The 131,535-nt window shown below is 59.7% G+C and overlaps 10 protein-coding genes and 1 long non-coding RNA gene across 36 annotated transcripts in view; 4 read left to right on the top strand and 7 right to left on the bottom strand.

Annotated features, from left to right (window-relative positions):
- RELA (RELA proto-oncogene, NF-kB subunit) overlaps positions 1-8,035 on the top strand; it is a 10,922-nt gene extending 2,887 nt beyond the window's left edge. For 3 of the 4 annotated variants that reach the window (XM_027090318.1, XM_027090315.1, XM_027090316.1), the window contains 6 exons: positions 103-234; positions 1,096-1,200; positions 1,421-1,633; positions 4,490-4,570; positions 4,657-4,731; positions 5,512-6,939. In XM_027090318.1, the coding sequence (XP_026946119.1) occupies positions 103-234; positions 1,096-1,200; positions 1,421-1,633; positions 4,490-4,570; positions 4,657-4,731; positions 5,512-6,134 (1,229 nt within the window). In that variant the 3' untranslated portion in view covers positions 6,135-6,939. Of the gene's footprint in view, positions 1-102; positions 235-1,095; positions 1,201-1,420; positions 1,634-4,489; positions 4,571-4,656; positions 4,732-5,511; positions 6,940-6,989 lie in introns of those variants that run through there. The other variant, XM_027090319.1, reaches the window with a different exon arrangement.
- A 2,057-nt stretch (positions 8,036-10,092) lies between these two features.
- SIPA1 (signal-induced proliferation-associated 1) lies at positions 10,093-22,378 on the bottom strand. 2 transcript variants are annotated; one of them, XM_027090310.1, is made up of 16 exons: positions 21,760-22,378; positions 18,664-19,432; positions 17,890-18,017; positions 17,627-17,803; positions 15,321-15,495; positions 14,492-14,595; positions 14,096-14,253; positions 13,401-14,010; positions 12,805-13,079; positions 11,655-11,873; positions 11,425-11,536; positions 11,221-11,329; positions 11,028-11,129; positions 10,886-10,940; positions 10,597-10,675; positions 10,093-10,506 (listed from the first exon to the last, which is right to left on the bottom strand). In XM_027090310.1, exons 2-16 carry the CDS (start codon positions 19,334-19,336, stop codon positions 10,360-10,362), a joined length of 3,123 nt encoding a protein of 1,040 aa, XP_026946111.1. In that variant the 5' UTR covers positions 19,337-19,432; positions 21,760-22,378; the 3' UTR covers positions 10,093-10,359. The 2 variants fall into 2 exon arrangements, with proteins under 2 accessions (XP_026946111.1, XP_026946112.1); XM_027090311.1 differs by lacking the exon at positions 21,760-22,378 and having other exon boundaries at positions 18,664-21,589.
- Positions 22,379-22,504: 126 nt separating this feature from the next.
- On the bottom strand, positions 22,505-44,573 carry PCNX3 (pecanex 3). Of its 9 annotated transcripts, none has more exons than XM_027090306.1 (35): positions 44,458-44,573; positions 43,341-43,528; positions 43,004-43,103; positions 42,841-42,880; positions 42,644-42,739; positions 41,292-42,419; positions 40,661-40,784; positions 40,400-40,578; positions 40,094-40,184; positions 39,577-39,712; positions 38,191-38,351; positions 37,236-37,389; positions 36,908-36,940; positions 36,460-36,631; positions 36,246-36,356; positions 35,803-35,894; positions 35,528-35,637; positions 35,243-35,348; positions 35,051-35,143; positions 34,727-34,877; positions 33,425-33,569; positions 32,898-33,075; positions 32,041-32,149; positions 31,751-31,880; positions 31,279-31,337; positions 30,965-31,180; positions 30,067-30,320; positions 26,060-26,290; positions 25,790-25,893; positions 25,334-25,481; positions 25,016-25,246; positions 24,667-24,941; positions 23,617-23,750; positions 23,231-23,529; positions 22,505-23,154 (listed from the first exon to the last, which is right to left on the bottom strand). In XM_027090306.1, the coding sequence occupies exons 2-35, from the start codon at positions 43,508-43,510 to the stop codon at positions 22,960-22,962; spliced, it is 5,955 nt and encodes a 1,984-aa protein (XP_026946107.1). In that variant the 5' UTR covers positions 43,511-43,528; positions 44,458-44,573; the 3' UTR covers positions 22,505-22,959. The 9 variants fall into 9 exon arrangements, with proteins under 9 accessions (XP_026946107.1, XP_026946102.1, XP_026946101.1 ...); XM_027090301.1 differs by having other exon boundaries at positions 38,191-38,333; positions 43,900-44,522; XM_027090300.1 differs by having other exon boundaries at positions 40,400-40,575; positions 43,900-44,522.
- A 317-nt stretch (positions 44,574-44,890) lies between these two features.
- On the top strand, positions 44,891-61,176 carry MAP3K11 (mitogen-activated protein kinase kinase kinase 11). Of its 3 annotated transcripts, none has more exons than XM_027090312.1 (11): positions 44,891-45,001; positions 45,693-46,990; positions 51,657-51,837; positions 52,026-52,174; positions 52,280-52,455; positions 52,595-52,838; positions 53,340-53,453; positions 54,137-54,272; positions 54,365-54,456; positions 59,295-59,702; positions 60,311-61,176. In XM_027090312.1, the coding sequence occupies exons 2-11, from the start codon at positions 46,252-46,254 to the stop codon at positions 60,646-60,648; spliced, it is 2,577 nt and encodes an 858-aa protein (XP_026946113.1). In that variant the 5' UTR covers positions 44,891-45,001; positions 45,693-46,251; the 3' UTR covers positions 60,649-61,176. The 3 variants fall into 3 exon arrangements, with proteins under 3 accessions (XP_026946113.1, XP_026946114.1, XP_026946115.1); XM_027090313.1 differs by lacking the exon at positions 44,891-45,001 and adding an exon at positions 60,044-60,075 and having other exon boundaries at positions 45,670-46,990; positions 60,311-60,457; XM_027090314.1 differs by lacking the exons at positions 44,891-45,001; positions 59,295-59,702; positions 60,311-61,176 and adding an exon at positions 58,812-59,284 and having other exon boundaries at positions 45,670-46,990.
- An 829-nt stretch (positions 61,177-62,005) lies between these two features.
- On the top strand, positions 62,006-65,748 carry KCNK7 (potassium two pore domain channel subfamily K member 7). The gene is made up of 4 exons (XM_027089880.1): positions 62,006-62,030; positions 62,439-63,056; positions 64,750-65,148; positions 65,392-65,748. Exons 1-4 carry the CDS (start codon positions 62,006-62,008, stop codon positions 65,595-65,597), a joined length of 1,248 nt encoding a protein of 415 aa, XP_026945681.1. The 3' UTR covers positions 65,598-65,748.
- A 239-nt stretch (positions 65,749-65,987) lies between these two features.
- On the bottom strand, positions 65,988-81,823 carry EHBP1L1 (EH domain binding protein 1 like 1). Its single transcript, XM_027090309.1, is given in 20 exon segments — positions 65,988-66,510; positions 66,645-66,759; positions 66,842-66,915; positions 67,765-67,864; positions 68,151-68,274; positions 68,371-68,426; positions 68,547-68,592; positions 72,760-73,428; positions 73,864-73,912; positions 74,006-74,163; positions 74,622-76,692; positions 76,859-76,875; positions 76,877-77,022; positions 77,110-77,178; positions 77,706-77,848; positions 77,927-78,105; positions 78,185-78,238; positions 78,597-78,692; positions 78,904-78,961; positions 81,392-81,823. Coding segments are annotated over 20 exon segments (4,428 nt in total). The 5' UTR covers positions 81,496-81,823; the 3' UTR covers positions 65,988-66,410.
- A 1,895-nt stretch (positions 81,824-83,718) lies between these two features.
- On the bottom strand, positions 83,719-85,364 carry FAM89B (family with sequence similarity 89 member B). Its single transcript, XM_027090322.1, has 2 exons — positions 84,929-85,364; positions 83,719-84,532 (listed from the first exon to the last, which is right to left on the bottom strand). Exons 1-2 carry the CDS (start codon positions 85,226-85,228, stop codon positions 84,254-84,256), a joined length of 579 nt encoding a protein of 192 aa, XP_026946123.1. The 5' UTR covers positions 85,229-85,364; the 3' UTR covers positions 83,719-84,253.
- A 590-nt stretch (positions 85,365-85,954) lies between these two features.
- Positions 85,955-87,931, bottom strand: ZNRD2 (zinc ribbon domain containing 2). 2 transcript variants are annotated; one of them, XM_027090321.1, is made up of 4 exons: positions 87,386-87,931; positions 87,093-87,244; positions 86,876-86,960; positions 85,955-86,480 (listed from the first exon to the last, which is right to left on the bottom strand). In XM_027090321.1, exons 1-4 carry the CDS (start codon positions 87,813-87,815, stop codon positions 86,137-86,139), a joined length of 1,011 nt encoding a protein of 336 aa, XP_026946122.1. In that variant the 5' UTR covers positions 87,816-87,931; the 3' UTR covers positions 85,955-86,136. The 2 variants fall into 2 exon arrangements, with proteins under 2 accessions (XP_026946122.1, XP_026946121.1); XM_027090320.1 differs by having other exon boundaries at positions 86,024-86,480; positions 87,341-87,931.
- A 6,428-nt stretch (positions 87,932-94,359) lies between these two features.
- Positions 94,360-99,928, bottom strand: LOC113611552 (uncharacterized). Its single transcript, XR_003429502.1, has 3 exons — positions 99,791-99,928; positions 95,642-95,772; positions 94,360-94,895 (listed from the first exon to the last, which is right to left on the bottom strand). It is a non-coding gene; the product is annotated as an uncharacterized LOC113611552 (long non-coding RNA).
- A 184-nt stretch (positions 99,929-100,112) lies between these two features.
- On the top strand, positions 100,113-117,772 carry LTBP3 (latent transforming growth factor beta binding protein 3). 8 transcript variants are annotated; one of them, XM_027090703.1, is made up of 28 exons: positions 100,113-100,888; positions 103,772-104,101; positions 104,248-104,450; positions 104,638-104,743; positions 104,968-105,060; positions 105,223-105,345; positions 105,843-106,001; positions 106,088-106,273; positions 106,820-106,836; positions 106,913-106,985; positions 107,163-107,252; positions 109,068-109,193; positions 109,278-109,409; positions 109,529-109,657; positions 109,897-110,019; positions 110,259-110,381; positions 113,067-113,189; positions 113,438-113,557; positions 114,419-114,547; positions 114,859-115,026; positions 115,215-115,298; positions 115,604-115,732; positions 115,837-115,974; positions 116,076-116,216; positions 116,348-116,509; positions 116,607-116,687; positions 116,769-116,900; positions 117,066-117,747. In XM_027090703.1, exons 1-28 carry the CDS (start codon positions 100,555-100,557, stop codon positions 117,215-117,217), a joined length of 3,906 nt encoding a protein of 1,301 aa, XP_026946504.1. In that variant the 5' UTR covers positions 100,113-100,554; the 3' UTR covers positions 117,218-117,747. The 8 variants fall into 8 exon arrangements, with proteins under 8 accessions (XP_026946504.1, XP_026946502.1, XP_026946507.1 ...); XM_027090701.1 differs by having other exon boundaries at positions 103,772-104,125; XM_027090707.1 differs by having other exon boundaries at positions 100,789-100,884; positions 103,772-104,125.
- On the bottom strand, positions 117,599-129,954 carry SCYL1 (SCY1 like pseudokinase 1). 4 transcript variants are annotated; one of them, XM_027090710.1, is made up of 19 exons: positions 129,774-129,953; positions 129,282-129,422; positions 128,949-129,071; positions 128,642-128,868; positions 128,104-128,194; positions 127,872-128,027; positions 125,367-125,525; positions 123,983-124,090; positions 123,107-123,220; positions 120,972-121,127; positions 120,205-120,393; positions 120,008-120,083; positions 119,564-119,728; positions 119,192-119,334; positions 118,825-118,916; positions 118,456-118,527; positions 118,138-118,350; positions 117,991-118,045; positions 117,745-117,863 (listed from the first exon to the last, which is right to left on the bottom strand). In XM_027090710.1, the coding sequence occupies exons 1-19, from the start codon at positions 129,885-129,887 to the stop codon at positions 117,843-117,845; spliced, it is 2,415 nt and encodes an 804-aa protein (XP_026946511.1). In that variant the 5' UTR covers positions 129,888-129,953; the 3' UTR covers positions 117,745-117,842. The 4 variants fall into 4 exon arrangements, with proteins under 4 accessions (XP_026946512.1, XP_026946510.1, XP_026946511.1 ...); XM_027090711.1 differs by lacking the exon at positions 117,991-118,045 and having other exon boundaries at positions 117,599-117,863; positions 129,774-129,954; XM_027090709.1 differs by lacking the exon at positions 118,825-118,916 and having other exon boundaries at positions 117,599-117,863; positions 129,774-129,951.
- Positions 129,955-131,535: the final 1,581 nt, after the last annotated feature.

The raw sequence follows: 131,535 nt of genomic DNA, 5'->3' as shown, positions 1-131,535 counted from the left end.
TGCCCTCAAACAGCCCTCCCAACCCAGAGCTCACCCCTGCACACACACACGTCCCGCTCCATCCCCTGCCCAGGCTCGCCTGACCATCTCTTTTTCTGGCAGTTCCCGTAGAAGAGCAGCGTGGGGACTACGACCTGAATGCTGTCCGGCTCTGCTTCCAGGTGACAGTGCGGGACCCGGCAGGCAGGCCCCTACGCCTGTCGCCTGCCCTCTCTCATCCCATCTTTGACAACCGTGAGTGGCCAGGGAGCTGCAGGCAGGGAGGAGGGGTGGACCTGTGAGGAGGAAGTGGGGGCGGGCACGGGGGCCTGCAAAAGTTGCTCTGGCTTCGTCCGGTCATCCAGCGGATTCGTCATCTCCTCTGTGCCCAGAACTGTGCTGGCTGGAGAGACGAGGCAAAGAAGACCCAGAGCTGCCCTCGAGGTGCAGCTTCCAGGCTGGCAGGGAGTCAGATGGGAGACAGGCATTTCCAATACGTGATAAGAGGGTGGTATGCCCAGAACTGTACTAATGACTCCAGGAAATGAACTCCCAGAAATGAGATAATGTTAGAGAGTAATAATTCAATGATGAAAGCTCACAGGAAGTTCACAGATGAATGGGGCCGACGTAGATCAACTGCAGTCTTTAATTAAGTAGCCAGCAGGATGAGTGAAAATAAAAGGCCTTTGGAGCCCCGAGGCCCAGAAACCAGGATGAACCGGGGGGTCAGGAGGGAAGGGTTCATTGCCAGGGTGGGTATGAATGGGCCTTGAAGATTACTTGGGTCAGGTGGAGAAAGAGGAGTTGTGATCCCCTTGGTTCACATTGGACTGTGAGCTCCATGGGGGCAGAGACGTTTAGGTTTTGTGCGTGGTTATATCCTTCAGGCCTAGAACAGAGCTGGGGACAGAGTAGGTGCTAGTAGATAAACAGTTGCTGAATTGGTTGGGGTGAGGAGCCAGTGGGAATGGTCGGACCTTGGCTGCAGAGGTACAGTCAGCAAGCTCTGGACAGCCTAGGCTCTGGGCTGGGCAGGAGCCTTGCATTTCCTGCAGGTCAGCCCAGGAGACCTCCGGTGGTTCAGGGCTTCCTTCCTTATTCCCACACCCTCAGGCGCCCCCAACACTGCCGAGCTCAAGATCTGCCGAGTGAATCGGAACTCTGGGAGCTGCCTTGGGGGGGATGAGATCTTCCTGCTGTGTGACAAGGTGCAGAAAGGTACATACCTGGGAGGAGGGCTGTGCTCTTTGGATCAGGAGGTGAAGGGCAGGGCTGAGCAGACATGGGGTGAGTGTCAGGGAACTGGTGTAGACACTCCCCCAACACCTTGGGGACAGTAGGGCGATGTATGTCCAGAGATAAGTAGCAGCAATTGTAGGGGGTGGCGGGCTGGGTGAGCTGAGCGCGGTGACCCACGAAGCCACCCCATCTCTGGCAGAGGATATCGAGGTGTATTTCACGGGACCAGGCTGGGAGGCCCGAGGCTCCTTTTCACAAGCTGATGTGCACCGGCAAGTGGCCATTGTGTTCCGGACGCCCCCCTATGCGGACCCCAGCCTGCAGGCCCCCGTGCGCGTCTCCATGCAGCTGCGGCGGCCTTCTGATCGGGAGCTCAGCGAACCCATGGAATTCCAGTACTTGCCAGACACAGGTACCCAGCTGGGGAGGGTAGCAGCAGGGCTGTTGGGCTCCAGCCAATGGGAGTGAGGCCAGGCCTGGATGTGGCAGCTGTAGGTGAGGGTCAGAAGCTGGAGTCGGGCGGGGATTTACACAGTAATCAGATTATCTTTCTTGCCTCATTTAATAGTAACGATACCCAAGACTTACTGAGCTCTTATTACGGGCATGGCCCTATTCCAGGCATATCAGCGAATTACCTGATTTTATTCTCTAATGAACCTTTTGAGGTGGGAGTGAGCATCTAACCTGCCTGAGGTCACATACTCTGAGTCGGCAGACCCAGACCTCATTTGAACCCAAGCCATCTGGCTCCAGGGTCCTGTTGCCACACCGGATCTCTCTTATCACTACCACACAGCCATGGTTTGGTCAAGGCTTTCGGGTATCTGATCAAATAGGAATAGCTGGAGTGATCCTTTATTCAAAGTCCGTCATCCAGCCTGAGAGTGTTTCCTGCCCTGGGAACTGTCTAATAGAGTCTAGAAAGCAACCCCCAAAACGGCCATCAGTTCATTCCACACATAATCACTGAGTGTCCACTTGGTGCCAGGGCCTGTGCCAGGTAATCTGAATACAAAAATGAATGAGACATGTGCCCTGCTCTTTGGAAACTCAGGCACATGAGGAGGACACATGCAAAACAGAGCCTTAAGTTACAGAGTAACGTGCGAAATGGAGGTGTGTGCAAAATACCATGGGAGCTGGAGCCGGCTGCCTGGAGGAGTTGCCATTTGAGTTGGAGAAAGACCCAGAAGTGCATTTTCTAGGCAGGTGGCGCAGCATCTGGAAGGGCACGGGTGTTGGAGGGTGCCCGGCACAGCACATCTGGGGACAGCTGCGAGGGGGGAGCTGATGTGGGCGGTGAGCAGGCCCCGGCAGGAGGGCTGGTTTTCTTTGTTTGTTTTGTTTTGTTTTTGGCTGTGCCACGTGGCATGTGGGATCTTAGTTCCCGACCAGGGATCAAACCCTTGCCCCCTGCAGTGGAGGTGCAGAGTCTTAACCACTGGATTGCCAGGGAAGCCCCAGAAGGGCCTTGAAGGTTGGACTCTAGGCATTCATCCACGGTTGCATCCTAAGGCAGTGGGGAGCCACCAAAGGTTTCTGAGCAGAGAAGTGACACGAGCAGATCTGGAAGCTCGCTTTGGCAGCAGCATGCAGAGGATCTGAGACGGGAGACTCGGGGTGGGGAGGCCATTTTGGAAGACGTTTTGGTCATCCTGGGAGAGGAGGCGCCATGTGAACCTTGCAGAGAGAGTGCAAAGCGAGCTGGTCTCACCTACTGCTGGCCTCCTCGGGGACTCTCAGCCCCACGGGCCCTTTGCGTACAACACACAGCAAGCCCAGTCCCCCTCGGGACCAGTGTTCTAGCTGTTGCGTCTGCTTGGAATGCTCGGCCCCCAGATCTTCACGCGATGGGCTCACACCAGTGCTTCCCTGGACACCTTTAAACTAGATTCCTTGATCTTCTGGTGGTGTTACATCACCCTGTGCCTCTCCCTCAGAGCTCCTATCACTTGTATGTGGTTGTGTCTTCGCCCCTCTGTCATCAGGATGTCAACTTTGGGAGCAGGAACCTTGTCTGCTTACTCAGGGCCATATCCCAGTGGCTCAAACGGAGGCTGGCACGCAGTAGGTGCTTGGTAAATATGTGTCTAGGGGCTGAATGGTAGGGAGTGAGAAAGAGGAAGATGCTGAGGATGTGTCCAAGGTTTGGGGACAGGGCAGAGAGGTAGGGAGGGAACACAGAAGGAGAAAGAACCAGAACCAGGTGTCTGAGGTGAGATGGTGAGGTTGGCTTTGGACTGTTGGCGTTGATTCCTCTGGGGTTATCCAAGTGCAGCAGTAGTTAGAAAGTTCTGAAAGCTTCAGACTGAACTCTGAAACCATCAGAGAGAAGATTAAGAGTCTGTTGAAGTCTTAAGCTGGTCTGTCATGCCTGGGCTGCCCCAGAGAGCAGAGGGCACAGTGCCAGGCCTGATCAAGGCTGGAGGGGAACAGGGATGTCAGCTGTGCCCCTGACTTGGGAGTACCTGTGTGGCCTTCAGAGGGCAGATTGAGGTAACAGAGGTCTTCTCACAAAGCCATGGCATTCTTAAAATTGTTTTGTTTTGTTTTGGCGGCATTGGGTCTTCGTTGCTGCGCGCGGGCTTTCTCTAGTTGCAGCGAGCAGGGGCTACTCTTTTTTTTTTGCGGTACGCAGGCCTCTCTCACTGTTGTGATCTCTCCCGTTGCGGAGCACAGGCTCCAGACGCGCAGCCTCAGTGGCCATGGCTCATGGGCCCAGCCGCTCCGTGGCATGTGGGATCTTCCCGGACCAGGGCACGAACCCGCGTCCCCTGCATCAGCAGGCGGACTCAACCACTGCGCCACCAGGGAAGCCCGGGGCTACTCTTCATTGCAGTGCGCGGGCTTCTCACTGTGGTGGCTTCTCTTGTTGCGGAGCACAGGCTCTAGGCAGCACGCTGGCTTCAGTAGTTGTGGCACATGGGTTCAGTAGTTGTGGCTTACAGGCTCTAGAGCGCAGGCTCAGTAGTTGTGGGGCACACACTTAGTTGCTCCGCAGCACGTGGGATCTTCCCGGACCTGGGATCAAACCCGTGTCCCCTGCATTGGCAGGCGGGTTCTTAACCACTGCGCCGCCAGGGAAGTCCCCATTCTTACAATTGTTGAGTGTCACAGAGTCACACAGCTCTTCTCATTGGCTGAGAAGGTTTGGAGAAAGGGTCTTCGGGAAGTTTGTCCCGTCACCTACCTCCCAAGGGTCCTTTGAGAGCTTTGGGGTCCAACTGGGGAGAGTAAGACCCGCTTTTCTCCACTACTTTCCCAGATGATCGTCACCGGATTGAGGAGAAACGCAAAAGGACGTATGAGACCTTTAAGAGCATCATGAAAAAGAGCCCTTTCAATGGTAAGAGGGGCAGTGGGAGAATTAGAGAGAAGGCGGGGGACGGGGGACCTTGGGCGCCATGAACTGACCCAGACTTCGCCTCACAGGACCCACCGACCACCGGCCTCCGACCCGGCGCATCGCTGTGCCTTCCCGCAGCTCAACTTCCGTCCCCAAGCCACGTAAGGATTTCCTTAAGGTTGCCCCACCAGAACTATAGGCTCAAATCTGTTCAGGGCGTGGTTTAGACCCATTCTGGGAGGGAGATGAGCAGTCAGTCTCAGCAGCAGACGTCTGAAGGCTGCTCTCTGTTGGGCTCCTGTTTCTCAGGGCCTGAGGCCTAGTTGCCTGTGTCACAGCCATCAGGGAAGCGGTGAAGATGCAGATTCCTGGGCCCCTAACAGACCTGTGGAATCAGAGGCTCTGGAGGTGTGGCCCCGGAACCAGCAACCTCTTGGGGATGAGAACCCCTATGCCAGTTAAACCCCACGTTGGAGACCTTGGAGACCTTGAGATACAGAAGTTTCAAAAATGCACAGTCTCTGCCCTCAGCTCTCCACTGAAGTGGGGCAACAAAAAAAATCACCTCTAAAGTAGCAAAACGTGGCTCAAAGAAGAATGACGACCCCCTGCTTACTGGGTGTTGCTGGGGCCCAGGCCCACTTAGGGCTTGGTCTTTCAGCTGTATGATGAGGTTGCGCCAGCTCTGAAAGCGTCCCTTCCTCTGAAAGGCTGTGAGAGTTTTGTGGGCTAGGGTAGACAGGGAACGCTCCAAGGAGTTGAGGCTAGAACTGGACCTTACAGGCGAGGGCAGATTGCATTAAGAGGAGGGTGCTAGGGTGCTGGCCGTGACCGCACAGAGAAGGACTGACCTAAGCAGTCTTGACAGCAGCTGGGGTCCAGAGGCTGGGGTGGGCCTCTGAGGCTTTCTGTGACCCCTGCCTCTCTGTTTCTCTTTCCAGCTCCCCAGCCCTATCCCTTTACACCATCTCTCAGCACCATCAACTTTGAGGAGTTCTCCCCCATGGTCTTTGCTTCTGGGCAGATCCCAAGCCAGACCTCGGCCTTGGCACCGGCCCCTGCCCTAGTCCTGGCCCAGGCCCCAGCCCCTGCCCCAGCCATGGCATCAGCCCTGGCCCAGGCCCCAGCCCCTGGCCCCGTCCTAGCCCCAGGCCTTGCTCAGGCTGTGACCCCACCTGCCCCCAAGACTAACCCGGCTGGGGAAGGGACACTGACAGAGGCTCTGCTGCAGCTGCAGTTTGACGCTGATGAAGACCTGGGGGCCCTGCTCGGCAATAGCACAGATCCAGCCGTGTTCACAGACCTGGCATCCGTCGACAACTCTGAGTTTCAGCAGCTGCTGAACCAGGGTGTACCCATGGCCCCCCATACGGCTGAGCCCATGCTGATGGAGTACCCTGAGGCTATAACTCGTCTGGTGACAGGGTCCCAGAGGCCCCCTGACCCAGCTCCCACTCCCCTGGGAGCCTCTGGCCTCACCAACGGCCTCCTCTCAGGGGATGAAGACTTCTCCTCCATTGCGGACATGGACTTCTCAGCCCTTCTGAGTCAGATCAGCTCCTAAAGGGCAGGGACCTGCCCTGCCCTGCCCAGAGCACTGGGTTGCAAGCCCTCCCAAAGCAAGCACTTACGGATTCTGGGGGGGGGGGGGCGGGTGTTCTCCAGCTGCCCCCTACTTCTTTGGGTGATGTCTTTCTGGGGAGGGGGGTGCATTTTATTCTTCTATTGGCAGTAGCTGTCCCTCTCTTTTTGGAGGTGCTTAAGCAGAAGCATTAACTTCTCTGGAAAGGGGAGAGCTGGGAAAACTCAAACTCTTCCTTCCCTTATCCTGATATTCAGCTCCAGTCTCTATAGGGAATTTTGGGGTCCCTCAACCCCACCCTCCAGCTTCTAGTACTCTCCTAGAGAGAGGGACAGGCTGGAGCTATGGCCTTTGAGGCCACAAAGCCTTATTACCAAGTGTCTGCCTCAAATCGTGGGTTCACTTACACCTTGAGCCAAAATAATGCCCCTGTTACCAGCCCCTGTGTGGTGCTGGCGTTCTTTGTGCCAAACCACCAGTATTTGAGGGGCTGGCCCTCCTACCCTGCAGAGGGCTCTGCCAGCTCTTTCCTTGCTGGGCTGTGGTTGAAGGGAACTGGTGGGATAGCACTGGCCTTCTCCAGGATCCAGGGAGGTTCTCTCTGAGACTGCTCTGTTCCCCCTTTTCTCAAGTGCCTTAGTAGTAGGGCGAGTTGTTTGGAGGGTCAGGGGGAGAGCAGGCTGACTGCTCTCCAGTCAAAAGGCTCAGTTTTTAGTGAAGAATCAAAGCGTTTATAGACTATTGCTTTTTCTACTCTGAACTAATAAATTCATTGCCAAGCTGGCCAGAGATTTGCCTTCTTTCAGCAAACAGCACACTCTTTGCTGGTCATTTCAGGCTGGACGTTGGTGATACAGAGTTGGATGAATACGTTGCCATCCGGGAGCCTGCAGTCCGAGGATGCCTGTGGAAACCCCTGGATACCAGCCGGTGGATGAGAGCAGTCAGCCAGGGGGTGGGAGTGGGTGGAGGTCCCAGCCTAGTGAGAGCCCGGTAGGGCCCAGCAGCTGTGGGGATGGAGCATTTTCAGGAAGGGTTTCACAGAGGCCACGCTAGCTTCAGGTCTTACATCAACAGAGGAGGGTGGATTTCGCAGAGGGACTAGCCAGCGTTTGTAGGTGAGCGGGGTAAGAGAGACGACGTTGAAAGTTTCGATGGGGTCATTCTGTGAAAGATAAAGAACGCGGGGCTAAGAGGTTTGGATTTCATCCCTTAAATGGATGAGGGAGTGTTTGCATGTGTTGGGGAAGGGGAGGTGCCAGGTAAAGGTCTATGCTTTGACACCTTGCCCTGGGAGCACCGAGGAAATCTTAAATCCGAAGCCGCCGTTCCACCAGCGCGCGCGCCCAGGAGTCCTGAACAAAAACAAATCGACTTCCAGAGGGACTAGAACTGGACGTACTTCCGGCTTGGCCCGACGCACGCGCAGTAAAGCAGGGTCGCCAGAGGCCGTGGCCCGCTAGGGCCTGCCGTCGCTAGTGCGCATGCGCAAGGATAGCAGTCTACAATAGGGACGCCAGGTAATGCGCTTCAGGAAAACCCATCTTGAGGCCGGTGGCGTCGCAGGGTTTTGCGGGAGGGTGAAGGCAGGAGCAACCGGGTTTCAGTGGGACGTGCTGCAAATCTACCGAGTCCCCTGGGAACACAGTAGGCCCAGGGTGCAGACTCCGATGGACGGTGTCTACGAGGAAAGATGCCAGCTGGCGGCGGAATGTTGGCGAACCGGAAAGCATCGAGCGAATCGTGCTTTGCTCCAGGCTCTTGTTCAGGGGTCAGGGTCTGAAGCAGGTGCACCACTCTGGGACCAGGCCAAGCTGTACTTACGCGCGAGGGGCGGAACCCGAGCATGGTGGCCAGGTCAGGACCCCGGCGAACCTGCCCGGTGGGCGGGGGGGGGGGAGGGAGGGGCGGTGCTTGGGGAGGTGGGGCTTGATGGAGCAACGGCGCTGTAAATGGGGCGAGGGCGAGCGCCAGGAGGGACCTGGCAGGGTGAGAAGGCTAACCAGAGGAAACTGATGGCAGAGCTGCCCGCAGTGTGACCAACCTGAGACCCAGAGGGGAATGAGCGAGCCCAGGTCCTCCAGCCCAGGCTGTGCCTCGCTCTTGGCTTTCCCAGTGTCCTGAAGTGACATCCCGTGACCCCCAGAAGCCCTCTCACGGTCCTTCGCACACTCCCTGAGTGACCTCATCATGCTCATGGCTCACCAGTCCCAAATCCTTGTCTCCAGCCCAGACTTCTCTCTCCAGTGCGCCAGCACACTGGACATCTCACACTGACATCCCTCAGGCCTCTCAAACTCTCCGTGTTCCAAAGAACCCCAGCCAGCCCCAGGCTGCCCTTCCCCCTCCCCGTCTCAGCCTTGGCCTTACCATCCTTCAGGGGCTCCAGCCAGAAACCTGGCCACCACCGTGGATTCTGCATCTTCTCCCCAGCAACTCGAGTCCACCTCCTCACTGGGTCCTGGCAAATGTGCCCAGTTCCTCTCATCTCCACTGCTGTCATCTAGTTTCAGCCACCACCTCTTCCACTGGGGCTGCTACTACAGCCTCCTCCCTGGCCTTGCCTTCCCTGTAGCCGAAGGGCTCTGACACCCAAATCACATCACCCTCCCTTTGAACATCTATCACACCAGAGCCTTCCACCCTGCACTGTGAGGGCTCCTCACTACAGTCCACCAGGTGAAAGCTGGGACACAGTGCTGGGACCTGCTAGTCCAGGAGCTCTAGTGCACCCATTCACAGCCCTTTCTGATTCAGCTCCAGCCTCCTTGACCCTGGGTCCCTACGTAGGCTGACTCCAGTCCAACAGGTCCCCCAGACTGGTTCTACCCAGGATCCCTTTGCCTTCTCTACCTGGTGAACAGGACACTGAGCCTTGATTTTATTTTTACATTTTGGCCACACCTTGCGGCACATGGGATCTTAGTTCCCTGACCAGGGATCGAATGTCCCCACATTGAACCTTTAAAACTCAGCCCCAGGACTTCACTTGTGGTCCAGTGGTTTAAAACTCCATGTTCCCAATGCAGGGGGCCCGGGTTCGATCCCTGGTCAGGGAACGAGATCCTGCATGCCGCAACTAAAGATCCCACACACCACAATGAAGATCCCGCGTGCCTCAACTAAGACCCAGGGCAGACAAATAAAAAACAAAAGAACCCTCAGCCCTCACATTACCTCCTCCATGAAGCTTGAGCCCCTGAAGCTGTTTCTCAGAGCCAAGCTCATCCTGCCAAAGCCTGAGTTTATGGACCCCAGGGCCTGAGTCTCAGCAGGGCTGAACTAGGCATGTGATGCTGCGCAAGTCAGTGCCCTGTCTGGGCCTCAGATCCAGAAAACAGTTTAGACACGATTCAAGTTTGGACCTGCTGATGCCACTCACAGGAAAGGGCCCAGCCTGCTGAGGAACAAGGGGTCATGGGCTGGTGAGGAGAGAAGTGGGTCAAGGGCTGATTTCCTCTGGGACATGGAAACATCTCTCAGGCAACTAAGGCAGAGAAGCTACTACCTCTGGAATTGGGGCCTGCCAGATCTGGCCAGGTGACTGAGGGAGTGCCAGGCTTGGGGGCTCAGTGTCTACAGAGAGGAGAGCGGGGCCTGTACTGGGGACAGGGCCTTTAAAGAGGGCATGGGCAGGTGCCCCTTGGCCCCTAAGCGCCTTTCCTCTCCCGCCCAGAGGGGCTCTGCCTCTGATCTCAGCCCCGCAGGTCTGGTTCTAGGGCAGGGGCCTGGCTCCAACGATTAAGCAGAATAGGTACAGGGTGTGGCCACCTGCTTCCCAACAGACCAAACCAATGTTTGTGGGACAGAAGCCAAGGGTGGCCTAGCCTCAGAGAACCCCTCAGTTTGTGCCAGCCCAACTCTGAGCCACTGTCCCAGGAGCTTGGCCGGGGCCTGAGGGGGCAAAGCCCCTTCCCCCATCACGTCATGAACACCTGTGTGGACACAAATAACGGTGGCTTCTTTATTCCCTGAAGTCCCCTTTTCTCCACAGAATATTTACAAACGGGGATGGGGTAGAGGGGCAACTTCGCCACCAAAATGCCACCAAATAATGGGCCGGGGAGCGGGGGCAGTGCTAAGATGCGCCTCGCGCAGGGATAGTCCCTGAGGAGGGCCCAGGGCCTGGTATGGCCCAGGTGCCCCGAGCGAGCGACCGGGCAGTTCCAGCAGGTCCGCAGCCAGGCTGAGGCTGGACCTGACAGCTTCAGGCCAGGTCGCTGGTGGGGGAGCCCAGCTGCTTGGAGGCCAGGAGCAGGCGGGTGGCCGCGCTCTCGGACTCGGCCTGCAGCCGCCGGTTGTTGTGTCGCAGGCTCCGCACCTCCTCCTCCAGGGCCGCCCTGTCTGCCTTCTCCTGGGGGGAGGTGGAGCGAGGCGGGAGTCAGCGTGGCCAGCCAGCGTGGGCAGCCCTGTGACTCCCCATGACCCGCAGCCACCGTGTCACCTTCTGCAGGTCATCCTGCAGCTTCCTGAGCATGGACTCCAGGTGAGAGACCTTCTCAGACAGGCTCCCGGGTTCTGGCCTGAGAACATGGGATTCAGAACTCAGTGAGACCAGGGCAGGGTGCGGCACCATGGGCTGGTTCCCAGACCCACCCGCCTGAGAGGAGCCCACCCCCTGTCTTCTGACTGGGGTGTACATTACAGCAGAGCCCTGGGACAGAGCTTCACTCCAATGGGTGGGCACGAACACTGGGCATGGGGTGAAGGGGTAGATCGGATGTGAGGCTTACTCAGAGTCAGATTTTGGAGTTCCCTTGGCATCTCTGCTCTCTGGGATGGGTGGCCCTGTGGGGACAGAGGGACCGTCTGGGCAGGCAGGTAAAGGGAGAAAGCCCCACCCTGGCTCCGCCCGCAGCGCCCTGGTGGCCTCACCCTCCCGGGAGAGCGACTCCAGGATGGTGTTGCAGGTGGAGGCGATCTCTGAGATGGACTGCCACTCATCTTCCAGGGTCTCGCTGCCCGCCTCTGACATGACTGTGGGCACCGGAGCTGGGCTCAGCTAGGGAAGCGCAGGCCAGGCCTCCTCCTGTCCCGCTCCTAGACCCCCACCTTGCTCCAGACTCACTTTTGCTGATGGAGTTCCTCAGAGACAAGGTTCGTGGCAAGAAAGAGGCCCTCAGTTCCGGGGCTGGGTCACCCCTGTCCTCACAGCCACTGGGGCTGCCTGGCCCGTCCTGGGGGGCAGAAGTGGGTATAGATGCAGTGATGCCCACCATCACCATGGTGCCCACTCCTGCTGGTTGGGCTCCAGAGAGTTGCTTCTGCTCACCTGGGTGGGGGGTGTCTCCCTGCCAGCACTGGGTGCTGCCGGCTTGGCTGTGGTGGCAAGGAGGAGGTCCGGGGTGGTGTTGGGCAGGACTGGGGCCTCGTCGGACAGGGAGCTGGGGAGAGCAGGGACGGCTCAGCACTGCAAGCTGCCCCCACCCGTGGACCCTGCTTGCAGAGGCCTTCCCGTCCAGCCTCGTGGGCTAGAGGAGAGGGAAGGCCGAGCGGGCGTACCTGCAGGGTGATGGAGGGTTCTGGCTGTGCAGGAACTCGGTTCTCTCCTCGGCCAGGTCCCCGGGCCCTGGAGGACCACTGCCATCGTTCAGGCACACTTGCAGCAGCTGCTTCGTGGTGGCCAGTAGGGCCACTGCTGGGGCCTCATCCTGCACTGGCTCGGGAGCCCCCCGCCGGCTGGGCTCCTGCAGAGACAGCATGTACAGCTCCGAAAAGCTCCTGGGGGGAGGAAGGAGTAGGTCAGGCAGGAACACCAGCATCACCAGCCCCACTCCCAGCTGTGCCCAAGGCTCGCTTCCAGGAGGAGGAGAGCTCTCCAAACTCTCTGACAACACTGAAAAATATTTGCCTGGCTACTGGCCATTTGTCCAGACCTCAGTTCACATCGCAGTGCTGCCCTTGTGAATCCTAAGCAAATGACGCTGAATGTCAGTTTCTCCATCTGTGAAATGGGGATAATAGTACTGATCTCCTAGTTTGCTGTGAGGATTTAAATAACGTGGGAAAACCACTTAGCATAGAGATCCAAAAAGTACTGCCTGGGGGCAAATCCAGCCTCTGCCTTTGTCTTTTCTTTCTTAGCAGATGTGCCTGTTTTTGTACTGAAAGCTAAGGTTGGCTTTTACAGTCTTAAACAGTTGAAAGAAATAAAAAGAATATTTTATGACATGTGAAAGTCACATAAAATTCACGTTGCAGGGTCCATAACTCGTTTTCATGGCACGAGGCCATAGTCATCATTTAAATGTCACCTCTGGATGCTCTTGTGCTCCCGTGATGGAGCCGAGTGGCTGCAGCAGAGACCAGATAGCCCAGAAAACCTGAAATATTTACTCTCTGGCTCTTTACATGAAGAGTCCGCATATCCCTGGTTTAATGCAGTAAGTAACCAATAGTGTGTATTGGGTGTCTGTGAGAAATACAGCGGGGGCTGCTCTTGGATCTTTTGGGCGGTGAAGACGCGAGCTTAATAGTCTTCATTCTACCCATAAGGATAGTGCAGTTCAGAGAGATTAAGAGACGCGGGATTCTCTCAAGAAGGAAAGGCCTCCCCGCGAGGTTCCTGTCGCTAATGGCCACACGGGAGGCACGGGCGAGGTGGTGGCCAGCTGCCCGGTCCTCCCACCTCCCTGCGTCCCAACGTCCTGACCTGCGGGGCCGGCCGCTCTCGTCGGGGGTCAGGACGGTGACGCAGACCTTGGGCGCCGAGCGCAGCAGCTGGGCAGCGGCCTCGGGGCCGAGACTGGGCAGCGTCTGGCCGCACACGCGCAGCAGGCGCGCCCCGGGCCGCAGCCCCGTCGTCTCCGCGAACGTGAAGCGCTCCACGTGCGTGACGAAGCCCTCGGCGTCCACCTCGAAGCCCAGGCGGCCTTGGCCGTCGCGGGGCAGCGCCAGCTCGCGGGTCTCGCAGCCGCGGCTCACCAGCTGGGGCGGAGCGGGGCGGGGCGGGGCGGGGAGTGAGCGGGGGCTAACAGAGGAGGGGCCGCCCCAGCGCCAGCCCCGGGGACCGTCCCAGGTCACATGGGCCCTTCCACACGCCCAAGGAGGGTATTAGCCACCCACCCCGCAAAAGAGGGCCTGGGGACCCCCAGTTCCATCCCTGCGAGGCTCCCGGTGTGCCCCACCACCCCGACTTCCCCTTTCGCAGGAGAGGCGGCGGGAACGAGGGGTTCCAAAGCAGGCTCCTTCCCCGCTGCGCGCGCGCGCGCAAAGACCTTGCACCCCAACCTTACTCCCGCGCGTCACCTGCAGGCGCGTCACGACCTCGCCAACGGCTTGGCCGGGGGGCCCGTCGAACCGCAGCATGATCGCCTCCCCGCGGCCATGGTACAGGTCGAGCTGCTGCTCGGAGAAGGTCCAGGCCAGCACGTCGCGACAGGCGCAGTTGAAGACTACACGGCCGTCGCGCGGCGCCACCAGCACCAGCGCCTCGGCCGAGATGCCCAGCAGGCATGGCACCTCTGCGCCGTCAGGGCCGCCCTCCTCGGCTCCGGTCGCGCCCCGCGCCCCGGGCGCCGCGCGTACGCCCCACACCAGCGCCCCTGCCGCCTGCAGCTCAGCGCCCGGGCCCCGGGGGGACGCCCGCCGCCTCCCACCCAGGGAAGGCAGGCCGAAACGGGAAGCCGAGTCCAGCGACGTGGTGGTCACCTCGTTGGTGGCCAGGTCCTGCAGATACTGCTGGCGCGTGCGCGTGGCCATGGCGTGGAACTGGCGTGCGTGGCCCGCCGCCTGCTCGCCATTGAGCGCCTTGGCCAACAGGAGGGCCCGGAAGTCGGCGTTGGCCGCAAAGGGACCTCCGCCAGGGGGCAGAGCTGGCCCAAAGGCCGGGGTGTCCTGGGTGCGGCTCACAGCCACCCTATGGGGAAGGAGGCGGTAGTCAGGGGCAAAGGGAGGGCCCAGGAAGACCTACCCTTGGCAGAACTGGAACTCCGGGCGCCCACCTGTAGGAGGTGTGCGGAGTGCAGGGCGCGTGGGCCCGCACGACTAGGAATACGTGCTGGAAGTGCGAGCGTATGGTGGTGGGGCAGAAGGGCTTGCTGCCGGGTTCCTGGAACACGATGGTCACAATGTTGTTGCCAATGTGGCGCTTCCGCAGGAGCTGGGGGTTAGAAGGTGGGGGATGTGAGTGAGACCTAAGAGCCTGGGCACCAGTGGCTCCCCCCACCTGCCCCTGGTGAAGGCCTGGGGTGTTTGTCTTTGGGGAGGGACACTAGCCTGGAGCGTAGTTAGGGGTCAGCAGAGTTCAGACCAAGGTTCAAACACTGCCACCCACAAAGCACCCCTCCATGGTCCCCAGAAGCCCATAGCCAGCCCCCATCCCCAGGGCCCCCTCACACCTGCTGCTGGTTATTGGGGGTGTAAGGCAGCATCGTGGACACGTGGAACATGATCTCATGGTCCTGGTACGTGGTGTAGAGGGAGTGCGTGCCCGTGGAATCCGCTGTGGCCAGTTAATTGGGGACACCGAGGGAGAGCAAGGGAAATCTGGATGGCTTGAACCTGCCATCCTGCTTGCAGTCTGGAGCCTCTGTACCCCCAGCCAGCAGGTGGACAACCCCTTTCCACCACCAGCCAAGGTCCAGGCCATGAGCTCCAAGGGCCTCAGCCTTGGCTGCTCCCCTTCCCCTCCCCTCACAGAATCCAGCCTCCAGCCTGGGATTGGGATGGGGGGATGCTGAGATAGAATGAAGACAGAAATGAGAAATGGCCTGCTAACAGGGAGTCGGGGGCGGATGTCCCAGGAGAAGACAGATGTTGGCCCAGGCACCAGCATGTGTGGAGCAGCTGAGAGAGTGGAAGGCAGGCAGGAGGTGCTGGATACAAACACTTTCCAGGGACCCTGGGACCTTTCCAACCAGGGAGGCAGGGTCTGGGCTGGTGGAATATGTGTGTTTGATGGTGAGGGTGGTGCCTACAAACCCCCTTGACCCCACTCAGGCAGTAGGGCACCGGGGCCTTGGGGGATAGTCCCAGCCCCTCCTCCCAGCCATGGCTTGGCCTTTGCAGCCCCAGACCCACGTCCTCAGCCTACCCAAAGAACTCTCCACCCCCGGCCCCAGACCCAGGACAAGATGGGACAGAAAAGCGAGCAGGCAGCTGGTTTTCACCAAGGCAGCCTGCCCCTCAGCATGGGTCTGCCCCCACCCTGGGCCCCCTGGGCCTCACTTTTGGTGTCCAGCTGGGCCCTGTAGCTCTCAAAGCCTTTGAGCCGCACCACGTCACCCAGCAGGGTGAGGAACTGCATGAAGGAGGGTCCTGCGTCCTGGTTGTTGTACATCTCCTCCTCCGAGCCCTGGCCCGCCCGGCAGTACAGGATGCCCACCTTGCGCTGGAAGCTCAGCTGCGGGGGAGGGCACAGGCAGAAGGCACAGGCCTCAGTCGCCCAGCAGCACCCCTGGGCCTTGGGGAATGGACCGGGACACTGGCCTGGGGGCAGAACTGCCTCCGTGTGTGGCCTGAGCTCTGCCCTCTCTAAGCCACTTCTGTGTCCTCGCTTATCAAGTGGGTTCTGTCTCTCCTGCTCCCAGCGCTCAGGAGGGCAGAGGAGATCAAGGTGAGAAGGAACCGGGAGGGGGCTGGTTGTCATATGACCACAGAGGACGTGATTCACGGAAAGGACCCTGCACAGAGTGCGCTCGATCCCAATTAATGGCCACATTGTCATCCTCCTTATCTCAAGGCCAGCCTGTCCTCCCCTCCCTCAAATGCCAGGCACCCTGAGCCCAGCCTCTGGAGGCCTGGAGCCCTGCACCACCTCTGCTTACTCTCTGCCCCCAGCTCCTGTGGCTCCTTTGCATCTGGGGTTAACTGTGCACAGCTCAGGGCGCTCTGCCACCACGCAAACAAGCCCAGGGCCCCTCCAGCTCTGGCCTCCCGTCTTCCTGCTAAGCGCGTCTACACCCACAGTCCCCACTTCCATTTCATCCCTCCTCACACTACAGCCCCACTTCCACCCCAGCTCCTAAACCCCAAGCCCCTCTTACGGCCACGGGCACGGCCTCATCCTGGCACCCTCTCACCTTAGTTGGCACTTGGGACAACTGGAACTTCACTCTGCCTGAGACCCCAGGGACCTCACCCTCTCACGTCTGGGCCTCTTCCCCAGCCACGCTCTTCACCTTCAGTGGTCACAGCAGCCATCTCCACGGAATGATACCCCCAACTCTGCCTCCAGCCCAGACCCCTCTCCCGAGCTGCAGCTGCCCAGATGTCCTTCCAGCCCCTGGCACCTCACCTCCTCACTATGACTCCCCCCCCACACCACTCGTCCTCCAGGGTCCCTGCCTCCATAAACTACCGCTCCCAGCGGCCGAGAAGCAGGGCAATCTCACAACACCCCCACTGTTCCAGTCGGCCACAAAGGCTATCCACTCTGTCCCTGGACTGTCACCTCCTCTTCACCTCTGCCATCGTCACCACCACGTCTGGCTGGGATCACAGCGACAGCCTTCAGCCTGGCCTCCAGTCTAGCCCCCACACTACAGCCAGAGGGCTGCTCAACCTCTCAGATCTTCCACAGCTCCACGGTGCCCTCAGGACCAAAGGCCAGCCTTTCCCACCCCTTCCCCCCAAGTCCTACTCCAGTCATGCTGAACTACCCACAGGACCCTGACGTGACAGTTTTTAGTCTCTAAGCTTCACCCAAGTTGTTCCTTCTGTCCAGAAAATGCCTGCTCTTCCTGGTTTGGGCTCTTGCATTTCCTCCATGATGCTGAACCAAGGAAGGGCTGTCAGCGCTACCTTGGTGCCCCATAGAGCCCTCAACATTGCCCTGTCCCTGTTATCCTGCTCCATCATTATCCATGATTCTCTGCAGCCTCTCTCCCACACCTGTCTGTGAGCTACTCAAGGACAGCATCTGGTCTAGACAGGTCTCCAGCATCCAGCTGGGGCCTGGTACCAAGGTATGAGGAAATGTTTGTTGAATGACTAACAGACTGAATGACAGAGGAGGAGAATCGGGGCCAATAGGCAGCTTTCAGCACAGGGTAGGGAAGGACCTTCAGCGGGCTTGAGTGGTCCCACAGTGGAATGGGCAGCCCCAGGAAGGAGTGAGCACCCCAGACTGGCAGGAGACCAAGCAGGGCGTTGCAGGGAAAACTGACAGGGAAGGAGAGGGACTTGCAGGAAGAGGGGGTGGCAGTCAGATCAGCGCTCCTCAGCTGAAATGCACATAGGAATTACCTTGGGATCTTCTTAAAGTGTGGGCTCTGAGATTCAGTAGGTCTGGGGTGGAGCCCGAGAATCTGCATTTCTAACAAGCTCCCAGATAATACGGACGTTGCTGGTCTACAGACCTTACTTTGAGAGGCAAGGCTCCAGATGACCTCTGATGCCCTCCTTTTGAAAAGGCAGCTCTCCTGGGGTCCCCGTCCAGCCCAGGATTAGGGTCAAGGCTAGGTGGCTAGGAGCTGGGCAGGCTGGGTTCAGACCAGGTCTAGCTGTAGGGCAGGGCTGTCCCACCCACTTACCACTTGCTCGTCCAGCGTAAGCAGCGTGCGGGGCACCTTCGGTGAAGCTGAGCCCAGGCGCAGGCAGGTCGGGCTCAGCCGCGATGCCACGTGCTCTAGAAGCTTCCTTGGGGACAGGCCTCTCGGGGGCCCTGGCGGCAGCGCGTCCTCCGAGATGGTGCCACGGAGGGTCCGGAGCTAAGGAGGGGATATAGGGGCGCTCAGGATACGTGCAGGCCGTTCAGAAGGCAATCCACGGTCTAATTCCCATGACCTCGGCCTACCTGCGTGGTCCGCACGATGATGCGGTAGCTGTGCAGAGTGCCCCCTCCGCTGCTCTCCTTCTCCTCCCGCCGCAGGCTCACTGCCACCGGGCCCAGCACCTCGTCCAGTCCGAAGAAGTTCTGGTGTTCTGGGGGAAGCAGGCGGTGGGTGACCAGATCCACCCCCCTGAGCAGTCCCACCCTCGCTCGACCACGTCCACCAAAGTCCCCGCTCCAGGTCCCACCACAACACTAGTTCAGATCCTAGATTAAGTCCAGTCCCCTCGTCAGCCCTGCCCACGTTCTACCAACCCAGATCCTGACTCCTGTCGGCACCTATACACTTGGCCCTAGGCCTCACCCCTTCTGCAGCCTCACCGATGATATATCTTGCCCCAGACCCAGGGGGGCCATGCCTGCCTGCTCCAAAACCTAGATCCTGCATGGCCTCGCCCACCATGCCCATATTCTTCCCCAGGATGTCTGGGGCCCTCCCTTGTGGGCACTGATGAGAACAAGGTTCCCGGGTGCAGGGGTTCAGTTTTCACCTCACAGAAATGTCCATAGGAAATCTCTCCCCAGACGGGAGGAGCAAAAGGATGAACCAGATGGGGGCAGCGGAGCATGCCTGGCTGGGTGGAGGCTGGGCTTGGTCTTAGGGAGGTGGGTAAAGCTGGGCAGCCTCGGCCCAGAGACAGAGCCTGACCCTTCACGTGGCCAGGGAGTTGACAGGGAAAGGACAGCTCACCACAAGTGACAGGGACCTTGGCCCCTCCCCAGCGGCCCTCCCCTCACCTTTGCCGTAGAAGTACTTGCGGTAGTAGCCAGCGCCCAGGTCTGCATGCTCCAGGCTGTAGGCCGAGGTTCGGTTCTGTGGTTCCTCCAGGACGGACACGGCCGCGTTGGGCAGTGAGGGGGGCACAGGTGGAGACACCAGTCCACCCAGTCCCAGCTCGCCCTCACCCCCGAGCTCACTCACGAAGCCAGGCGCCTCAAGCAGCAGGTCGGAGCGGGCAGTCTGGTCCTGAGACGAGGCGGGGGTCCCAGAGCCCGCCTCTGCGTGGCCCCCTGTCCCCCGGGGCCTCGGAGCCCAGTCAAAGAGCAGGCTCTGCACGTCATAGTGGGCGAACCAGCGGGGCTCGGGCACGGGCGGGAACTCGGGCTCCGGCTCCTCGACCGGCAGCCCCAGCAGCGCCAGCGGGTCGGAGAAGAAGCGGGCGGGGGGCGCGGGGGGGCGGCCGGTCTCCTCGTGGCTGTGGGCGCGGGCGCGAGGGCTGGCCGGTGTCGGGGGCCGGGCCTCGCCCGCATCGCTGCCGCTGCGCAGGAGCGGGCCGCGGGCTGGCCTGGGCTCGAAGGTGTGTGGCGTCAGCGGGGGCCGCGCCGGCTGGCGCAGCTTGCGGGCGAAGAGGTCATCGGTGGGCTCAGGGGCTGGGCCCCGCCGAGGACTCCCCACGCCGCCGGCCCACATGGGCGTGCCTCGGACCTGGGGACTTGGCTCTCCGGGTGCCGGGCCGCATTGGCAGGCACGGGTGGTTGGTGCCCAGCCGGCAGGCCGGTTCCTGCCCTGAGGGAGGAGGGGTCTGCTCAGAGGAGCCTGGGGAGAAAACAGGAACCCGGGCCCCCAGCCTGGTCCACCATGCGGGTTGACTTCCGGCCCCCTCCACGACCATCAAAGCCGCTTCCGCTTTCCTGGCCACTTCCTCGTCTGCCTGGGGCTGAAGTTTCCAGCCCCCTCCTCCAGCTTAGTGCTGGGCAGGGCTGTCGGGGCCTTGGCCCTGAGGGTCTTGGAGCCTGGGCGGCCCTGGGACTGCCAGGGCTCCCCAGTCCCCACTCACACACCTTGGCTTTGGTCTGGGCCCAGAGTGAGAGTCCCCACCAAGACCTGGCCCAACCGGAGAGATGATTTGTCTCCGCTCCGACGGAAAACCCATGGGGCTACTGGTGTCTGGGTCCTGTCCACTTGACAAAGGGAGGACGTCCTGTCCCCAGAGACCTTCCTCCCTGCTCCTCCCACTTCCTCCAGGATCCCAGAGGAGCTGAGCACCCAGAGGCTGGGTCTCAATGCCCTGGCCCTCACGGCCTCAGTACCTCAAGGACACAGGGGTTCCCAGGGGGCACTGGCGGGGCAGCAGGAACAGCAAGAGCACTTCCTTCAGCACGGGAAGTGGCCCCAACTCTGGGGCCCGGCCCCACATCCTGAGGAAGGTGCTGGGATCACATTAGCTCAGTCATGGGACCTAAGTCAACCTAACCTGAAGGACAGGCCTGGGCTCACCCTCTTGCAGGCCTCTGTAGCCATACCTGGGGGTACGGGAGGGAGTCATGCTGACCAGGCCCCTTTGCTGGAACTGGGACCCATGGGGACTTCCGCCTACCTGGCCCCACTGATGCTGAGAGGAGAATCTGAACCCCATATGACAAACAAACTGAGGTCCAGATAAGGGGATGCTCTTGACTGAAGCAATTCCATATCAGCTAGGATTTGAACCTGGGCCTGCCAATCTCCAGGGCCTAAACAGTGCTGTACCTCCCCACTCCTAACACTGTGTGAGTAGGTGTGGGGCAGGTGGGGGGTTGGGCTAAGGCTCGAGGTCTCACAGGATGTAAGAGTGAGACACCCAAGGCCCCAGGGACCAGCTTAAGTGTGAAAAATGTGTCGAGACCAGGGGCAGGTGCAAAGGGTGGTATGAGAACGTGAGGGGGAGTCACCCTCAGGTGAACCCAGGATGGAGTGGGTGGCTGGGACAGGGATGTGGGTGACCCACTAGGGGTGCAGGCACCTGCTGATGAGTCTTTGTGCATCATCCGGTGACACTGTGTAGGGCTGGGCTAGGAGGGGATGGGAGCAGAGGCTCTGCACCCCTCAGCTAAAGCTCCAGGACCCAGTAAGGCTCAGAGTGCCTCCTCCCTTGGCTTCTCCTGGGACAAGTTCGTGACACTGACCCTGAGTCTCTGTTCTTTCACCTCTAAAATGGGGTTAACTATCCCTGTCCCCTCCCAACACTGCTGGAAGACCGAAAGGAAGGTGAAGCGAGCGAAGCTGGCCTTGTGTTAAGTGTGTGGTGTCAGATGCAGGCCCTGGCTCCATGTGCCAAGCTCCAGGGCCTTGGCTGTGGTGTGGGTGAAGTGTGTGTGATGGGGGTGACAGGGGACATGAGGGAAGGGGTCTGCGCAGACCCCTGCTCCGTGTGGGTTGAGCTCTGTGTATCTGTGCGTGCACAGCCCATGGGCTGCCTCTTGCTCTGGCCCAGTGCCGGGCTCTGGCCTGCCTTGGGGGATGTTCTTGGGCTCTGCCCCCCACCCGGCAGCTTCACACAAGGTCCATTGAGGCCGGGACATTCCTCACGGCCTGTGTCACTGGGGAGGAGGGGGCCGGCCCGCTCCCACAGATCCGGAAGGCCTGGCTGCCCCAGGAGGAGGCGCTGGATACTGCCCAGCACATCTGGAGGTCATGACCCCGTTTCTGCTGCCAGGGGGCGCGACAGATGTTTCCTCCCAGGCCAGGCCCGGGACCAGGGGGCGGTGTGCAAAGGCTGGGTTGGAGGCCGCCCAGGGAGAAGGGGAGACCCAGAATAAGGGGAGCACACAGCCGACAGGCAGAAGGGCAGTCGCCAGTGCCGCTGAGAGGAGTCGGGAGGCACCGCATCCGCTCACCCGCACACCGGGCGGGCCAGGCCGTCCCGCAAAGGAGATAGGGGGCAGCACCGGCCAGAGGCAGGGGACTGGACGTGCTGACTTGAGATTGGAGCCCAACGGGAGGTTGGGAGCGTGCAGACGGCGAACGCGGCGAGGACCCCTCCCACCCACACACCACCCGGGCCCACGCCAGGCCACTTTCTTCCCTGTTCCGCCCGACCGCGGTGCCTCCGCTCCCCCCTCTCCCGCCGGTACCTCTGCCGCCTCCTCCCGCGATGGGGTCCAGCTGCCTCCTCTCCCGCTACAGCTCCGGGCGCCGGCTCCGCCTGGGGGCGGGGCTATGCCGGGGGCGGAACTGCAGCGAGGGGGCGGGGCCGGCCCGGGAGTCTCCGTCGGCGGGAAGCGCAGCGGGCGGGGACTGGAAGCCTGGCGGCGGGCAGTCTGAACGGCTGCCCCACGACAGGCCCGGCCCAGCCCAGTAAACTGTCGGGCCTCCAGTCCTTGGCTGAGAAACAGGAACAAATGTACCTGCCTTCCAAACCAACTGGGAGGGCTAGACCGGGACAACTAGTGCTCAGCTCCATCCCGGAACAGAGCAAGTGCTCAGGAAGTGCCGCTATTTACAAGCACTCTGCTCGTAAGCACTGGGCCCTGCCCTACACACGCTCTCGCGTATTCTTAGAACACCTTAGACAGGTATCATCTCTTACTTATAACTGGAGAAACAGGTTCAGAGAAAGGCTTTGGCCAAGGTCAAGGCTAACAATTGTAGGAACCTGCCACTGGAGCTAGAAGTCTTTGAACACTTGGGTGTGAGAAACGGAACAACTGCAAACCTCAGATCAAGGATAGAAAAGGCAACAGGCTTGTGAGAAAGAGGATCCAGTCCTACTTGAACCCCACCCTGGTTTAACCTTGATCTTCATCATAGCCCATTCCCCTCTCTGTGCTCATATACCCTCCACCCAAACACCCCCAGATGGAAGAAGAAACTACCAACCAAAATCAAAAATAGTGTTATTAATTCTGGTGTCTCCGAAGCACGAAAAAAAAAAAGAAAAAGAAAAAAAAGAAAAAGAAACCCCCCTCCCCACATTTCAGCCCCAAGTCCAAGGCCAAGGGGCTACCCCAGCAGGCAGTGCAGGCCGAGGGGCCAAGTCAGTCCTGGCCATGGGCTTGAAGCAGGACCAGCCCATGGGTTTGGCTCTTAGGGCCCAGCTGAGAGGCTGCCTGCCTCAGTTTGGGGAGCCCAGGCCCTGAATTAGGATGAGAGATCAGGGGCCAAGGTCAGAGGTCTGGGATACTCAGTTCTGGTGCTCTGGCTAAGGCAGCCAGAGGTCAGGGTTCACATGTGGGAACCAAAGCCACTCAGTTCTGTGGTCCAGCAGAAAGGGCCAAAGGCTGGGGGTCCAAGTTTCTGAATCCTGGGCTGGGACCCAGAGGGCACCAGGCCACTCAGTACTGATGCTCCAGCAGGGGCTGGGCAGCTGGGCTCTCACGCTCTTCAGCGGGGGCAGGCCAGTCGCCCAGGGCCCCAGTGGGCGTGCCACTCTCAGGAGCACTGCTGTCCAAGCACGGAATATCCTGCACTGCTCTGGGGGGCGAGGCATCGGTGCTGATGTCCGGGCTGAGGCTGAGGTCTAGGGGCACCTGAGGGAGGGGAGATAGGTTGGTAGGAGAGCAGACCTGAGCTGCCCAGGACCCGACCTTCCCATAAGAACCGTACCTGAGATTTGGGGGTGCTTCCTTTAGGGCTCCCTGAGGCTGGCTCCCCCTCAGATCCCCCTAGCCCCTTCCGACCCCCCAGGCTCCACTTCCCACTGGGACCCTCAGAACTAAGGAGGCCAGGGCCAGGGGGCCTTGAGGGCCTGGGACCCTCAGTGGGGGCAGGAGAAGCGGGGGATGGTCCAGGGAGCCGAGGGGGTGGCCACTGCAGCAGAGGAGGGGGGCGCCCATCACCAGAGCCACTCAGGGAGGGCCTCGGGCCCCAGGCAGGGCCTGGTGGGAGGGGCTGGTCACCACCGCCTGTGGGAGACAGATAAGAGGGCAGAGACTTCAGTCGGCTAGGCTGCCCTCTCCACTCAGCGGTTCAGCGCGGCCCTGCCTGCTCACCTGCTGTGTTCTCAGGTGTGGGGTGTGCCAAGGGGGGGTTATTGCTGAGGGAGGTCAAGCCTCCGCCTCCACCACAGTCCGAGTCATCCACGTTCCCGCCGCTGTTGCAGCCGGCACCACAGCCCTTATGAAGCCTGGGGGATGGGAGGCGGACAAGAGGTTGGTAGGGGGTGGGAGATACAAAGACCTCACAAGCACAAGTCCCCAACCCAAGACAGGTCACCTACCATATCAGAACCCAGAGTCCTATTTCTAAAATGTTTTTGCCATCTGCTTCACAGGGCTTTTTTTTTTTCCCCTTAAGGCCGTACTGCGTGGCATGTGGGATCTTATTTCCCTGACCAGGGATCGAACCCGCACCGCCTGCAGCAGAAGCACAGAGTCTTAACCACCGAACCACCAGGGAAGTCCCTACAGGGCTTTTAAGGGAGGGCTTATCGGGGACTCCCCTGATGGTCCAGTAGTAAAGATTCCACCTTACAACGCAGGGGACACGGGTTCGATCCCTGGTCAGGGAACTAAGATCCCACATGCCGCAGGGCGACTAAGCCCATGTGCCGCAACTACTGAGCTCGCGCGCCTCAACTAGAGCCCGAGTGCCGCAAACTACAGAGCCCATGGGCCCCGGAGCCTGCGCGTCACAACTAGAGAAGAAAAACCCGCTCGCCACAACTAGAGAGAAGCCCACACGCTGCAACAAAAGATCCCGCATTCCTCAACGAAGATCGCACGTGCCACAACTAAGACCCGACACAGCCAAAGACAAATAAAATAAATAAATAAACCTTAAAAAAAAAAAAAAAGGGAAGCATCATCAACGGTGCTTCAGGCTAAAGGCCACATTCAGCTCTGGCTGAGGGGACGGGGTGTGCGGTTGGGTCAGCTCGGGGAAGGGGTCAGCTCGGGGAAGGGGTCAGCTCTCGGGGCTCAATCCTGGCTCCAGCACTTCCTCAGTCAGACCCCAGAGAGAGCCGCTTCCTCTCTCCGAGCCCCGGCTTCCTGCCCCGTGACCCCGGCCTTGCGGACTAGAGGCGGGGGGTCGGAGCTCACCTCTCCCAGCTGCGCAGAAGCCAGCGGGCGATGGCGCCCAGGCTGATGGGGCCGCCCCACAATGCCCGCAGCTGGGGGTGGCTGCCGGCCAGCGAGGTGGTGAGGGGCGACACGTAGATGGGGTAGCCCAGCGGCTGGTCGCAGGAGGAGTTGATCATGTTGCGGAGCGCCTGCTTGGCGTTCTGGATGCTGCCTCGCTCGGGGTTGCGGTTGCGCAGGAACACCAGCTCCTGCTGCTGCCCAGCCCACAGGCCGCGCACGCACTCGCGGTTCACCTGCGGAGGCCACACGCGAGGGTCAGGAGGCCGCGCCAGGAAGGGGGCCGGGTCGGGCGAGCGGCCGTCCCCACCTTGATGACACGGAAGCTGAGGTGGCGCCGGTTGAGCATGATGATCTTGTACTCGTCGGAGGCGTCGTCCAAGACGTGCCGCAGCGCCAAGAGCGAGGGCATGTTGCTGAGGATGGCGCTGCGCCAGGCCGGGTCGCCTTCGTGTGAGATGACCAGCCGCTCCTCGTTGGCTGCGATGGCATCATACAGAGCGGCCGGCTCCTCATACTCATCTGGGGACGTGAAGTGGTCCTGCGGGGAGGACGGAGGGCTGAGGCCGGCGGCCCCTGGCCTGGGCAGAGACCTCGCCCCACCCCGCCTGGGCACACCTCTCCCTACCTGGTGAAGCTTGAGGGCCATGCGAACCCCAGGTGCCACCACGTGGTGAAGCAGGTCCATGTCGGCAAAGACCCACTCGTCGCGCGGGGAGGTGATACGGAAGTCCCCCTTAAACAGGGCGTGCAGGCCGTAGAGGAAGGGCTCCAGGCTGGGGAAGAGAAGGGGGGGAGGCGAATGCACAGGGGGCTCCTGGCTTCCTGAGCTCTGCCTCTATGTGCAGTGGTCAGAGCGGAGTCGGCTCTTTATGCTGGGCCTTGGTTTCGCCATCTTGACGAGGTCAACCTCTGCCCATGTCCCTCACAGGGCGGTGAGGAGCAGGCGAAGTCACCATGGATAAAAGAGCCACTGAAGGAAGGACTGATGCGGCCCCTGGGGGCTGAGGCCAGAGGCCCAGAGCTCTTCATGGAGGTAGAGGAGGGGAGAGCGACAGGCCCGGCTGGACTTGCGGGCACTCACCTGGCCGACATGCTGTGCGAAGCTGTCCCCAGGGCCCGGCGGCCCAGCACACACAGGCCAAAACACAGCGTGACCAGCGGCGAGTTCCAATCCTGGTCCACAGGCTGCGGCACAAGGACCCCCGTCCCCAGAGCCCAGCTCAGACCTGGGACAGGGAACCTGGGGTGGGGGCTGGGGCCCAGGCCAAGGGAGGCTGAGGGTGAGAAGAACCTGCACGGGGAGGGGGGAGGCCAAGGGGAGAAGGCAGCCCCAGGGTAGCGGTGGCCGGACCTGGCCGCGCCGAGAAGCGCAGTACTGGATCCACTCCAGGTGCACGGCGCAGAAGGAGGGCAGCGAGAGGCCAGAGAGGCGAAGGTCGTAGTCCTCATCCACGCTCAGTGAGAAGGTGGGGTCTGAGTCAGCATAGCCAGGTGCCCGCACAGGACGCAGGGCTGTCGCGATGCCCTCGTGGCTCAGCCAGGCGTCCAGCTTTGGCGAGCGGCTCACATAGTAGATGATGCTCTGGGAGGAGAGGGCTGGGGTCAGTGCCTGGGGGAGCGCCCTTGCCCCGGCCACTGAAGGAGACAGCGTCAGGGTGAAGAGGCTTCTCCGCGGGAATTCCCTGGCGGTCCAGTGATTAGGGCTCCATGCTTTCGCTGCCAAAGCCAGGGGTTCGATCTCGGGTCAGGGAATCAGGACCCCAGAAGGCATGCGGAGTGGCCAAAAAAAAAAAGAGGTTTCTCCCTTAGACTGAGCTGAAGTCAGCTTCCCGGGACGCCCATCCTGTGTCCCATCTCAGCTCCCTGAAGACCCACAGGCAAGTCTGCTGCCCTTCTCTCGGCCAGGGAGGGGGAAGGGGAAAGCTGACAGGAAGCAGTCCTCCTCACAGAGCATCCCCTGGAGGGTGGTGCACTGTGGCAAGTGCTCGGACGCTTGCCCTTCCCTCCTGCCCTGTTTGTAAGGGGAACTGAGGCCCAGACAGACGACAGACTTGCCCGCAATTACACAGCAGGGCAGAGTGAGCTGGCCAGCACCACAATACCACGATGCTGTGGCATCCAGACCTCAGAGGCCCCAGAAGGTCAGACTAAGGTCGTGGGGCTGCCTGCAGGCCAGTGGGGCCTAAGTGCCCCTAGGTCTTGGGCCCCTTGAGGCAGCTTAAGTGTGACGGCCACAGGGCTTCCCCTCAGAAAAAAGCCAGAGGCACGGCATCTGTGCCCAAAGTCCGGGGCTCCTGGACCCTTTAAGAGATTCTGCTGGCTTCTAAGCAGGGGTTTGGGCAAATGCAGAGGAGCTCTTGGAAGTAGGCAGCTGACACAGCCAGCATGGATGGGCAGTGTGAGGCCGGCAGCTGGCAGCCAGTGAGGTTACTGGGATTCTGTGTGCTGCCCTGGGATGGAGCCAACGGGATGGGCTTCTGCCTGGGGAAAGGGTGGGAAGTCCAGAGCTGGGGAGGCTGGCGCAGCTGGCCATGAACAGAGGGCACCTAGGCAGTACGGGAGTCCAGCAGGGTGGCTCTGGTAGGACATGGAAAGGCTAAGAGCCTGGGCAAAACGGCCACAGTACAAGCCAGGAAGAGCCAAGGGCCTCAGATAGCTCCCTGGGTGGTGATGGTGGGGACACCTGGAGGCCATGGCTATAGGTGGAGCCTCACCAGTTCGGTTCCCGGCATACAGCAGCTTGCCTGGTAGCTGGGAGCCTGGCCCCAGCATTGCCTCGGCTGTGGCAGGTGAGTGGGCAGTCTGGGGAAGGCTGGGTGGCCCCCTTACCAAGAGGAAGGGGCACCAGGAGCCTAATGGGGTGAATGGGGGCAGGAGGGCTGTGGGGCAGCTTGGGCTCCAGGCAGACTGGCTCCAGACTGACCTTCTTGCTCAGAGGGCATCTCCGCAGCCCCCAAGAAGAACCAGAAAAAAAAACTTTGGGGACTGGGGGAGGAGCTGGCCTGGCACACAGAAGTGCTCCATTCACTTGCACAACCACGTGGTGTTCTACGGAACCGGCAATCCTGGGGCCCAGCCCTGAGGGTGGTTCTCAGGAGTAACAGCGCCCGCCTGCAAGCATTTGCTGGCAGCTCAGTGGCTCTGCTCCGTGTCTCACGTGGGGCAGCTCACTGAATCCTCATAAGCATCACGACTGCGGCACCTTTTCTGCCTTCATCCCACCTAACTGCAAGGATGGGTCTGTGAGCCTCAGTTTTCTCAACTGTGAAAGGAACCTGTTACACTGACCTTGCCTCTTCCAAGAGTTACTAAAAGAATCAAACAGGGGCTTCCCTGGTGGCGCAGCAGTTGGGAGTCCGCCTGCCGATGCAGGGGACACGGGTTCGTGCCCTGGCCCGGGAAGATCCCACATGCCGCGGAGCGGCTGGGCCCGTGAGCCATGGCCGCTAAGCCTGCGCGTCCGGAGCCTGTGCTCCGCAACGGGAGAGGCCACAACAGTGAGAGGCCCGCGTACCGCAAAAAAAAAAAAAAAAGAATCAAACAGCAGAATGAATGTGCCTGGGCTTGGAAATGCTAAGAGCACCCCAAGGCTTGGCTGCAGGTGGATGTGAGGGCCAGTGTCTCCGTGGCCACGGGAGTTGCACTGAATCTCTCACGCAACTGCACTCAGTGACTTCCACGAAGGACAAGGGGTAGGAGGCGCCAAGGGGGCTAAATCTGCACAGGAAGGCTCCGCCTGGTCTGCCAAGCCCAGGGCTGGATGGGACACATCCCTGAACTGCCCCAGGCCCGTGGGGCTGCCCTGCACACCTGCCTCCCCCCAGGCCCCGCCTCAGCAGCCCCCATTCATCCTTCCAAACTTCAGCCCACACTCCATCCTGGGCAGAGCCTTCCCTGGGTCCTCCAGGCGCCTCCACACGGCCGTGATTCTGCCCAGCCTTTGAGGCAGCTGCGGCAAGTCGGCTTCCCCTCAAGAAGCTGGACAGGGGCGGCGCTCATCTCAGCCTGCTAGCCGGGGGTCTGGCTGGGGTCTGCTGCACCGCCACGAGAAGCCTACACTGGCCGAGAGGGAGGAAGTGGGGAGACCTGGGCAGGAGCACCTCTCAGGAGACGGGGAGAGGAAGGTGGACAGGACCGTAACCCCTGGGTGACCTGCGGCTGGGAATGCCTTTTTCTGGACCACAGCCTCTTTCTTGGTGACGATAAGTATGGGGCAGGCTCACAAGCCCTTCCCTAGGAGTGGACAGGTGGAAACATCCACAGCAGAGAAAGTGCAGTTTCTCTGACAAGCAACACAGATGGGGTGCCCACTGGCAGTGAAGGACAGCTAGGGGATGCACAGGACTGCCCTAGAGAGAACCTCAGGTGGGCAGGCTCACCTGGACTCCAACAGGCCACCCCGTCTGGGCCCACGACAAGCCCCAGGAAAGATGCTAAGAGAGCGTGAGGGGACCTATGAGCCCCTACTCACCCCACTCCTGTAGCGCCCTCATCATCCCTGCCACCTCACAGAACTGCGAGAATCCCCACTTCTCAAGGGGGTTGACAGGCACAGCAAAGAAGGCGATACTTTAAGCTTCCCAGAACCCAATCCACGGCTGCCTTCGGACCCCACACCGTGCCTCACCAACCCCCTGTCACATCACCATAGGCCTCGAGACCCTCAGGCCTGGCTTGGCGTGCCCAGGCTGAGACAGCGAGGACCAGGCCTGGCTTGGCGTGCCCAGGCTGAGACAGCGAGGACCAGGCCTGGCTTGGCGTGCCCAGGCTGAGACAGCGAGGACCAGGCCTGGGCTAAGCCTAGCTCTGGCACTTTCTCCTGATTCTAGGGCCTCAGGCAAGTCGCTGTCCGCACCTGAGGCAGCGGGACCTCTCCTGGAGGGTGTGGCGGGCTCCACGCAGCCCAGGAGAGGTGCCTGGCAGAGCCCAGCCCTCAGTGAGCACCGCTGCTTGGCGGCTGCTCCTACGACTGTCGTTCCCACCACCGCTGCTCCTGTTATCGTCACTCTGTACTGGGGGGGCGTGGGGCGGGGCTGGTGGTCTTGAAGGCTGGCATCAGCAATGCCCCTCCCAGAGAGAGGATCTGTGCACGTGCTGCCCACCGGCCCCCAGGACTCACCGCCCCACGTGAGCCTCCTGGAGGAGGGTGACAGGGGGCCCGCCGCCCCGGGCTCCCCACCGTCAGAGAGTCACATGGGCCTCTGAGGCCCGCTGTCCCACACTGACACTTTGGAGGCTGATTAAACTCTCTGAGGCCTCTGCTTCCCCCAGGGATCCAGAAGATGGCCTTCGGGATGCTCCTGGCCATTGGGCAGTCACCGGCGGGGACCCCTGCCCCCCAGCCACCTGCCCCCGTACCCTGACGTAGTAGGTGATGAGGATCTTGCGGAGGTCGAAGACCTGCAGCATGGAGGCAGCGTTGTTGTCGCTGATGCTGTAGCCCTCCAGCACGTACTTGCTGGCCGTCACTTCCCAGGCCAGCCAGCGCTGCCCGAAGGCGGCATTGAAGGACAGGACCCTCGGCAGGTGGCCAGGCTCGCAGCAGCAGCAGCCCTCATCCTCCTCCACGCCCTCTGTGATGGCCTCCACCTCACGCTGCTGGCAGTACGTACCTGTGGGGAAGGGGGGGCTCCAGTCAGGGGGCCACAGGGACACCCCAGCCTACCTCCTCCCCAGACAGTGCCCAGGCACCTCCCCGAGATGCGACGCAAGTAACCATTATTAAGTGAACCGGTTAACAAACAAGCCCCTTTCTCCTCCTGACTCCCAGTGGCCGTGATGGGTGGAACTGGGGCGTTGAGCGTTGGGGGGAGGGGACAGGGTCCGGTCCCTCATCTATAGACGCAAAGACTGAAGCTCAGGCTCGTGTTGCTCCCGAGCTGTGCCTAGAGCCCCTGTGCATCTGTGAGCCCCTCTGAAGCTGGCATCTTCCAGGCACAGCTTCCTGAGGGCAAGGAGCCGGCTCACTCACCAGGGCTTACGTGTGGCCCCCCACCTGGTCCTGGCCTGAGACCGCAGAGCAGGCCAGCGGAAGCTCCAGGTCCGAGCTTTCATCAGAGCAGCCTGGTCGCTACAGACCTGCCGCAGTCAGGGCAGGGACGGGGCTGGGCCGGAGAGAGCCTGCCACCTCACTGCTCGGACTAGGAAACCCAGGCCCGGCGGGGAGAGCCCCTTGCTCAAGGGCCCCAGCAAACCGGAGCAGAGCAGGGCTAGAGTCCAGCCCCGACACGCTGTCAAACTCGGCCCCGCGACTCACCCCGGAACTCGAGGCCACGCAGCTGGAAGGTGACGAGGCCATTGCCCACCTCGATGAGGTGCACCAGGGCGTTGAGGTAGTCGGACGCCAGAACAAAGCAGTCGCCGGGGCCGTAGTTGCCCCAGCGGCCCAGCACCAGGTCCCCACACAGCGTGTGCTGCAGCGAGCGGGTCAAGTGCTCGTAGAAGATCGAGTTGAGGTTGTTGTCGTCAGCTCCTGGACCCAGAATGGGCGGACGGAGGGACACCGTGACACGTGAGCAAGGCTCCCTCCAGGAGGGCCCCGCCCGAAAGCCCCCGATGGCGGGTACACACCAGGGTTCCGGTCCAGCTGCGTGACCAGGCGGGTGTTGGAATGATCCACACGTTTAGTGCTGTTCAGAGAGAGCGACACCACGGGTGACCAGAGGGCGACGCTGCCCGGGGCTAACGACTGCTGCCGCCAGCCCCAAGCACCTCCCCCCCGAACCCGCACCCCTGCACCCCGAGGCAGACGCCACGACAGCCCCGTGACAGAGGGGGAGGCTGAGGCTCAGGGACATGAGGGGACTCACCCGGGACCACACAGCCAGGAAGCAGGGTGTGAGCCCGAGGCCTCGGCCTGGCTCGAGTTTTGCCTCGTTTGGGTCAGCCACCTCGCCGAAGCCCACGGCACCCCACCCAGCCTGGGCTCCAAACTCCTTCCCGTCTCCCAGCAACCTGCCCCCCGGTGCAGCCATCCCGCTCCCCTGTCAAGTCCCTCTCAGGGACGCCCCCGGCACTCGCTTCTGTGGCCCACGAGACTCACTTGTAGTCGCGCTCCCAGAACTTGAGGGGCCGCGCGTAGGACATGATGAAGACGGCGCTACCCAGCAGGGGGTTGAGCGGCGTGGAGAAGAGCGCGGAGAGCAGGGCCTGAACGAACAGCATGGCCGAGTCTGGGCACGAGTCAAGGAGGTGGCAGGCACGCAGGACCCTCCCCGGCCTCCCTCACTAGCCCCCCACCCCGTGCCAACCCGCCTGGCGGCCCCCAGCCCCATCCAGGCCACGGTCCTCCCTGCACACCCGCGCCCAGGCAGCAGGCGGCAGGCTGGGTACGTGGCACGGCGAATGGCTGGGCAAAAGCGTGGAAAGCCGAGCCCCACGTGATCTGCCAGGGCGCGATGTAGGTCAGCACAAAACGCAGCTTGTACAGCAGGTCCCACAGCTGCAGGGTTGGAAGGGGGGAAGGTAAAAGATACGCAGATCACTCACAGAGAGGGGGGGTCCACCAAGTACCCACTCAGAGCCTTGGGGCTACGCCACTTGCTGCCTACATGGGAGTCAAGCTCAAGATCACTCCCAGCTCTTACACTCTGGACCTGCCTCAAAGCCCCTGATACCATCAGCAGCTCCAGACAAAGCAACCAAGGGGGCGTTAGCCATTTAATTCGTAGAACCACTCCGGGAGCCCCCTACTGCTGTCCCATTTCTCAGATGGGAAAACTGAGATTCAAGAACGTAGAGCAGACTTGCTCAGGCCACGCCACTCTCAGCGATGAGGCTGGGCCTCAACTGTGGTACCAAGAGTTAAGAGCCAGTCACAGGCCCTGCCCTCAGAGGGGGACACAGTCCGGATCGCCACCATCCTGGGCCAGGCCAGAAACCAGACTAGAACGCCCACATGAGTGAGCTGAAAGCTCAGGCCTGCGCTGGGGTCGCCCTGCAGGCACCACTGCAGACTCCAGCACAGAGCCGGGGAACGGTCCTTTTCAAATCCCAGCTGACCACCAATGCTCCAGGAGACCTGAGGCAAATCACTTACCCACTTTAAACCTCAGCATGCTCGCTGCCCCGCCAGGAGCCACTGCGAAGGTCCCCAGTGTGGCTAACGTGGGCTGGGGAAGGTCTCCCGCACCGAGGCACGAGAGGCCTGCTCCCGCTGCACAGCCTGGAGTCTTGCTGCACAGTCTCACCTTGCTGCAGAGCAGGGACATGAGGAAGTAGTCGAGCAGGAAGCCCTGGGAGAGGCGCGGGTAGTCGAAGTGGAACAGCAGGACAGTGAAGGCCAGGGTCAGGTACTGCTGGGGTGGGCAGCAGAAAGCTGAGCGCAGCAGCTTCAGCCCAGCCACGGTCATCAGCAGCGCCCGGCAGCTGTGGGTGAGGGGTGGGCGTTAGGCACTGGGCGGAGACTCGGCACGGTGGGTGTGGGTGCCCATCCCTTGCTGGCCCTGGCCTGGGCTCTGCTGGGCAGGCCCCTGCTCTTCTGGGCCGGTGCCTCTTCATCTCTGCTCTCTAAAGAGGTCACCCCCTTCAGACACACTGGAGAGACACATCTGCTCTTGAAGAGGCAGCTGCTTCACCGGAAAGGGTGTCAGGAGCTGGGGGCCTACTTAAGCTTGCTGGGCAACTGAGGCAGGTGTCCTTCCCTCTCTGGGCCTCAGTTTCCCCGTGTCACACGGAGATGTAGACAGTGGGATGGCAGGGGGCTGGCGGTCCTCACTAGAGACAGAACTTGTCCGGGTGGCTGACGACCGTGTGGGCGTCCACTGTGAGGGCGTTGAGCACCACAGCAGGGTAGATGAGGTACTTCTCCACACACTGCAGGCTGGCGTACAGCTTCTCAAACCACATCACCTGGGCAGCACCTGCAACGGAAGGTGGAAAGGTGGGACTGCTGTCTAGCACCGGGTCCTCCGCATTCCCCTCCAACCACGGGGCAGGATAGGTGTGCTCTCCAAAGGAACCTGGACAGACGGCACACCCCAGGACGTGGGGATGTGGCATTCTGGGTCCCTAAAGACTCTGAGCGGTTGCGGGGCAGCTGGTTGATCTCTGGCAGCCCAGATGAGGGCAATGAGGCCGATGAGGCCCAGGTCGGGTGTGTTGGGGGCTCAGGGCAGGTGCTCTGCCCAGTCGGCTGTCTGTGAAATAAAGGCTGATGACGACACCCCAGGGGCCCACCGGAGCCAGGGCGGGCAGGGTGAGGCCCAAGTGCACAGTGATCCTCAGCCTCAGGGCCCTTCTGAAGGGGCCCCTGCCACTTGGCTCGAGCTGACTTCAGCCACATGGAGATGCTGGCCCAGTGGGCAAAATCCTTCATTGTCTATGAAAACAAAGGCACGTGGACCTTTGCATAACAAATCCAGATGTTTATGGCCTTCCCTGTCGGTCCAGTGGGTAAGACTCTGCGCTCCCAATGCAGGGGGCCCAGGTTTGATCCCTGGTCGGGTAACTAGATCCCACATGCATGCCGCAACTAAGAGTCTGCATGCTGCAACTAAAGATCCCACAAGCCGCAATGAAGATCCCGTGTGCCGCAACTAAGACCCGGAGCAGCCAAAATAATACACAAATAAATATTAAAGAAAAAAAAAAAAGAGTAAACAAATCCAGGTGTTTAAATATAGGCTCAGGGGTGTTAGTGTTGCAGAATCCAAGTAAAAACGCATGCCAGGCTGATGTAGCTCATTGGTAGCCAGCTTGTAATTCTCGACAACGTGTCCCTTTAAGGTCCTGGAGTTCTACTTCTCCCATCTCCTCAGAGACTGCGAAGCAGGTAGGAAAAGGGCAAAGCAGGCAGGGTGAAAGTGAGGCATGGGCTGATGCGGGCGCAGGAGCGGGTACAGAGGGCAGTGAAGGGGCCGCAGGGCCAGTGCCAGAGCGGACGGGGAGGTGTGGGCAGAGGCTGCCCCCTGCTGGCACTCTGAGCTGCGAGGCCTGTGCTACCATCAGGCTGCAGGTCCACTTGGAAATCAGGGCAGGAGGGGTGGAGGGGTCCCAGCCCGGGGCGGGGGGCACTCACCGCGCACTTCATACTGGCTGTACTCCAGCGGCTTCAGCACGGGCTGTGACAGGCAGAACCAGGGCAGCTGTTTGCGGAGTTGCGGCAGCAGGTAATGGGTGAAGAAGCCCACGGCCCCAGCCAGCGCATACAACACAAAACCCAGCACGGACTGCAAGAGGGAGAGGCGGAAGGCTCAGCCAAGGGAACCAGGCCACAGGGCCACGGAGCCACCTGGTGCAGGTCAGCCAGGGGCAGAGAAGGACGTGAGGCCACGGCTGCCCAGGCCCTCAGGGGCGGAAACTGAGGTGGGGGAGGGGGAGGGGTGGCCTGCGGCACACGAACCTTCAGGGCAATGAAGACGGTGCTGGCGCTGATGGCAAAGGTGAGCACAGCAATCACCACACACATCACCAGGTCAGAGTGCAGGACCTCGCGCTGCAGGGTCAGGAAACACCAGCTTGGGTGTCCCCGCCACCCAGTGGCTGACCACACCCCCGCACCCCAAGACTAGACCCTGACACTGCCGGTCCTCACCACTGACTGACGCATCTTGTCTGGCAGTGGGTCTGGGGGCTCGGCGCGGGCCGTCTCCAAGCTCCGCTCCTCCAGCTCAGGGAAGAGCCTGCTCCGGATCAGAGACCTGGGGGGCATGAGAAGAGTCAGGGGCCTGGGTCTGGGGAGGCTGCCCCTCCTCCCACAGACACCCCCCCAACCCCTGCCATGTCAGGTGGTGACAGGCACATGCACAGACACACACGCACAGACGCACGCAAACACGTATACACGTGCGCACACGGACAGGTACATGCGGGCACCCACCAGAGCACGGTGGGGTCACTGCTCTGCCGGCTTAGGTGGTAGGACAGCGCCACCAGGAGGCCACAGAAGACAGAGAAAAGGACGGGGACGTGCTGTTCTGGCCAAGGAGTCTGGGAAGAGAACCCATGCTGGTCAGAGGGGATGAGGATAAGCGTGGTGGCGGAGGGCGGTCCCCCAACCGTGGGAGAAGCCACTGCTGAGCCCAGTTCACAGCCCTGTCCCAACAATGCCCTGGGCTCCAGTATGCCCGCCACCAACCCCCTGGGCTTCCCTACCTTGATGGCTCCGAGGCAGAAGCCGTAGAGCAGGGCAGCAGCCAGCAAGCTGCGCGAGAGGCTGAAGACCGCAGTGAGGGGGCTGGTGGCGGCTGCGAGGTGAGCGACAGCCTTTAGTAAAGCCCAGCTCCCACCTGCCGGCTGCCTACCCCACTGCCCCCCGCTGCCCCTCAACTCCCCCAGACCCCGTCCCCAGCCCACTGTTCTCGGCTCCCCCCAGCCCGGAGAGGCCTTCGGAACCCCTGGCATTCTTGGGTTTAAACCACTTGCCTGCGGAGGAGACAGGAGGGGAGGGGAGGGGAGGGGAAGAGATGGGCTCTCAGAATCCACCATGTCGCCGCGGGAGAAGGCTCAGTGAGCGGCCAGAGCCGCAGCCACAATCCACAGCCCCTCCTGGGCCCCGCACGGCCCCCACACCCCCGAGCCACCCGTGGGCCCCATACCTGTGCCCCCAAAGCCGTGCATATCTATCTGCTCCAGCAGGTACATGAGACAGGTGTTCACCTGGGGCAGGAGGCCCAGGAGGAAGACGAACGGGAAGCACAAGGTGAACACTGGCGGGGAGGGGAAGCGGAGGCCCGGTCAGCCTGCAGGCTGCCCCTCGGCCCACCCCTGGGGCCTCGCTCCCTGGGCAACCTCAACCCTGCCCGGCCTTACCAGTGGCTACATCACGGGCGCAGAAGAAGAAGGAGGCGGAGAAGAGCGTGAGGCCGTAGAGGGAGACGGGCGGGAAAGGCTGAGCTGAGGCCAGGGCGTCCAGCAGCCAGATGAGCAGACAGCAGATGCAGAAGTAGACAGGCCGGCTGTATGCGATCACCCAGTTGTGGCCCTGGGGAGGGGGGCCTGTGAGGAGCCAGGCCTCCCCCACTGAACACCCTACTTGTACATGCACACACGCACGCTCATGTGTCCCGTGCCTGGCCCTGGGTCCAAGATAGAAAGCTTGGCATGCTGGGGGCAGAAGGACCAAGGAGCTAGGGGTGATGGGGGTGGTTGAGGGAGCCCTGCCTCTCCCCCACCCGACCCCCTCCCCACCTGGTCTCAGTCCCGCCCAGGACCCAGGCCTGAGCCTGGCGGGGAAAGGTGCTGCTCTGCTGGTACTCACGTGCATGGGGGATGCTGCGTCAGGCTGGACACTCTGGAAGAGACAAGAGCGACACTGGTGATGAGAGCCAGCGCCCACGGGAGGGTCAGAGGCCCCAGGATCTGTTTGATTTCACTTCTGGGCCCTTATGAATGACCAGGGCAGGCCCCTGAACCGTCCTGAGCTTCAGTTCTCTCATTTGTAGGATGGGGGGTGGCTACAGGGGATCTGAAGCATCTTAACTGCTTTCGAGCGGGTTTCGAGCTCAACCCGCTCAAGAGGGGTCCTGGGAAGGGGGGTGCATCTGGGAAGAGATGGCAGGGAAGAGACCCAGGAAGCCAGGCCTGACCTTCAGCAGGGAATACTGGCAGGAGGCGATGACCAGGCAGAACTGGAAGACCCAGATGTCGGTGAAGAAGCCCTTGAGCAAAAGCAGGTAGCCCAGGAAGGCGACGAGGCTGCTCAGACCGACACCGAGAATGTTCTCCACCAGCCCCCGAGTCCTGGAGAGACAGCAGGGTCAGAGCACACCCACCTCCTCACCTGCTGGTGGGGCATGGGGTTAGGGGATGGGGGAAACAGGAGCCAGCCACAGAGGCCCATGTCCAGGCCGGTGTCCACGCCAGCCGCCATCCTGAGTATGTGAAGCTATGCCTTCTCAGGGCCAGGGCCAGGCGGCACCCGCTCCAGGAAGCCACTCCACTGCTACCCCACATCCCGATCCCAGTCTTTGCCCCCTCCAGACCCTGAGGGCTCAGGTGCCGCCACTCTGGCATCTGCCCATCTCCGGCTCCCACTCGCTATGCTACGCACACAGACGATGCCCCCCAAACACCGGTCACAGCGCCGGGAGAAACCCAGAACACAGGGAGCCGGGACAGGTTCCAGGCCCAAACCATCCACCCCGACAACAAACGCCATCTGATCTCTCTCGCTTTCTGGGCCTCAGTTTCCTCCCGAAAACACGGAAAGCTAAGACAGATGGTTTGTTAGCTCTTTCAGGGTACAGGATTCAATTTACTTGACACTCACCCAGAAGCAAATAAAAAACGACACATTGAACAGGAACAACGTCTCCAGCAAAGCTCTGGGAGAGGAGCGACCAGAGCACCACCCCCTCGGCCGCCCCTCTGCACCCAGAAGCACCTGAAGAAACCCCACTGCAGACTCCAGCTCTCCACACACCCTCAGCGACCCCAGCAGGTAGGTTCTCTGTTGCCATGACAGCCTCCACACGTTCAGAGTCTGGAAGGCCAGGGGCCAGGGACGATCAAGGACTGGGGGATGAGGGGGTGGGTGCTCACCGGTCCAGCAGGGCCAGCAGGGCGAGCCGCTCGTAGCGCACAGAGGTCCAGCGGCCGGGAAGAAGCCAGTACTTGTAGCTGTGCTGGGCCCGGGGCGGCGCCTCCTCCATCAGTGTCTGCTCCTGGGATTCGTGCAGGGAGTCCTGGTCCAGCAGGTCAAACTGCGGTCCCCATGGCCGCGGCCATCAGCCCCGCACCCCCCGCCCCCGTGGTCCACTGCCACCCCCCAGCACACACTGGCTGGTCACCACAGAAAGTCCCCACCATGTAGCAGCCCCGCGGCCTGCCCTGACCCTCCATCCAAGGGCCTACTCCTTCCTACAGCTTCCCAGGACGGGGCTCAGTGGCCGTGGGGGCTTCCAGGGCTGCTGGACGCCAGGATTACTAGCTCCTGCGTCTGTCTTCCCCACTCAGGCAGCATCTCCCGTCTCTTCCTGGGCTCAGAGAAATCCACCTTATCCTTCAGGAGCCAGCACAAACACTACCCTCCTCCCAGACAGAGCCCTCAGGGTCACTCAGACCCCCTACCCTGGAGCACACGGAGCGCCAGCCCTGAGGACGGGCCTCGGTGCCGGTGCCAGCACTGCGAGGCCCTGGACCAACTACTTAACCTCTTTGGGCTTCTCGTGTCTTTAATTCAACAAGTGTTTACGGGATACAACTACGAGCCTGTCCCTGTGCTGGGCTCTGGAGAGCCCAGCAGCAGGGCCCCTGCCTCTGGTGGAGACCCTCAGCTGTGGAAGGATAACACTGCTATCCCACGTGACCGTCAGGAGAATAATCACGTCAGGAAGGGGCACGTGGGGCTTCTGGGCGCTGCCCGTGGCCTCTCTGTGGCCCTGGGTGTGTGGGTGCTACTTTCACGACTGTCGTTTAACTCTGAGTCTGTGTCTCACACATCCCTAGTACTTCTGTTATTCCCTGGCCAACCACATCAGTTATTGCCCACGTCAGGACGCTTTCAGGAACAAAAGGTGGCGCTCTTACTAGCTCTGCTGAGACGGACAAGCTCGAACAGCATGCCTCAAGACACCCCACGTCAGGCGCCCAGCACAGGAGGCAGCACTGCCACTGCCAGGCGAGCTCAACTGCCCCTTCTGCAAGTGCCACTGCTAGCACCCACCGTCCCCACTAACTGTGGGCCCCTCCAGGGCAAACAAAACTATTCCAGGGATGTACGTTGAACGAGTAAATAAATAAGCGACTCCTTGAGCCATTCAGGTCCAGGACCTGTGCACCCTGTGCCGGCCATCAAAGGTCAAGACAGCTATCTCAGGGCCCCTGGAGCCCTCACTCAGGGTGACCTGTCCCTCCTGGTGCCTGGGTGGATGCTTGGTGGTCTGTACCCCACCCCCTGCAACTCCTTCCCCGATGCTGGCTCCTCACCTCTGGGATCTCCAGGGGCACTCGGCGCACCTGCATGCCCTGCAGGACCACGGGCCGCGGCTGTAGCAGGTTCAAGCCACCTGTCGCCTCTGGGACATCAGCCGAGTGGAAGCTGGAGGAATGCGAGTGGCGGTCCCTGTGGGAACAGCGGCCGTGAGGGTCGGGGCTGTGGGTGAGGCTGGGACTGGAATGGGGTCGAGGCCAAGGCCAGGCCATGACTGGGGGCCCAAGGGAGCTGCTCCAATACCCAGGAGCGCAGGGGTGTCCAGAGGAGTCAGGTGGCAGAAGTGCCTCCCTCCCAGGTCCTGGGAGACCCTGGAAGCCTCCTGCTTGGAAGTGCTGAGGAACCAGAGACCTCAGGGATCCCTGCAGGTCCACCCTTCACCGCCGCCCACCCTCCTCTCCTCCTAGAGGTCTGAGCTGCCCCTGCCCAGCCCAAAGAAGGAAGACAGAAAATTCCCCAGAAATGGCAGCCCATTGGCTGCTGGGTCGGGAGAGCCCAAGCTTGGAGACTCACCAGGCACCATTGGCTGCCTGCTCCCCCTGCTGCCCTACAGGGTTCTCGTAGCCACCTCCAGCCAGGCCAAAGGTGTAGGAACGCCGCACGCCTGGGGCACAAGTGTGGGACACAAGGCAGCCTGTCAGGGACAGGAGCACCGAGGCCCAACCCAAGTGGGCACCAGGGCCATCAAGTGAGGAAAACCCTCTGCTGGGTTCCCCTGGATGGCAGCCCAGCCCCTGGGCACCAAGAGCACAGCTGCTGGGACCACGACCCTCAGCGGAAGAGAAAGAGGCTTGGCCACGGACCGGGGGAGGGGCTCACCGCTCTCGTCATAGAAGTAGTGCACAGCACCCTCGGAAGTGTCGTCAAAGGTGCAGGCCTCGTGCACGTTGGCGCCGGCCCGAGTGAGCAGCAGCGAGGAGGCGAAGTGCAGGGCAGAGGGCAGCGTCAGCGCCCGGGAATGGGAGGCAGCCCGGCCCCGTTGAGCTTCCTGCAGGCTGCTGGGGAGGGGTCGGCTCATGGTCAGCACCCCTTAGAGCCAGCCGGTCCCCACTCCCGTCCAAGCAGCCGGCAGGTGCTCACCTGGGCGGCGAGCCCATGAGCGAGGCGGGGGGGGTAGGGTTGCTGCCGGCATTGTGACGCCTCCGGATGGCCTGTGCCCGCCTCACGCTGCTTGAGCGGTCCCGCTTGCCAGTCTCCTCGGCAGCTGACCAGAGAGAGAGGCCCCCCGAGCATAAGTGACAGAGGCTTGGACAGAGCCTGAGGGAGGGTTGGGGGAGGGGGGGAGACAGATGCCCCTGCATGGATGGAGCTAAAGGTCAGGCCTAGTCCAACCGCATCCCGCCTCTGTGGCCCAGCCAGGTCACCTAACCACGCGGGCCTCAGTTTCCACATATGGAAACAAGGACATGATCTGCTCTGCCCCACTGGCGACCCGGGAGGATGAGCGTGGCTCCTCAGAGTCCTCAAAGAGCAGAGGCCCAGGTGCTACCTGCAGGACCTGGAGCCAGGTGCCTGAGGTCTCTGCCTCGATCTCCTCACCACTCCAGCCTTGCTCATCTGAGGCGCCTGGCAGCCAACGTCACTAGGTCGCTGCGTCCTTGTCCATCTGCTGCCTGAGACAGAGGCTGACCAGGTCCACTCCAGCTGCCCCTGGCCCAAACCCACGTCCCTACCGAGCTCGCCTCCCCCCAGCTCTGGAGCCGGCACTCACCTCCCCCCACAGCACCATCCTCCTGCAGCTCCCCCCGCCAGCCAGGCTGGTTGGCCGCAGGTCCCCGGCGGGCCTCGGCGGGCAGCACAGCGGGCTCACCGGCTGCCAGCTCCACCCCCGCCTGGACCTCCAGCTCAGCCTTGGAGCCAGCCAGGGGGCCCCTCAGGCCATCACCCCCTGCCCCGTCCATGCTCAGCACGCGGGCGTGCGTTTTGGCGCTGGCGGTACTAGGCGTCCGCTGGGTCCCATAGGGCCGCTTGGGAGGCACAGCCGTCCCCTCCTCAGCCCCGTGGGGGGCCCGTCGTTTCCGGGGCCCCCCCGCCGCACCCCGAGAACTCTCAGGGGAATAGCAGGAAGTGGACGAGGAGCTGTCGGTGCTGTAGCGGCGCTGGGACCGGAGGCTGGAGGCCGGGCTCAGTTCACTGCCCTCGCTGGTGTCATCGTCCTCGAAGAAGCCCCCGCCTTCCAGCAGCGGCCGCCGAGGGGCACGGCCAGCGGGGGAGTGTCTTCTCACAGGTGGCCGCCGTTTGCTAGGCCGCAGCAGGGCCAAGTCCTTGGGCCGTACAACGAGGAGCGGCTCAGCCGGGCCCGGAGGCGTCCCTGCTCCTACGACTGTGTCAAAGGAACGCAGTGTGTCATCTGACGGGACCCCAGCATCTGGTGAAGCGGGCAGCTCTGCCTCCGAGGGTGGGTCTGTGTCGCTGCCCTCGGGGGCTTGCCCACCGGGAGGGCTGTCCAGGTGGGTCGAGTTGGTCTTCTCGCTCTTGAAGCTGCTCAACGTTTCCCTGTCAGTGCCACTGAAGCAGGAATCTGAGGAGCCGGCTTTCTGGGGTGTGGGCTCACCCGAGCCCCGCCGGTCCAGGGGCTGGTAGCCGCTCGCTCCGCGGCGGTGTTCCCGTCGACTGCTGGTCCTCACCAGGGCCCGGTCGGGCCGGGTCAGCGTCAGGAAGCTCTTGCTCAGCTCCTGGCTGAGGCTCCCCTTCAGCAGGGGGCTCATGGGAGTGTCAGCCACGCTGCTCCCACTCCAGGGGGCGCCATCTCCAGCCAGGGGAGAACGTTCTGAGGAGTCCGTGCTGGGGAGAGATGGGTCTGGGGCAGCCCCTGGAGGCGTCTGGGGGAGGTCTCCAACTATCAGAACACAAGAAGACAGAAGACGACAGAATGGCATTCTACAAAAGGGACCGGTGGCTGAAGGGGTCCTATGGCCCCACTTTCTGAGAACCCAGTGGGGCAAGACACTGAGGAGATCCAATCTGAGAGAACACAGAGAGCCCAGGGAAGTAAAAGTTGGGGTGACTCAAAGACAAGACAGCTAGTCTTCTCCCCAGGCTCTCGCCAACATGCCCACTCACTCAGCTTCTCCTGTGAGCTTAGCTTCAGCATCTCTCGATCGGCAGAGGTCATGATCACGTTGTTGCTGCCCTGCTCCCGCACCAGCTCCTTGATGTCTGCAACCACAGCCCCAGAGGCGTCAGCAGGACCTCAAGGCCTCCACGCGCCATCCCCTACTCCACACCACCACCTTCAGCTCTGAACAGCAGCCACCTACCTCTGAGGGGCCCAGAGTCCTCCATCCGGGGCAGCAACTCCTGAGCAATAGAAAAAAAAGTACGAAGGAGCAAACAGGGCAAAAAGTAGGTTCAGGACATACCCATGTTGGGGACAGGCTCTCAGGAGAGGAGTGGGGAAGGGAGAGGGCCAGGACCACTCACCGAGACCTGGTTGAAGCCAAACACGGAATGCTGAGAACTACAGCGTACGGGGGGTGTGGAACTCACTTTTCGAAATACTGTCATTTCCACTCCAGGATCCCTAGCAGAGGAAAAGAACAGTAGCTTTCAGCTAACCCTCCCTCTTCATATAGTACTTCTCCCAACATCCCCATCGCTCTACTCTCCACAAAGATCCCCCTGATGAATCCAGGGCCAACCATAGAACGTTCAACCGTTCTTGGACCCAATGTTCCCTAAGCCCCTTCTCCATCCTCCAGCGCTCAGGCCCAGGCACCAAGGACCCTCCATTTCCAACACAGGCCCTGCCTCGCCCCACCTGGGCAGACTGCCGTCCCCCTGGGCAGGCTCTTCCTCTGGCTCCCCCATGGTAGAGCTGCGCTTCTCCACAATCTCGCCCTGGTCGAACATAGCATGCAGCCGATAGTTCACAGTCTTGATGGCAGCGAAGATGACAGCCACCACAAGGCAGTACACACCAGCCACCATCAAGCTGGGGGGCAGGACCTGGAGGTGGCAGCAAGTCAGGTCCCTCTTCACACAGCCCTGCCCCCGTGGGGTGGACCTAACGCCACAGTCAAAGCTAGGATTCACAAATTCACAACAGGACTTCATCGCCCCTGCACACAACTAGTAAGAAAGCCCTGCCGGAGGGCCCTGTCTTCTTTCTAACTGGAAAGAAACGAAGTGAGGGTCTCAAGGTCACCCAGGCCAGAAAATTTTGGCCTCTCCTCCACACACTCCAAACTCTGCACTGAGTCCTCTTCCTACATCCTAGTGCCCAAGCCACAGCCCAGAATCCCTGCCAGGTTGCACCCCTCCGTGACATCTGCCCTCCCTTTCCCCGGCGGGAGTTACAGGTGGCGGCAGCGTCTCACCATGTACAGCAAGAAAGGAAAGGTGAGCAGGAAGATCCAGACATAGAGGTGGAAGCAGTTGGAGAAGGTGCTCTGGTGCGGGTCGAAGAACCAACCGCCGGTGAGCGAAGCCCACACCCCCTGGCGCAGGATCTGCAATACCTGCGACCCCATGGCCCCGCCGCTGCTGCGCGCGCCCTCCTCCCGGGACCCTCATGGGGGCGGCCCCCGGCCCATGCCCCGCGTGGCGCCCGAGGGCCCCGGGGCCCGGCCTCGCGCTCACGCCATGGCCTCCCCCAGCGGAGAAGAGAGGTCGGTGGGGCTAGGGTGCGAGCAGGGGGCGGGGCCGGCCCGGGCAGTCAGCGGTGCGAGACCCAGGCGCGGGGGTGGAGACGCATCAGAGACGGGGTCCGGGCCCCCACCCCCGGCCCAGATCTGCTCCCAAGGGCCGGGCCGGCAGGCAGGCGCAGGGCAAGGGCCGGGCACCCGTCGGCGGCATCCAGAGGTGGGCGTGGGGTGGATGCTCTGGGGGTGCAGGCGACGGCTCCCTCGGTTCCGGCCCGGGGAAAGCCCTGGTACCCTGAGGTCCACTTCCGGGGTCACAGGTCACTCGTTTTGGGCTCCGCGCTCGCCCCGCTTCTGCGGGAGCCGGCCCAAGGGGGAGGCCGGAAAAAGGAGCCGCGAGCCGCCAACCTGCAGTGGCGCATGCGCCCAACGAGCCCAGTTGGGACCCGGAAAAGGAAAACCTGGCGGCTTGAATGCGCAAGCGCAGGGAAGTGGTGGAGCGCTAAGAAGCGGGAGAGTCCTTTGGGCGTGCGCAAAGTTCAGGTCTAAGGGAAGGGACGGTCCGAAAGGCAGAAGCGCTTCGGCGCATGCGCACACCTAAACGTTGCCAATCTAGCGGAGACCACTGGGCGGAACCCAAGGGATAGTTGAGGGGCCATCGAGTAACGGCGGAGTTAACTGGCGCAAAATTCTCCCACTGAGTTACAAGAGGCGGGGTAGAGGATGGAGGCGCGGATCTCCCTTGGCTAAAGCGACAGTTCGCTACGAGAGCACGCCCCTCTAGGTCCGCCCTTTTTAGCGATGGACCTGAAACCTCACGTGCTACCTCTACTTCCAGGTCAGAGCTCAGACTTAAGATTGTAGAGAGCGATCCTCCAAGAACAGGCAGGAATAGTCGAAGTAGGATAGCGTCGTTTTTCTTAAAGTGACAGGCTCAAGGCAATTGGGGTCAATCCAGCAGTTACAAGGGCGGTTTAGCTATTCTGAATCCAATCACTGAGCAAATTTCTTGACCGCAGTTTCAGGTTTCCGCCCCTTCATGGGGAAGAGGCATGAATAAGTGGATTGTTTCCCAGGTGAGGGAAAGAGGAGAGCCTTAGACAACTCGTTCCAAGAGCTCGAGGTGCAGCCAGTTCCGTCCTCCTTGTCTTACGCACCCCCATCCCACTAGCTCTGCAAAGCTGAGCTTCAGGCCCCAGTTTCACATACGAAGAGAATGAGGCGTAGAGAGGATGGGTCACACAGCCCTGCAACTTCGGAGCCAAGACCAAACTCGGGTTTGCCCCTCTCCCAAGCCCGGTTCTTTGCCCCAATTTTGCTGATGCGGATGTAGAGAGTGGGGATGGCCCGTCCTTAGTAGAAACCAACTTGGACCCTAAACCTGCTGTCATGGGGGATCGGGGCTACCCTTCCCCACCTTCTGCCTCTCATTGCCCGCCTACCCGGGAACTTCCAGGCCCAGTCGCCCCGCAGCCTCTGGGAGGGGAGCGGTGCTACCCGCCCGCGTCATCTGATGCTGTTTCCTGCAGGAGGGAGAACAGCGGAAAAAAGTGAAACTCCACCCTCCACCTCTGCCTCCCGCCCCCGGGGCCAAAGTACAAAGGGAGGAGGAAGAAGGGAACGGGGTTGGAGCCATCGGGTTGAGAGAGCCCAGCCGGGAAGAGGCAGCTTGGCCCAGCTAGAGACACTCCAGCCACCCCCTGCGCAAAGAGACCCAACCGGAGTCCAGGCGCTGCCCCTTGCTGGCCCCACCTTACACTTGGCGGGTGCCGGAGCCAGACTCCCAGGACTGCTCCAGACTGAGGGACGCCCGGGCCCCTCTGTGCCAGCGATGGTGAGACGCCGGAGGCCCCGGGGGCCCACCCCCCGAGCCTGACCACACTGCCCTAGGTCGCCTTCCCCCGGAAGCCCGAGATGCGGGGGGCCGGGAGGCGACACTCCTGGCTCCCCAGAGAGGCGTGGGTCTGGGGCTGAGGGCCAGGGCCCGGATGCCCAGGTTCCGGGACTAGAGCCTCGGCAGTCAGCAAGGGTGGGGACCAGGGGCACCCAGGGAAGGTCCCCCACACCCACCAACGCCAGCTCCCAGCCATGGAGCCCTTGAAGAACCTCTTCCTCAAGAGCCCGCTGGGGTCATGGAACAGCGGTGGCAGTGGGGGCAGTGGGGGAGGCGGCGGAGGTTGGCCAGAGGGATCCCCGAAGGCGGCAGCTTATGCCAACCCTGTGTGGACAGCCCTGTTTGACTACGAGCCCAATGGGCAGGACGAGCTGGCCCTGCGGAAGGGCGACCGTGTGGAGGTGCTGTCCCGGGATGCAGCTATCTCAGGCGATGAGGGCTGGTGGGCGGGCCAGGTGGGAGGCCAGGTGGGCATCTTTCCGTCCAACTATGTGTCTCGGGGCGGCGGTCCGCCCCCCTGCGAGATGGCCAGCTTCCAGGAGCTGCGGCTGGAGGAGGTGATCGGCATCGGTGGCTTCGGCAAGGTCTACCGCGGCAGCTGGCGAGGCGAGCTGGTGGCTGTGAAGGCAGCTCGCCAGGACCCCGATGAAGACATCAGCGTGACAGCTGAGAGCGTGCGACAGGAGGCCCGGCTTTTCGCCATGCTGGCACACCCCAACATCATTGCCCTCAAGGCCGTGTGCCTGGAGGAGCCCAACCTGTGCCTGGTGATGGAGTATGCTGCCGGCGGGCCCCTCAGCCGTGCCCTGGCTGGGCGGCGTGTGCCCCCCCATGTGCTCGTCAACTGGGCCGTGCAAATTGCTCGTGGGATGCACTACCTGCACTGTGAGGCCCTGGTGCCTGTCATCCACCGAGACCTCAAGTCCAACAACAGTGAGTTTTGGGGAGCATGGGTGGAGGTTGGCATGGCCCAAGTACACACCTACTAACAACGCTTAGCTGAGCCTACCTGGGGATCTACTAGAGGCAGGAGTTCCTCCCCTAGGGGAATCTGAGTTGACCGGGGTGCCCGTGGGCTCACACTAGCCCCAAAGCAGGAGTTCCAGGCACCCAACAGAGTCCTTCACGCCCCATCCCCAAAAAGAGTCCTTGATCCCAGCTCACAGCTGCCAAGTTAAAAAAATTGGAACCTCTCACGTGGGCCGTAAGCAGCTTGCCTAACCGTGGCCACTACCTCAAGGAAGGAGGAGTGCTGGGTGCTGGCGCCCCCTCATCTGCAGGGAACTCCCCTGAAGTTCACCGTTGTCCTGTTGGTGCCTCCTCCCCCCTCCACTTGTGGTGGGCAGCTCCTCCAGAACAGAAATCTCAAAGGGGGAAAAAACCACCCTCTTCCCCTGCCCCGTGGTGGTCAAAGCTGGGGCCAGGGATGGAATTCTGGCCCCACCCCTCCCCCCCTGGCTGCATGATCTCTAGCTGGTTATTTCAACTCAGAACCTCGATTTCAGACTCTGTAAAAAGGGAGTGATCGGGAGGGTGAAACGGCTTAACAGGCTGGGCATCCGATGCCCGGTACACAGTGGGTCCTCAGCCATGGGTGTGGATGTTTGAAGGCTGGATCACCAAGAGGGCTTTGCCTGGAATCAGCACTTGGGAGTGGGCGTGGCGGGGCTAAGAAAGACTCAAGCGGTAAGGCACTCCATCTCCAGCCATTTCAGGTCCTACACGCTGCCCAGCCTGGGCCCAAGACAAGCAAGTGGCAGGTTGGGAGGGCTTTCTGAAGCAGACGAGCTTCACACCAAGCCCAAAGCAGGGAGTGTTCAGGAGGGACCCAGTTGGATGCAGGGCCTGACAAGAGCAAAGGCAAGGAGGCAGGCCGCAGCACGGTAGTGGGTACCTGGGCTGGGCCTGCTGGGGGCTGAGGTGCAGCTGTAGAGCAAAAGGAAGGGCCGGTGAGGTCACTGGAGAGGCACGGGTGGCTCTTGGAGGGGTGAGCATGGATATTTTGAGCCTCCTGGCCTGGGCTGAGCATGGATAAGCGGCTTGTGGGGAGCAGAACACCAGGGCCCAGTGATATCCAAGTCCTTGCTAGGGCCAGAGGGGCCTGGGGAGGCCTGCCAGCGACCCCACCCACTCCTCTCATCCACAGTAGGGGGCAGATCCCACCTCTCAGCCTCCCTCCTGGGCCCTAGCCATCTAGGGACCCCCACTCCCTGCCCCAGCCTGAGGGGGATTCCCCGAAGGCCTGGGGGGAGGGGACTCCCGTCTTCTGTTTTTCCTCCAGTTTTCTTTCCAGAAAAAATGGAACAATAGCCCAGGCTCCTGCTCCCCACCCTCCCCACCGCTTCCTGCGTTTCCTGCTGCCCCTGAGCCGGCTTCCTGCCCCTGCTCCAGCCTCTGCTCTCTCCCCAGCCCAGCTGCCTGCAGGGGAGGAAAGAGCTGGGGGTAGGGGGTTTGTGGGAGAGGAAGGAGCCAGGGATTGCGCCCCTACTCCCCCCCAGTTCCCTCCCAGAGTCTGGGTGGTGGTGAAAGGCAGGCAGGGTGCCCTTAGCCTTGCTGAGCCTGGCCTCCCACCTCGCAGACCCCAGTTCTAGGCCCGGGCTGCTGTCTGCGGCATTGGCGGGGGGAGTCCCTGGGATGGGGGGGGCGCAGGCAGGAAACAATGGCGTGATTTTCCTGGACAATGGGGGCCTTGTGAGGAAGCCTGGCAGGGAGAGGAGGGGGAATTCTCTAGGCCCACGAGTCACAGGACTGACCAGCCAGCCCAGCCTGGGCCTGACCTCCCCCAATTCTCCACCAAAGGACCCCCGCCCCCATTGGAGACCTGAGCCAGGCCTCCCAGAAAGGAGAAGTAGGGACCATGGGAGGGAAGCGGAAGAGGCGTAAGCTGCCTAGGCCACTCCCAAGCTTCACAGAGGCAGCCCAGGAAGGGGGCTGGGGGCCAGGTCCCTTTCAGAGGCCAGGGAGCCCTAAGGGGATGCTGGGAGGGGGATCTCTAGCCCCTTCTCCTCTGAGTGACCCCTGACCGCCCCATCCCCAAGGTCTACATCAGACACCAGAAGAGCAACTTGGGTTGGAACAAATTCAAGGCACTTGGAGAAAAGCAGGGGACACGGAGGTGAGGATAAGGCTTCACAGGTGTCAGGTCAAGCTGGGGGGTAGGAGGCGGCAGAAAGGCCACCAAAAGAAAGAAGTCCTGAGACGTCGAGTGAGTTGCTGCCCCTCTCTGGACTTCAGATTACCTGACCGAAAAAGGGAGGCTGGCCTCCCAGCTCGAGATACTGGCGCAGAAGGTGATTCACCAGTCCGTGAGGTACCACAAGTGGCTAGAGACCCGACTGAGAAGCAGCCGTCAAGAGGATGGGTGGGTCCTGGCACCAGAGGAGGCGGGAGTCCCTCCCCCCAGCCCCAGTACATGGATCCCTTTGCCTGGTCCCTCTCCAGCTGCCTGCCCCAGCCTGCGGCGGCTCTTCTCTGGAATGAACTTTCGCAGAGCTTACTGAATGGTCCAGTTCTGAGTCTTCAGCAGCCGGGCCGGAGGCTGTTGTGAAGCTGGGAGTAAGATGTTAGAGGTTGGAGGAGAAAGTCAATCTGAGAGAGATTAGCAGCAGAATCTTTAGGACAACTGTCAGATCCCGCGCTAAAGCTTTAAGAAGCGTGATCTCGCTGGACTTGGCCTGGCGGCTCAGTGGTTAAGACTCTGCGCTTCCTCTCTACAGGTGGCACGGGTTCCATCCCTGGCTGGGGAACTAGGTTCCCACATGCCGCTTGGTGCCGCCAAAAAAAAAAAAAAAAGGTGATCTTGTTTAATACTCATGATGATCCTCTGAGGTGGGTTTTGTCGTCATGCCTAGCTTTAACTGTTCAGTACTCAGCCCCAGTTTGGCTAAGAGGAGAGGGTAGATTGCAGGATCATTCTCTGAATTTTGAGAAATTGTGGGAAGATTTGCCAGGCACGGTGGAAGGATGAAGATGGTTGTTGAGGGCATAAAGACGTCAGGTAGGGCAGCTGATAGGCAGCTGGATCGACTTCTGAACTGGAGCTCCCAATGTGGGAGATGCCAGTGAGGAGGGGGCAGCTGGCACCTGGGAGAGTCCAGGACAGCCTGGGGGCAGTGGGCCAAGGTCAAGGGGAGGCCAGGCTCTGAGGAACGCCAGCATTGAAAAGGCTAAGGGTGGGGAGGCCCTGAAGGAAACAGCAAAAGCAGCCAGAGGTCCTGGGAGCCAAGGACAGCAGGGAGGGGTTGAGCAGCAGTGCCAGATGCCCCCAGGAGGCCCAGAGAGCTCGGCCAGCAGCAGGATCAGGAGTTGTGGCTTTAGACCTAGAAAAGCGAATACCCTGCTTCTGTCACCTCTGAGAAGTCTTCCCTGACTCGCCGGGCTGTATTAGGTGCCCGTGTCCTCTGCCCCCACTATGGTGCTGTCACTCTGGGCAGGATTGCTGAGGGGTGTGCCCTGAAAGGACGTGTGTTCAGAAATGTCATTGGCTTGGATGTCACTTCTCTACAATGCAGTTGGCTATAACCAGAAAAGTAGAGAGGCCTCTTCAGAACCTTGAAAATTCTATAATTTTGTCCTCTTTTTATTCCTCTAAAACTTCTCTCCTTTGAGCCATGCTTTTCCTGGTGAGAGGTTTGCAAGCTGCTGCCTCTCCTCTCTGTACAGAGTATGGTGGCCCCATTTGGGACAAAGCCATCAGCCCTTGCCACGTCTATCCACTACTACATTTGTCCCAAACTCCTTTCTAGCCAAGAACCACCACTTTCTTATACCCCCTTCTCTCTCTTCACATCCAGCTGCATCAGTGGATATCTTTTGGAATCTTTCCCCTGGGAGCGGCTGCGCTAGCCACAATGGGACATGGACACCAGGGGTCTGTAGTGCCTGCTGGGCTTCCTTTCTCACGAGGGGGTTCCCTCCTGCTCCCCACCCCGAGGCAGGTTCTGATTCACACTCCTGCCTCAGCAAAATGACAAGACACAGGTTTCTCTTGAAATCAAAGTTACAAATGCTGAGAGGCTGCCATATTGCCCACTTCTTTCTTTCTTTTTTTTTTTTTTTGGCCACACCGTGGCATGCGGGATATTAGTTCCCCAACCAGGGATTGAACCATGCCTTCTGCAGTGGAAGCGTGGAGTCTTAACCACTGGACCACCAGGAAGGTCCCCATATTGCCCATTTCTATTCCGTGCAGTGTTAGGAGAAAGTTAGAGCACTGGCTTTGGAAGCACACAGACCAGGTCGTGGCATCTGCTTTATTTGCATATGCCCTAGGTTAAATCAAATTATTGCTCAGTTTCCTCTTCTGCAAAATGGGGATAATGATGTCTACCTCATAGACTTTTTTTTTGTGAGTGCTGATGCTGAGTGTAAAATGCCTGGCCTCTGGTAACCCCTTGGTAAATGTTTCCCAGCCTTGTGCTTATTGTCTGATTCTACCCCAACCCCAGCTATGAGCTCTCCAGGGCAAGATTGAGACCAGTTCACCTCGGTGCCCCCAGTACCCAGCCAGGATGTCTGTCAGATGACAGTTTGCTCCCAGCTCCTCCCTTGTCCCCACCACCTGAGCCTGGAGCACCACAGCCCTTCCTCTCTTCCCCAGTTCTGCTGCTGCAGCCCATTGAAGGTGACGACATGGAGCACAAGACCCTGAAGATCACTGACTTCGGCCTGGCCCGCGAGTGGCACAAAACCACGCAAATGAGTGCTGCAGGCACCTATGCCTGGATGGCTCCTGAGGTTATCAAGGCCTCCACCTTCTCTAAGGGCAGCGATGTCTGGAGGTGCGGCTGGGTGGAGGCTGGACAGATATGGGGCTGCAGAGGGCAGAGGTGGCTGTCAAAATCTAGGGCTGGGCAGACAAGCAGAGCCCAGAGGGAGGGACACAGACCACTGAGCTCTTGGTTGCCTTGGGATGAAATGGCAACGAATAAGTAGAGGAGGGGACATAGACCCTTTGTCTCACCCACAGTTTTGGGGTGCTCCTGTGGGAACTGCTGACTGGGGAGGTGCCCTACCGTGGCATCGACTGCCTTGCTGTAGCCTATGGAGTGGCCGTTAACAAGCTCACACTGCCCATCCCATCCACCTGCCCCGAGCCCTTCGCACAGCTCATGGCCGGTAAGGGGATGGGGCAGGAGGGTGAGGGGCAGAGCTCCTTGGCCCAGGACATATCCACTCACAGACCCCTTCTTATCCTGTCCCCCCTCCACTCCGTTTCCCCAGATTGCTGGGCGCAGGATCCCCACCGCAGGCCCGACTTCGCCTCCATCCTTCAGCAGTTGGAGGCACTAGAGGCGCAGGTCCTGCGGGAAATGCCGCGGGACTCCTTCCATTCCATGCAGGAAGGCTGGAAGCGCGAGATCCAAGGCCTCTTTGACGAGCTGCGGGCCAAAGAAAAGGTGGGAGGAGTCGGGGTCCCAGGGTTGGAAGGGGACGCCGGGAAGGAATGTCTCCCCGGTTTCCATGGGGCAGAAGGTGGGGGTGAGCGTCTGAGACCGTACCCGACTGACTCCACCGCCTCCATTGTCCCGGGCACAGGAACTACTGAGCCGCGAGGAGGAGCTGACCCGCGCGGCGCGTGAGCAGCGGTCACAGGCAGAGCAGCTGCGGCGGCGCGAGCACCTGCTGGCCCAGTGGGAGCTGGAGGTGTTCGAGCGCGAGTTGACGCTTCTATTGCAGCAAGTTGATCGCGAACGGCCACACGTTCGCCGCCGCCGCGGAACCTTCAAGCGCAGCAAACTCCGCGCGCGCGACGGCGGCGAGCGCATCAGCATGCCGCTCGGTAAGGGGCGGGTCCCAGCACGCCGCCCGCCATTGGCTTCGTGGGCGGAGGGGTGGGGTCAGGCGGGTGTGCTGGCCACACCGGGATTGGTCTAGGGCGTTGGTGGGTGGGCCTGTAAGACGAGGCTGGAAGGGGAGGGGCCCGGAGTGTGTTTTCGTTTGTGGGCGGGTTTTGGCGGGAATATTTGCATGTCGGCCTGGGAATGGCTACGGCCGGGAAGGGGCGGGGCTCATGAAAGTTCTGAGAAAGCCGAGGGAGTGGGGTGGGCCGCTGCTGGGAATCTCCGACTCCGCTGCGCTTCTCCGCGTGAGAGGTCTGCTTTCCTTACGGAGAGCCTGGGGCCCAGGAAGGCAGTGAGGCCGACCCCAGTCACCCAGCCACTGTGCCAGGCCCTGTTCCAGCACTGCCTGCGTGGCCTGGGAACTGCTGAGGGGCCCTGCAGGTTAGGATCCAGTCTCTCCTTCACCACAAACCTGCGCCCTGCTTCCCCCCCAACCCCAGACTTCAAACACCGCATCACCGTGCAGGCCTCTCCCGGCCTGGACAGGAGGAGAAACGTCTTCGAGGTCGGGGCTGGGGACTCGCCCACCTTCCCCCGGTTCCGGGCCATCCAGTGTAAGAAACTTCGCCTCCCCTTGCCCATGCCCTTACCCCCAGACCTTATCCTTTTGTCAGTCAAACCTTATCCTTGGAAGTAGATCCCACACACTGTCTCCTCCTCTTCCCCCCTGCTCCCAGGCGCCCTCCCCTATCTGTCTAAACTGGTACCTCTAAGTTCCCCAAGCAGCATGCATTTTACAACTTTTTTCAGTCGAGCAATTGTATGACACTATGTCCCATTCATTTTCCTAAACACTTTGCTAATATTAATTCCTCACGAAGACCCTGTGAGGTAGATGTCCTTGTTATTATATAAGTTTTACTGATGAGAAAAGTGAGACAAGTAACTGCCTAATGTTGCACAGCTAGCAAGTGGCAGAGTCAGAATTCAAACCCACGCAGTTGGCTGTAGTGGCTGTACTAACTGCTAAGCAGCAAATGCCGGGTGAAGAAGGACTAGATGAGATGCCTCACTGCCAGTCCCAGGACCCACACCCACCTACCCCAGTTCCGTTCAGATTCTCTGTGGCCCAAAGCTCACCCTGGGAATGGGATGGGGCCCAGCCTGACCCACACCCCACCCCAATCCTCCAAGAAGTTGCCCCTGGAGCTTGATTCTCATGATGGGAGGACAAGGATCAGGGTTCTTGACCTCAGCTCAGACTCCTTCCATTCCCGCCTCCCCCTGCCCGCCACAGTGGAGCCTGCAGAACCAGGCCAGGCATGGGGCCGACAGTCCCCAAGACGTCTAGAGGACTCAAGCAATGGAGAGCGGCGAGCATGCTGGGCCTGGGGGCCCAGTTCCCCCAAGCCCGGAGAAGCCCAGAACGGGAGGTGAGTGCCTGAGTGCCACCCACCGAGTGTCTTCTGCCTCCCAACAGTCCTGAGATTCACGAAGCACAACTCCCCTCTCGTCCCCTCACCAGGAGAAGGTCCCGCATGGACGAAGCCACGTGGTACCTGGATTCAGATGACTCATCCCCCTTAGGATCTCCTTCCACACCCCCCATGCTCAATGGTGAGTGGCCTTGTCTCCCCCCAGCAGACTGTTGCTGCACTCCTGTGGGTCCTATGGGCAGGCTACAAGAAGCCAGCCTGCAAGGCAGGCCATTCCTAGAACCCAGGTCTGACCCATCAGCCCACAACTGAGCTGGATCCAGCCTAGGCCTCAGGGACCCTATTCAGGGCTGGCCTGCAAGAGGGCTCTCCCCTGGCCCTGTGGCAGCTGCTGTGCCCTCAGCAAGCTCTAGGGAAGACAGGAAAACAAGGAACGGTGCCCCGCATTTGGGACCCAGGGGAAGCTGGGCCGAGAGAAGAGAAGGAAACTGTGCATGTGGGGTGGAGCTAGAAAAGTGGCTGCCACACTGTGCTTCTCAGAGTCCCTTCTGGGGAGCCTGTAGGTGGAGAAGAGGATAAGAAATCTGAACGGGTGGGGATCTAGGGCCTACTCACTGCATCTGGGGCAGTTCTGGACTTTTCTGTTTTCCATAATGGCAATAGCACTTACTGTGTGTCAGGCATTCCATCCAAGCAACAATCTCATGAGGGATTATTATACCCATTTGAGAGATGAGAAAACAGAGGCTCTGCGAGGTAAAGTAATCTGCCTAAATCCCCCAGCTAAGGATTTGAACCCAGGGAGACTTTGACTCTCATGCTCGTAGTGAGCTTTCCCAGAAACTTTCACTTGAAGAAAGGGTTTCTCACATACAAACTACTTGGGAAGGTAGGGGGTTAGCAGAAACTGGGGCTCCTGTGTCAGAGGGACAAGGGCTCAGCTCAGCACTGCCCAGCATTGGCAGGGACTAGAAAGTTGCAGCCTCCCTTGCCCGTGGGTCCCTTTAGAGCCCCCAGCTGTACCTGCTTCTCGCAGCCAGAATATAGGACCTGGCTTAACTGTTATCAGACCAGAGTCCTATTCAGCAAACAAGTTAGACTCACTCCTCTCACCCCACCCAGCGCGTCACCTCCACCATTACCTGAGCTACATTTCACAGTAACAATAACAGCAAACGTTTATTGGGTCCTTCCTGTGTGCCATTTTATAGAGGAGGAAACTGAGGCACAGAGAGGTTAAGTGGTTTGAAATAGGGCATACAGCAGAACAGGGATTTGAGCCCAGGTCTGACTCCGGAGGCAGGGCCCTGGAGCCCCGTCTGCCACACCATTTTCTGCTCCAGCAGTTGCATTGCCCCAAGCTAGCTGTGCTGCAGGCACTGAACTGAGAATTGGAAGGCCAAGGGGGCTGCTTGTAGTCACCTGCTCTAGAATGCCCCAGGCCAGAAGGGTCAATGGAGAACTTGAGGTCCTGTCAACCTGGGTGTGTAGTCTGAAGGAGCCCCTGACCATATTCTGCAGATCCATTTGGCCTTATTCTCCCTGAGCTCCTAGGAGCAGGGACACAACGGCCTGGACCCCATCTTTCTCTGGCTTGCCCTCTTACCTAAAAGGATATCACCTGTCCCAGCCCAGCTGCTGACTGAGCACTTGGTTCCCCTGGTGCAAGCCCACCCTCCAGCCATCTTGGGCCCACCTACGAGTGCATGACCTTGACCTCCCAACCACCCACAGAGTGAAAAACCTGGCTAAGAATCAAAGACCCTGTGAGACTGTCCCAGGCATTAGCCACACCACCGGGGAGCCCCAACTCCCACCCCTCGTCCACACCTGGGTGTTCCGGCCCCTGGGGAACTGGTTGCAATGAGTGGCAGATTCAGCCTGCACTGACAGCCTGCACTGACAGCAACTGCCGCCTGAAGCTTGTTGCCCTGGAGCCGCTAACTACCACGTGGCCGTGTCCTCTCTGTGAGGCCCCACAGAAGCGATTTCACCTTCGTCTCTGGGTCAAGCATGTTTTTTCTCTTTGTCCTCAAAAACAGGGTTGCCAACTCTTACTGCCAGGGAGCTTAGAGGCAAATTAAAATCCTTGCCGAGTTACCTGGGGCAAGTCGCTTACTTTTGGGAACCTCGGTTTCTCAGAATATCGGCCTCAGGAACTTCTTTCCATTCTTAGTTTGTGTGCTGACCTCCAGCTTCACTTCACTTTGTTCCATTTTTCTTGCCTGTTTTAAACATGTTTTTCCCCTGTTCTGTTTAAACTCACTGTAAATGATCAGTTTCCTCACCTGTAAAGTAGCGTAACAGCAGTCACCTTACATGGTTGTCACAGGATTGTAAGAATGGACTCTTCCATCAAACATGTATTGACATATATTATGAGCCAGGCATCAAGGTGCTAGAGATCAACACTGCCCTGACCTTGGGGAGGGCCTAGTCTGGTGGAAAAGCAGACTCAGAAATAAACAAGGACAGTAGGGAGTAGTACGTGGTGGGGCGAGGGCTCTACAAGGCATAACGTGAGCAAGAACCGCACAGGTTAATGGGATTCTGGCAAAGCTTCTAAACGAGGAAAAACCTCTTGTTTTCCTCTCCATTCTACTCACTTCACTTCTGACACTAGATGCCTGGGGGTTTTCCCCACACCGACCAATTCTGGGACACCAGCTGGGGGTCCTACAATCCAATCCAATTCTAACACTGCCTACCTGGAGTTAGTTTGTGTCAGACCCCACAGGTTAAGGGTTCAGGCCCACAGGACTGCTCCTCCCCACTTCAGACACCAGTTGTACGTTCGGGTTGTCACCTGTGCTCCCCACCGACCAGCTATAAATCAGAGGTCCCCACGACCCCCTCCTCAGATCTGATGATTTGCTAGAACAGCTCACAAAGCTCAGGAAAGCCATTTACTTACTAGATTACCAGTTTATTAAAAAGGTTACAGGTCAAGAACAACCAGATGGAAGAGATGTGTAGGGCAGAGTATGTGGGAGGACACAGAGTGTCCACGCCCTCTCCAGGCACGCTACTTTCCCAGCACCTCCACTGGTTCACCACCCAGAAGTGCTTGGAACGCTTTGGCTGGGTTTTTGTGGAGGCCTCATTACATGGACATGATTGATTGCTTAAATTCTTGGCCATTGGTGATGGGATTCAATCTCCAGCTCCTCCCCTTCCCAGTGCAGGTGGAGGCTGAAAGTTCTAACCCTCTAATCATATAGTTCGTTCCCTTGGCAACCAGACCCCATCCTTAGGAGCTTTCCAAAAATGACTGCATCAATATGAACTCAGATGTGGTTAAAAGATCTCCTTATGAATAACAAAAGGCGCTCCTTTCACCTTTATCATTCTTACACTTAGGAAATTCCAAGGGTTTGGGGAGTTCTGTACCAGGTATGAGATGAAGACAAAATATATACTTTTTTATAAATCAGAATGTCATAGCTTCACAGAGGATGTGACATCTCAGCTGGGTCTTGAATGGTAAATAAGGGATCACTGAGAGCCGAGGTGGGGAAGGTGTGCTGAGCGGAGGGAATAGTGTGTGTACAGCCGTGGGGCCCACCACACCTGAGGAAGAGGAATCCAGGTTGGAACTCAGAGGGAGAGCTGAGAGCCAGGGACTCACAGGCCTGAAGCAGCAAGTGGGGTTCAGGCCTGCATCCCCTCGGTCTGTGGAGCCCAGTGCAGCCCCAGCACATGGGCCAGCAGATGTTTGTTGAATGAATGAGTGAAGGTGGAAAGGCAGGCAGGAGCCAGTTCAGGAAGGGCCTGGAAATTGATGGGGGACTTTTGAAGCAGACTTGTCTTTAGCAGATTTGCATTTTAGAAGGCAGTGGTCACTGCAGGGGTGGGGTGGGGTGGGGGGATAAGAGTCAGAGAGATGGGGGGAATTCCCTGGCGGTCCAGTGGTTAGGACCCCTGTGCTCTCACTGGCAAGGGCGCGGGTTCAGTCCCTGGTTAGGGAACTAAGATCCCGCACACCGCATGGTGTGGCCAAAAAAAAAAAATAGAGAAAGATGGGGTAAGGGTTGTGGCTGAGGACAGGGACCCCAAGCAAAGTCCTGGTTCATAGCAGAAACTCACTTTTCCCAGCTTTGCATTTCTTCCTCTGGACACCCAGCCCAGCGCTCCACTCCAGGCAGGCCCAAGGAAGAGAGAGAAGGCTTTGAAACCCAGACAAGGAGCTTAGACTTTCTTCTAGTGGCAGTGGAAAGCCATGGCAGGTTCTAGAGCTAAGGAGGACCTGACAAAATTGGGGTTTGTGGGAAGCCATCACAGACTGCCCTACGTCCTCAATGACAGGTTCCCCAGACCCACCCCAGGTGGTCTAGAATGGAGTCGGGCCAACCCTAGGCCCACAGGTTAGGACACAGATGTCCTGAAATCCAGGGCAGTTCAGGCTTAGCTGAGCCCTTAACCTCTCCAAGCCTGGGCCATGAGGATCAGACAACATAATGCCCCTAAATCATTCAGCTCAGGCCTGACGCAAACAGCTCATCTCTCTGAGCCTCAACTTCCTCATTTCTGGAATAGGGACAGTGATGCGTGCCTCTCAGGGCTGTTGTGTACATTGGAATTGACCTGTGTGCTCCCGCTGGAGGGGGGCGGGCGAGCAGAAGGACCAGGGCTGCCCAGCCAGGAAGGAGGTGGGCACAGAGCATGGGTCCCAGACCTGTCCCCGGACCCCTCCAGATAATCCACTGAGGCCCCGATCTGGCCTCAGCTTGCTTGCTGGTGGATCCCCTGCCTGCCCTCCAGCCCACCCTCCATCTCTGGGCTCCAGGGCACCTGGTTGCCTCCCAGGCTTTGCTCCTGCTGGTTCCTCAGACTGCGATGCCCACCCCACGCTGCCCGGCCCCGCCCCTTCTGAAAGGCCAGAAAGTGTGTCTGCTGGGGGAGGCGCGGCGGCCTGGGAGGAGTTGGGCTGGCCGTCAGAGGGGAGCAGAAGCCAGTCCTTGCTCCAGGGCCGCCGAGGGGTCCCCCCGAAGTCGGCCTAACCTGTGTACCCGCCACCAGGTAACCCCCCGCGGCCGAGCCCGGAGCCCGAGGAGCCGCGGCGGCCGGGCCCGGCGGAGCGCGGCAGCGGCTCCGGGACGCCCAAGCTGATCCAGCGCGCGTTGCTGCGCGGCACCGCCCTGCTCGCCTCGCTGGGCCTCGGCCGCGACCTGCAGCCCCCGGGTGGACCGGGCCGCGAGCGCGGGGAGCCCCCGCCAACGCCCCGCGCCCCGCTGCCCACGCCGTCCCCCGCCGAGCCGCCCCCATCTCCGCTCATCCGCTTCTCCCCCGAGATGCCGGACGCCCAGGCCTCCCCGCTGAGCCCCGACGCCCCCGGCTCGCCCTCCCCCGCGCCCCTGCTGCTGGAACTGGGTGTCCCCGCCGGCCAGCCATCAGCCAAGAGTCCCCGGCGCGAAGAGGAGAGGCGCGGTGAGTGGCCTCTGCCTGGTGACAGAGGGGAGGAGGGGCTGGTGGGGACGCGCAGGGCAGTACAGCCGAGGCCACAGCTGTCTGCTGACCGCCCCCTCAGGGCGATGAGGATGCACCATGGGGAACTGAGTTCCCCGTTCAGCCATCCATGGGGGTGGGGGCGCGCAGGGGCCAGGCCAGGCCAGTTGTGAGATAATAGAAATGAAGATGATGACGCTAGCGAACTCCTACAGGTTGCTTACTTGTGCCAGGCACTGTTGCTAGTGCTTTACAGACGTTGCCTCATTCAGTTATAGAAACAAGGCTGTGAACTAGGTACTCTGGTTATATCTGTTTTTCAGATGAAATATCGAGGGATTCCAGGCTCCCACTAGTAAGTGGCCGGGCTGGGATCCAAGCCCAGGTCCCTCTGCTCCAGAGGACTCCTCACTCTTAACTGCTATGTAGTAAACAGATGCGCCCCCAAGCATGAAGGGCCGTGGAAGCTATGAGTCCCGTAACTCACTGTACAGATGAGGAAGCTGAGGCCCAGAGCAGGGCAGTGCCTCCCGGGGACACCCAGGAGGTGGTGACTGCCTGACCTCGGCCCTCTCCCCCTCCCTTCATAGGAAGCGCCGTCTCGCCCCCACTAGGGATATCACGCTCTGCTCCTGGCACCCCAGGTACCCCACGCTCACCGCCTCTGGGCCTCATCAGTCGACCTCGGCCCTCACCCCTTCGCAGCCGCATCGACCCATGGAGCTTTGTGTCAGCCGGGCCACGGCCTTCACCCCTGCCCTCGCCACAGCCTGCACCCCGCCGGGCACCCTGGACCTTGTTCCCAGACTCAGACCCCTTCTGGGACTCTCCACCCGCCAACCCCTTCCGAGGGGGCCCTCAGGACTGCAGGGCGCAGACCAAAGACGTGGGAGCCCAGGCCCCGTGGGCACCAGAGGCAGGGCCCTGAGTGGGCCGGGCTGCTCCCCACGTGCCCACCGCCCTCCAGGAGCCTCAGCATACACTGGAATAGGAGCCGGTCATGCCTCTGTAGCTGCCTTGGTTTCACCCAGGGACCCCGCCCCCCCGGGGGGTCAGGAACACTACACTGCACAGGAAGCCTTCACACTGGACGGGGGGCCTGCACCCCTCCACACCTGCAACGTGCAGGTCCCCCGACTTACCCGCCCCACTGGGGCCCAACACTGTACCCAGCTGGTTGGGAGGACCAGAGCCTGACTCAGGGAATTGCCCCCAGGGGTGGTGCAGGGAGGAGGGGAGGTGCAGGGGAGAGGGGCCGGCCTTAGCTGTCACCAGCACTTTTGACCAAGTCCTGCTACTGTGGCCCCTGCCCCAGGGCTTCGTGCCTGGGCCCCCCTGCCCCGGGGGTCATTTGGGGCCGGGGCTCTCTGGGTGCCTTCCTGCTGCCCCGGCCAGGGTTGGGGCCATGGCCTCGGGATCCAATGAAGCCAAATAAACTCCCCAAGCTGTCTCCCCAGGCACAGCCTGTCACTTTCTTGGAGGTAACCAGGGGATCCAAACCGTCACATGACCCTGGGGACCTCATGCCCTCAGCATGGGCCTAGGCTGGGATGCTCTGCACCACATCCCTCTCCTGGGATCAAGTCCGCTTCATCACCAGGCATTCAAGGCCCTTCTCAGCCTCCCTGGCACCCACACGCTCGGGCCTCACCCATCTTCTCCCACCCTCACTAAGCCTTTCCCACCATTTCAAGCAACTGTGTTTGCTCTGATTCTTCCTGTTGCTGGGTGGTCCCGGCTCATCCTTAAGGCCCAGCAACAACATCACCTCCCCTGGGATGCCCTCCCAGCTATGCTGCTCCCACCCCAGGCAGCTCGCTGAACTCAGGAGCCCACAGCCCTCCGGGTGGCATCTTGGTGGTTTGTCCTGGGTTTGTTTCTATCCCGTGGTCTGGATACAAGAGGGGGCCCCCACCCTGACACCCGGCTCCACTCAAGCTTCTCTTAATGCCATGGGGTTCTGCGGACTACCCCTCCCACACCACGCCCTACGGCAGGGGACCCTGGGCTCAGCCCCTCCATGGTTTATGGGAGGCGGGGTCCAGGCTCCCTCTCCCCGTCCCCTGCGCACTCCATGGCAGCCAGACCTACTGTGACTCCAGTGTTTACCAGGGTGGGGACTCAGGAGGGCTGGGCATGAAGGGTTCTCAGGAAGCACTGAGAGTGGAGGGAGCATCATCTGTCCAGGGAGCTCCGGGCATCCTCCACTCCTGTCCTCGCCTCGCCACCCTGCCCCACCTGCCCTCTCCCACTCCACAGCCCAGGCCGCCACCTTTCCATCCGGGATGCCTGCACTAGCCCCCTCCATAGGTCCCCTGAGCCACATGTCCTCAAGGCCCTGTGTCCTGACCCCCAACTCCGCCCCACCCCAGCAGGCCTCTGTTTTTCTCACCACCCTAGCTCTTTCCCACCTGGCCTGGCCTCTTCTCTTCCCCAGCTGAAATGCCGCTCCTCAGAGGAGCTTTCCAGGTGATGCTCCCCCGGAACTCTCCCCCAACACCCGGGGCGTTTCCTTCAGGGAGCTTGTGATGATGTGAACTTGTCCTGCGTCCTTGCCAACAGGCTTCTTGTGGGAACACCAGGAGGGCAGGGACCTGGTCTGTCCTCTCCACTAACGTCCTCTGGGTCCGGGCACCTGCTGAGCGGGTGAATGGGGTCTGTGACTGAGTGAGCTCATCCCTGAATAAACCACCACGGTGTGACTGGGAGCCGGTCAAGTTACCTCTCGGGGTCTCGCCTTCCTCCATCCCACCCCAGACCACCCACCACCCGACCACCCAGCTTTGGCGAACTGGGCAAAAAACTTCTTGCCCCAGAAATGGGGAGGAGTTATCCAGCTCACCTCCTCGCCTCACCCTCCCAGCCCCACTCACCCCAGCTGCTCTCCCAGGCTTCCCTCCCTCGCCAGCCACCCACGCTGCACCTCCTCCCAGCCCCACCCTGCCCGGCCCCTCCCAGGTGCCTGTGGTGGAGCAGTCGGCTCCCAGGGCACCTCTGATGGACTCTGGGCGGCACACCATGGGGCTCTGAGGCCCTGGGCCCGATACGGGCTACTGGTTGTGGCCCACCTGCTAGCCCTGGGACTTGGGGCTGCAGTGCTCCAGGCCCTGGAGGGGCCTCCAGCACTCCAGCTCCAGGCCAACCTCAGGGCCGAGCTGGCCACTTTCCAGGCGGAGTACAGGGCCTGCCTGCCACCCAGGGCACTGGAAGAGCTGCTGGGCACCGCCCTGGCAGCCCAGGCACACGGGGTTTCCAGCCTGGGCAATGGCTCCCAGGCCAGGAACTGGGATCTGCCCTCAGCCCTACTCTTCACTGCCAGCCTCCTCACCACCACAGGTAAGGCCGCCAGGAGGCCGGGCAGGAAGGGGCGCTTGAGGCCATTGCTACCTGGGGTCCCTGGGGGTGCAGCCCTTCCCCCAGCCCCAAAGTGCTAGACAGAGCCCAGGCCTTAATTAGGCCTGTCATCACAGCTGGGGCTCCCCACACCAACACACCCCAACTAGTGCCTCAACTTCAACTGCCAGAAGGGGTGTGGGCTCCTCAGTCCCACCCCCAGGCACCCTTTGAGACCCAGGAGAGGTGCCCAGACCCTACGGGCCTGAGGCAAGACTGGGAACATGAATTATGGGATGGATTCTTGGATGGAGGGAAATGGAGTGAACCCAGGGGATACAGGACCACCATCCCAGAAGGAGTGTGAGGGAAGGCTCCCGGGGGAGGAAGTCCCCATGAGATGGTAGCCAAGGCAAGAGGGCACAGAGATAGACACGAAGGAATTCCTGGCAGAGGGAACAGCATGTGTGAAGGCCCAGAGGAATAAAGCAATGGGACCCACAGCCCTGGAGGGATTTGTCCTGCAAAGTGTCTGAATATTTTTTAAAGGCCATTTTCCATCTTTTTAAAAAATTTATTTATTTTTGGCTGCGTTGGATCTTCGTTGGCCGTGCGCAGGCTTTCTCTAATTGCAGCGAGCGGGGGCTACTCTTCATTGTGGGGCGCAGGCTTCTCACTGCGGTGGCTTCTCTTGCTGCAGAGCACGGGCTCTAGGCGTGTGAGCTTCAGTAGTTGTGGCACGTGGGCTCAGTAGCTCTGGCTCACGGGCTCTAGAGCACAGGCTCAGTAGTTGTGGTGCATGGGCTTAGTTGCTCCGCAGCATGTGGGATCTTCCCAGACCAGGGCTCAAACCTGTGTCCCCTGCATTGGCAGGAGGACTCTTAACCATTGAGCCACCAGGGAAGCCCCATTTTCTATCTTCTTTTGGAAAAATTGGGAAACCTATTTGCACTGAGCCAGAATCCTTGTGGAGTAGAACAGGGCCTGCCCTGGGGGCAGAGCACATGCTCTCCAGCCCACCCCAGTCCCCACCACTCCCTTTTGTCTTACTTCTGACTCCTCTAGGTATTTGTGTTTACAGCCCTGGACCAGCCGACCCTGTTCCCCCAGCATGCCCCGCTCTTTCACCTCTCCTTGCCTTTGCACACACTTTTCCAGCCTTGAATGCCTTCTCTCACGTGCACTGCCTCTTTTGCAGCCCTTCGTGTCAGGTGTCCTGACTGTTTTTCCTGCCTGCCTTCCCCACTGGAGCCTGGGCAGACTCTGATTCCAGCACAAGGCCTGGCACCCAGGATAACTTGATATACCTTTGGGGAATGAAAGAAGGGGTAACATTTCACCTGGTGGGTTTGGAAGTGGGAGTCAAGGGCAGAGCTGAGGAATCTCTCAGGAAGCCAGGCTGCCTTGGGGTAGGACAGCAGGTCTCAGAACTGTCCCAGCTACAAGAAGCCTGAGGGGACTGTCTCTTTTAATCCTTTCTTGTTCCAGAAAATAAAAGAGTGGCCCGGAGAGGTTAAGGGACTTGAGTAAGACCCCAAGTGAATGAAGAGCAGAGCCAGACAGAGCCCCTGCCTGAACAGTTCCAGCAATCTCAGCCACCAGAGGGCAGCCTTCTACCGGAGGGAGGCTGGAGGAAGTGGGTACCCAGCAGGCATCCCACTCAGGTGCTCATTACCCTTGTCTCTCTCCTCTCCAGGTTATGGCCACATGGCCCCACTATCGGCAGGTGGAAAGGCCTTCTGTGTGGTCTACACGGCCCTGGGGCTGCCAGCCTCCTTAGCACTTGTGGCTGCACTGCGCCACTGCCTGCTGCCTCTGCTCAGCCGCCCGGGTGCCTGGGTAGCCATCCATTGGCAGCTGACGCCGGCCAGGGCTGCGCTACTGCAGGCATCTGGGCTGGGCCTGCTAGTGGCTGGTATCTTCGTGCTGCTGCCAGCACTGGTGCTGTGGGGTCTGCAGGGCGACTGCAGCCTGCTGGAGGCCATCTACTTCTGCTTCAGCTCACTCAGCACCATCGGCCTGGGGGACCTGCTGCCTGGCCATGACAATGGCCTGCATCCAGTGTTTTACTACCTTGGCCAGTTCGCACTTCTGGGTGAGTCCAGCTGCCAAGGAGCGTGACAGGCAGGAGAGGAGGGAAGAGGAGCCTGGACTACAACTCCCATAAGCCACTGGGGAGGCTGAGCCTCACGGGTTGGAAGGACCCTGCCCCAGGGCAGGGTGTGGGAGGTTTAGTCCGAAGTGCTAAGAGAATTGTGAGGGCTGGTCACTTGCTGGGAGGGGAGTGGGGAGCATCCTCAGCACCCTGAGCGCCGCCCTAGTAACCTCTCCTCCCCAGGGTACTTGCTCCTGGGGCTCCTGGCCATGCTGCTGACCGTGGAGACATTCTTGGAGCTGCCCCAGGTCCGTGCCATGGTGAAGTTCTTCAGGTCCAGGGGCCCTCTGAACGCTGAGGACGAAGGTGGCATCCTAGGCCAGGATGAACTGGCTCTGAGCACCCTGCCACCCTCAGCAGCAGCCCCAGAACGGGCCCCAGCTTGCTGACAGATGTCAGTGATGGAGTTGAGCTCCTTTCAGGTGGAGAAGCCTGAGGAGGAAGCCATCGGGAGTGGCTGGGGAAGCCTCTGGGGGTGGGAGGGGAAGGGATGGATGTGAGGACCTCAGGGAATGTGTTAATAAAAAATAAAACGGGCAACACCGCCGACTGTTTTCGTCTCCTTTCGAAATGGGACTTCCCTACAGTGATCAACAACCCAAACCCCATCACCCTTCGAAGGCAGAGTTCAAGCCTCTGGTCTCGCCTCCTCCAGCATCTGAGATCCTCAACTCCACACAGCCCCAGTAAGGATCGCAGACAATCTTATCCGCCGAGACCCCGCCCCCTTCCGTCTATTGAAAGCCCCCGTCGTCCTGAGAAAGCCCCGGAGCCCTGGCTTGGCCTTTTCTAACTTTATTGCTGGCGAGGAACAGGAAGAAGGGGGAGGGCGGGGATGTGGCAGTTCAAGAGCCGTCCCTCTCCCTCGGTGCTGGCCGGCCGGGTCCTGCCCTCGGGGAGGGGCTCTGGGGGGCGTGCCTGGGACCCCCCAGCCCACCACGAACACACGCACACACACTCACACGGACTAATAAATACGCCCGGGCGGCGCGGCCGCCCAGCCGCCCCTGTCCGTCGGGGCCTGAAGGGCCGCGCGTCCCCTCCTGGTAAAGGGTGACGACGGCCCCTACTGGCCACGCGCGGCATCGGGGAGGGTCCGGTCCTCCGGAGCGCAGGCCCGAAGCGGCGACCGGGCGCGACGGGGAGAAAAGCTGCGGTCTGGACGGACCGGGAGGGGCGAAAACGTCCGGGCCCTCGCGGCCTCAGCTCAGCACACAGAGTTCGCGCCGGCTCAGCTGCCGGCTCAGCTTGCGGCGCCGCTGCTCCAGGCCGCGCTCCAGGCGCTCGTCCTCCTCCAGGGCTCTGGGAGGGAACGGGTTCAAGTCAGCCCCAGCGTCAGGCCCCACAGGCAGGCCACCCCCGGGGTCCAGACCGAGCACGCCTCCGAGAGCCCCCCTGGAGCCTCCCAGCTCCCAGCGCATCCCGGCCCCACTCACGTCCGCTCCTTCTGGTCCAGGTTCCGGACCAGCTCGTCGCGCTGGTTCACCAGCGACACCAGCTCCTCCAGCAGGAGCTGCTCCCGGTGCTGCTGCGCGGCCGTTTTCAACCAGTCTGAGGACAGAGGAGGCTGAGGGTCAGGAGGCGCCAGCCCCTGCCCGGTCCTGGTCCCCGGCCCCCGGGCCCCATCTCCCACCTTCAATGGCCAACATGGCCCGTAGCTCCCGGCTCAGCAGCTCGAACCTCCGCTCTAAGTCCTGCTCTTCGATGCTGGGGGGGTGGGGTGCCAGGTCAGGGAGAGAGGAATGGCAGGGAGGGCCCAGGGTTCGGACCACTCCCTGGCACCCCCGCCCCCCACCTCACCGCCAGTTCCCATAGATGGCTGGACGGAGGCCAGAGCTATACCCTAGTCCCAGCTTGGAATCATCTCTTCTGTTTTTGGTTTTTGGGCAGCATGCGGGATCTTAGTTCCCTCAACAGGGATCAGACCCCGGCCCGGCCCGCTCCAGTGGAAGCACGGAGTCCTAACCACTGGACCGCTAGGGAAGTCCCTCTTGTTTCAACTGTTCCCCAGCTGCTGGGAGTTTATATCGTCTCCTCCCCTCATCCCACCGCCTTTTCAACAAATAAGAAACCCAGAAGGATTATTCAGATGGATATTATTCATAAGCAGCAAGTATTGGACTAAAATTATTCTGAAAAATGACCCAAGATGTAAAAGGGAGGCAAAACCACTTCCACCACGCAGGGCTATAAAGGCCATGAAGCCCAGAACTGCTCCTGAGCCCACCCAGGAAAGCAGCTCAGCTGTCTCTCAGGCTCAGTGTTCCTTCCTGTAAAGGAACAGGGTCCAACTGGGGCACTCAGCACTGACCTGCCACATTTTTCTTTGGGCCTCGATTTTCTTATTCATAAAAACAGTACCAATTTAAGAAGTATACATTTTATACAGGAAATTATGGAAAAAATTAAGATGGTTGAGCAATTTCTTCAAAAAAAAAAATTCAGAGAAAGAAGAGAGCAGTGAACAGTTCTAATTAGAGTAGTTAAGATTCCATCTGCTCTGCCGGCCCTGGGTGGGCAGGGGTGGGGCCTGGACAGGGAAGCACCAACACTCACAGCAGCTGCAGCTGGTCCTGCCTCCGGATGAGAGCGTTCTTCTTGTTGACCAGTGTGAACCACTCCTGGATCAGTACCTCCTCCTGCAGCCTGTTGGCACCTGAATCGGGCCAGGGCAGTCACCAGGCCTGCCACTGACCCCTGTGTCAGCAGCAGGGAGGCTGGGGGTGGGGGACGGTGTCTGCTCCCTTGTGGCATCTCAGAAACCTGAGCTGTGCGCCTCCAGCAAGCTGCTTCCCGGCCGGGGGCCTCAGGGTGCCCGGCTGTAAATGGGGAGATGACCCCAGCCTTGTCTCCTCCCACTCCTCCCAGGGTCAGAAAGAGCTGCAGGGTGGGGTAGCCGTGGTGGCACGTGCTGGGGTGTGGACTCCAGATGCCCGCCCCACCTGATTCCATGAGGCTCCTCAGCTGCGTCTCCACCTCGGCCGCCCGCCCATCTATCTGCCTCTGTTCCTGCTCCAGGGCCTGTAGCTCTGCGCACACATACTGACTTGTGTCCTGGAACCGTTGCTGGGGTGGAAAGCGGGGGCAAGGGACAGGGTGGGCTGAGCCCAAGCCCTGCCTAGGAAGCCCACCCATCACTCCTCCCACCTCAGCCCTCCTTACCAGCCCAGCCTCCTCTGCTGGGCTTGGGGGTAGCTCCTCCGATGGGGGACTCCCACCTGTGGACAGATACCAGGCTAAGGCACCCCCAACTGACATCTGTCCCCAGAAGGTCCCCAGCTCAGGATCTGTGAGCAGCCTGAGTTCAGCTGAGTCGCCACCCCTTCAAAACTACTCACCAGGGGCCTGCTGTGGGGCAGGGCTGGGGTCAGGGCTCACGACTTCCTGTGGAGGAGGAGGCCAGTAAGGGCTTGGAGGGGCTCCCCAACAGCCCGCCCTGGGGCCAGCCGGAGCCCCACTCACACAGGGGAGGGGGGACCTCAGTTCCAGGCCCTGCAGCTTGGAGGTCCTGCATGCACAGAACTCCACCCCCATCCCTTCTGGGGAAGCACCTCCTAGAGCAAAGGCCTTCACCACGCCTGGCCCTGTGGTCCTGGGCCAGTCCCCTCCCACTGGCCGAGCCTCGCAGTCCTCGTTCCTGGGGCCTCACAGGGCTTTTCTGAGTCGGGGGTGAAAGGCTGTGAGGGGCCCAGCTGGGGCCTCTCCTTCCCCCTTCTGCCCCCTCCCCCATGAATCTCCCTCAGGTCATCTCAGACTCTGTCACCTAGTGCCAGCATCCCCATCATGGCCAGGGCCCCGCTCAGTGACACTGAGCTGAGCTGACGTGGCAACCAGTACCTCTGTCTCCTGGCCAAACGGGGCACCCTCCCACCTTCTCAGTCCCCACACCTAGAGAATGCTGTGCCTGCCGAACAACACTTGGAACAGAACAGGCAGCTGCACCTACCAATTTCAGCCGGGAAGGGCAGCGCTGGCCCCTCATGTGCCCCGCCCCTGGCAACTTGCTGGCACTGTCAGCCCTGGGGGCCCCCAAGTTTCAGCTCAGCTAATAGCCAGGCCCCCTTGATGGCTCCTGCTCTGGCCACCTTTCCAGGTCGCGAGGTGGGGAGAAAGTATTGAGCCACCCCCACCCTGCAACTCTGAAAGTGTTGAGTCCACCCCACCCTGCAACTCTGAGAGGCAGCCCTGGACGTCCCCTGCTCAGGGGCCCTCCTCTCTGGCCTGGGTAGGTGGCGGCCTCTTCACCAGCCTCCCCCCACGCCCTGCCTGCTGACTTTACCCTCAAGCCACAACTGAAGGGTCTCCCTAAACCTTCGCCCCCGATGGTGTCACTCTCTTCACACCCCCTCTCAGCTCCCAGCCTCGTTGCCACGGCCTGGTGGCAGACCCAGCCTCAACTCCTACTGCCCCGGGCCCCACCCAGATGCCACCCTCCGGCCCCAGTGGTGGACTTTCGCTTCCCCAAATTGTTTCCTCAGCCTGGAGCGGGCTCTGTCTTGGGCAGCTGGACGCCAACTCGACCTTCCTGACCCAGCTCGGCCCCACCTCCTCCAGGGGCCCCTTCACAGGGCTTTCTTCCTCCCTCCCTAACTTTCAGGCCTCCTGAAGCCTCCCTGACTCCCACCCTAGCCCCCAGGGCCTCCCTCGTCACAGCTGTGGGTTACGCCTGTCTCCCTAAGCAGCAGCGGCCCCTGCAGACAGGTTGGGGTCCAGAGAATGCACTCAGGGCGCACCGGTTAACTGTAACGGCTGATACGCATTAAGCATCTATTTGTGTGTTGGGTGCTGTACGTGCATCGACTCATTTAGTTTTCCCAAGAACACTGTGAGGCGGGGAAGGTTACCATCCCTACTTTACAGATGAGGAAACAGAGGGTCAGAAATGACACTCAAACAGGGCCGGCCCAGGCCTAGGGCTGTCTAATCCAAAAGTTTGTTCCCAAGCTTGGCCACCAATTTGCTGTTTGCCTCTGGCCCAGTCACACGCACTGGGCCTGTGTCCTTGTACGTAAAGGACACAGGGCTCCAGAAAGACATCTGGGGAAAAACAGTCCCCCCCCTTTTTAAAAGAAAATTTTTTAACAGAGTACACTCAGGTTGGGGTACCCCTCTTTTTTGTTGTTTGCTTGTTTGTCTGTTTGTTTGTTTCGGCTGCACCGTGCGGCATGTGGGATCTTAGTTCCCCAATCAGGGATCGAACCCGGGCCCCCTGCAGTGGAAGTGCGGATTCTTAACTACTGGACTGCCAGGGAAGTCCCTCACAGTTCCCCTCTTTTGACAACACCCTGCATGAGTACCTCAATGCCACTTTGCAAAAAGCTTTCATGTCTTTACTTCTCATCCTCAGGAAAAGAGCACAGAGAGATTAAGTGGCTCGTCCAAGGTCACACAGCCAGTTCATAGTGCTGGGCCCAGTAGAGGGCGCCATTTTAGAGTTCAGTGTCGGAACCGGGATTCACACCAGTATCAACTCCCTTTATCTTTTCATATCCCTGAGCCTCAACATTCCCACCTGCAAAAGGGGGTAACTGTTCCTTCCTAGAAGGAGCAGTTGCTGAGGGGTTGAGGGGGCAGACCAGGCATGAAGCAAGTGCTCAACCAATAGGGCAGGCGGATGCAGGAGTGGAGAAGCCCCAACCTCAGCAGCAACTAAGCTTACTCATGGCAGCCTTGATGGGAATTCCAACGCTTCCTCATGTCTGACCCAAATTCCCCTTTCTACACCCTCATGTGTGGCCCCTCCTCCAGGAAGCCTTGCTGGGCCACAGCAGAGGCACCCTGCCCTCCTCATGGCATTGCTTCAGCCCTGCCCCAGCTTCAAGGCGACTGACTTCATCCCATCCAGGTCTCTGGGAGCTCGCAAGGCCAGGGGCAGGCCCTACGTCCTCCTACTGTACGCATGGGGGGTGGGGGATGGGAGTGGCCAATGAGGAAGCATCCCCTCCAGCCCCATGGGTCATATATCTCCTGTGGGACAAGGGTTGGAGGGGGGCCTGGCTTGGAAGGACCAGATGCTGGGACTTGGGCCCAGAAAGATGGAGCCTCCTGTTTTAACATATAAAGAGCCATTGAGACACATTAAGGCAGCTTTGGCCAGAGGCCAACACAGGCCAGGAGAGCACAGCTCCTATGGGTGCCTCTAATGCCCTTCCTGTTTCTCATTCATAGGCTCAATGCTGCACCTCTGACCCTGCACTCAGGGGTCCTGCTCTCCAGGCCAGCCTCATCACCGCCTGCGGACCTTAAGGGAGGTGGCTGGCAGTTCCCTAAATGAGACCTGAGCTTTCCTGCTGCCACATTTTTACTTGTGAGGTCCCACCTCTTGAGAACCAGCCCTCCGATTCTTCACCTGGGAAAAGCTGCCCGTCTTATCAGCCTGGCTCAAGTGGCTGCTTCTTCCAAAAAGCCTCTCCCAATTTATTCCCTCTTTTCCTTAGAACTTAGGGGTCATGCCTGGACAGCTGAAGGCTTGAAGCAGCCTGACAGAGCTGCCCCTGCTGTCCAGGACGGTGCTGCTGGAAAGCCCATGGCCGGGACTTCAGTGGCTGTGAGTCCTTGAGCAAATCCCTGCCCTCTCTGGAACCATCTCCTCTTTAGTGTATTGACCATGAGACACCCTGGGAGGCTGACCTGAGACCTGCAAGGGATGGGGGAACATGGGCACCCAGCAGAGTCTCCCATCTCCAACTTTACATGATCAGAGAAGAGAGGAAACTGGTTTCCAGTGTCTGGAGTTAAGGATCCGAGTCAGAGTATCTTGGGGTTGGAAGGCCCTGGAGAGCTCCCTTGAGTATAGAAACCCTGTTCCCAGCTTACAGGAAAGTGGTGGCTGCCGGTAGACCCCGCGCCACCAGCAGGGAAAGAAACGCCCCAACCCACTTAACAGTCCATAAAGAGCGCTGACTACACGGAACCTTCTAGGAACTTCCTGCTACAGCCTGATTCCACTAACTGGTTGCCGTGCGTTAAAAATCACTAGCCTGCATCTTGGCCAAGGCTGGCAGCAAAAGCCAGCGGCAGGACTTCCCTGGTGGCGCAGTGGTTAAGAATCCGCCTGCCAGGGTAGGGCACACAGGTTCGAGCCCAGGTCCAGGAAGATCCCACGTGCCACGTAGCAACTAAGCCCGTGCGCCACAACTACTGAGCCTGCGCTCTAGAGCGCGCGAGCCACAACTACTGAAGTCCGTGCTCCGCAGCAAGAGAAGCCACCGCAATGAGAAGTCCGCGCACTGCTCCCACGCGCAGCAACAAAGACCCAACTCAGCCAAAAATAAATAAATAGACAAATTCATTTAAAAAAAAAAATTGGCGCCGGGTCGCCGGCCTGGGCACTGGCGCCCCCGCTGAGGAGTTGGCAGAGCTATCTCGTCCTCGAGCGGGACTTCCGCAGCACCGGTGCCTCAAATCAGACGCCTACCCGCATCTTGCAGAGGCCGGCCGCCCTGAAGCCACCGCCCCCCGCCCCGCGCCAGCCCTGCCCTTGGGGTCCCTCAAGACCCGCCCCTGCTCTGCCCTGCTCCCCCGACCCCCGCGCCGCTGGAGGGCACTCACCGCCGCCGCTCCGGCAGCTCCCGCGGCTCCCGAGTCCGGGTCGTCCCCCGAGAAGGAGCTGCTGTTCCGCAGCCGCGAGCGCCTCTTCTTCAGCAGGTCAGCGTCGCGCACGTGGGAGAAGGAGCCGTGCGCGCGGGGCGGGGGCACGGGCCCGGCCTCCGCGTTGACCGACGGCCGCCGCAGCCTCACGCCGCCCGCGGCGCCCGGCGCCTCCATCCCGTTCACCAGCCCCTCTGTCGGGGGCACGGATGCCCGGGCTCCAGGGCCGTCTGCCGGGGCCTCCACGGAGCGCGGCTCCTGGGCGGCCTCGGCCCCGCGGTCCTTGGAGGCCGCCTCGGCCCCGCGGTCCTTGGAGGCCGCCTCGGGGGCCGTCCCGTACGCGCGGGTCGCGGCCTCCTGGGGCTCCTGGGCCCAGTGCTCGCGCAGCCGCTGCGCCAGGCCGCCGGTGTCCAGTTCGTCGGGCGGGCTCGACTGGGAGCTGGCCACGCGGTACGTGCCGGCGCCGCCGCCGCCCTCCAGCTGCACCAGCTGCAGCTCCTGCCCCGTGCAGAAGGCGCGGATCTGGCACAGGTACGTCATGACGATGAGCTTGTCGGGCACCGACAGCAGCACCATGTCCGCCGGCTCCAGAAGCCGCGACACGCCCAGGGCCGCGAAGCCATCAAAGGCCTAGGGACGGTACGTTCGTTCGGGTCATCGGCGGCGGGTCAGCCAGCGACCCTGCCGCCCCGCCCCGGAACGACGAGGAGGTCCCTGCGACTGGCACGCCTGGGTTTGCCAACAACGCCTTCACCTTCCTATTGGGGGAAATCTAGCAACATGGCCCGCCCCTGCGTTACCCAGCAACTGCACACCAAACGGGGTGCTTTTGGGAAAAACCATCTGGTGGAAATATGCTTAAAAAAAACAAAGCTAAACTCAGGAAAACGAAAAATATAAAGACCAAAAGGGTAACTAAGTGGCAGAACTTCCAAAAGCCACAGCTGGGGCCATGAAGCCCACAGATTCCTCTCCTACACACAGAGGGGACAAGGAACTTAATCTTAGCTTAGGCCTGGCTCTGGATCCTCCTTCCCTCCAGGCACCACTCCCACCCTGTCTCACCTGCTTGTTGTTCTGTTTGATGTTGAGTGGGTCCAGGGAGGCAAAGTCGCTGCAGAGAGAGCGCTGATCAGAGGCTGGATTCACACCACCCTCCCCTCCTGGCAGCCTCCCCCATTCATCTCCACTCCCTCTGGCAGCTCACATCTTGTCCGGGTGGAATCGGTGCAGGATGGCACAGAAGGCCAAGCCGTTGCGCCAGGATGTCGTGAAGTTGGTGATGCGGACGCCACGGTAGCCGGCGGTGACTTCCTGGCACCACTCCAGCAGGGACTGACTGAAGCTGACCGGGGCGGGTGGTGCCTGGGGACACAGGGATGGGCTTAGGGAATGTGGACGTGGGACTTGTGCCCTCTGCCCCTCGGGCACAAAACAGCTCCAGCTCTGGGTTTGCAGGAGTCACCACGGACCACTGGCCAGGGCCTTAGGGTCAGGCAAAAGGGTTTCCAGCTCCAGTGTTATCTACCAAGGTCACCTAAAAGGTCAGTGGCCCCCAGGCGATATCAGAGGCCCCCAGCAGCCACACCTCAAGGTCAGCCCAGAAAATCAGCTTTCGGGGCATCCCGCTCCATGCAACCCAGGGAAGACAGGGCGGGGGAGCCAGGGCACCCTCGGAGAGGAGGGGGTGAGGGGCTCCTTGAAGCTGAGCTCCTGTCCCACCCCACCCCAGTCGGCCAGGTGGGTCCATGCAGAGCCGCCGTTAGCTCAGCCCAGGTTAGTGGGAAGCAGCAGACTGGGCCCTCGGCGGCCCCCATCCCTACCTGGCTGCCCGGCAGCCTCCTGTCCTCTTCAGGCTCCTCTGGGGAAGAGGCCCCCGAGGGCCTGGGCACCCCAGCCCCTGCCCCACTGGCCACCTGCGCCTCCATCAGGCTGGCCTCTGGGAGGTTTCCCTCAGCTTCTTTTCCCTTCTCGGTTCCTGAGACCCCAGCCTCTGCTTCCTGGGCCTCAAAAATACCAGATTGGTTCTCTGAAGCCCCCGAAACCTCCGTCTCTGCTTCCTCGGCCCCCCAAACCCCAGACATGGCCTCTGAAACTCCCAAAGTCCCAGCCTCCACCTCCTGGCCCCTCAAAACTGTAGTTTCTGCCTCTGCTCCCTGGGACCCTAAAATTCCATGCTTTGTGACTGGGGCCGCTAAAGCCTCATATCTGAGGGTCTCCCAGAGTCCAGTCTCTGCCCTCTGGGCCCCAGAAGTCTGAGCCTTTGCCATTCTAGCCTCTGGCCCTGAGAACTGCGAATCTTCCACCTCTGTCTCCTGGGTCCCCAATGTCTCAGTCTCTGTCCCTGGGGCCCCTGAACCCCCTACCTCTGTCTCCTGGGTCCCCAATGTCTCAGTCTCTGTCCCTGGGGCCCCTGAACCCCCAACCTCTGTCTCCTGGGTCCCCAGTGTCTCAGTCTCCATCCCTGGGACCCGTGAACCCCCAGCTGCCATCTCCTGGGTCTCCAGTATCTCAGCTTCTGCCGTCTCAGTCTCGATCCCTGGGACCTCAGAACCCCATAACTCTGTCTCCTGCATCCCTGTTATCTTAAATTTTATCTCTGAGACCCCTGAACACCCCATCTCTGTCTCCTGGGCCCCCAATATTTCAGATTCTGCTGTATCAGCTTCTATCTTCAGTACCCGTGAACCCCCAGATATCTCCTGGATCCCTAGTATCTCAATCTCTGATATCCTAGTCTTCGTCCCCAGAACTCCTGTACCCACAGCCTCTGTCTCCTGGGTCCCCAGTACCTCACACTCTGCCATCCCGGCCTCTGCCCCTGGGACCCCTAAAACGCTGACTTCTGTTTTCTGGGTCCCTAGTTCCTCAGACTCTGCCATCTCAGCAGCCTCTGACTCCAGGACCCCTGATCTCACTGCCTCTGTCTCCTGGGTCCCCAGTATCTCCACTTCTGCTGTCTCAGTCTCTATCTCGGGGAACCCTGACCCACCCACTTCTGTTCTCTGGGTCCCCAATAACTCTGATTCTGTCACACCAGTTTCTGTTCCCAGGTCCCTCAAATCCCCAGTTTCTACTTCCCGGACCCTCATATCCCTGGACATCACCCCCTGGTCAGCTGCTGGTGGGGCCCCCTGGTACTGGCTCACCTGGGGCCTGGCGCTTGCTGCTCCAGCAGAGGGGCCCTGCTCCAGGCCTGTCCCCCCAACACCAGGGGCTCCACCCCTCACCTCTGCACCCTCTCTCTCCTGGCCCGCAGCAGCCCTGGCCCCCTTGAGGTCACTGAGATGCCTGGATTGCCCTGCCGGCTCCGCTGGGGGTGGGCTCAGGATGGTGGGAGCCTCTTCCCTGGTCCTGACCCCTGTCCTCCCCTGAGAGCCCCTTGGAGGAGCCTCAGGAGTTCCCTTGAATCTTGCCTCAGATGTCACCCCTGTAGCCTCTGGTCCCTTAGTGTCCACATGTCTCACCTTTGACCTCTGCTCAGCATCCACCTGACCAACTTCTAAACTCTCTTCAGCCTCCCCAGCTCTGACCTCTGACCTCTTACTGTTCACCTCTCTGACTCCTGACCCATGCTCAGTGTCCACCCCACTAGCCTCTGGCCTGTCCCCAATGCCCCCCTCTTCAACCTTGGGTTTCTGCCCTTCCAAAGAGTTGCTGGAATCTCTGTCCTCAATGCCTGGGCCCAGCCCGGTTCCCTGGGCCTCTGTCCCTTTCTGAGGGCTTGCCCAGGCCTGGGTCTCCACAGCAGAATTCACTCCTGTTGGGGGAGCCCCTGAGGCGTTGGGGGCCTCATCTCCCCCTTGGGGGACTGGGGGCCAGGGGGCATCAGAGCCTTTCCGGAGCCGAGGGGCCGGGCTGGGGGCCGCGTCCTGGCCTGGCTGTCTTGAGGACCTGAGGAGAGAGCAGGAGGGTGCGTTGCAGGGGCTCGTTTGGCCCCCCGCTCTCAGCGCCCCCCACCTCTCAGATTGCTGGGACCCTGGAAAGGCAGGTTGGCAAGGGGTGTGCAACTTCTTAAGAGTAGACAGGGCGGGGTGCTGGGGCTGACCCCAAAGCTCACCTTGTCTCTGGTGGGGTTCCGGGGGGGCCTTGGGGCCTTGGGCCCCACGTGGCCCCCTGCTACAGGAGCTGGTTCTGACCCCTGGCCCCGGCAGGCCCTGGCTGGGGGCGCAGGGGCACTCACAGGGGCTGGGCTGGTATCCTCGGCACTAGAAGGGCTGGCAGCTGGGGGGAAGGAAGGGGGATGCTGAGACCTGGGCCCTGTGACTGGAGGTCCAGTCTCCACCGTCCCAACCCCAGCCTGGGCCTCACCTGCCTGCCGGGGCCGAAATCGGCCCTCTTCCTCCTCCTCACAGAGTGTCTTCAGCTCCCGAGAAGTATCTGGGGGTGGGGCGTTGGGGGCAGGTCAGCCCAGGGAAGGGCCCTGCAGGTCTGACCCCCTCCCCACAACTAGAATGCTGGGCCTACCTGGGAAACGCCCCAGCCTCAGGGAACCGCCCCGGCCTACGAGAAGAGACAGGTCCACAGGTGCAGAGGAAAAGAGAGACAGGACCAACAAGGACAGATGGAAAAAAAAGCCTTAACAAGCAAAAGGGAGGGACGAGGTTGGGTAGTGAGGGGTGGCAAGCCTGGACTGCAGCCCCTCTCTGCGCTTTTGGCCCAGCTGTCTCGGGGCAGGTACGTGGGCAGGGGTGAGGAGAGGGCCAGGGGCACAGGGAGGTACTGGAAACCCATTCTGCAGGACAATCAGGGCTGCTGGGCAGGTTGGGACCACCTGGCAATAGTGCGCTCCGACCACTGGGCGTGCACAAGCTGGCCCTGCCCCAAAAGAGCAAGTGGATTTTGGCCCGGGTCATCCTCCACCCTCCCTAGGTCTTGGCGATCTCAGTCCACAGCTGTGAGCCCACCTGGCTGGAGGACACGAACCCTCGCGTCCGGGCCCCCTGGGCCATTAGCATCCTCCTCATCGCTCTCAGCAAAGTCTTCCAAGTTGCCCACGTCACTAGGCTTCATGCTCATGAGGCTCGCAAGACTCTGCATGTCATCATCCCTGGGGGTCAGAGATCAGGGGTGAGGGCTACGGTCAGAGGTTATAGACTAGGGCCCAGGAGGGCAGTTGGACACTCACGTGGCGCGGCCCTCCCGCAGCAGCACCCCAGAGAGAGTGAGGCTCAGCTCGGCCTGCACCACCTTCACCGACTTGGGCTTCAGCCGCAGCCGCAGTGAGGCTTGGGCAGGCACAGGCCCTGCATGGCGGGCCAGGTCCACCTCGGCTGTGGCCAGCACCTTCCGCTGCCCCTTGGACTCCTGGGGGCAGGAAGAAGGAGCATCAGTGCTGCCCCAGAGTCCCCGAGACCCCAGGCTCCAGCCCGCCCCAGCCACTCACATTCTCAATAACAAACGTCCACTCTTTGGCCTCATACTGGTCCACGTGTGGGTCCTGGGAAAAGGGGGCACCGGTGAGTACAGAGGCTGCTGCGGCGGGGACAGGGCAGGGAGAAGAGCCTGTGCTGGCTCCGGAGGTGATTGTGTGGGGCCTTCACACATGTTGAGCCCTCCTGGCAGGTATGCTCCCGGCTTCTCCTGATCCCAGCTCTCTTCATGTGGTGGCTAAATGCTACCTCCTCCAAGGAGACCTCCTGGGCCACTCACACTGAATAGGCCCCCTGCCATGATTCTTGGTCTCACCCCTCTGTTCTTTTCTATTTGGATGGATAACGCACCAGGGGCCTCCTGTGGCTGCCCAGGGTTGCAATCACTGGCTCATTCCCATCTGTGCAGGAGGGCTAGAGACTTACCCTGTATAGGGTCACAGAGATGTCCACATTCTCAGGTACCATCCACAACACGGTGCCCCGGTATGGGTTCTGGATGCCCGGCTGCCAGCTGTGGGCCTACAATGAGCAGTCTGAGTCCTCCCCCCAATCCTAACTCTCCCCCTAACCCCTTGCCCTTATCTCCAACCTTGACCCCATCTTTCTCTCCCTTCTATGGATTCTGATCTGAACCTGAACCTGACTCCACTCACCCCTCAGCCCTGACCCACTTACCACCCCCAATTGGCCCCACCCCCAACCTGGACCCCCAGCTGACATCCTCCCTCACCTTGGAGCAGATGCGTCGGTTCCGCCGGGTCCACACTACCACCAGCTTATCCGGTTGCCTGGGAGGCGGAGCGGGGAGAGGGGGCTACTCAGTCAGGCCCACCCGGCCTTTCTATCTCCTCCAGTCTCCCTTCTGCCCACATCCCCCTCCCCCAGGACAGGGCCCAGACAGCCCCTTATCTGGGGCCACAGGGAGTAGGGTGGGGCTGCTGAGGCAGGGTGAGGCCTGGGCCAGAGGGCAAAGGCCTGTGGGTCAGCAGGAAGTATGAAGAAAGTCATACAGAGAGACAGGCACACACAGAGACAAACAGAAACACAAGTACCCTGCAAGAAACACAGACTCAGAGACACAGAGAGACAGCCTCAGAGTAAAAGAAGCCCATTCACTCACAAATATTTGTAGAGTGCATACTATTACCCCAGCCCAATTTGGGGGCAGAGCCAAGCAAAGGAGAGGCAAGACCTTTCTGGGGCAGGGAATGGGTCATGTCAGGAGGGTCTGGAGAAGGAAGGCTCCAGGCAGAGAGGATGGCAAGTGCCAGGGTCCCAGGATGGGGGTGTGGGTGTAAGGTCGGGAGGGGAGGGCAGAGGTTGGGAAGTAGGCAGAGAGGCATAGGGTCAGCTTGTCATTCGATACCCTCCCAGGACCTTCCACGCCCAGCCCTTTGCTTTGCAGGGCCCCCGATTCTCGCAAGGGGCACCAGGGAAGACTTCTAGAAGGCGGCATCTAAGCCGAAACAGCACATGCCAGGGCAGACTCAGGAGAGGCAGAGATGTGGGGAGACAGAGACAAAGCGAGAGGAGAGTGTCAGCTGCGCGGGGCCGAGTCCCAGACACGTGGCTGGGCCTGGAAGGAAGAGGGCCCCTTTGCGTTGGAGGGGCCGACTGCTGCCCAGGAGGGTGGGGATGGTTAGAGGATCATCAGGCAGATGGCAACGTAAGAGTCCTCCTTGCCTGTACCCTGTCCCTTGCCAGGACGCTCAGGTTCACCCAGCGCACTGCCCCTCTGGAGGCCGAGCCAGGATAACTGGCTCTCCTGTCAGCCCCTGAGGATGCCGAGACCCAGAGAGGTTAGGGGCCAGGCAAGGGCACACAGCTGAGCCTAGAGCCCTCCAGCCTGGAGCCAAGTGCCTCTCCTGGACCCCAGACTGCAGGCGATGGCTAAGGGCAGCCATGGGGACTTCCCAGAAAGGGGAAGAAGACAGTGAGAGCCTAGGGAGGGCAGGGCCTGGCTAGGCAGCCTGACTCAGGCTGGGCACGCCCTCCTGGGGAGCCGTGACCTGGGCAGAGGCAGCTTCCTAGCCAGGGCTCCAGGCGAAAAACCTCAGGAGGCCCTGCCCGCCGCCTGTGACTCAGACACGTTGACAGTGCCCACACCCTCAGCCAGCTCTCCGGACCGTGCCCAGCGTCCCCCTGTCTTCACCCAGGGTGCTGTGGCAGAAGGCAGAAGCCATAGGCCAGAGTTCAAGTTCCAGCCCTGTGCTGTGTTACCCCAGCCGGCCCGTCCTTTCTGGGCCTTGCTGAGTGGTGTGAACCACCCTCTGGCTGGCCCAGGCAACATCAGGGATATGACAGCTGCCCAAAGGACCCCAGGCCTCCTGCTCACTCCCCTCCCTTTGGACCCCCTGGTCCCTTCCTGTGCTTTCACTTGGGAGCCTAAATTTAGCCCCGCCTGGCGGCTGAGGCCCCCACAGCTGTGCCCTAATCCAGCCAGGGGAAGCTGACACTAGCAAGCACGTATATTTAGGGTGTGACGCAGGGGCCCAGGCAGCTGCGGGTGGGGGAATGTGAACGAGATGCCCCGGGTCCTTTGGCAGTCTGGGCTGGGGGGTCCTGCACCCCCTCACCTATCTCCCTGCACCCCACCACCTTGCCTTCCCCAGGCTCTCTCCTCCACGACCCACAACCTCCTAAGTCCTCAGGCCCTTTTAAGCTGCTCCCCGCCTCCCTCCTCATCCCTCCCAGCGCTCAGTTTCCCCTTTTAAGGATATTGTGGAGACGGATCCAGCCTCCCAGCGCCCACTCCGGCTGAAGGGGCGGGTAGTTCCTCTGGTTCAACAAATGGGCAGCGGAGGAAGGGGCAACATCCTTGTTCTGAGCTGGACTAGGGCCATGGTGTTTGCCGTCCCAGCCCCTCCACCTGAAGACCGGCAAAACTTGCTCCCTTGTCTGATGCCACCTTGAACCATCCCTCTGGCCAAAACCAGGAGGCCTCCCTTCCCTCAGCCCTGAGTGCAGTTGAGGCAAGTGTGGGCCCAGACAGATTCTCCGGTCGCAAGTCCTGCCCTCCGCTCCCCAAAGGCTGCCCACACCCTCAGCTCCGGGGATGCCACAGCTGCAGCGGCACTTCTCTGTGCCCGGGTCACCAGGGCCTAAGTTGGGGTAGGCGGCGTCTTTGGTCACTGGACTGGGGGCAGGATTCTCAGGCCCCAAGGCCGGATGGGGTCCCCGCCAGTCTGGGGAGTGCCCCAGGCCTCCCTCCCACTCACCATTTCTTGGTGCACTCCACCACCAGCTCGTGGTAACAGGCCACAAACTGGAACTTGGCGGCCCGCTTGCCCACGCGCTGCAAGCGCTTCCACACCGAGGTCATGGCCCTGCCGCCTCCGCCGCCCGTTCCTCAGACCCGGGGCTCCCGCTGGCCCGCGATCGCTGGCCTGGCCCAGGTCCCCATGGCCTCCGGGCTCCTATCGGCACCGCCCGCCCCGTCCGTGGGGAGGGGTCCGAGGCGCGGGACCCGGAGCCGCTCTTGCCGCCGCCGCCGCTGGGGCCCGCTGGGTGGTCTGGCTGCGTCGGCGGGGTCGTCCGGGGCGCGTCGTGTCGCTGGAGCGCTGAGCGGCGAGCGCGCCGTTTCCTGGAGCTGCACCCCCGTCGGAAGGCGGGCGGGGCTCCGGCGGGGGGCGGGGGCCGGGGTGAGAGCGCGGGGGCGGGGCGGCCCGGCTTCCGGGGCCTCGCGCGGGAGGGAGAGAGAGGGGCGACGGGGGCGCCTGGACCGCAGCGCCCGCTTGTTGCGCGCCGAGGCGGTGTGGAGGCGCGGGCCGGGTGGGGGGCGCGCGGGCCGGGGCAGGGAGCCACCAGCAATTGGTACCGCCCTCGCGAGCCCTGCCCCGGCCGCCTCCCTTCCTGACCGCAGCCCTGGGAGGTACGTACTGGTGGCCCCATTTCACAGGCTGGGGAAAGAGAGACCCAGAAAGGAGAAGAAACGTGAAGGATCACAGTGCGCTGAGCCAGAGCCAACTGGCCTCAACACTGGGGAGAGGCAGACTCCTGCTGCCACCCACGAATTAACCAGAGCAGGAAGGAGCAGGGTCAGCGGCCAACCCGGGTAGCCTTACCTGTGGGCAGCACCCACTTGCCAGTTTCAGAACCTGACTCTCCAGCTGTCAAGTGGGAAGGTGGTCCCAACATCCCACAAGCAGATGACTTCCAACAAGCGTGTGACCTTGGGCAAGGTACTAACGCTCTGAGCCTCAGTTTTCACCTCAGTGAAATAGGGATAATTATAGTTCCATCTTTTACAACATCATTGAGAATGAAAGCTTGGAAAGCATTAGTGTAGAACCTGGCTGATTTTGCCGGTTTTATTGAAATCCGTTATCATGGACGGGAGTGTGTGTGTGTTTACTCTCCCTCCCCTGGGAAGCCTGCCCCGGGGCGTTAACCGCTCTGTTCACACCTAGATTAGAGCCCTTATCGCCAGCCCGCCCGGCTGCCTGCTTGGTAATGAGCCGCTGCAGGTGTCAGGCGCAGAGTTACAAGAACTGCCATAGAGCAGCACATCAGCCTGTTCCGTCTGCCAGTGTGAACGCTCTGCTAGGTTTGTGAATGGACAGAAGCCTGGTCCTTGATAAATACTCGGTTTGAACAGGACGTCTGATCTGCCAGGAGTGTCAGTTGAGTTGTGTCCAGGAGGCATGGGGATGAGCAGCCGGTAAGCCTAAGTGCGCAACTTTGAGGTCCTCTCCTCTTCTCTTCGTTTCAGGAAGCTGTGGGGTATTGTGCGTGTGTGTGGAAGCCTTAGCACCCACCATTCGCAAGTGTTCAGGCTTCTTTGGGGGAGGGGAGGGAACCTGACACCGGGTTTAGCTCCTAGACCCAGCATCGCGGTTCTCCGTTTCCTCTGTTAGAGAAAGCCTTTTACATACAACCCTGAAGGTCCCAGGTGCTGTTGAGGGGAAGCCAGGCATAGAATGAGGGTGTTTACGCCGCTGGGAGTCTCATGCATCCAAGCCCAGAGGCTTGCCCCCATCTCCCCTCCGGGGCTTGTCTGGCCTCTGGGGAGGCCTGGAGCACTGCGATTTCACCCCCCTTCTGCCTCTGCAACTCTTTTCTCCCGCCTATAGGTCACTCATTCGTCCCAGGCCCTTCCAGGAGGCGCCCTCCCCTCTCTCGCCTAGGGCCCCTCGGCCCGGCCCGCCAGCCCAGGCCCACCCATTTCCTGTGCCGCCCCAACCCCGCCCCCACTCGGGGTGGAAAGTTTCTCTCCTCGAGAAGGGCGGCTCCTTCTCTTTCCTTCCCGGCCGGCCAGGAAAGCCCAAAGCGAGTGGGGAGGGGCGTTGAGCTCCAGGCCTCCGGCCAGAGAGGGGAAGTGACTCGCCCGCACTCACACAACCAACCGCGGGACCAAGCTGGGGCAGCTTGGAACGATCGGCAGATCGGCGACTCTGCCCGGGGAGCGAGGGTTCGCACCCTGGCACCGCCGAGCCTCTTCCAACTCGGGGTCTCGGGCACCACCTGCTGGCGGAGCGCGGGGCAGCACTTTACAGAATTACCGCTTATCTTCCCGCCCCTGAGCCAGGCAGTCAAAACACAACAATGCTGAGACAGTTATTTATTTATCTATGCGCCCAGGAGGCTGGCCCCTAAACTTAAATATCCAGCGCGGAGCCTTGGCCCTCCCGGCCGTGGGTGGTGCAGGAATGGGTCCTGGAGAGCCCTTGTCTAGGGCCGTGGAACCCAGGGACCAAAGGTGGGACGCCCCTGAGCCAGCAGCTGCCAATAGCAGCAAAAGGTGAAGAGACAGGAGCCAGGCACTCATCCCAGTCACAGAGGTGCCAAGGGAGTGCTAGATGCTTTGGACCCCACCGCCAGACTGAAGGTCGGCCAAGCTGGAGGAGTGAAGGTCCAGTGCCATGGGCAGAGGCTGTAGCGCAGGTACCTGCCCCAGTGCCAGCTAACCCAAGACAGGAGAGAGAGGGTAGGCAGTTTTGCTCCCAAGGGGCCCAGGCCTTGCCCTCCTCCTGTGAGGTGAGGTGGTATGGGGGAAAGCAGGCACTATAGTCTGAATACTTGCTGAGGGGTGAGTTTCTGAGCCTTTTGCATGGGTACATGCCCCCTACCACCCTAGCTCTTCAGAGGCTGATGTGGAAGGCATCCTGCAGCCACTGGTCTCGGGCATTGTGCGTCTGGGGCACAGTGAGGGGTGGCGGGTCTGGGGGCAGGCTAGCATCAGGAGGCTCGTCATCATCAGATAGGCCAGCATCAGGTGGGTAGGAACTGTCTGAATGCAGGGAGGATGACAGGTCCTGGCACAGGCTCAAGTCTTGGCACAGGTGCTTATAGTCCTGGATCGACTCATACAGGCCCCACAGCTGGCACAGCAGGGACATGTCCAGCTGCCGCAGGCCCACCTGCAAAAGACTGAGAGTGGGCTGGGGTTGGGGTCGAAGCCACCCCCCTAGCCAGTCTTCCCAAGCACAGGTTTTTGTGGACATCAGATGCCACCTACAAGCTGTGAATCTGTAGGCAAAGCCACTGACCCTCATCTGCAAGATGGGGACAACAGTTATCTAGCAGAATAGAATGAAATAACACTAGTAAGGCATTTTAAAATACATAGTAACTATTACCATAAACGGTAACTAATTATTGTTACCATATCCCCTCTGACCCAACCGGCTTCTGCCAATCCTCTAGACCCAGATAGCGCGCTGCCTTATGTACTCCGCCCCGCCCCAGGACCCTCAAGCTCGCCGGCAGCCCCCATCACCCCGCAACGCCCAGCTGACCGAGGCAGGGCTACTCACCATCTCCTTGCGCAGCGCCGCTAGCGCCGAGTCGAGGTTAACAGGGCGACGCGGGCCGCGGGGTCCCGCGGCAGTTCCCGCGTTGGCGGCGCCGGCGGCGTTACGGGGCCCGTCCGGTACGCGGGCGGCCCGGCTCAGCTCATCGTGGATGCGGCTGCGCTGGCTGTAGACGCGCTCCAGCTCCCTCCACGAGCCCCCGCTCGCGTTGAGAAGACCGCTGAGGCCGCGCGGTAACGGCGGAAGACCGGTCAGGGCGCAGCCCGCGCCGCTTGGCGCCTCGGCCGAAGGCAGCCCATTCATGGCCGGACCGGCAGAGGAGGATGCCACCTCCTTCCCTCCAACGCTCCGCCCGGGCCGCCGCCCGCAGGCCCCGCACCCCGCGGCCCCGCCAGCCGAGCCCAGCCGCCGCCCGCAGGGAGTGCTTTGTTCCTACCCGATTCCTCCGACTCCGCCCCCTGCCCACCCCTCCGTGTGGGCAGGGCCTCTCTTAAAAGGGCAACGGCTGATGCGCCCACGTTGCCCCAGGTCGCAGAGAGCAGAGAACAGGCAATTGGCCACCAATAGAAGGGGAACAGGAAAAAGGGGTGAGGGAAGAGGGCAAAAGCGGAGCGTGCGGTTCTTTCGCGGTTCTCCACCCCCACACACAACACTTTATTTATTCTGCCTTATTATAACTCTCAAGGATCTAAAAAGGGGGGGGGTGGTCAGGAGACTGAGGATAAGTCCATAATTGATCCCTAATTGACTGACACCCTGTCAGTATCTGAGTACCTGGTCTGGGCCTGAGGTGGGATAGGATGATGGTGTCGGGATGCTCGGGGAAAGGAGGGGAAGCTACCAAGGGGACTGGAACCCCAAATCTCACTCAAGGGTGGGGAATGAGCACTGGATGGCTGAGGAGGTTGCAGGGTTCCTTTAGAGAGCGACGCCTGTTTCTGCTTTTGAGGAGGCTGTGGCCTCCTCATCAGAATAAAAGTATCACATAGTCCTCTCCCGCCTCATCCTTTGAGTGGGGAAACTGAGCAGAAACAAGCCCAACTCATCTCTCAGGGCATCAAGGAGACCAGACTGTGACAGCATGAGAGGCCAAAAGTAGGAAAAAGACGAGCAGAGCTGGGGCTTACATGCACACTCAGAACCAAGAAAAGAAAAAAATCACACAAGAGGAACAGCTGTTTTTCTACAGGGATTTTCTCAGGAGGGGTTCTTTAGTGTTGCAGCTGCTGCAGGCTGCGCAGAGCTTCAGCACAAGCCCGGATAAGGCTACACAGCTGGATGCTAGTCTCCAGGGAGGTGCTAGAGCCCAGCTCTGCTGAGGCCCAGGTCAGTTTCTGCAGGAGAGCCTCTTGTGTGCAGACCACGACATCTGCATTTGGAGGCACAGCAGGAGGGGGCGGCCCCTGGACTGCCTTGAGCCCTGCTGCAGCTCCCTCACAGTGCTCTGGACGGGGTACTGGGGGCTGAGGGGCAGGCCGAGAGCCCAAGGGGGGCTCCGAAGCAGAGGCGAGCTGGTGCTCCCGAGCTTGGGAGAGGGCAGCCTGGGCATTCAGAGCTAAAAGAGGAAAAAGCCGGTGGAATGGTCAGGATACCTGGCTCACCTCAGCCCTGAGCCACTTCCCTACTCTTTACTGTTCTGCTCTCTCTCTAGTTGAGATGTTTTCCCTGCCCCAGTATAAGGCAATTTATCCATTTTCTTCTTTGTATCAGAGTTATTTATGCCCTTGCTTCATCTCTCTCATCAGAACTATGCCTGATAAGCTAGACCCTCCATGATCTCTGGCACACGGTAGGTGCTTGGTGCTCTTACTGAATGAATGGTCCTTTCCAGAGCTGAAAGGAGAAAGCAACTCACCCCCGCCTCACCCACAAATACCACTGTCACCTCCCACCTACTGTTCCTGAGCCTCTCTCACCACACTTCTTCACCAAGCACACTCGACACCTCACCCGGATTATCTTTGTCCACGTCTGAGTCGAGCTCCTGGCAAGCCACGCAGTAGATTTTCCGCTGTTTGTCTTGGAGGAGGATCGTCTAGGGGCCAGAAAGCACACGGGGCAGGAGTGAGACGCCGGGCGATGGGGTCCAGAGGGGAGCGCTGGTCAAGGGCCGTGTGGCCTGGTCCGCGGCCCCATCCTGGATCCCACGTCCCGAGTCTCTCCTCACCCCGCAGTCCGCGCACGTCTCGCCCAGCATGCGGTAACCACGCAGCAGGTAGTCGCCCATGAGCCGGGAGATGCGATCCTGCCGCTCCCGCCGCGCTTGCAGCACCTTCGTCTCCGCTTCGGTCGGGGGCTCCCAGGAAAAGTCGTCGACTTCTGGGGGAAGAGAGGCACAAGGGGCCGGGGGGTCTTGCCGAAGCAGGCTGCAGCCCGCAACCCGCAGCCACAAGCCCCCGCAGCCCAAGTCCTCACCAGAGCCGTTCAGGGCCATGTTACCGTTGTCGCCGCTAGACTCAACGGAAGTGACGCACAAGCCGCGCGCCTTCCGCTTGGCTCCGCCCCCTCCTGTGGGGCCGAGGATGAGGGCGGAAATGACGCTCTGTGTGCTCCGACGTCGCGATGCCCAGAGTGGGGCGTGTCTGCCGCAGACTAGACCCTGTCCCATTGGTGCGCCCCTCGGTGGGAGCCTGTGGACAAGAACTTTCGACTGGCCGGGCCTCAGGAGGGGCGTCTCCGTGATAATGCAGCTCAAAGTCGCAGGGCCCGGAAGTGGCTGCTCAGAGTCGCTCTTCCTGCCCGCCGCGGAGGGAGGGGACCGGTTGGCTTGAGAAATCTCCGCTGGCCTCCGCCTCCCCTGGAGTTTCCCTTTCCGCACTGGCAGGACCCGGGGCAGGCGGGGCAGTGGCAACATCACAACACCCTTGATAACAAACGGCCCCTTATGCATGCGTGGAGCCTCCTCGGGCCTCAGTCCTTCCCTTCTCACTTCAACTGGCAAGGCAGGCCAGGCGGCGATCGTTCTCGCTGCCTTTCAGCTTATTTCAAGACCCCTCCCCTTCTGCACGTTCGGTGTTACAGTCTGCCCACTCCCTATCTTCCCCACCCAAAGGCCTGGGACTGATTCAAAGTCAGCCCTTAAGAAGACATTTTGTTTTGTTGAAGTTTGAACCCTCGAAAAGCCAGCTGACTGCGGGTGGGGGTGGAAATCGCTGTGCTGGGCATGCGCAGTTTCGGTTCCAGCCGCAACTGAGTGATACATGCTGGAGGGTGGGGATGAGGGGTTTATTACACATGCCTGTGACCGTTATGCTCTTCTTGAGTGCGTTGCTGTTAAAATTACTAGTGCTCCCTGACCATTGGCCTTGGTGGGTTTTTTTTTTTTCCTCTTTGTTCTTTTTCCATACACCTCCTCTCCTTTAGTAGGTTTGAAGAAGCCAGGTGGAGCAGGCAGCAGTCCCCAGATGTGCAGCCTGCAGTGCCTCAAGGCAGTACACCAGGTCAGTTGAGAAGGAGCTAGGACTTAGACTCCCGTAATCTCATCGGCAATCTCCTTCTCTGACTGGCAGCACATGCTTTCAGTTTTACCTGAAGATAGAGTACCCTCCTCCTGGCCCCATCTTCCTCCTACATAGACTCCCTGGAACTTACATTTTCTGACTCTTCCTGCCTCCTGCTTCCTTGGAGAGCCCTGTGCCCCACGTCACTCTGTCCATCTACCAGCAGCCTCTTGGGCAGCAGTGTACCTGACTCAGGGCCTGACACCAGGTCAGTTCTGCCAAAATGACTAGGCACTCTTGGCCTCTAGCCTATATACACAGACCCTTCGGGTCCTTACTATCTTCAGCTCCCAGCACGCCCCACCCCCCACCGAATTTCTCGATGCACCCTTCTGTGTCATCATAATGGCCCATATCCACTCAGCAGCTTATCCTGTCTGACACCAACTAAGATCCTTACACTCATCCTCCCATTTACTCCCTTTCATTTATTCCTCATGACAACTACTCTCTTCTGGGTGGGGTTTGGGAGTGGAAAGGTAGCGCCTCACAGTCCAGGCCTGCCCCATTGTAACAACCAATGACTCATCCTGACGTGCAGCAACAAAGGCCCAATGCAGCCAAAAAAAGAAAAAAAAAAAGACTCATCCTGGGAGTACAGAAGTTTCCACCTCCTTTCAGGCAGCATTTACAGAGATGCACACACATATTAAACATGAATGGAGGGAAATTCATTACTGCTATGGACAAGAAAATAGATGAATCATTAGAACTTTGCTGGCTCACTTGGGAGAGGAGGGGCAGGGCATGTGATGCTTGGTAAGGAAGAATGGCAACAGCTGGGTCATCTTACAGCTCAGCCCTTTCTACAGGCTATCATGCGAATCTTATATCTATTCTGAGATGACAGTAAAAGGTCTCAGCTTTTCCCCCCTAATGGGTCTTCGCTGCTATAAGGGAGTTTTGTCCCTCTTCCGGGAAATTTCCTTGAGACAAACTCCCATAGGAAACCATAGATGAGGCATTTATTACTCTTTGGGCTCCTATTGTCTTACTTCAGGTTTACAGTACTGCTACAGGTGCCCCAAAGAAATCTAGATAAATTCTTGTGATCAGCTCCACTGCCCTAGAAAACTCTCCTAGCCCTTCTATTAAAACAAGGCAAAAATGAGACATTATTATGACAGGGGGACAGAAATACCCTCTATCAAGGTAGTCTCCTTTTAATAAAAGTCACGGCTGTGCAAGTCAAGCCCAAGTCCTGACAGACATCTATAGAACTCTCCACCCAACAACAGCAGGTCATATTCTTCTCAAATATACATGGTCTTCTCAAATATACATGGTCTAACCATATGTTAGACCATAAAGCAAGTCTCAACACACTTAAAAGCGTTGAAATAATACAAAGTATGTTCTCAGATCACAGTGGAATGAAATTAGCAATCAGTAAAAGAAGGAAATTTGGGAAATTCACAAATATGTGGAAATTAGACAACACCCTCTTAAATAACTAATGGGTCATAGAAGAAAACACATGGGAAATTAGAAGCTGCTTGGAGATTAATGAAAACACAGCATAACAAAACTTGTGAGATACAGCCAAAGCAGTGCTTAGAGGGCAATTTATAGTTGTATATTCTTATATTTAAAAGAAAAAAAAAGTCTCAATTCAGTAACCTAATCTTCCACCTTAAGAAACTAGAAAAAAGAGCAAACTAAACCCAAAGCAAGCAGAAGGAAGACTAGAATAGATTAGAGAAAATCAACTCACCTACAAGTTAGTTCTTTAGAAGATCAACAAAATTGCCAAACCATTAGCAAGACTGACCAACTCAAGCCCAGTTCAGCCAAAGGGTGTGAACCTTGCCGCTCCAGCTGGAAAGCAATGTTGCTGTGGTTGCTGAGTCAAGGAGTCCCCAAATGTGAGATAGATAATGTCAGGGCCCTGCCGCCTAATAGAGGGCTTTGGACGGCAATGTTCTCAGCTAACTGTGGAAACAAATCGTGGCTGATCAAACTCGCTAGATCACTTATGCAGATGCCCATGCTAAAGGCCCATTCTCTGATGAGACTGACATGAATCAAGCTGTTGTTCGAGCCTGCACTGCCCAGATTGTCTCCATTTCTGCCTGGACCCATCATGATACCAGATATGGCAACACGTCCACCATCACGGAGTGGGCACAAAGTGAAGGACTCCATGCTGCTGATGCAGAAGCCACCACTCCATGCCAGATTTGTGATCCCGGTCAAAAGTTCAGCTGTTTGTTCTGTGAAGAGGAGGCTACAGTGTATGTGGCATTGCCCCTGCCCACTCCTGAGAGATTGAATGCATGGGACCTTTGACTCCTTCCTGGGGCTATGGATGGTGTCTCACACTTTTTCAGGTTACAGTGGTACTGTTTCAGGCCAATCAGCCAACTTTGGTCACCCCATTGTTGTTCTTGAGACGAATCTGTGTCATGATTTTGGCTTTCTGGACCAATTGAAGTCTAACAATGGTGCACCTTTCATCTCAGGCCACTCAACAATGAGCTGATAGTCTAGGTATTTGGTGATCCTTCTATCCTCCCTGTCATCCACAAGCATGTGGTACTGTTGAGCACTGAAATAGCTCCTCAAAAATTAGCTCAAAGAGATTTCTGGCTCTCCCTCCTGGTCCACACACCTTAGTACAGCAGTTCAATAACTGAATGTGGCTGTCCCCAGGATGGGACCATCTCATCTAGGCCATGTCCTTCATAATGATTGAGATGAGAGGGGTGGGGTTTATATAGACCAGTTTTGAAAATTTAGGGTTCCACGTTCACCATTCCTGGACATAATGCTTCTCTCTTTCCCTTAACAGCAACCCCAGGTCAGCCTGATTGGTGCAACTCCGGGAGACAGCCCAGTCAGAAAGGGGCCTAGGGGATTCTCAACCACCTGGATTCTCTTATTTGACTGACACGGTCCTAGATCATGAGAATACCTGGAGCGCTTGGCACGCACACCTCTCTCTCTGAGTCCCCGAACAGTGGCCTACACGTAGAGTGGGGGACATAGTGGGCTCCTGTATGTTTTATAAAAATGTCCTTGTCCTTCTTGCACCTGACCCTTCCAGATGAAAAGTGTAAGTAGGAGGTGATTGGAAAAAAGGTGAAGTTCTAACTACTAGAATAGAACACATCGATTTTGTGACACTGGAGGGAGAATAACAACCTTGGCACTTGGGGAGGGGACACCTCAGACCCTGGGAAAAATGGGGAAAAGAAAGACACTTATAGTCTTTGTCTTTCCAAACCACTTGGAGCCTTCTTCACTGAGGACAACATCTTGGTCCAACTCACCCAAACTATATCGAGTGACTGAAATTTAACTGACTGCTGAGTCTGCCATGCTCCACTAGACAGTTCTGACCTGGGTTTCATTGCCATTCTGCTTAACCTTACCAAGGGATTGGAAGCAGCAGCGGGTAGCCTCAGCTCCTGTACCTCCTACATAAAATACCTGTCAACAACATCACCTCCAGATACAGATCCCAGGCCCAATCCTGAAGCTATCACCACTCAGTCATGCCATGGAGTAGATGAATGGCATCTGGCTGGTGGCATGGGCAAACAGGACTAACTGCCCTTAGCCAAGCCCTCCAAAAACAAGGACTAGACTTAATTATTTGGATTGGGCTGGAAGCCCTAAGGCCTATGGACTTGAAGGGAGGCACTGTCAACCTGGGCCCCCTCTAGCTGATGTAAGTCCCACTTGGGGGCGCCATGTTTTTTCCCAGAAGCACCACTAGTACCCTTGAGACTGCATGATTGACGTGGAAGTCACACATTAACTTGTCTCTCTCCAGAAAACAGAGTGACTTGAAATTTATCCTTGACTTTAGCCTACTTGCAAACTAACACATGAGCCTGCCACAGGTTCATGCATGCTGGCAGAAGATAGGAGACTCCTGAGTCAGAGAAAAAGGACCTTCTTACTCATGGCTGGAAGCATTAATCCAGGTACAGCAGATATATTGATTGCACAGACTCTAGTCTGCAAGGAAGAAGTACAGGAGAAATCCATCACCCATAGCAACCTTGGTCAGTGAATTGAGGCTCTCCTGAATGCCTTCTGGGCCAAGGTGGAAAGGTTGATGCAGAGAACTAAGGAGCGAGCCACCTGGCTTTCTAAGGTAGGTATGATGCTCTATGGATTTGTTCATCTGGGAGGCATAGTTGAGGTCAGTACTGCAAGTTGGCTTCATCCTGCTGCTTGTAGTTCTGTTGGTAGTAGCTTTAATTAAATGCTGTATGACACAAATTGAACAGATTTGGTCCTAGCCTCTGTCGATCAGATTTGCCAACAGAGTGGTGAACTCATGGGAAAATTCGCCCAAAGCCAAGATAGTGTAGAAATGAGGGGTGGATATTACTGTAAGACAATTCTCCAGGGATCTCTTGAGTTTCTGCGCATTTTGCAAGTGAGGCAACTGACTGCCTTTGTCCTGGACTCTCTTCTCAAGGATATTGGTACAGTGAATAGCCATGGAAGATCGAGACAGAATCTCCCTCCAGTGCAAAGGCCAGTCATTAGAAAAGACTTGCGTTCTTGAGTTTAGCATCCTCTCCCATACCACAGTCCACTGTGTGCAGGAGTCTATTCTAGGTCATTGGTGCCACCCCCACGGGACCTGGGGACAAGAGGACTGATGTTAATATGCTGATGATCATGCTATTTACTGCGCCATGAATAATGGTCCTTTGTCTCTGACCCAGGAATCTCCTGTCTTCTGCCAGCATGCACGAACCTGTGGCAGGCTCACTTGTGTTTGCAAGTAAGGTAAAACCTCAGACCCGGGACTTCCCTGGTGGCGCAGTGGTTAAGAATCCACCTGCCAATGCAGGGGATACAGGTTCGAGCCCTGGTCCAGGAAGATCCCACATGCCGCGGAGCAACTAAGCCCCTGCACCACAACTACTGAGCCCATATGCCTCAACTACTGAAGCCTATGTGCCTAGAGCCTGTGCTCTGCAACAAAGAGAAGCCACTGCAATGAGAAGTCAGCGCACCGCAACGAAGGGTAGTCCCCGCTTGCCGCAACTGAGAAAGTCTGTGCACAGCAACGAAGATCCAACGCAGCCAAAATAAATAAATTAAAAAAAAAAAAAAAGACTCCACACTCCTAATGCAGGGGGCCCGGGTTCGATCGCTGGTCGGGGAACTAGATCCCACATGCATGTCGCAACTAAGAGTTCCCATGCTGCAGCTAAGGAGCCCACAAGCCACAACTAAGGAGCCTGCCTGCTGCAACTAAGACCTGGCGCAACCAAATAAATAAAATAGATATATAAAAAATTAAACAGAAAACCTCAGACCCATCATAGTCCTTGACAAGGGAGCAAGCACATAGAAGGTCTCAGAAGTGCTGGTGGTAAAGCCCATTCAGACCAGTAACGGTGGGTAGACTAGCTGTTTGGGAAGTGTGGGACCCTTCCCTACCCTCATGTGAGCCAGCCCAACATCTGTCCCTACCTGTGGCACAGTGGATGTGGCAGTAGTTAGGCCTGTCCCTGAGTAACAGCACACCCCACAGCAGCATATTCACACACAGCTCAGTTACAGGTCCCACTTGACTGCCTCATCTGGTGAATCAGGTTCACATGACAACGAGTGGCCTATGCTGTGTAGCCGAGGCTCTGAAAATCGTAACTGGCATTATTTTATCATCACGGCAACAGGCCTCCGGAAGGGGTCGACTTTTCTTCTTGTCTTTCACTGCAATGTGAATTGACCTGACGTTTCTGGGAAACAAGAAAGGACTAGATGATACAGTAGCAAAAATAATAATACTCGGGCTTCCCTGGTGGCGCAGTGGTTGAGAGTCCACCTGCCGATGCAGGGGACACGGGTTCGTGCCCCGGTCCAGGAAGATCCCACATGCCGCGGAGCAGCTGTGCCCGTGAGCCATGGCCGCTGAGCCTGCGCATCCGGAGCCTGTTGCTCCGCAACGGGAGAGGCCACGACAGTGAGAGGCCCGCATACCGCAAAAAAAAAAAAAAAGAAACAGCAACAAAAAAATAATAATACTCAACTTTTGGTGTATTTTTTCTTGGGGCCGGGCACTATACTAAGAGCTTGAATTATCTCCTTTAATCCTCAGGACAAGTCTGTGAGTTATGTCTCCCAATGTGCAGATGGAGAAGCTGAAGCCTGGACAGGTTAAGAGGTTTAGTCACAGTCACCCTGCTGGGATGTGGCAGGGCTGTGACCCCATCTGGTCAGCGCACGTCCAGAGCTGGATTCTCACCAGTGGACTTTTCCTGGGTTCGGAAGGTGGAGACGAGGGGCAGGGCTGAAGATCCTCTCTGACTGATCAAGCATGAAGACTGGTTCATTGCGTTTTCCAATCCCATCTCTCAGTGCCCTTCATCACAGCAGGGGCACATCAGAGGGGCTCAGTGACAGTCACTTTCAGTAAAGTGTCTTTGGAGAGAAATGCTTCAGGGCAGAATGGTCCCCTCCAGGCTTCTGAAACTTCCAACCGTCATCTTTAGAACCTACAACCTTTAGAGCCATTTCTTTCTTCAGAGTCTAGAAGCTTCCCAAAGACATTCAGAACTCAGAGAGGTGACACAGAGCCTGGCACATGGTCAGCCCTCTTTCAATGTTATTCTCCCCCTCCCCACAGGCAGCCAGCTCCCACCCACAGCCCACTGTGGACCCCAGACCCAGATAATGATGAAAAGAGCTAACATATCCTGAGGACTTGCCATGTGCCCAGCATCCAACAAGGCTTCATGAATGTCAGCTCCTTTGCTTCGTTGTCTAAAAATGAGGAAAGGAGGCCTAGAGGAGATGAAGAATTTCCCCAATGCACACAGCTGGTGCAGGAAGATCGAATGCCAGAAAACCACCACCATGTTATGCTGCCTCCTGAAATGAAACGTCCCTTACGCAGGCTGCTGCTGCCTCGTCCAGCCAGTTCCCCTAAGGAGGCATCGGGAGCCCTGGGTTTGGGTTCTGGCTCTGCCGTTAACCAGCCATGCAACCTTGGCCAAGTCCCTTGCCATCTCTGAGCCTCAAGAACCCCTCTGCACAAAGGAACCCTTTCCTAACATTTAAGCCGTCTGATCATTCCCCGGGGCTGGGGTCCCAGGGCTCTTCCTTGCCACATTCTAGCAAAGCCCCTCATTGCCCTCCTATCTTTAGGAATTTGTGGGACCCCTCTCATTCCTCCCTCCCAGGAGCACTGTGTAGGTTTTGGATCAGGCCGGCTTAAGTTCAATCCCCACATCTTACTCACCAGATGATGCAAGTCTAATTGTTCCGTCTTTCAGAGTTCCGTGGTCTCAGTCCATTCAGTCAATCAGCCAACTTCAGCACCCTCTGCCTGCCAGGCCCTGTACTAGGCTCTGGAGGCAAGGTTGTACCTCCCTGAGAGGGCGGTGAGACGCACCATAAGTAACCAAGCCCACAAAGAAGAATGTTTCAGGCTGTGCTGAAGACCAGCAGGAGACAAAGCGGGGATGTGACCCAAAGGGCCGGGGACGGCTGTTTTAGAGAAACGCCTTCTGGAGGCAGGACCCCAAGACATGAAGGATTAGGCCACACCGAGGACCTTGCAGGCCCAGGTGAGCAGACAGAAGCTGCAGGACGGTTTTGTTGTTGTTGTTTTGTTTTGTTTTTAAATTAATTGTTGGAGGTTTTTTAAGCCAAGAAGGATCAAGGTTGGAATTAGGTTTTTGTTGTTTTTTTTTAAATTAATTTATTTATTTGGTTGCGCTGGCTCGTAGTTGCAGCAGGTGGGCTCCTTGGTTGTGGCATGTGAAATCTAGTTCCCTGAACAGGGATCGAACCCAGGCCCCCTGCATTGAGAGTGCAGAGTCTTAACCACTGCCCCACCAGAGAAGTCCCTGGAATTAAGGGGGGGGGTCACCAGAGAAGTCCCTGGAATTAAGGGGGGTTGTTTGTTTGTTTTTATTTTTGGCTGCATTGGGTCTTTGTTGCTGCATGCAGGCTTTCTCTAGTTGCAGCGAGCGGGGGCTACCCTTCGTTGCGCTGCGTGGGTTTCTCATTGCAGTGGCTTCTCTTGCTGCGGAGCATGGGCTCTAGGCGTGCAGGCTCAGTAGTTGTGGCGCACGGGCTTAGTTGCTCTGCGGCATGTGGGATCTTCCCGGACCAGGGATCAAACCCGTGTCCCCTGTATTGGCAGGTGGATTCTTAACCCCTGCGCCACCAGGGAAGCCCTGGAATTAGGTTTTAAGAGGTGACTCTGGCACCAGGTGGAGGAGGGACAGGACCAGGCAGAAATGGCAGTGGGGAGACCCGTTAGGCAACAGAAGTGATCTGGACTGACCACAGAGGTCATGGTCTCCTTGGACTTGCAGGAGAACTTACATCTAGGAGGCATGCTGGTCGATTCAAGGAAGATGGGGTGGCTGGGTGTGGTGACACAGGAGATGCGGAGAGAAAAGGTGCACAGGCCACGGACACTACCTGCGTTGGACTGTCGCAGTAACCCTGCGGATCCACTCTGCATCCTTGTCCGCCCTGCCTCATGCCCCAAGGCTCACCTTGCCTGCTGTGTTCCCTTCCCAGCCCCCCCTGCCCGCAGGCTTCCTTTGGGGTTCGGCCCCTGGGGGGCCCAGCTGGACAGGAAGACACCGGGGGTAATATTTATTTCCGCAGCTCCCTCCCCGCAGGCTGCACGAGGACAGGTCCCACCGGATTGTGCTAAAGACCGCCGCTCCCCAGGGCTGCCCCCCTTCCGGCTCCAGCTCCCGTGGCTGCAGACTTAGGTTAATGTTCATCACCCGCGGGAGGGTGCCCACTGCTGGGTTCCTGATGAGCTGAGGAGTTTGGTACCGACAGTAGGTAAACTCACGGAGCACTCACTGTGTGCCGCTTGCCCTCACGGCTCCCGGTGGCTCAGTCCCCTCAGCAGCCCCCCAACAAGGGCCGCCTTCCCCCCATCCTACTCTCAGCAGCATCAGACAGCCTTGGCCGTGCCCTCCTCCCAAGACACTCGCTCCTCTGGGCTCTTCCTGCATCACACTCCTGGTTTTCCTCTCTCTGCTCCCTCCAGCTGCTCCTTCTAAGTCACTTCTGACGCTGCCTCTTCTTTCTGATCTGGGAGTGGTGACCTCCCTGGTTCGCCTTGGGCCCTCTTCTCTCCCCAGCTGAGCCCACCCTTTCCCATGGCCATAAATGCCCCTGTAGGCGGAGGACCCCAAGTCTGTGTCTCCAGGGCAGACATTCTGTTTGAGCTCCAGACCCCTGGATTGAGACGTCTCCACGTGGATGACACAAGCATCTCAAACTCGGCAGGTTGCAAACAGAGCCCCACACTCTCCCCCAGGTCTCCCTCTCTTCTGCCGCCTTCCTCACCCACCCAGGGGCTCAGGCCAAACACCTGGGAGCCATTCACACCACCAGCCTCTTGTGCACCCTCCACTTTACCTAGTCTCTAGATTCCACTCCCCAAACACATCTCCACTGCGTCCAAGCCGAGTCCTCTCTCCTGGGACGATGGCATCAGCACCCCCTCTTGCTCTGATACAGCCCCATGGCAATGAAAATAAAACTCAGATTCCTCACCGTGGCCTCCCACCTCCGCCTCCGGATGCCCTCTCTCCACCTCCCCACCCCGTTGCTCCGCTGGCCTTCTCTCAGCTCCTCGAAGAAATGAATCTCTTTCCTACCCTTCACCCCGCATGCCCCTGTGTAAATTGTCTCCTCAACACAGGCCCCTCGACTCCTCGGGCGTCCTACAGGCTCTCCCCACCGCCTGGCTGTTAACTCCTGCTCCTTCTCCAGCTCCTGGCTCAAAAGTCCCTTCGGGCTTCCCTGGTGGCGCAGTGGTTGAGAGTCCGCCTGCCGATGCAGGGGACACGGGTTTGTGCCACGGTCCGGGAGGATCCCATATGCCGCGGAGTGGCTGGGCCCGTGAGCCATGGCCGCTGAGCCTGCGCGTCCGGAGCCTGTGCTCCGCAATGGGAAAGGCCGCAGCAGTGAGAGGCCCGCGTACCGCAAAAAAAAAAAAAGTCCCTTCGTCAGAAGGGCTTCCTGGACCTCCAGGTCCCACCACCTCTCTTGTTCCCAGCTCCTTAGTCGTCTCTGTCCCAGCCTCAGCCACGTATGAATTGATGTGTCAGATGTCTGTCTCCTCTAGTACAGAAGCTCCGGCAGGGCAGAGATTTGTCCTACTTGTTAGCAGGAGCACGCGGGAGGTTCCTAGTCTGTTGAGTGAATAGATCCCCATTTCACAGGTGAGAAAACTGAGACTCAGAGAGATTAGGACTCTAACCCTGGTCTGTTTATGCTGTGTTCCAAGGGCCAAGTTCAGATGAGTATGGGGGAAAAATGACTAGAAAATGCTCAGCCCTACACGTGGCAAGTGGTGAGCACTCAGTACTACTCCCTGCCTCAGTGTGGGACCAGAGCCCCGAGGGAGTGTGTGGGCAGCCCTTACACACCCTCCCAGCCCCCCTGGGGACATGGGATTGCCCCCATCCTACCTCTGCAATACCTGTCTATGTGAACAGGGCCTGAGCCCACTGAGCAATTCGGGCAGGGGTCCACCAAAGACTCTCCCTCAGTTCCCCCAAATGAGCCCACCCTCAAAGTGAAAACCATGAGTTCCTTGCACGGGTGTGCCTGGAGGCAAGTCCCTGAACCCCCTTTCCCTCAGTCAGCCTGCAGCCCCCGTTCCCCTCGGAGAGAGAGTGTCACCCTGACTTGGCTGTGTCCCACTCTGGTTGTGCCCTGGTCACACCCACCCCCTGCTGAATTCTGTGAGTCAGAGACTGAATCCTGGGGTCTCCTGGCTAGGTGCCCGGGATATGGCCTGGGCCCCAGGGCACTGCAGCCCTCAAGGGCCTCCCTTCCAGACTAGCGGACAGGCCTGGCTCCTCTCCAGCCCTGACCAAACTCAAGGCCCCCCGGCAGCCCCTGCCAACCCCTGCCCTGGGGCCCTGCTGTGCCCCTCCCCAGCCCTGGGGCCCTCAAGCATCACCCCCCTCCTCCCGGCTGTTAGCCTGGGAAGGGGGCCAGGCCCTGAGCTCAGACCTTGGCGATTCCAGAGTGTCTGAGGCCCAGAGCCAGCCCCGCCAGCCCGGCCAGACAAGGCGAAGGGGCGGGGGCGGGGTGGGCATCAGGAAGCCATTTAGAGGGGGGTTGGCAGGGGACCTGGATTTCAAGCTTTGTTCCATCTGCTCCTTTTCTGGACCCCGCGGGCTTCTTCCTGGGACCCCGCTGGGGCCCTGGCTAAGGGGTGCCCCGTCTTCGAGTCCTCTCCTCCAGGGGGAGTGGACCAGTACTAATAAGAAGTGACTTCGGGGTGGTGAGACCCCCACATGTGCAAGGGAGGCTGCGCCAGGGCTGAGGGGCGTGGGTTCCAGCCCCACCTGCTCCCATTATCCGCGCGACCCTGGGGCAAGGCCCATCTTCCTACCCCAGCCTCGGTTTCCCACTTTGATGCTGCCGGGCGGAGGTGGGCGCGGTCCTTCCAGCCCCGCCCGGAGGAATCCGGCGGGGCGGCCAGCGGTCCCAGGTGAGGGCTCTCTGGAGCGGGCCCAGCGCGGCGGCGGCGGCGGGTTCCGGCGGGGCGGGCATCTGGGGCGGGGACCGCCCCCCAGCCTCCACCCGCCCGCACACCCTCGCTCCCCCAGGCGGCAGCGACGACGCTTTAAACAGAAAAAAACTGTCTCCCTGGCTCGGGGCCAGCATCCCAGCCCCCCTCGCCGCCGCCGCGCCGTGCTCCAGCCAGGGAAAACAACTGCTCACTTCTCCCTGAGTCCGCCCCGCGCGCTCCCTGCTTCCCGGCGGCCGCGGGAGCCCAGCCCGGCCGGGGGAGGCGCGGAGCGGGCCGGCCGCCCGGCCTTCCTCTCCCCTCGCTCCTCCTCTCCGCTTCAACTTGCTCCGGCCTCCTCGCTCCGGCCTCAGGTTGGGGCCTCCGCAGGCCCTCGGCCCCGTCTCGTGGCTGGGCTCCTTCCCGGGGCGGTGGAAGTTTCTGGGCTCCCCGCAGTCCAGCCTCCATCTCTTTGCCTCTCACTGGGCCCGCGCCCGCGCCTGCTGTCCCCTCCCCGCGCGCTTCCTCCCATCCTCTCCCTCGCTGCCCTCTCTACTCCTCTCCCGGGGCTCCCGGCTTGCTGTTCCCCTCGGGCGCCGGGACCATCGCCCCTGCCCGGGCGCGCCCCCCGGGTTCTGCGGCCCCGGATGCCCGGGCCCCGTGGGGCTGCTGGCGGCCTGGCCCCTGAGATGCGCGGGGCCGGGGCGGCGGGGCTGCTGGCGCTGCTGCTGCTGCTGCTGCTGCTACTGCTGCTGGGCCCGGGCGGCGGGGCCGAGGGGGGGCCGGCGGGCGAGAGGGGCGCTGGCGGGGGCGGGGCGCTGGCCCGCGAGCGCTTCAAGGTGGTCTTTGCGCCGGTGATCTGCAAGCGGACCTGTCTCAAGGGCCAGTGTCGGGACAGTTGTCAGCAGGGCTCCAACATGACGCTCATCGGAGAGAACGGCCACAGCACCGATACGCTCACGGGCTCCGGCTTCCGCGTGGGTGAGGGCCGGGGACACGGGCAGGGGGAGCGGGGAAGGCAGGCACCTGGACAAATGCGGGGTACCTGGCAGCGTAAGCCACGTAGGCCACGTGACCCTGGGGGTCGTGGGTTGAGAGAGCAGAGCCTGAGGGCCTGGGGCCCCAGGGGCTTCAGGGGGCTTGGGAGGCTGGAGTGCTGGGGCCAGAGTTGGGAGGGCTGCATGGAAGCCTGGACTTTAACAGCTTTGGTTTGGCTTTGAGGCCTAAGGTGTGGGGTGATGCTGGGGTCCTGGATGACACAGGCCTCTAGGAAAGTGCTGGGTCCTGAGAGGGAGCCAGGGCCTGCAGCAGGGGCTTTTGAGGGATGTGAGCCGGGGGCAGGAGGTCTCAGAGAAGGGATAAGTATTCCCCCGAGAAACAGTCTTGCTGGAAGAAACAGGAAAAGTCTTTAAAAACTGTCTAAAGTAGGGCCTGCCAGTGGTAGACACCTGCATTCTCTGGGAGGAGGAGCTGAGGTCAGGGCTGGGAGTGAGGGAATTAGTTACTGGCAAGGTCTTAGAGGGGAGGGGTGTTGAGGCCTAACAAGTGGAGAGCAGGCCTGGAGGTAGGGGCTGGTTTGGGTCCTCAACCTCTCCTCCTCCTGATGCCCCATCTATGCTTCCCCCATAAATCTTAACAGCTCTGCCTCAGAGTCTCCCCCCAACAAGCCGTGATAACTTCCCAGTTCCACCTGGAGTCCACCCCTTCCCCAACATCTCTCTGCAGAGAGCCAGGCCTGGGCTCAGCTCTCCTCCCTCAGGGCCCTGTGGGCCAGGCTGGGGGAGGTGTCCCAGCAGTAATTACCCTCCTGGACAGGGTAATTAGGCCAGGCCCAGGATGGTACCAGCAAAACAGCCCCTCTTACACATTCCTATACTCATGTACCCACTCAGACCTGAGGAACCCCACAGATGTGGGGTTCTCATGAGACGTGCATGTGTGCCTGTCTGTGTGCGAGTGTGCACGTGCGTGCTTGCACGTGACACGCCCACGGGGGTATGCCCGGCTTTGGAGTGGCACACTGGGATCAAGTACTTGTTTCTTGGTGTTGTCTGGGGTGCATGTCTGCAATCACTACGGGAGTGTTTATGTAAGCCTGTGTTGGTGTCAGAATGAGTCTGTGCATGTGTGTGTGATGAGATGGCTGTGCATGTGAGTATACGTGGGCCCGGCCTCCCAAGCCTCCTGGCCATCCTGCCCAGGCTGCTGTCTCCATCCGTGCTGCCCACATCCCCCAGGCTCGGCGCCCAGGCCACAGTGGGCGGGTGTCACAGGGAGGTCACCCTCACCACTATGGGTGACTCATTGGGAGGCAGGAAGGAGAGGATCCTGCCTCCCCCGGCCCAGGACACACCCCTTCTGCCCTGAGAGACTGGCCCCAAGAGGCCGGGCAGGATGGGCTGGGCTGGGCTGGGATGCTCTTAGCCAGGCCCCGATGGCCATGCATGTGGGCCATCCCTCTGAGGCCCTTCAGGTGTCCAGAGAGCCTCAGCCCCACCTTCCCATCCTGGGAAGTGAGGGCAGCTATGTGGCAGGCAGGAGAGGGGCTGGGCCTGGTGTGTGAGCTCAGGTCCCCAAGGCTGGATTTCAGATATGAGTGTGTGACAGAAAGACAGAGATCCCATCCTCTCACTGAGCCACTCCTTCATTCATTCCCCCAGCACCTCCTCTGGCACCCAGAGCTGAGGCAGAGGGTGGGTAGGATCTGAGGAAAGGCTCTCTTCCTGGGGGAGGAGCTGAGCCTGGAAGGATAAGATGTGAATATGCAGAGATGGGGGACAAGGCTCTGAGGGGGCGGGAAAGGCATGATTAAAGTCAGGGAGGCAGAAGATGTGGTACATTTGTAGGGGACGGGAGATGAGTCCTGGAGCATAGGGTGCACATGGAAAGAGCAGGGGGGGATGGGCTGAAAGAAGGTTCCTTCTGGGCCACGGGAGAGCAAGGAAGCAAGCTGTGAGCAGGGGTGTGACTGTGCCAGAGCTTTGCCTGAAGCAAGTTTCTCTGGGGGCGCTTGGGATGTTGACAGGCAGGGGAGTGGCAGAGGGCATGGGGAGGAGGGAAGATGGATTATGAGATATTACAGAGGCCAGAACTGGCCCGAGTGGGAGCAGGAGAGATGGAGTATCAAGGCTCAGTTATGAGTGACTGGGCAGGTGGGGATTCCCAGTGGTTGTTCAAGGCCAAGTGGAGGTGGGGAGGCAAGATGCTGATTTCTGACAGGGTCCCCTGGGTGGAGGTGCTTAAGAGAGGTCCTGGAGAGGGATAGCTCAAGTTGGCAATGGTGAGGTGTGGGCCCTGGGATGGCAAGACAAAGAGAGGGAGGGAGAGCCCAGAGAGGGCTGAATCAGGGGAAGAATTTAGGGGTGAGGAGGAGGAAGCACCAGAGAGAGATTGGATTTCCAGGAAAGGCCTAAGGGAGGGAAAGGCTATTCCGTCATCATCATCATCATCATCATCATTTGCTACTACTTATTAAGGACCCACTGTGTATTAGGCACTACGCTAAGCATTGCCCCATTCAATAGACAGGACAGTCCTACAGATGAAGACACTGAGGCACAGAGAGGGGAAGTAAGTTGCTCAGGGCCACACAGTTGGCACATGGCCTCCTATCTAGGATTTAAGTCCAAGACTTAAGACTCCAGTGGCCCCATGGGTATAAGGATGTTGGGGGACTTACAGGGTAGTGTGTGTGTGTGTGTGTGTGTGTGTGATGTGTTACAAAAACCAGCTTCCCAGGGAGGACAGAACTGGTGGGTGGCAAGGAAGCAGGGAGGAGGGGAAGAGACAGGATGTGGGTGAGGGACTGGGCCTGGGGGCTGGGACAGGGGTCTGCCTGGGCCCTGATCCACCTTTCCTCCCCAGTGGTGTGCCCTCTGCCCTGCATGAACGGCGGCCAGTGCTCCTCCCGAAACCAGTGCCTGTGTCCCCCGGACTTCACCGGTCGCTTCTGCCAGGTGCCCGCTGGAGGAACCGGCGGGGGCACTGGCGGCTCAGGCCCTGGGCTTGGTCGGGCTGGGGCCCTGTCCACAGGCGCGCTGCCTCCCCTGGCTCAGGAAGGCGAGTCTGTGGCCAGCAAGCACGCCATCTACGCGGTCCAGGTGATCGCCGATCCGCCGGGGCCCGGGGAGGGGCCCCCTGCCCAGCATGCAGCCTTCCTGGTGCCCCTCGGGCCAGGACAGATCTCAGCGGAAGGTACCAGGCAACGGGCAGACCCCGGTAGGCCGAGGCGGGCGGGGAGTAGGGTGGCAGGTCCCGGGCGGAAGCCAGCCCTGGAGGACCGCCACACTGCCAACCAGCCCTGCGGGGCAGCCCTGAAGCCGCTGTGCCCCGCCCCCCAGTGCAGGCCCCACCTCCTGTGGTGAACGTGCGCGTCCACCACCCGCCCGAGGCCTCCGTCCAAGTGCACCGCATCGAAGGGCCCAACGCCGAGGGCCCAGCCCCCTCCCAGCACCTGCTGCCGCACCCCAAGCCCCCGCATCCTCGACCACCCACCCAGAAGCCCCTGGGCCGCTGCTTCCAGGACACGCTGCCCAAGCAACCCGTGAGTGAATCCACAGTCGCCGCTGGACCGGCCCTTCAGTCTCTCAGGGCTGCCCTGTTCCAACCCACCCGGATTGCTCAAAACTGGGGGTGTCCTGCAGGTTGAGTGGAGGAGGAAAAGGGCCTCAGGAGGGAGGCCAGGTCGGGGCTGGGCACCCTGTGACCCCTGTCCACACTCCTCTCCCTAGTGTGGCAGCAATCCCCTCCCCGGCCTCACCAAGCAGGAAGACTGCTGTGGAAGCATCGGCACAGCCTGGGGCCAGAGCAAGTGCCACAAGTGCCCCCAGCTGCAGTGTGAGTGCCTTGGCTCAGTGAGACCTCCCTCCCACTCCCCACAGGGTGGTTCCGCCCACACCCCTCTCAGCCCTGCAGTGGCAGACTCCAGTCCAAGCAGCCTGAGCCTCTCACTGCCCATCCAATTCCCCTCAGCGTCCCACCCTGCCTGTCTCCAGTGCCCTCCCTTCCCTCTCTGCAGGCCCCCCAAGGTCCTCTCCTGCCATGCTCTCCTCTCTCTGCAGACACAGGGGTGCAGAAGCCAGGGCCTGTACGTGGGGAGGTGGGCACTGACTGCCCCCAGGGCTACAAGAGGCTCAACAGCACACACTGCCAGGGTACAGCCGGCTGGAGACTCTGTGGGCTGGAGGGGTAACTGGGGGAGGCCCTGCGGTGGACAGGGGGGCGGTGGGGCAGGGGCAGAACCCTGAGGTTCTTGGAGCATCTTGCTGTCACCCTATGGCCCCAGACTGGAGGGACCAAACTCTCACTTACCACAGACATCAATGAGTGCGCGATGCCAGGCATGTGTCGCCATGGTGACTGCCTCAACAACCCTGGCTCCTATCGCTGTGTCTGCCCACCTGGCCATAGCTTGGGCCCCTCCCGCACACAGTGCATTGGTGAGACTGGGGGATCCTTGGAGGTCACAAAGCATGGGTGGGAGGTTAAGCCTCCAAACAGTAAGGATCAGAGGTCACAGAAGTCAGAGTGAGGTCAAGGGCTGGCCGCAGGTGAAACAAGGCCCAGAGCAGATAGGGTCAGGGATCAGTGGGTTCAGGAGTTGCATGAGATCTGGGGTTAGAGGTCGCATGGGGTCAGGGATTATATGGAGTCAAGGTCATATGAGACCATGGGCTTGATGAGTGGGAGGGATAAAGTCTAGAGCAGCTAGAATCAGGGGTCAATGGGGTCAGTGGTCACCGAAGTTTCAGGTGTTACATGAGGTCAGAATAACACAGGTTTCAGGGGTCATATGAATTCAGGGTCACGTGCGATCAGGGGCCACATGAGAATTAAGCGTTGTCTGGGCCAGAGAGGCAAGGTCTGGAGCAGACAGGAAGGGGGATGTGGGCAGTGTTCAGGCCCAGATGCCCATGCCCACCACTGGCCCCTGCAGCGGACAAGCCAGAGGAGAAGAGCCTATGTTTCCGCCTGGTCAGCCCTGAGCACCAGTGCCAGCACCCGCTGACCACGCGCCTCACCCGCCAACTCTGCTGCTGCAGTGTTGGCAAGGCCTGGGGCACCAGGTGCCAGCGCTGCCCAGCTGATGGCACTGGTGAGCCTGGGGCATTTGTGGCTGGGGGGCTGTCTTTGTGCCTATCCAGGAAATGCTCACTTCTCTGCCCCTTGCTCTGGCCGCAGCTGCCTTCAAGGAGATCTGTCCAGCTGGGAAGGGGTACCACATCCTCACCTCCCATCAGACGCTCACCATTCAGGGTGAAAGTGACTTCTCCCTTTTCCTGCACCCTGATGGGCCACCCAAGCCCCAGCAGCTCCCTGAGAGCCCCAGCCGGGCACCACCACCTGAGGACACAGAGGAAGAGAGAGGTCTGGCCTGACCCCTCCTGTTACCTGACAGTTGCTGAACCCCTAGGTCTGACACCTTGACCCTTGATCCACGGATATGACCTGAGTCTAACGTCTAACTCCTAGTCCCAGACCAGCACTGACCCCCAGCGCTGATACTCTGACCCCTAGCCAATGTTGGAACTACCCCAGAATTAACCCCTGACCAACGGAATTTGACCACTTATTGCTCTCCAGATTCAATCCTCTGACTTCCAGGACCCCTTTGATTTCCAGACCAGGGCACTAATGCAGCTCAAATGCTGCCCCTAGATCTGACCTTCTGACCGCTGACCCAGGGATTTGACCCTGGCTATAACCTCCCAAGCCAAGGACCTTGTCCAACCATTGCTTCACTGACCTGTGATGGAAACACTCCCTGACCTCAGGATCTAACCCTTGATGCTTGATCCAGACATGATCGCTGAACTCTTAGGGACCCTGACCACAAATACCCAAGTGCCAATCCCAGATTTGACTCCCTTCTCCCAGCCCAACGCTTAATGGCCCCATCTTCTTCCCTTCTAGGGGTGAGCACAGACTCAGTGAGTATGAGAGCCCAGGTGGGAGGGGCAGGGAGGCCAAGGAGACACAGAGGGCTCATGTTGCTGTCACCCGCAGCCAGTGATCGAAGAGCAGTCCTCGCAGCAGAGCCACCCGACTGTCACCACATCTCCTGCCCGGCCCTACCCTGGTGAGCTGGACACCTTAGGAACCAGTCCTCAGGGGCTGTCACTGCCAGGGAAGTTCACAGTCTAGTCACCAGGGGGCGGTGAAGCTGGGTGTGAAGTTCCCAGCCGGTGACCTGCGGAGAGAGGGGCGGCGCTCTCAGCTTCCTCACCAGCTGACGAGTGTGCCCTGCTGCCCGCAGAGTTGATCTCCCGGCCCTCGCCGCCCTGGTTCCTGCCCGACTTGCCCCCGTCCCGAAGTGCGGTAGAGATCGCCCCTACTCAGGTCACAGGTAAGACCCGCCCACCTAGGCCACGCCCGAGGTAAGCCACGCCCCTAACAGTTTTTCTCCTCCCTTACCCCCTTCAATCATTCCCGAGCACTAAAACATCCAGGGTTTACTGTGTGCCAGGCCCTGGGCTGGGCGCTGTGGAAGCCTCGGTGTGCAGCAGAGATCCCACTCTGCCCTCAACTGATCCGGGTATTATGGTGGTCAGCCCAGGCCAAAGGCATTTATTCACATATTCTACAACTATTTATTGAGCACCTACTATGTGTAGGCACTGTTTAAGTGCTGGGGATACAGTAATAAGCAAAACAGACAAAAGTTCCCTATCCTTGTGGAGTAGACAGACAACAAACAGATCAATGAGTCCAAATCTGGTATGTCTCATAAATGCTATGAAAAAAAAAATAGAGAAGGAAGGAAGTCTGGGTGGAGGGGGTGGGGGGTGATAATATGCACGGTGGCAATGAGAGAAGGCTTTCTGAGCAGGGCTTTAAAGATTGTTAGAAATTAACAACGAGAAGTGGGAAAGAAATGGGCGGGTTGGGAAAAAGGACATTCCAGTTTGGGCAGAAGTTTGGGCAAAGGCATGGAAACATGAAACCCTGGTTTCATGGAGCAGGGAGAAACCACACACACAGATCAGTGTTTCTGAACTAGGGGAGGACTGGCTCAGGGAGCCTTGTTAAGAGGCTTGGGTTTGATCCCAAAGGCTGTGGGAAGTGTCTGCAGGGTTTTGGGCATCGTAGTAATTGCTAGCTATGGCTGAACAGTTGCCCTGGGCCAGGCACTGACTGAAGAGTTTTACATACTAAATACCGTTTACCCTTCTCATACTCTGTGAAGTGGGCACTGTTAGCCTCGTTTTCCAGATGAGAAAATTGAGGCTAAGGGAGGTTCAGGGACTGGTCCCAGGTCACACAGCTGAGCCAGATTCAAGCCCATGTCTCTGGTCTCCAAAGCCACAAGGAAGCCACCAGCCTGGTTGAAAACCGGAGGTTAGATGAGCTCCTGGTGGAAGGTGACTGCCCTGGAAGTCTGCACAGGCTAGGAACCACCCAGGGACAGTCTGGGGGCTGTGGGAATGTGGAGGAAGAGACACATGCTGAGGCTTCTCAGAGGAGGGGGTGTTAAGGATGCCTAGGGAGAGGCATCTCAAAGAGAACAGCCTGCAAGAGCCCACTGGCCAGGTGTGTTTGGGAACAGGTAGAGTTCAGCATCAAGGCCTGGGCTGCATGGGGCAGGGCTCAGGGGAGGGACCACAACGGGGAGAGGTGGAGGCACGAAGTACTAGGAATCGTAGGAAATAGGGTGAGGAGGATTCCTGGATCTGACCACTTATGCACAACCATGTGTGAGCCAGGATTCCCAGGAAACCAGCTCCTGTCTGCCTTGGGAGGGGGAGGAAAACCACTGTTCTGGAATGGGGGGGGGGCAGGTCCCTAAGGCAAAGGGTGTTGGTTCACTGATCTAGAGGATGTTTGTGTGCGTGAGGCTGCAGGGTTTGAGGTATTGAGGTTACTGGGGTCAGGGTATCATAAGTGGGGATAGAAGTATCAAGGTTTCCTGGAGTTGAGGAGATAGGGATGTCAGGGACCTGGGGTCATGGTTTGGGGCTGCCGGAGGTTGTGATGTTGGGCTTATCTGTGATGGAGGTGTAGGGAATCCTAGGATTGGAGCACCCGAGCTTAGGGTGCGACCCGGCCCAGGTATCCGGGTCGTTAGTAATGGGCTATCCAGGTCCTCCCTGGGGACGTGGCAGAAAGTGAATGCTCCCTGCCTGGACCCCTGACCTACCGCCCCACCCCCCAACCCCGGCAGAGACGGACGAGTGCCGACTGAACCAGAACATCTGTGGCCACGGGGAGTGCGTCCCGGGACCCTCGGACTATTCCTGCCATTGTAACCCGGGCTACCGGTCGCATCCGCAGCACCGCTACTGCGTGGGTGAGCGTGGCGAGTGGGTGGCGCGGGGGCGGCCCTGGCTCCCGACAGACTTCTGACGCCTCTCCGCCCGCGCGCCCTTCTCAGACGTGAACGAGTGCGAGGCGGAGCCGTGCGGCGCCGGGAGGGGAATCTGCATGAACACCGGCGGCTCCTACAACTGCCACTGCAACCGCGGCTACCGCCTGCACGTCGGCGCCGGGGGGCGCTCGTGCGTGGGTGAGCACGGCCGGGCCGCGGGTGGCGCTGGGGCTAGGTGGACCTGGGGGGCTCTCCCGACCGCATGTAATCCCCTCCGCCGCCTTGCACTCCTCTCGCGTCCCCTTCCTCCCGCTCAGACCTGAACGAGTGTGCCAAGCCCCACCTGTGCGGCGACGGCGGCTTCTGCATCAACTTTCCCGGTCACTACAAGTGCAACTGCTACTCCGGCTACCGGCTCAAAACCTCTCGACCGCCCGTGTGCGAAGGTGGGGAAGACCCCATCCAGACCGCCGGGGGTCCTCAGCGGTCCCTCGGCCTGGGGTGGGGGCGGAGGGCCTCACCCCCGTCTCTGCCCAGATCTGGGCCTCTCAGAGGTTTCGGTCCGGAGCCCAGAGGGCCTGCTTCGCCTTGTCGATTTGTGACGAAGGGAGGCCCTGCCGAGGACGCTGAGCGCCTGGCCGGCCACGTTGTCCCCAAACGAGTCCTATTCCTCCCTACTGTGCAGACATCGACGAGTGCCGAGACCCTAGTTCCTGCCCAGATGGCAAATGCGAGAACAAACCTGGGAGCTTCAAGTGCATTGCCTGTCTGCCTGGCTACCGCAGCCAGGGGGGCGGGGCCTGCCGCGGTAAGGGCGAGGCATGGGTTCGGGGTAGGGTAGGGTAGGGGCCTCGAAAGCAAATGGGCGGGGCCCTTCGGGAGTCGCCCCTGTGATGGAGCGGGGGTAATGGCGGTGGAAGTCACCTCCAGACTGGGCGTCCTTCCTGGGAGTAGAGGACCCCCCCATCCCGGGCGGAGGGGGCTCCCACCCCCTCACAGTGCATCATCCGGTGGGGCGGAATCCGAGGCGAACCTTCTCCGCTGCAGACGTGAACGAGTGCGCCGAGGGCAGCCCCTGCTCTCCCGGCTGGTGCGAGAACCTCCCGGGCTCCTTCCGCTGCACGTGCGCCCAGGGCTATGCGCCCGCGCCGGACGGCCGCAGTTGCCTGGGTGAGCTCCAGCCCTCCCCGCCCTGCTACCCGCCACCCATTCACGCACCGAAGCTGGGGACTGGGTCACCCCGTCTGTCGGACGGGTGGGCAGGAGGTAGCTAATTCACAGACACCGCCCCTTCACTGATCCATTCACTACTTTCCTCAGCGGACCTGGCGGAGGAGGGGGCGACCAGAATTTCTATGTAGGAAGGATCTTAGGAGGCAAAGCTTGAAGCTGCGTTTGCAAAGCACGTTACTTAAATTTGAGGGGGGAAAAAAGATATAAAAGGAAGGGGATGTTAGTAGTCCCCCCGACACTAATATTTCTTATGTATCAGGAGGAAGGCTGAGGGCTGGAATTCAGAGAAACTGGAGAACAGTAGACACCAACTGTAGAGCGCAGGCCTGTAGGACTGGATGGAGTTTGGGTGTTCCTGGGAAACCTCAGCAGGGCTGGGAGAAGGGGAGGTCTGAGTGCTCTTAAAGGATCAACAGGAGTTAACCAAGCGAAGAAAGGTGAGAGGGAAGAGCATGCCAGGCGCAGCGCCAGCGAAGTCAGAGGCAAACACCAGCACGGAGTGTACAGGGAATGTAAGGTGTAAGCAGGGGATGGGGGCTGAGGCTGGCCGGTGAGGGGCAGGTCCCCACGCCCTGAAGGGCCCACCTAAGCCCTGCCCAGGAGGTTGAGCTTCACCCTGAGGTTATTAGGAGGCACCTGAAGCATTTTAAGGGGAAGAATGGCAAGACTGGCCATTTGTTTTAGAAAGTTCACTGATGCCCATTGTGGAGAGTGGCTGGAGGTCTGGTGGGGACTCAGGACAGAGACAGTGGTGGACCTGATGAGAACAGAGGCCTAAGGATGGTCATGAGGTTATGTGATATTAGAGAAATATTAGAACGCGTTACCTGGGCTGCTTGTGAACTGGATGTCAAGGTGAAGGAGAGAGGGGAGTAACGGATCCTTAGGTTTCCAGTTTGGGTGAGTCAGGGGGTTCTGCTCACCGGGATAGGGTCCCCTGGGGTGGGGCATGTTTGAGAAGGAAGACATTAAGTTTCATGTTGGACAGTTGAGCAGGTGGTCCCTGTGGGCCTTTCAGCTGGCAATGCCAGCAGAGGGTGGGCCATACTGATTGGAAACCTTGGGCCAGACACACCCAACTGGAACTGGGTATTGTGGGGGTGTGGATCCTTGGGGTGTCACTGGGAGGGTGTGAAGCCTTGGGGATGTGCCCTGGGAGGAGCTGTGGAGCCTCGGGGTAGGCACTGGGGAGAGCTGTGGAGCCTTGGGGTGCAGTCAAGGATGGTGGGTCCCGTGAGGGGAGCCTTGGCAGAGCCTTGTCGGTAGAAGGCAGGGGAATCGGAGCAGGAGGTGGCGGAGCAGAGGTGGTGGGAGGGCCCAGGGAGCACTAACTGAGAAGCTGGGGAGCGGAGGCATGCAGGGAAGAGGAGGATGAGGTAAATGCAACAGAGAGCTTCTTGTAAAATAAGGACTAGCTGGGGAGACGAGAAGGTCCTTGGTGGCCTTGGCAGGGGAGCTTCCGTGGCATGACGGGAGGCCAGAAGATGCAGGCAGCAAGTGAGGAGGAGTGAGACCTGGGATCACCAGAGTGGGGTGTAGGCTGTAGGCTGAGGAGAACAGTAGAGGTTTGGAACTGCCCAAGAGCACGGGGGCTACCTGGGGGCTTTCGAGTGTCAAGGCTTGAGAGGAGGAGGAGAGGGTAGCGCTAGCCATGCTGAGGATCTGGCTGGGCTGGAGGCCAGAGGGAGTGGAGTGGCCCAGGGTGCTCGGCTTGGTGGCTGGCTCCAGCCCCGCTCAGCACCCAGGATCCTGAGAAGCAGGCTAGGGCTCTGACTTTGCCAGGCCAGTGAGGAGGAAGGAGAGGTGTTCATGGGCCCTTGCTAGAGGAGGTAGGGTTGGGGGCTTGAGAACAGCGGAGGCAGCGGGAAGGAAGCTGCATCTGAGGTGTCCAAGAGGGGGCAGATCCCAGCCCCTTGGACCGAGAGTGAGTGGCTGGCATTGAGGTGAAGGTCACAGAAACTGAGGGATGAAGGACTGTAAGGTCAGAGGCTGGGCCTGGCTGTCCAAATGGACGTTGAAAACTCGTAGGATGGGGAGGAAGAGAGAGGGAGAGGGGCTAGGAAGGTGGGTGCTGACAGCTATAGAGAGGCTGGCTTGGGGGCCAAGTGCACCTCAGAGGAAGAGTGTGGTTTGAAAGGGGTCTGGGGTGTGGGCAACGACCAGCTTCCACCAGAAAGGACTGCAGAGAAGCATGCTCTCAGAGGCAAGTCCCTTTACTGCACAAGCAGAACAAGTTTATTCTGTGAGACCAAAGATATAGGGGAGCTTATTTACATGGGAAGGAAGGCAGCCACGGCAGGTGGGGGAAGGGCAAGAGCAGCTGTGAGAGCAGTTGGGGCAAAAGGAAGCCCAGGGCAGAATGGGATTGTTTGGTGAGAACAGATGAAGGATGGGGAGGCCTGAGTTCTTTGGAATCATACGTGGCCCAGGGTTCCTGGCAGCACCTGGTCTGGTCGTTAGGGCATAGTGTGCCACACAGGAGCAGAGTGAGGGTCCCATGCTTTTCTCCAGCTCCACTCACCTCAGCTCTGGTGCTCCAGGCCATGGGCAGGAGTGGGAAAAGGGTAGCAGAGGCCCAAGACCATCCCATCCTGGCCCTCTGACAGCCCCTGTGCCCCATAGATGTGGATGAGTGTGAGGCTGGGGACGTGTGTGACAACGGCATCTGCACCAACACGCCAGGCTCCTTCCAGTGTCAGTGCCTCTCTGGCTACCATCTGTCAAGGGACCGGAGCCACTGTGAAGGTGAGGGGGCCCTTGAGTTGGGGGGCTGACCTGTTCCTCCCTACCCCAAGACCTCCACTGCCCAGGCCCCAAGCCCAGGGGCTACCTGTAAACAAGCCAGGCACTCCCATGACCAGCCCCCATCCAGTTGCAAGATGAGGCCTGGGGTGTGGGCCCTACCCAGGGCTCTTTGGGAATCCTTGGAAGCCTCAGGCTGTGTGTGATTGGGCTTAGCCCCTGAGATTCTCCCCCTCTTTGATTCCCTACAGACATTGATGAGTGTGACTTTCCCGCAGCCTGCATTGGGGGTGATTGCATCAACACCAATGGCTCCTATCGATGTCTCTGTCCCCAGGGGCATCGGCTGGTAGGCGGCCGGAAGTGCCAAGGTATGGGGGGATTGGCTGAGAGCTCCCGAGGAGCAATGGCAGGCAGCAGTAATCTCCTAGACACACTATTGATCTGTCTTTCCATCCATCCATCCACTCACTCATCCTTCTACTCTTTCACTGAAAATAACAACAGTGATAATGACAGTAATTAACGGTGCTTATTACTATGTGCCAAATCACCTCTGTATGCATTCATCCAACAAGAGTTTACTGAGCAGCTAATATTTTCCAGGTTCTGTGCTATATACTAGATATTGAGCAATGACCCAGGGCTCCCAGCTAGGGGAGACTGACATGTAAATTGATTCTTACAGTTCAGGGTGCTGGGTGCCAAAAGAGGTCTGGACTAGTGATTTATTCCAACAGTTGAATTGGAACTTGAAGCATAAATAGGGTTCCCTAAAGCATAAATAGATTCCCTAAGCAGAGAAAAGCATGGGATGGTATTCCAGGCCCAAAGAACAGTATTTGCAAAGCACAGCGATCCGGAAGAAACTAGTTGTGTTTTAAGGGAGAGTAGACACCTATGCCCTAAACACAGAGCTGAGGGTGTTGGTGGTTTAGAGTAAAGGGTGATGAGACTTAAAGATATTGGGAGACCAAACTGAAAGTCCCCAAATGCTGAGCTGAGAGTTAGGACTTCATTCTGTTAGGTTTTATGAAGAATAATACATCGAGTGTGCACACAACCACCCACATGCACAGACAGACGCGAGTGGATTTCCTGTCATGTGTACTTTGAAGTCACAGTGGAAATTCAGGTTCTGATCTTGTGTGAGGCCCTTGAGGCATACTCCCAGGGAAAGAGGGGCTCATTTCCCTCTGAATGATTCTTTCTGCTCACCTCACTCCCTGAAGACATAGATGAGTGCAGCCAGGACCCGGGTCTGTGCCTTCCCCATGGGGCCTGTGAGAACCTGCAGGGCTCCTACGTTTGCGTCTGTGATGAAGGCTTCATGCCCACCCAGGACCAGCACGGCTGTGAGGGTGAGTGCCCTCTCGGATTCCTCCTCAATCTAGACAACTCCCTTGAGCTGCAGCTGGGGCTCAGAGTTGTATCCTGGTCCCACCCTCTGGAATGTGGCAAACAGGAAGAAATCTCTTTTTGCCTGGGAGAGCCCGGTGGGGCCAGACCTCGCAGGAGGGCCCTGAATGCCACATTGAGGATGGAGCTTGGCTTTCACAGTGCAGCTAAGGGGAGCCAGGGGATGTGGGGGAATAGAGGGATGAGGTTGGTGGGCAGCGTGGACAGGCAAAGACATTCTGCAGGAACCTGAGCTGCTCTCCCCTCCCCTCAGAGATGGAGCAGCCCCACCACAAGAAGGAGTGCTACCTTAACTTCGATGACACCGTGTTCTGCGACAGTGTACTGGCCACCAATGTCACCCAGCAGGAGTGCTGCTGCTCCCTGGGGGCTGGCTGGGGAGACCACTGCGAGATCTATCCCTGCCCAGTCTACAGCTCAGGTCAGGAGCCGGGCAGGCCGTTTCCTTTTTCTGAGCCTTAATTTCTTCATTTGGAAACGGACTGGGGGAGAGAGCCCCTCCCTGGGTAGGTGGGAAATGAGGCGAGAGCTCTGACCTGTGCCCGACAGCCAGCACACACGCGCTCAATCCTGCCTCCTTCCTTCCCCACGGCCACTATCTCGCTGTAGCTGAGTTCCACAGCCTTTGCCCGGACGGGAAGGGCTACACCCAGGACAACAACATTGTCAACTACGGCATCCCAACCCACCGTGGTAAGCCCCAACACGGCTCCGCCCACCTGGCATGCCCTGCTCCGCCCGCCGAGGTTTGGACTGCCCCGATCCCGCCAGTGCTTGTCAGTGGCGGGTAGTGGGGTAAGGCCCGCCCACTCCCTCACCGACTGCCCCGCCCCTCCACAAAGCCCCGCCGCACCACTCTTACGTCAGCGTTCGGAAAAGCCCCTCGTACAGAGTTTTCGTCCCTTCCACCGTAAGCCCCACCCACACGTTCTCTGCTGCGGGGCCTAAGTGGCCCCGCAGGTAGAGGGCGAGGGCGCCCACGGCCTGTCACTCCGCAGACATCGACGAATGCATATTGTTTGGGGCGGAGATCTGCAAGGAGGGCAAGTGCGTGAACACGCAGCCCGGCTACGAGTGCTATTGCAAGCAAGGCTTCTACTACGACGGGAACCTGCTGGAATGCGTGGGTGAGTGCAGCCGGCCCCCGTGGCCGCGGGAAAGCAGCCGGGAGACACGCACAACCACCCGACTCGGGGCCGGTTCCTACCACTCGCGCTTTTCCTCCCCTCAGACGTGGACGAGTGCTTGGACGAGTCTAACTGCCGGAATGGAGTGTGTGAGAACACGCGCGGTGGCTACCGCTGCGCCTGCACGCCCCCGGCCGAGTACAGCCCGGCGCAGCGCCAGTGTCTGAGCCCAGAAGAGATGGGTGAGGCTCGGGTCGGCCAGCTGGGGAAACAGGAGGGAGGCTGGCCAAGCCGAGCTGTGACTTCCACCCCTACACACCCATCATCCCCTCGCTGCCCGTAGACGTGGACGAGTGCCAGGACCCCGCAGCCTGCCGCCCTGGCCGCTGCGTCAACCTGCCGGGCTCCTACCGCTGCGAGTGCCGCCCGCCCTGGGTGCCCGGGCCCTCTGGCCGCGACTGCCAGCTCCCCGAGAGCCCGGCCGGTGAGGGCAAGGGTCATCTTGGGCTCTCCAGAGCCCTGTCCGCCGCCTGGAGACCCGGGGCCGCGGTTCCCCCGAGGGTGGGTTGGAGCGGGGGAGGGCGCTCCTCCCTGACGCCGGCTCCCCCTCCGCAGAGCGTGCCCCGGAGCGGCGGGACGTGTGCTGGAGCCAGCGCGGAGAGGACGGCATGTGTGCGGGCCCCCTGGCCGGGCCCGCCCTCACCTTCGACGACTGCTGCTGTCGCCAGGGCCGAGGTTGGGGAGCCCAGTGCCGCCCGTGCCCGCCGCGCGGCGCCGGTGAGCCGGCCCGGGAGGGGTTGCCCGGGAGGGAGTTTGGGGCGGGAGCCGGGGTGAATCGACGCCGCAGACGTCTGACCGCCCCCTGCCCTCTCAGGGTCCCACTGCCCGACGTCGCAGAGTGAGAGCAATTCCTTCTGGGACGCGAGTCCCCTGCTGCTGGGAAAGCCCCCGCGAGGTGAGTGTAAAGGGAGGGACAGAGGCGGGGTCCGCGGCCATCGCTGGGATTGGTGTTGACGTCTGCATTCTCCCGGCGCAGAAGAGGACAGCTCGGAGGAGGATTCAGACGAGTGCCGCTGCGTGAGCGGCCGCTGTGTGCCTCGGCCGGGCGGCGCAGTGTGCGAGTGTCCTGGTGGCTTCCAGCTAGACGCCTCCCGCGCGCGCTGCGTCGGTGAGCTGGGCCGAGGGGCGGGGCAGTGGAGGGGCGGGGCCAGAGGCGGGCGGGCGGGGCGGGGCGGGGCGGGGCCCTGCAGAACCCCGCCTGGACCGGAAGCCCAGCGCGCCGCGCGGCTCCGGCTCCGTCGCGAAGTCCGCCCCTGTTAACCCCCACACCCAGACATCGACGAGTGCCGAGAGCTGAACCAGCGCGGGCTACTATGCAAGAGCGAGCGCTGCGTGAACACGAGCGGTTCCTTCCGCTGCGTCTGCAAAGCTGGCTTCGCGCGCAGCCGCCCACATGGAGCTTGCGTGCCCCAGCGCCGCCGCTGACACCACCCTCGGTCTGGACCTCGGCAATCACCGAGAAGTTTCTGACCGACACTTGGGGCGAGCTCCGCCTCTCGCTTGTGCCCTGACTCGGGGCTCGGACCCAGGGACCCTTCGGGGCCCGCAGACCCCTTCCCCGAGCCCCGTGTTCCAAGGGTGCCCATACCAGCTCCACCCGGTTCATAGGCAGATGTTGGGTCTCTCTGGCGCTGCCGGCCTTCCTTCCAGAGGGCGTTTCCCAGAAACTGATAAATCAGATCGTGCCTCTTTACTCTGGGTTTTCGAAGTAAATTGATGTTCATGTCCGTGGTGGGCGCAGTCTCCGAAGGGCAGCACCAGACCCCAGCCTCCTTGGAGGGGCTAGACTGAGCCCAGCACAGGGGGTGCGAAATAGAATTTATTATGGCTCTGATTATGTATATGTGAAATGTGCCTGGCCAGGCTGGCCGGGCTCCCAGGGTTTGTACAATAAATACATCTGCGGGGCCTGCTCTACGAGGCTGGGAAGCGCCCACACCCGCGGTTCAGTCCAGCTTCCGGGTTCCCAGCTTCATGGGGCCCTTGGCTGTCTTTTTCTCAGCGCGTTTCGCCTCCATCTCCCGCCTACGCTCCTCGCGCTTCTTCCGGGCTAGCTCTGCCTTGGCCTGTCCTGGGAACAAGAAGGGGAGGAGGGCTACGGCGTCAGGACAACCTGAGTCTCAGCTTCCCAGCCCATGCCTGCCCCAGAGGAGGGTAGCCCTAGCCCATCAGCCAGCCAGCCCAGGGGAAGCACTTACGGCTCTCGGCCTCCAGGCCCTCCCAGTTGTCATCACCCCACGAGTCCCGCCTCGGCTGGAAAGGGAAGTGTGGGCTGGAGTGGAGGCCTACTCTCAGTTGAGGTCCACCCCAGGCCTGCACCCTCCCACTGGACAGGTGCCGAGTACCTGGGCACCAGCCTCCCGACGCACTGACACGGCAGCAAAGGGGTCGCCTTTGTCACTAGGCTCCGGTCCACCCCAGTTATACTCGCTGGCCAGCCGTGTGCCCTCAGGGGGTGGCTCCGGGGGGCTTGGCTCCTGCCAGCCCTGCTCCCATGCGTCCTCGGCTTCCCAGCTGCTCCAGTCTGACTCCTGGGATTTGTGACCAGGGTTGCTGGTCTGCAAAGAGGAGGAGGAGATAGTGCCAGAGAAAGGGAGGGAGGGGCAGGGAGGGAGGGGCAGGGCTCCACCCCACATACATGTACCCTGTCCCACCCAGCTCACCTGCCCAGCCCAGCTGGCTTGGCCCCCAGTACTCCAGTTGTCCTGCTGGGCCAACACAGATTCGGCCTCCTGCTGCAGTGTGGGGAGGAGAGCATGACCATAGGGCCCCCTGTACTCCACCCAAAAGGGCAAGGAAGCCCCCTAGCCCCTGCCCAGCCATGGGCTCCACCCTTTCTTCTTTTGCCTTCCCTCTCATTTTCTCCTTAGGCCCTGTCTCCCATCAGTAAAGTGGACACGCTGAACCTGGCCTGTCATCACTCCTCTATGAAGCTGGGTAATGAGATCTAGAGTTCCACACCCCTGCCTGTGGCCTCAGGGGTCTCACCCAGAGCTCTGCCCCCATTCCCTTCAGAACAGCCCCACTCCAACCTCAGCCCATGCTGAGCCCAGCCCCAGGGAGGACTGGTTGGTTGCAGGCCTGGGAGTGACTTCTCCTTGCTGGTCACAGGGTGGGGTGGGCCCTAGAACAGGTAAAGGAGGGACGGGGAGTGGAGGAGAGGAAGGAGGGTCAGTGGGCTGAGCCAATCACCAGCAGCCTGGCCTCTGGAGTTGAGTGGGGGCTCAGCTGTCAGCTCTAACCCGCAACGGCTGCTCCATGACACCTACTTGCCCAGGATGCTGTGCAGATGAGGACAGGTCTGACTTCAGCCAAGCCCACATGAGTTCCTTGAATGGCAGGGGAGCCTGTGACCTTGAAGCTGGGGTCGCCCGGGTAGGCCTCCTCAGCCCCACTTACCTCCAAGCTACCCCAGTCTTCATCATCCCATCTGTCGGCAGCAGTGCTGTCCTCTTCTGCGTCCTTGCTCTCCTCTTGTGTCTCCCAGTGGTCTGAGGTCGTGGGTGTGGCAGGGACAGGGGTTGGGGCTGGGGCAGGAAGTCCTGGGGAGCAGAGGCTCACTGAGTTGCCACACGCTGGGCCCCAGGAAGGTCTCAGAGCAGGGCCGAGGTTGCTGGGGGTGTGTAGAGTGGAAGCTCACAAGGGGACTAGACCGTACCGTCTCCTATGTCCCCATCACCATCCCGGGGGAAAGTCGATCAGTAACAGGTCCTGGGTGCCAGCAACCCCAGGCCCTCTCAGTCACCGATACAGCCGATCTGGGACACTCACCCTCAGGCACGGGTCTCTGGGGAACGTTGGTCTCAGCTGGGGCAGCCGTGGGGTGTGCACGGATCAGCTTAGAGGTGAGTGAGGAGACCCCTGTCACGGCCCAGCCTGCCCAGCTGGCTGCGGCTCCTCCCATTCCAGGGCTGGAGGCTGCATGGACGTCCTTCTCTGGGCAGTGACAGGAGAGACAGGTATGGACACCTCAGGCTTCCATGGGGAGGGTGGTAGGAGGGCAAGAACTGAAACAGAGCAACCTGCAGTGGGCGTCCCCCTTCTCCAGGTACTGTGTTCTCCCAACTGTGAGATGGGGGTGGGGGAGTGATGTACAGTCTGTCCTCTAGGGTTCTTCCAGCTTTCGGACTCTCCAATGAGGTAGAAGGGGGCCATGACAGGTGACAGTTAAGAATGTGGCAAGAGTCACAGGGAACACGAGTGTGGGCCACTCACCGGCTTCGGCCAGCTGGGTGGGGTCCTCCGACACAGACTCCAGTTTGGACAGGAAGCTTCGAATGGCCTTGAAGGCCTGTGGGGTAGCAAGGGGCAGAGCTGGGGCCTCCAAGGTTCCCGTGAGCCTGCCAGGCCAGCTAGGGCCCAGGTATCCCCCAGAGCCCCAGCTCCAGGGCCCAGCCCCAGCTGTGCCTTACCTGGTCCCGCACGGATCTCTCAGGATCCACGGTGAGGCTGCAGAGCACAGGCAGGATCTTGTGGGCGCAATCAGTCATCGAGTAGAGGTTGTGGGTGGCGGCGAAGCCCAAAACACCCGCGACCCGGGATGGTGCAAACGGGTCCTTAGTGGCCCGGCTAAAGGCGGAGGTGAGGACCCTGTGTCTGGTCTGGGGTGGGGCAGGAAGAGGGCTCCTGAGTATAGGATCAGTGCGGGGCCCAGAACTGACAGGCCTTACTTCCCAGAACAGAGGCCATCCACGGGGTCTCCAGAGTCTAAGAAATGGGAGTTAATCACTAACAAATGGGGAGAATTTACTTAAACCTCTAGACCTTGGCTTCTCCTCCCAAATCACTGGGCTCACGCTGCCTCAGAGTGACAGGGGCCAGAGCAGCAGCTGCCTCAGGGCTGAGGCCAGTGCCTCCCTCCCCACCTGCACTGCAGACCGACTCATTCATTCCTGTTAAGGGCTTGGGAGCTGCAGGCGTCTGCATTCACAGGCCCTGGCTGAGGGGAGGGGATGCAAGGCCGTGGAGGCAAGCAGGCCTGGGTTTGGTTCCCAGACCCACCACCTACTGGTGGTGTGACCGGTTCAACTCACTCCACCCTCAGACACTGGGCTGGAGCACCCAGGGCCTAGGTCTCTGGGAGGATGACAGGCCCCACACAAGGAGACCTGGCTCTGGGGGACCTGGCTGTGGTCCCGTGACGGTGACAGAGCTCCCGGCACTTGTGCAGGGCACTCACGCCGGCACTGAGGTAGGAGCCGATTTTGCCCAGGCAGACGGTGGTGTTGCAGCGGATGGGGCCCTGCTCATCCTTAGCCTGCAGCCGCGCGAAGTGCTTCATCAGCTCCACGTTGAGGTTGGTCTCGTTCAGCTTCGGGGCCAGGAGCAGCATGGACTGCAGGGCGGGAGACGGCGGAAAGTGTGGGCTGGAGCGGGCATACTCTGGAGGCCACCAGTGGCCCTGGGCACTGAGGAGACAAAGCCCGCCAAAGCCCTCCCCAACCGACCCCCAACCTGGTCCTGGCCCCTACCCAGAATGCTGAGGAAGGTGACCCCCCCTGCTTTGCACTCCTGTCTCCCATCCCTCTCCGTAGCTCTCTGTTGCGTGCACTCTACTCAGACTTTCACAAAAACACCTCCACATACACTCTCTACCAATTAGCTTGGGTTGAGGTCACCAATGATCTCCATGTTGCTAAATCCAAAGGCCAATTCTCCATCCTCACCAAACTTGACCCCTCAGCAGCTTTGACAACCCCGAATTCTCCCTCCTCCTCGCAACTTTGGTCTCTTGTTCTTCCAGGACACCGCCCTCTCCTGGTTCTCTGACCTCACCTACTGCTGCTTCTCAGTCTCCTTTTGCTGAGATCTTACTGTTCAGACACCCCAGAGCTACTCCTCAAGCCTCGTATCTTTTACACCTCAGCCTAGGCGAGCTCACCCATCTCACGGCTTCAAATGCCCTTGTTAGCTGACCGTGCCCAGATGCGCACCTGCAGCCCAGACTTCTCCCCTAAACCTCACACACACATAACCAGTGCATGTCCACCTGGCTAACAGACATGCCAAGACTGGGCCTGACCTCCTCCCGCAAAACTGTTCCTCCCAGGGACTTCCCTGGTGGTCCAGTGGTTAAGAATCCACCTTCCAATGCAGGGGACGCGGGTTCCATCACTGGTCGGAGAACTAAGATCCCACATGCCGCAGGGCAACTAAGCCGGAAAGCCACAACTACTGAGCCTGTGAACTCTGGAGCCCACGCACCACAGCTAGAGAGAAGCCCACGCGCCGCAACGAAAGATCCCGCATGCTACAACTAAGACCCGACACAGCCAAATAAATATTTAGAAAACGAAACGAAACAAAACAAAAAAACTGTTCCTCCCAGTCTTCTCAGTAAATGGCAACTGAACCTTCCAGTTGCTCAGGCCAGAAACCTTGGAGCCATCCTTGACTCCATATCTACCCATCACCAAATACTGTCAGCTCCACCTTCACAATGCTGCCCCTTCTCTCCACCTGCTGCTACCACTCAGGTCTGAGCTACTGTCATCTTTCATTTGGGCCACTGTAATAGCACTTAACAGTGTCGCAGCTTCCACCCTTGCCCTGACAGTTAGTTCTCCACACAGCAACACAGTGTTTTGCAACAGGTCAGATCAGGTCAGTGCTCTGCTCAATCCCCCAGGGTTCCTGTCTCACTCCCATGAATGCAACAGGTCCCTGCCATGCCCTACGAGGCCCTGGCCCCACCATGACCTCTCAGACTACACTGCCCACAATCATGCCCCTTCAGCCATGCTGAACCTCTTGCTGCTACTCCTACACTCCAGGTACACGCCAGCCTCAGGACCTTTGCACATGTTGTTCCTTCTGCAGGCAACATATTTCCTCCAAATCTCCTCCTTCACCCCTTTTCACCTTTTTTCCTTAAACAACATCTCCTCTGCAAGGTCTTCCCTGATCACTGTTTTTAGAACTGCAAACTTTTCACACTCTCCATCGCTTTCTAACATAATATACTTTTTTCTAATTCTGTTTATTGTCTGCCAAGCCCCCTCCCCCTCTCCTCGAAAAGAAGCTCCAAGAAGGCAGGGAGCTTGGTCTGCCTGTGCATACTGCACCCCAGCATGGGACACAAGGCCGGGCACAAAGCGTGTCTGCTGAATGGAGGACTATTGGTCATGCCCATCCTGTTGCCCCCACCACCTGCCGAGCTGTACCCACAGCCTGGACCTACATGCAGAACAGTGCTTGCCCCTCCCGTAACCTGCTCGACCCACAGGCCAAAACCAAGGCCTGTGTGTCCTCTGATGAGCCCCCTCTAAGCCTCAGAAAACCAGGGGTGGCCCCTCTGGGCCTGGTTACACCCACCTTGACTGTCTGCTCCCGGATGGCAGGGTTGGTGTCCAGGAAGCCATGCACGACATGGGGAAAGATCTGGGTGTTGACTGTTGGCTCATCAAGGTACTGGATGAACTGCTCCATCTGTGGTCCGGGTTGGGGCATGAGAAGGCAGTCAACCCTTCTACCCCTCACCAGAGACATGGGATCAGCCTTAACATGGTTTCTCCACCTGGCAGGCACTGGCTGGCCAGGGGAGTCTCCTGAGGCCCCCACCTCGCATCTGGCCTCAGGCCCACGTGGACTGGTGAGGCTGCAAGGAGGGTGCTGAGAAGAGCCTGGGAATGGGAGGTGGAGGGCCTGGCCTCTGGTCCTGCTCAGCAGGCTAACTGGTCACACCCCCTCTTAGAGCCTCCACCGCCTGTCTATAAAAAGGAGTGCAACCCCCGCCCAGAGAAGCGCTGTGAGGAAGGCTGGTGTGTTGAGCACCGGAGAGGGAATGTTGCCTGGAAGCACGGGTGGCCCCCACCCTCGATCCCATCAGTCCTGTATGATGCTCCCAGCTGCCCTGGGATTGGCAAGAGAGACATTGTCCCCACTCTGGAGGGGACCGAGCCAGGAGATTGGGTGACGCAGGGGGAGGCGTTTAAGCCCTGCAGCCCGGGCGGGCGGGGCATTCCCAAAGCTGCCAACGAGCCCTGTGATTATCTTGACTTCCTAAGAGCACAGCCCCGCTTGTTCCTCACCAGTGTGTATGTTTCAGGGAGGGGTTTCTGGGGTCCCTGTGTAGCCGGCGCAGGGGCTTGAGCTACCTGCCTGGGGCTGGAGGTGAGGAGGGGGCCTCCCGTGCAGCCAGGGTGGGGTCCGGGTGGGGTGGAAGCAGGCAGGGTGTGCCGTGGCCCCTACCTGTTGTAGGAGGCGGATACGCATGGCCCGGTCAGTCGATGAGAACATCTTGACCACGACAGGGATGATCTTCCGCTGATACTCCGCAGCGCCGAGGAACTTACCCACCTGAGAGAAGGCGCGGGAAGAGGGGCTCAGCTCCGTCCACAGGACTGAGATGACTTCACTGGGCTCATTTAACTCCCTCAGGCTCCCTGCTGATTTCCCAGGGTGGGAACGGGGTGAGGGCGGTGGGGTGGGGCAGGCACATCCTCAGCAGCCCCTCTGCCCGTACTCCGTCTCAGTCAGCGCTGCCCTTAACCCTTCTGCGTCAAGGCCTTTCTTAGGAGGCTCACAAAGGCTCTGTGCCCTTCCCTATAATCAAGCGCCTAGACACCACATGCACACAGAATTCTGCCTGTGATTTCTGGGGGTTCTCAGCTCCACAGATTTACTTGCCGTCTTCCCCGCTTCCCGCATGCCAAGTTCGTTTGGTGAAAGGGTTCTCCCACCGAGCGGGAAATGGCAGGCACCCCGGTAACAGTGGGCTGGGGTCTGAGGAGGGGGAGAGGATCCAGCCCCTAGAAGCAAGAGAGCTAAGCGCTGAGTGGTCAGGAAGGAAGGAAAGTGAGGTGGTGAGCAGGTGATCCCCTGGGCCCTGGGAACCAGAGTGCCCAGGTCAGACCAGGGAGGCTGTCTTGAGGAAATGGAGGAAGGGCTATAGGCTCTGAAGGAAGAAGTGTTTGGAAAAAGAATTTTGGAGGCACAGGGTGTCCCTTCCCCAGGGACAAGAAGTCCCCAGCACCTCCCTGACAGCTGGTCAGGTGACCCTGACTTGCTGAACCACTGGATGTCAAAGCTCCTCCTCGGACCTCCCTGGTGGGAAGCAGTTAAGAATCCGCCTGCCAATACAGGGGACACGGGTTCGAGCCCTGTCCGGGAGGATCCCACATACCACGGAGCAACTAAGCCCGTGCGCCACAACTACTGAGCCTGCGCTCTAGAGCCCGTGTGCACCACAACTACTGAGCCTGCGCTCTAGAGCCCGCGAGCCACAACCACTGAAGCCCGTGTGCCTAGAGCCCATGCTCCGCAACAAGAGAAGCCACCACAGTGAGAAGCCCGCGCACCGCAACGAAGAGTAGCCCCCGCTCACGGCAACTAGAGAAAGCCCGCGCGCAGCAGCAAAGACCCAACACAGCCAAAATAAATAAAATTAAAAAAAAAAAAAAAGTACATATATTAAAAAAAAGCTCCCCGTCACGTGGGCTTGGATCTCCCTAACCAGGCTGCCCCTGCCAGGACACCAGCGAGGCTGGCCGCGCCCTTGGCCTCTCTTCTGCCCTTCAGACCTACTCAGCCAGTCTCTGGGCCCACAGTTCCTGAGGCTCCAGGCCCCACTCACCTTGAACAGGGGCGTGAGGACAACAGCCCCTGCGCTGCCAAACTCGAAGGCGGTCAACAGCTGGGGCAGCACCTTGTGGCGGCAGAAATCCTCAGGGAACGAGTCTAGGCTCTTGCTCAGCTCTTGGAAGAACTTTTGCTTCTCGGCTGGCTCTTTGATCTGGTGGAGCATGGACAGGATGCAGGGAACGGGAAATCAGCCTGGTCACGGTCTCGTCAGCCACGGGCAAGGACGGGGGTCACCTCCAACCCGAAGGTAAACTTAAGCTTGGGGTGCCAGATGGGCTGGGTTCAAATCCCAACTCTCCCATTTATTAGCCGTGTGACCTTAGGCGAGTTCCCCCACCTGTAAAATGGGGTAGTAACTGTACTGTCTCACAGAACTGTGCCGAGGATTCAACCAGAAAATGCACATGAAAGCTGCCCGGCACACTGGAGGCGCTCAGTCAGTGACCGTCATTATTGTCACTGCCACCTGGCCTGCTGCTGTGAAAGCAGCCACTAGGGGGATCAAGCCCTTTATCAGCGTTGCCTCTGCTCCTCAGGACGACACAAGGTGTGAGTACCATTAACCCCACGGCACAGACGAGAAAACAGGCTTAGTGAGGCCAAGGGGCTCACTCTGGCACCCTGGGCCTGGCTGGGTTGGGCACACCTGCAGCTCCGTGGGTGGAGGTCGTGGCAGGCTGTGGAAAGGCAGGGATGAGGTGCAGTTTACCCCCAGAGCTCGTCCTCCCACTGGGCCCGAACAGGCCAGGCTGTCAGCTCGATGGTCTCCTTCAGTCCTCCTAACCTCCCCGAGGCTGTAATACCCACAACTCACACTTCCTGAGCACAAACTACGTGCCAGGCAGGTTACGTGCTAAAACCTTTACACAGATGAAATAATCCAATGCGGAAGCTGAGGCACAGAGAGGGCAAGGAGCTTGTCCAAAGTTACACAGCTAAGAAGCCGTCAAGGAAGGGTATGACCCGGTGGTGTGGCACCTCCGCTGTGCTACAGGCTGTGAAGAAGTGCTGTCATCCCCCCATTTACAAAGGAGGAGACTGAGGCTCAAGGTCACCAGGCAGGAATGGTAGGGCATGGATTATAACCCTGTCCTGTACGCTTCCAAAGTCCCTGTGCTCTCTGCTGTACCCTCACCACCAGAGCTGCTGCCTGGGCCAGAAGAAGTGATCTCTAACTGGGTTTGGGGAGGACCTGGTTGGCCCTTGAGCAGCTCAATCTAGTGTGGGAGGCAGGCCTGGTGCTCTGACGACAGGGTTCAGGGGAGCAAAGGCCCAGAGAGAGGCCAAACCGCATCCAAGGTCGCACACTGAGAGTCACAGCCGGGCTCTCTCCACCGCTGCGCTCAATGATGGGAAGAGGGGCCACTGGGCACTGCCCTCCCACGCTCTCATCGGGACCTGCCAGAAACAGCCTATTTCCTGTGGGGCACATATTACGGAGAAGGGCAGCCCGGCAGAGCCAGCCATGTGAGAAGAAGAACTCCATGTAACAGAGCTCCTGCTGTCCCTACACTGCCCAGGAGGCAACAGGGCTCAGCGTTTCCAGCACCTTCTTCAGCTCATGTTCCCATCCTCGGAAGGCCTCCCAGCCCCTATCTGAGTCAAGATTCCACAGACCATTGAGGTCTGTGGAAGTGTCTGTCACCCGTCCCCCATTCCGGATTCTCAGTCACCTCTCTGTGTGCCCCACACAAGGCCAGGTCGGAACGGGTGTCCAGGGCAGAGCCTCCCTCCTTCATTCCCTACAACAGTGCTATGGGTCAGCAGATACTATAGTTATTCTCACTGGGCAGATATGGAAACTGAGGTTCAATGAGGTTAAGCTGAGGGGTCCCTCCTTACCATCTTTCCATTTGCTGTTCCCTCTGCCTGGAACATTCTTCACCAGTTACCATCCCCATGACTCCCACCTTCACACCCTTCAAGTCACAGCTCAAACATCACCCTTGAGAGAGCCCTTCCCTAAACACCCAACCCTCACTGTTTTCCTTCCCGGCACTTATCCACATTCCAGGAAGCACAGCTTTCCTCATTTATGGTTTTTTTTGTCCCTTTCCCCCAGTGAGAGTCCCCAAGGCTGGGGGCCTGGTCCATTTACCCCCCCACTAGATCCTCCAGAGCAGGGATCTGGGTCTGACTCTCCCTCCCCACCCTGCTACCCACACCACAGCCCAACATTCAGGGCCAGTGCCAGTTAACAGAGTGCCCGGAGCAGTCGCTAAGCACCCACTATGTGCCGGAAACTACACTATGCAAGTCAGACTCACTGACTCCTCACCCTGCTCCTTTGAAGTAGGTGCTGTTATTAGGACTGAACTTCAGCCAAGAGAAGTCACACACAAATGACAGTTGGAGGCAGGGTTTGAACCCAGACAGCCTAGCTCCACAGTCTGTGCTTGTCTCCTGGGGTCTAATGATCAGGGAGCCTATAAAGTGGGGACGGGACACAGGGGTGAGGAACGTAGGGCCAGAGCCCAGGGTGGGGCAGGGGACTCACCTGAATCTCTTCCAGGAAGAGGTTGGTCTCCACAAAGCGGTTGTTCATGAAGCCACCAGGTGCCCGGCAGTTCTGCAGGAAGCGGGCTGGGTTGGGACGTACCTTGGGGTTGGCTCCAACCAGCTCACAGTAATGGGGCACCAGTGACTTGGGGATCTGTGGGAGAAGCGTCAGGGTCAGGGCAGGGGCTGGCTGGCTGGTGGAGAGGGGCCGGGTGGGGTCAGACACTCACCTTCCCAGGGTTTCGTAGGGCGGCTGCACGAGGTAGGGGCCCATTGAAGACTTCCCAGATGAGGCAGCCCAAGCGCCACATGTCAGCTGACCTGAGGCAGTGACCAGAGCTGCTCAAGGCCCTGCCACCTGCCAGCATAGGCCTCCAATCTACCCTGGGCACTAGGCACTCACTGCATGGCAAACCCTGGGCTGTGTTCCTCAGCTAATCCTCCCATCAGCCCCGAGAAGCACGTTTCATTAGCCCCATTTGACAGATAAGGAAACTGAGGCTCAGAAGAGCAAGGACATCCACCCCAGGTCACACAACTTTAAAATTCAGAACCACCTGACCCCAAAGCCTGTGTTTATCCTGCCCTACCTCCCCGAGGATCCTGGGAGCAAGGAGTGGGCCCCACCCTGAGGACCCTAGTTTCCTCCTCAGTCAGGTGGCAGGGGATAGGGGAGTACCAGCTAATCTAGGGGTCCTGAGGCTGCAGGGGCTTCCAGAATAGGGCAGGGTGGGGCATGCCACCACCACCCCCCCCACAGTCACCCACCACTTCTCTCTGACCGCTCTGCCACTGCCATCGGCCAACTCCGGGGGATCGTACTGCTCAAGCTCGGGGATCCCCTTGCGGGGAGGTCCCCCGCCATTGCCCTGGGCGGAATACATGTAGTCCAGGCCCCCAAGCTTCCACTCGCCAGCGCGGTCCACGAACACAGCGGCCATGCAGACATTGTTGTGGATGAGGCTGCAGTCGTTGACCAGGAAGCTGAGGGCTTTCTGGGGGCAGAAGGAGCCATCACAGCCCAGTAGCTGCAGCCCCCCATCCCTGCTCTCATCACCACTGCCCCCCACCTCACCACAATCTGGTGTAGCCCCCAGGAGAGCTCCAGTTCCCTCAGGTCACCAGCCTCTGCTCGCGCCTTGAGGTACGCTCCCAGCGGGGTCACAGCCTCTGTCACTATGTGGAGGCATCTGTCTGTCTGAAGGGGACACAGGGGATCAGGGAGGGATGGGGCGAGAGGAAGGCGAGATGAGAGACATGATGGGGAGAGGAGTGGAGAAGAGGAAGTCAAATCTGGGGAGCGCTGGGGCAGAAGGGCTGGAAACTGGCAGGAAGGCAGAAGCCAGGAGTGGGAGACTGGGAAAAGGTGAGGGGCAGAGACGGGGCAGACTGAGCAGCAGGTAGGTACCTCCAGCCCATCGATGTAGGCCAGGATGTTGGGGTGCCGGAGAGTTTTGAGGCGCTTGAAGGCAGCTTTGGCCACCTGGGTCTGCTCTTCGACGCCGGGCTTCACGTCATACACGAAGATGGACACCGGGCTGCCTGTGGCCTGTGGGAGGGCGGAGCGGCCTCAGGTGTGTGGGCCGGGTCCTGGGCAGACCACTCCACCTCCGAGATGGTCCCCGGAGCTGGTTCAGTGCCGGAAAGGAAGGGCCGCCGGCCTGGTCTCTCCCCAAGTCAACCCTTGGGGACAGAGTCGGGCCCACGTAACCCTGGTTGGGTCCGCCTGTCGGTCCCTCGGTCCTTCCGCCCGCCACGTCGGCACTGCCCGTCCCCCCGCCCGGCCCGTAGCCCTAGAGGCTCCGCAGCCACGTCAGGCGGGCGCGACGCGGCGGAGCCGGCGGCGCTGACTAGGCGAGACCGAGGTCCGCTGCGGCCTGCGGAGCGGGGTCGCTCTTACCTTCTTACGGCCGCGGTGCAGGACCCAGGGCCCGGGAGGGCCGCCCTCGGGGAGTTCCGGGCTGAGCTCAAACGGGAAATCCCGGACCGGGTCCCGGGCAAAGAACCACATCATCCCCGCCGCCGCCGCGGGATCGGGGTCCTCAGCTCCTGGTCCTCCGGCGGCCCGAGCCGGGGCGGGGCGGGGCGAGGGCGGGGCCGGATCGGGGGCGGGGCTACGATCTGTGGGGGCGGAGCAGGGGCGGAGGGGAGCCGGGAGACCACCCCTCGGCTGGCCACCGGGCCTAGATAGAGCGCGCTGGCTGGGAGCCACCAGTTACCAGCTTTGGCGCCCTGGCAGGTCACCCAAACTCTCAGCGCCTCTGTGTCCTTAAATCTAAAATGTGGGTGGTAATAGAGTCCACCTCCCAGCGTTATATAAGGATTAGAGCTTGAGAAGGGGCTGAGGATGGGGAAACCGAGGCAAGGAAGCTGAGAGATAAGGAGACAGCTGGAAGACGAAGTCGACAGACAGACATGAAGGGGGTGCAGTGTTCAGTGGGGAAAAGGCTTAGGGAGGGCGATTGTACCCAAGCCAGACTCTCTGTCCCACCAGCCAGTGGGCACCTCCAGGATCCGATGAGGCATCGTGTTGGTGGAATGAGGAAGTGACCAGGGGAGAGAGGCACAAGGAAGCAGAGCCCCGGAAAATGAGCGTGGTTGGGGAGCAGAGAATGAAGCAAAGGCCCTGGGAAAGTCTAGGAACCCTGGGATGGGGGAGGGGACCTGGGGGAGGGAAAAGGCAGTGACCCCAGGAAAGGAGAAGGATAGAGGAGGAACAGCCCAGCAAGTCTAGAAGAAGCCAGGGGGCCAGGAGGGGCCCCTGCTCTCCTGGGCCCAGCAGACTTGGCTGTCTGGTCTTCAGGGCCGGAATCTCCTCCAGGTCCCCCAGTTGCCTGTGCAGATAGGGGCTGTCTGTGGCAAAGTGGTGTCAGAAGCTCAAATGCCATTCATACTGATGGAGACCCAGCCCCTTAGCTGGACAGAGCCCAATGTCCAGAAGCGGCTGGGCTGGCAATGGCTTCTCTGCAGGTAAGGTCTCAGGGGACCCAGGGTTGGGGACAGACCCCCTACCACACCCTAGATTCTGGGACTGATTATGAAACGTCTGGTGGGGATGCCTTTGGGAGTGGATTCAAGGGCAGGGATGCCAAAGTCAGTAGAGCTGGGTTTGAATCCCAGCCCAGCCCCCCTCACCAGCTGTGAGAACTCACCTTACCTGGGAGCCTCAGTTCCTCCATCTATAAATTGGGGTGCCTCACCTAACATAAAACAGCTGCTCAGCGGAGACTTAGTCTCCCTTTTCTTGTCCAAGTACCTGTGCAGGACACTCAGAGGGAGGATCAGACACAGTGTTGGCTGCTCGGGGCCGAATAGAAATAGTAACTAGAGATTCTTCTGCGGCTTCACTAGGAAGATGCTGACAACACTGTGAATATGGAATTTGCAAGGTTGGAGCGTGGGGAGCATCTTGTCATGGGAGGGGGGCAAGCAGAGGGCTTGAATGCCAGAATACAGAGTCTGAAACTGTTTGATTTTCTGGTTTTTTTTACTTTTTGGCCTCACCGCGTGGCCTGTGGGATCTTAGTTCCCCGACCAGGGATTGAACCCGTGCCCCCCGTACTGGAAGCGTGGAGTCTTAACCACCGGGCCGCCAGGGAAGTCCCAGAGTCTGGAACTTTACCCTACCGAAGGCTGAGCTATGAGTTTGTGAGTGTGGAATG

This window comes from Aethalodelphis obliquidens, unplaced genomic scaffold (assembly GCF_003676395.1).
Source record: "Aethalodelphis obliquidens isolate GAN/ISIS:26980383/991018 unplaced genomic scaffold, ASM367639v1 scaffold69, whole genome shotgun sequence".
Lineage (NCBI taxonomy): Eukaryota > Metazoa > Chordata > Mammalia > Artiodactyla > Delphinidae > Aethalodelphis > Aethalodelphis obliquidens.
Note: the sequence above shows the minus strand (reverse complement) of the source record. Positions and strands in the feature narration are given on the sequence as shown.

What these genes read in the sequence shown, in the direction of transcription:
- SIPA1 (XM_027090310.1), bottom strand. Translation starts at nt 19,336, where the DNA reads ATGTGGGCCGGCGGCGTGGGGAGTCCTCGGCGGGGCCCAGCCCCTGAG. An exon ending in TCATCGTGCGGACCACGCAG is followed by an intron (nt 17,804 to 17,889) that starts GTAGGCCGAGGT and finishes TCCCCTCCTTAG; the next exon opens with CTCCGGACCCTCCGTGGCAC. An exon ending in AGGTCGTGACGCGCCTGCAG is followed by an intron (nt 13,080 to 13,400) that starts GTGACGCGCGGG and finishes GCTCCGCCCCAG; the next exon opens with CTGGTGAGCCGCGGCTGCGA.
- PCNX3 (XM_027090299.1), bottom strand. Translation starts at nt 44,052, where the DNA reads ATGGGGTCGCAGGTATTGCAGATCCTGCGCCAGGGGGTGTGGGCTTCG. An exon ending in AAGCTCACAGGAGAAGCTGA is followed by an intron (nt 42,420 to 42,643) that starts GTGAGTGGGCAT and finishes GTGTTCTGATAG; the next exon opens with TTGGAGACCTCCCCCAGACG. An exon ending in GCGCTTCTCGGCGCGGCCAG is followed by an intron (nt 25,894 to 26,059) that starts GTCCGGCCACCG and finishes CTTGTGCCGCAG; the next exon opens with CCTGTGGACCAGGATTGGAA.
- MAP3K11 (XM_027090312.1), top strand. Translation starts at nt 46,252, where the DNA reads ATGGAGCCCTTGAAGAACCTCTTCCTCAAGAGCCCGCTGGGGTCATGG. An exon ending in AGACCTCAAGTCCAACAACA is followed by an intron (nt 46,991 to 51,656) that starts GTGAGTTTTGGG and finishes TCTCTTCCCCAG; the next exon opens with TTCTGCTGCTGCAGCCCATT. An exon ending in AGCTGCGGGCCAAAGAAAAG is followed by an intron (nt 52,456 to 52,594) that starts GTGGGAGGAGTC and finishes TCCCGGGCACAG; the next exon opens with GAACTACTGAGCCGCGAGGA.
- KCNK7 (XM_027089880.1), top strand. Translation starts at nt 62,006, where the DNA reads ATGCCTGCACTAGCCCCCTCCATAG. An exon ending in TGCACTAGCCCCCTCCATAG is followed by an intron (nt 62,031 to 62,438) that starts GTCCCCTGAGCC and finishes GAGCCGGTCAAG; the next exon opens with TTACCTCTCGGGGTCTCGCC. An exon ending in TGGCCAGTTCGCACTTCTGG is followed by an intron (nt 65,149 to 65,391) that starts GTGAGTCCAGCT and finishes TCTCCTCCCCAG; the next exon opens with GGTACTTGCTCCTGGGGCTC.
- FAM89B (XM_027090322.1), bottom strand. Translation starts at nt 85,228, where the DNA reads ATGAATGGGCTGCCTTCGGCCGAGGCGCCAAGCGGCGCGGGCTGCGCC. An exon ending in CGGCGCTGCGCAAGGAGATG is followed by an intron (nt 84,533 to 84,928) that starts GTGAGTAGCCCT and finishes AGTCTTTTGCAG; the next exon opens with GTGGGCCTGCGGCAGCTGGA.
- ZNRD2 (XM_027090320.1), bottom strand. Translation starts at nt 87,815, where the DNA reads ATGCATAAGGGGCCGTTTGTTATCAAGGGTGTTGTGATGTTGCCACTG. An exon ending in AGACGTGCGCGGACTGCGGG is followed by an intron (nt 86,961 to 87,092) that starts GTGAGGAGAGAC and finishes TCTGGCCCCTAG; the next exon opens with ACGATCCTCCTCCAAGACAA. An exon ending in CGTGGACAAAGATAATCCGG is followed by an intron (nt 86,481 to 86,875) that starts GTGAGGTGTCGA and finishes TTCCTCTTTTAG; the next exon opens with CTCTGAATGCCCAGGCTGCC.
- LTBP3 (XM_027090701.1), top strand. Translation starts at nt 100,555, where the DNA reads ATGCCCGGGCCCCGTGGGGCTGCTGGCGGCCTGGCCCCTGAGATGCGC. An exon ending in GGGCTCCGGCTTCCGCGTGG is followed by an intron (nt 100,889 to 103,771) that starts GTGAGGGCCGGG and finishes TTTCCTCCCCAG; the next exon opens with TGGTGTGCCCTCTGCCCTGC. An exon ending in GGACGGCCGCAGTTGCCTGG is followed by an intron (nt 110,382 to 113,066) that starts GTGAGCTCCAGC and finishes TGTGCCCCATAG; the next exon opens with ATGTGGATGAGTGTGAGGCT.
- SCYL1 (XM_027090709.1), bottom strand. Translation starts at nt 129,887, where the DNA reads ATGATGTGGTTCTTTGCCCGGGACCCGGTCCGGGATTTCCCGTTTGAG. An exon ending in GGGGGCTACACCAGATTGTG is followed by an intron (nt 128,869 to 128,948) that starts GTGAGGTGGGGG and finishes TTCTGCCCCCAG; the next exon opens with AAAGCCCTCAGCTTCCTGGT. An exon ending in CACCCAGCTGGCCGAAGCCG is followed by an intron (nt 119,729 to 120,007) that starts GTGAGTGGCCCA and finishes GTCACTGCCCAG; the next exon opens with AGAAGGACGTCCATGCAGCC.